At 43.4% G+C, this 141,268-nt stretch overlaps 19 protein-coding genes and 1 pseudogene across 22 annotated transcripts in view; 7 read left to right on the forward strand and 13 right to left on the reverse strand.

The window, feature by feature from the left end:
* hsf4 (heat shock transcription factor 4) overlaps positions 1–11,229 on the reverse strand; it is a gene marked incomplete at both ends in the record, with an annotated part of 14,003 nt that extends 2,774 nt beyond the window's left edge. Inside the window, 10 exons of the mRNA XM_079268436.1 lie at positions 1–55; positions 175–405; positions 582–700; positions 1,644–1,743; positions 3,763–3,830; positions 4,363–4,438; positions 7,008–7,132; positions 7,901–8,028; positions 8,141–8,249; positions 11,104–11,229. The exon at positions 1–55 is cut by the window's left edge and continues 63 nt beyond it. Of these exons, the coding sequence (XP_079124562.1) occupies positions 1–55; positions 175–405; positions 582–700; positions 1,644–1,743; positions 3,763–3,830; positions 4,363–4,438; positions 7,008–7,132; positions 7,901–8,028; positions 8,141–8,249; positions 11,104–11,229 (1,137 nt within the window). The remainder of the gene's footprint in view (positions 56–174; positions 406–581; positions 701–1,643; positions 1,744–3,762; positions 3,831–4,362; positions 4,439–7,007; positions 7,133–7,900; positions 8,029–8,140; positions 8,250–11,103) is intronic.
* Positions 11,230–13,052: 1,823 nt separating this feature from the next.
* LOC306781546 (cytochrome P450 2D15-like) lies at positions 13,053–19,341 on the reverse strand (the record flags this gene model as incomplete). Its single annotated transcript, XM_079274441.1, has 11 exons — positions 13,053–13,243; positions 13,825–13,966; positions 14,706–14,807; positions 14,884–14,969; positions 15,143–15,281; positions 15,431–15,535; positions 16,069–16,137; positions 16,327–16,487; positions 16,596–16,760; positions 18,715–18,877; positions 19,180–19,341. The coding sequence occupies 11 exons, from the start codon at positions 19,339–19,341 to the stop codon at positions 13,053–13,055; spliced, it is 1,485 nt and encodes a 494-aa protein (XP_079130567.1).
* A 3,563-nt stretch (positions 19,342–22,904) lies between these two features.
* LOC306777331 (cytochrome P450 2F2-like) lies at positions 22,905–40,860 on the reverse strand. 2 transcript variants are annotated; one of them, XM_079268403.1, is made up of 12 exons: positions 40,489–40,860; positions 38,552–38,808; positions 37,516–37,678; positions 36,305–36,457; positions 35,910–36,070; positions 35,158–35,226; positions 34,885–34,989; positions 28,435–28,573; positions 25,133–25,218; positions 24,880–24,981; positions 24,442–24,583; positions 22,905–23,912 (listed from the first exon to the last, which is right to left on the reverse strand). In XM_079268403.1, exons 2-12 carry the CDS (start codon positions 38,711–38,713, stop codon positions 23,725–23,727), a joined length of 1,470 nt encoding a protein of 489 aa, XP_079124529.1. In that variant the 5' UTR covers positions 38,714–38,808; positions 40,489–40,860; the 3' UTR covers positions 22,905–23,724. The 2 variants fall into 2 exon arrangements, with proteins under 2 accessions (XP_079124529.1, XP_079124530.1); XM_079268404.1 differs by lacking the exon at positions 40,489–40,860 and adding an exon at positions 39,776–39,823.
* A 9,839-nt stretch (positions 40,861–50,699) lies between these two features.
* LOC306777419 (histone H4-like) lies at positions 50,700–51,011 on the forward strand (the record flags this gene model as incomplete). The annotated part of the gene is made up of 1 exon (XM_079268509.1): positions 50,700–51,011. The coding sequence occupies one exon, from the start codon at positions 50,700–50,702 to the stop codon at positions 51,009–51,011; it is 312 nt and encodes a 103-aa protein (XP_079124635.1).
* A 1,734-nt stretch (positions 51,012–52,745) lies between these two features.
* Positions 52,746–53,366, forward strand: LOC306777399 (histone H1-like; the record flags this gene model as incomplete). The annotated part of the gene is made up of 1 exon (XM_079268488.1): positions 52,746–53,366. One exon carries the CDS (start codon positions 52,746–52,748, stop codon positions 53,364–53,366), a length of 621 nt encoding a protein of 206 aa, XP_079124614.1.
* Positions 53,367–56,945: 3,579 nt separating this feature from the next.
* Positions 56,946–57,361, forward strand: LOC306781177 (histone H2B 1/2-like; the record flags this gene model as incomplete). Its single annotated transcript, XM_079273920.1, has 1 exon — positions 56,946–57,361. One exon carries the CDS (start codon positions 56,946–56,948, stop codon positions 57,318–57,320), a length of 375 nt encoding a protein of 124 aa, XP_079130046.1. The 3' UTR covers positions 57,321–57,361.
* Positions 57,362–60,054: 2,693 nt separating this feature from the next.
* LOC306781167 (histone H3.2) lies at positions 60,055–60,465 on the forward strand (the record flags this gene model as incomplete). The annotated part of the gene is made up of 1 exon (XM_079273909.1): positions 60,055–60,465. The coding sequence occupies one exon, from the start codon at positions 60,055–60,057 to the stop codon at positions 60,463–60,465; it is 411 nt and encodes a 136-aa protein (XP_079130035.1).
* Positions 60,466–62,777: 2,312 nt separating this feature from the next.
* Positions 62,778–63,152, forward strand: LOC306781189 (histone H2B-like; the record flags this gene model as incomplete). The annotated part of the gene is made up of 1 exon (XM_079273932.1): positions 62,778–63,152. The coding sequence occupies one exon, from the start codon at positions 62,778–62,780 to the stop codon at positions 63,150–63,152; it is 375 nt and encodes a 124-aa protein (XP_079130058.1).
* Positions 63,153–67,237: 4,085 nt separating this feature from the next.
* Positions 67,238–67,858, reverse strand: LOC306781163 (histone H1-like; the record flags this gene model as incomplete). The annotated part of the gene is made up of 1 exon (XM_079273894.1): positions 67,238–67,858. One exon carries the CDS (start codon positions 67,856–67,858, stop codon positions 67,238–67,240), a length of 621 nt encoding a protein of 206 aa, XP_079130020.1.
* A 4,348-nt stretch (positions 67,859–72,206) lies between these two features.
* On the reverse strand, positions 72,207–76,408 carry LOC306778380 (histone H4-like; annotated as a pseudogene). The gene is made up of 2 exons: positions 76,309–76,408; positions 72,207–72,425 (listed from the first exon to the last, which is right to left on the reverse strand). The product of its transcript is annotated as a histone H4-like (transcript).
* On the reverse strand, positions 74,319–75,586 carry LOC306778371 (histone H3.2). Its single transcript, XM_079269857.1, has one exon. The coding sequence runs from the start codon at positions 75,198–75,200 to the stop codon at positions 74,790–74,792; it is 411 nt and encodes a 136-aa protein (XP_079125983.1). The 5' UTR covers positions 75,201–75,586; the 3' UTR covers positions 74,319–74,789.
* A 7,989-nt stretch (positions 76,409–84,397) lies between the features above and the next one.
* On the reverse strand, positions 84,398–85,820 carry LOC306782350 (exosome complex component MTR3-like; the record flags this gene model as incomplete). Its single annotated transcript, XM_079275672.1, has 3 exons — positions 84,398–85,101; positions 85,562–85,759; positions 85,807–85,820. The coding sequence occupies 3 exons, from the start codon at positions 85,818–85,820 to the stop codon at positions 84,555–84,557; spliced, it is 759 nt and encodes a 252-aa protein (XP_079131798.1). The 3' UTR covers positions 84,398–84,554.
* Positions 85,821–87,440: 1,620 nt separating this feature from the next.
* LOC306794909 (histone H3.2) lies at positions 87,441–88,708 on the reverse strand. The gene has a single exon (XM_079293155.1). The coding sequence runs from the start codon at positions 88,320–88,322 to the stop codon at positions 87,912–87,914; it is 411 nt and encodes a 136-aa protein (XP_079149281.1). The 5' UTR covers positions 88,323–88,708; the 3' UTR covers positions 87,441–87,911.
* An 8,180-nt stretch (positions 88,709–96,888) lies between these two features.
* Positions 96,889–98,353, reverse strand: LOC306786807 (exosome complex component MTR3-like). The gene is made up of 2 exons (XM_079281679.1): positions 98,053–98,353; positions 96,889–97,592 (listed from the first exon to the last, which is right to left on the reverse strand). Exons 1-2 carry the CDS (start codon positions 98,328–98,330, stop codon positions 97,046–97,048), a joined length of 825 nt encoding a protein of 274 aa, XP_079137805.1. The 5' UTR covers positions 98,331–98,353; the 3' UTR covers positions 96,889–97,045.
* Positions 98,354–98,887: 534 nt separating this feature from the next.
* LOC306783267 (alanine--tRNA ligase, cytoplasmic-like) lies at positions 98,888–103,551 on the forward strand (the record flags this gene model as incomplete). Its single annotated transcript, XM_079276848.1, has 7 exons — positions 98,888–98,957; positions 100,348–100,505; positions 100,616–100,804; positions 101,478–101,623; positions 101,800–101,991; positions 102,675–102,819; positions 103,408–103,551. The coding sequence occupies exons 2-7, from the start codon at positions 100,362–100,364 to the stop codon at positions 103,549–103,551; spliced, it is 960 nt and encodes a 319-aa protein (XP_079132974.1). The 5' UTR covers positions 98,888–98,957; positions 100,348–100,361.
* Positions 103,552–107,790: 4,239 nt separating this feature from the next.
* LOC306785673 (histone H1-like) lies at positions 107,791–108,411 on the reverse strand (the record flags this gene model as incomplete). The annotated part of the gene is made up of 1 exon (XM_079280128.1): positions 107,791–108,411. One exon carries the CDS (start codon positions 108,409–108,411, stop codon positions 107,791–107,793), a length of 621 nt encoding a protein of 206 aa, XP_079136254.1.
* Positions 108,412–112,197: 3,786 nt separating this feature from the next.
* LOC306785684 (histone H4) lies at positions 112,198–113,080 on the reverse strand. Its single transcript, XM_079280139.1, has one exon. The coding sequence runs from the start codon at positions 113,069–113,071 to the stop codon at positions 112,760–112,762; it is 312 nt and encodes a 103-aa protein (XP_079136265.1). The 5' UTR covers positions 113,072–113,080; the 3' UTR covers positions 112,198–112,759.
* A 2,215-nt stretch (positions 113,081–115,295) lies between these two features.
* LOC306780654 (histone H3.2) lies at positions 115,296–116,333 on the reverse strand. The gene has a single exon (XM_079273089.1). The coding sequence runs from the start codon at positions 115,945–115,947 to the stop codon at positions 115,537–115,539; it is 411 nt and encodes a 136-aa protein (XP_079129215.1). The 5' UTR covers positions 115,948–116,333; the 3' UTR covers positions 115,296–115,536.
* A 6,933-nt stretch (positions 116,334–123,266) lies between these two features.
* LOC306780894 (exosome complex component MTR3-like) lies at positions 123,267–124,731 on the reverse strand. The gene is made up of 2 exons (XM_079273416.1): positions 124,431–124,731; positions 123,267–123,970 (listed from the first exon to the last, which is right to left on the reverse strand). Exons 1-2 carry the CDS (start codon positions 124,706–124,708, stop codon positions 123,424–123,426), a joined length of 825 nt encoding a protein of 274 aa, XP_079129542.1. The 5' UTR covers positions 124,709–124,731; the 3' UTR covers positions 123,267–123,423.
* Positions 124,732–125,265: 534 nt separating this feature from the next.
* aars1 (alanyl-tRNA synthetase 1) lies at positions 125,266–137,599 on the forward strand. 2 transcript variants are annotated; one of them, XM_079267405.1, is made up of 20 exons: positions 125,266–125,335; positions 126,726–126,883; positions 126,994–127,182; positions 127,856–128,001; positions 128,178–128,369; positions 129,059–129,203; positions 129,792–129,937; positions 130,061–130,169; positions 130,410–130,560; positions 130,848–130,972; positions 131,388–131,532; positions 131,625–131,803; positions 132,238–132,351; positions 132,503–132,709; positions 132,883–133,067; positions 135,051–135,159; positions 135,475–135,588; positions 135,682–135,888; positions 136,239–136,352; positions 136,452–137,599. In XM_079267405.1, the coding sequence occupies exons 2-20, from the start codon at positions 126,740–126,742 to the stop codon at positions 136,629–136,631; spliced, it is 2,901 nt and encodes a 966-aa protein (XP_079123531.1). In that variant the 5' UTR covers positions 125,266–125,335; positions 126,726–126,739; the 3' UTR covers positions 136,632–137,599. The 2 variants fall into 2 exon arrangements, with proteins under 2 accessions (XP_079123531.1, XP_079123532.1); XM_079267406.1 differs by having other exon boundaries at positions 125,272–125,335; positions 126,730–126,883.
* Positions 137,600–141,268: the final 3,669 nt, after the last annotated feature.

Raw genomic sequence — 141,268 nt, forward strand, 5'->3', positions numbered from 1 at the left:
CTGCAGCTCCTCCAGGCTCATATCCACATTCTCCACCGCATCTGAAACCTCCACTCTGCGCGCACACACACACACACAAACGGTCACTTCCTCACTACTTAGATTACTTTTGTGTCCGCCGTGCAAACGTGTGTGTACCTTGCATTCTCAATGCGATCTTGTGTGAGCGCTCACCTGTCCAGGGCAGGTCTCTTACTTCTCCTCTCCACCATAGAGGCCACAGAGCCCCTCCCTTCCAGAACAGACTGGACCATTGCGACGGGGAGGACAGGAGGTTCTGAGGAGCACACCTCACAGGAGGAGGCCAACGCTACGGCCTCTCCTCCCCCTGCGCCGCCTCCTTTCCCTCCTCCTCTCACTCCTGGACTCACAGGCTCCTCTTTGATAAGCATCATGCACTTCTCCCTGTTCGTGGAGTCAAATACTGTGACAACACATTTTGAGACTGCTGTTTCGTACTAGACCTTTCATACAATGAGTTTCTTGCACAATATCCTACAAAATGGTTGTTCGAAGCTGTAAAAGAGCTGATGCAAATTACTTTTACAATAGGAAATAGTGATGCTATATTGATCACTCACCTGGTCTCATCGGGCTGCATCTGGAGGGCCATACTGGCCTGAGACATGTTAGTTACATCGGATATAATCGGTCCTCCTGTCAGCCCACTAGCAGAGCAAGAGGCAGTATCACTGGATGGCTGCGGAAGAAAAAGGGGAGATGACTGTGATGTGTGTTTTGCTCTTGGCTTTCTTCTCGAGTAAAAACTCTTTTGCTAACAAATTCGCTCTTTGGGCCCACTGTGCTGCTCATTTAGAATTTATACATTATTGATAATGTGACATTACAGATTCACAGGGCTATACTGCCCTAAAAAACACTTACATACATAGTTGGTCGTGGAGTAAAACCAGAATCAATAAACGTTTGTTTATTGATATCTGGGCTATAAAACCCACTGTCACACTGACTGCACTCACGCAGAGAAATACAGCCGAAGCAAAAAAGGTCAAGATGAAGCCAGCTGGTAAGATAGCCACATCTACTGTTTAGCTTGCTTCAATCCAAGGCTTTAGATAATATGTACACAGCTCATGTATAGCCCTCCCAAACGGTCAATGCACATTGCTTCCCTCTAGTGGAGATGTAATATAAAAAGCTAGAATGGTGGCAGCAGGTTCAAGAAGAATAAAGTCTGGATAATATCCTTGCTGCAATGTGGTGGATATGCCACGCTTGAGGAACAGATTAAGATAGATGTCTTGACCTGCCGAAGGATATCTTCCGTATTAGGAATGGTGTGTGGTAAATCAACCGACAGACACATTTATAATCCCGACACGGCCAAGCACTTAGAAAGGCCATCCATTAACTTCAAAGTAGATGTTTACCGCATGAGCCTGCCAGTGCCATTTGTGCTGAGTGAGGAAGTCCAGCAGCACCATGGCTTACTTTTATAGTTCCCAGCAAAATGTGTCATTGACAAAGGTGGCAGAGCACTAATAATTCTACGGAGGATCTATTTTTACACATGTTTAGCAATTCTGAAAAAAGACCAAAATTAAGATAACTTTACGAATCTAATTACTTAGATTACTAAGCACCTGATGAACGTATGTATGACGATTTTCTCATTTTCTCACCGACTGGATGTAGAAGGGCTCATGCATGGGCTCCATTGGGTGACTATGGCTGAACTTGGAGGAAGGAGGGCTGGGAGAGCCATCGTCCAACATCAGGGGCCTGGAGGGAACATTAGTTTTCAATCAGTTAGGCATCTTCACTCATAACAGCGATACGCAGTCAGTGAGAGCAGGGCATCATCGTCAGAGTTAAAAGATGCCTAAAAGAAAATCTGATTGCTGTTTTGTAACAGTTTGTTTATGTATTCGTTTTCATGTCTTTCTTGTTTTAGCTGTTATACATGCACACACACACGCTCACTCACACAATATTGCATTATTATTATATATTTTTTTCCTTTTCTTTCTTTCTTTGTTTTGTTGTAATGTAATGTCTTATGCATATTTGACTTTTTCTTTGTAATTTTGTAAAATTTTAATATTATATAGGTGGAGGCTTCAAATAAGCCAAGTTGGCTTTCTGTCTCTTCCTGCACTGTGATTCATTTATTTCTGTTATGTTTGATTATTTTAAATTTTGTTGTTTGAATTGTGCAAAATAAATAACTCTAACTCTAAAAAAGAAAAAAAAAAAAAAAAAGTACGAACCAATGAATGGATAGAAACGGTTACAATGGAGGCTTTTATTCATTTTAATCATTTAATGTTAGCACCTTATGAAGCTACTGAATGGTGTAAATGTTAGATTTTGTCGAGTGTATACCACTACCTCACCAAACTGCTGTTTATCATTACTAATGCTAAATGTCAACATTGACAACATTCGTTAGAAACCATCAACTCTTTGTGGTGATTGAACACTGCAAGTGAAAGTAAAAATGTTCAGACATATTGTATTATAAAAGGTGTGTAACATTGAGGGACATTAATTGGCAGCAATGTCATACAATATTCATAATACCTATGTTTTAAACAGTGTATTATCACCTGAAACTAAGAATCATAGCCATTTATATCTTCCTAGGGAGCAGATTTTCTTCCACTGAGTTTGCCATCTTCCACCGCCATGTTTCTACAACAGCCCAAAACGGACACTGGCTTCAGCGAGAGGCTTTCGCGCTTTATATTATCTGACAGTAGGGATGCTTTAAGAAACCCGGTATTAAACGGGATCCGGTGCTAAATTACCGGAGTATTGATAAGCCCCGACGTTGCTGGGGTTTTCTTGAGTACTTTTTAATGTTTTAATGTCATTTATTATCACGCTGCAGCGCGCATCTGCTCAATCTGTCAGGCTAAGCTCCTACACACACACACACACACACACACACACACACACATAGACACAAACACACACACGAAGCGCGAACAGGTAGGCCGCTGCGGTGAAGTGAACCAGATGAAGTGAAGGATACTGAAGTTGATGCCAACGACATCGTCAATTAAATCTAAACTACTCAGTGTGTACTGGAACCACACCAGAACTAAAATGCAACGATGTATCATATTTTCCGTTGGTCCTGACCAAATGAACCCAACTACAGCTTTGAAAGCACCCTACGTCTTTGCTTTTTGGAGCACTTGCTTTTATTTATTTACTTTTAGATAGATGGATAGTTCATGTGGAGATGTGACAGTAAATGAGGGGGGAGAGTGAAGGGACGAGCAAGACATGAGAGTGGGTAGATGTCAAACACAGATGGTGGACATTCAGAGAGACTATGAAAGCCAGAAGGCCTCACATGATGACTTCATTAAAACATGGGGCAAAATTGCAACTTTTGTGAGTGAGCACCCTGAAATATACGTTTCTAAAGCACTTTTGTGTTCCAGCGTGCCTTTCCTTTCTCATGGTGGCCTTGTTCACACTCAGCAGGAAAGCTGAACCAGCGTTTTACACACACAGGCTGTAGCAGGGTCATGCACTCTACTCTGCCTTCACTGTGTGAATGTGTGTGTGTGTGTGTGTCTGACTGATTCAGCACTTGTCTCCATTCACAGCGCTTGTTGAGTTAGATTGTTCAGTTTGTCAGCTGATCCAGCCCTTCCCTCTGCTGCACTGTGGCCCTGTTTGTCTCACTTTTGTTGATGTGTGTGTGTGGTATGTGTGTGTGTGTGTGTGTGTGTGTATGTGTGTGTGTGCGTGTTCGTGGGTGTGCTCACGCGTGCATGTACTTACAGCTTTCTCTTTAGGCCCACAGTGCTGGGTGTGTTGGACTGCATCTGGCTGAACAGAAACTGAATCAGCTGGCAACGAGAGAAAAAGCACAGCATGAATCAGCATCCTCACACACACACACACACACACGCACACACACACACACACACTGCCACAGTAATTCCTGCTTGAATCATGAAAGCAGTGCGTTACCTGTAATGCAGGGTTTTTCCTCTATGGTAGGGTATGCTATTTCATAGGTTAATCTGATTTATGTTTTTTTTCATGAAAGTATTCAATATTTCACACAATTGCATATCTCTGGCTGGTTGCATCAGTTTTAGTAGTAGTAGAAGTTGTAGTAGTAGTACTAGTATTTCAGAGGTAATACTACTGAAATGTACCTCTGGAATAGTCCTTTAATGGTAGAGAGTCGGAGTAGATATACACATACACACTCAGTGCACACTGAAGATACACCGTACACCACAGTTGTTGTTGTAAGAGTATCTCACCTTGAAACAGATATGACTTCAGTTCATGGCATACAAACACACACACACACACACACACAGACACACACACACACACACACACACACACACACACACACATACTGACCTTGTTCATGACTTTCTGTTGCTGTGTGTGATTCTGTCTCAGTGAGACCACCTCTCTCCACAGCACCTCATTCTGCCTGAAAACAAGAGGAGGAAGATGTCAGAGGGAGGTGGTGGAGAGCACCTGGTTAAACATCTGAAGCCTATTAACCCGAATGCATTTTGTTTTACAGGCAGTCAGTTGAAGAATCCTGGGAGGTCTATATATTTTTATACACACTGGAAAAAAAGTTGAATGCCTCCAAATCTTTCCTCCTCACAAATATGGCCTTGAGTTCTGAAGGATGTTTTTAAATAAAGATGTCACCCTCTAACCTGCAGTGAAAAGTGTTAAACCTTAACCCAAAAGACGACTCAACTGATTTAGCATTGCACTCCTACAAAAGTTGTTAGGCTCGTGATGGACATTTCAAAATTGATAATTAAAACTGATGCAGCGGAAGCAGAGATATGGTTGTTTTTATTCCACATATTCTTTTTTCATGGCAAAACCTGGCACCTACATTACCCACAAAGCAACTCCACCAACAGTTGGGTCAGATATTCAGGTGTATTATGATAGCTAGAGCCACACAATTCTATTTTCACATATGCAGTAGTGCTCCCCAAGACCTTTGATTTGTAGTTCCCCTTTAACCCTGCACTCTTGAAGATCAATAAGATCAACATGTTACGTAAAGTGTTGTGTTTCGACCCAGATATGACTTATTGATGTACTGTTTGTTGCATCCACAAGCAAACACACATGGCTTTTTGTTAGTTTCAAAGCACGGTGCCTGCGCATGCAACGAGTGCACAGAACAGTCTCCACAAGCAGAAAAGTATTCTCCCGAGGGAGCAGTTCCGCTCCGCATTCCGCAAGCCCGAGGCTGTGACGAACACATGCTTGACCCTCCAAACTCTAACGAGCTGCTACCCAACACTTGCGCGATTGTCAAGTTAACTTTTGAGGCGGGATGGAATACAAGCATTCTTTATTTATATATTTAAAATGCATATGTATGGAATGCATGTATGCTGTGTATGATGTTTATGCAGGTGTGTGAATCCGCATTGCTGTTCTCTGAGAATGAAAAAGCAAAACATGGTCATACGTACGTCATACTAGCCTGCCAACTGCAGGTCCAAATCAAAAAGAAATGACATGCTACATGCAATCCTCCACGGTGCTACGTATGTCTGGCATGCACGAGAGGTGCCCGCACCAGCGCTCACAGAATGAACTGCCGCAGGAATACAAATCAGGCATTAGTTGTCATGGTCAGTCTGCACCAGCCATCTGTCAGACACCACCATACAGAGGGCCGGCCTATATTGTACCTATTTTAGTTCTCTTGCCACTCCAAGGAGATCTTCTTGAGAGATGTAAAGAAGATCCTAACAGTTATTGAAGTTTTGTACACTGTGTGATGGTACCACGATAGGTGCAATCGACTCAGCTGCTAATTGCACCGCCTGGCTAATTAGTCATCTACTCAAGAGGACCGTTAAAATCATATGATGCCTGGAGAACAGTCCCTGGCTGGGATGTTGGGAGGGACAGGTGTATGTTTTTAAGGATTGTCTGACATACTTTCTAGGATGTGCATGTGCAGTCCACCCCTCTCGCTGTAATGCAAAGTGACTGGACTTTCAGAGTGAAGCAGCTCAATACATTCTATCTTTTTTTTTAGAACTGGATAATTAGTTCCGTGGGTGCACAAACTATAATAAAGAGAAAAGTCTGTGGTGGAATGTTTTGAGAGAGCGTTGTCTACGCCTGCATCCATGGCCGTATATATGTGCACATGCACACATCTGGTCATCCTTTCTAAGAATGTCGTTATTGGTGTACGTGTGTGTGTGTGTGTGTGTGTGTGTGTGTGTGTGCGTTGGTCAGGTGAGCAGGTGAACATTCTCTCCTCGCAGTAGCGAACAATACTGCGCACAAAGCAGCTCCACCTCACAATAGACACACGGCAGCTATTTTCAGCAACAATAGCCTCCAGGGAAAAAGTCAGTGCATCCACTGGATGATTTGTTCCAACTTAGCAAGAGGAATAACAGCAGGTCAACTGCTCTTTTCCCATCATCCCCCTGAAATATGTGTTTCAAAAACTGGTAGTGAATGTAAACTATAGAGCACAATTATAGTTAACGGTCAAATTCAATGAGTTTTTGAGATTTGTTTGTAAAATATTGAATGCCGACTGCACCGCACATATTACTGTCGAGTGTCACATTGACCTGACCTGTGAATTTTCATTTACATAAGTTCACAATGGTTTGTGTCGACACCCAGTCACCAACCAGTAATCCTGAATACTACCTGGCCCTTGGTTCCCTGTGAGTCATTGAATGGGAAGCAATTTAATTCAATTTAAATAAAATATGAACCTAAATAATCCACGTCTTAAAACTAGACTTAAGGTCTCCCTACAAGACAGGGCCGCAACAAAGTGGAGTAATGCAGGACTTGTGTTAGTCAATTCGGTACAACGTGCTAACTTTGCAAATACCTAAACAAATGAGCAGTTATCTGAGCGATACACAACCACGCAACACAAATTGAATGAGAGACTTTTGGCCCTGGGGCAGTTGCCTGCTTTGCCTGGAGTGGAAAGGGCTTGTGGGGGTCATGGCACACACAAGCATGTCGATACTCACTGTTTCATGTCCTGCATCTGACACTCCATGTTGTCCTGTTGTGTTCTGAGAAGCTGGACTTCATAGAGCAGTTTACTGAGGTCCTCCTGACGGACTTTGGTCTCCTCACTCTTCACTATGGACACCTGAACACACAGCACAGCCTGATTTGTTGACTTACTCAGATACAGCTCATGCAACCACACATTCCCTGTGATGTCCGTGAGCAGAGGAACTCAGTGGAGTTTTTAGCCACACTAGCAATGTGGCTCTAGTCGGTCTATCCACTCGTCAAGAACTATCGGGTGGGTTGCCAACATTTTGTTCAGACCGTCATGGTCCCCAGAGGAGGAACCCTGGTGACTTTGGCTATCCCCTGACTTCTCCTCTAGCGCCACCATGAGGTTACAATTTGTGCTTTTGAGTAAAATGCTAATTCAATTTCAATGTCAGGTGTAATTTGTGTTCACTGCTAATAAACTAATGTTAGCAAGCGAAGCTAATATGGTGAACTGTAAACATTATCTAAACGGCTAAACATCTGCATGTTATCATCATTTTGAGCATGTTAGCATGCTGGCATAGCATTTAGCTCAAGGCACTGCAGAGTCTTATTGACAAATTCAGGTCGTAGGCGTCAGCTTAGGCAAGCCACCATTACTGTGGTGGCGCCTCACTTGTAAACCAACGCATAATGTGATGCGTGAACAGTATTTCACTTTTTACACGCCTTTGCCAAGAACAAAACATCAATGTAAATGTGCACAGCTGCACAATTCCAAACTAACATTCAGCCTCTATAAATATAAAGCTTGTTACATTATTTTGACACTTTCTGGTCAGTTTGTCTTTGAGTCATTGTGCTTGTGTGCATTTGTGTGTTTGTGTGTGTGTGTGTGTGTTTTTGTCCATACCTTCCTCTTGATATGTTCCAGCATGTGTTCATGTCCCTGGAGGAAGTACAGATGTTGGAACTCTGTGTCGTCTCTCTCAGGCTTCACCAGGCCGCTTTGCTCAATGTTCACCACCTTACGGAAACCATCTAGACGCACACATATTAGAGGACACACACACACACACACACACACACAAAGTATCAGTGCATACTGTAATTGAGAGCAGAGAAGACAAGGAGAGAAGTGTAGGCTACTCACACATGTTGAGCTGTCGAACAAAGCTCGCCATATTATTGTGTTTGAAGTACTTTGGCAGGACTTCCTTGGCAAAGCGTCCCTGGTCAAACACATGGAAACTGGTCCCAGACTGAAATAGAGAAAAGTCAGGAAAGCTCAATGTATAGTCAAGACAGACAAGACAGACAAGACAGAGCCCCGCAGCCTGTCAATGATGGATGCAATCAAAGTATTTTCCTATTATGTCCATTCTGATGATATATTTTACAATACAATTAACAAAATAACTTTCATTACTATTGCTTAGTGGGACTGAAATACAACTTTTAGATGTCAGTCATGTAGATGTCAGTAAATGATGCATTGTGTTGTAATAAATACTGGTTCAGAAAATCAGACTCATAATACCAAAACAGGATAAGAGTCATAACCTCCATACTAATGTGCATTTAGATGTACAAGGAAATGTTGAACTTTTGAACCCAAAGTAGAAAAAAATGGATTTAGAACACTTTTTTTCTGTTGATTATTCTGCATGGATTCGTCATTTTTTTGTTTTTTTCCCCTTCACGCTATTTGGATTCGAAAATGACAACATTTTTAATCCCCTCAAAACTGCTGCCATGTAACTTGAGTTTGTCATTGAGACCGTACATGGATTAATGCTACCTTAGTACTGAAAGGAGCTTCGTAAGGAGGTAACACATTTTCCCCAGAACGCACAATCTATTTATCAGCAGCCAAATTCAGCTCAGTCAGCCAATCAAACAGACTCTCTCGCTCTCACTGTGTGATGAATCATGCTCTCTCTCTCTCCCAACGTTGCAATCTTTCTAAGCAACTGCAGCATTGTTTTACTCTGAAAAGCATTATTGTGTAAAGTGTTGTAAATACTTTACATGGAGGGTAAGCAAAACTCATTTGCACAACAGGTGTGAAATTCATGAGGTTTAGACATTTCTAATAAGATGTTGCTGTTACCATGTATGTAGCAAAGCTCTCTTGACTACCGATAGACCGACAATGTAACAGCTGATGGTGCACACTCTAACTACAGATGTCATGGGACTGAAGAGCATCTGTCAGAGTGTTTATCTCCCTCAGAGGAGGAACTGAGAAAGTGCCTCTTCTTGTTTATCAGTGAAGCACACACATCAATCCTGCACAGCTCATTCCCTGTAGGACCAACAGAGGAAACCCCCCTGAAACCCACACATGGTCTCTGTTTTCATCTGGACAATGCTGTCAAATTGAACTGACGGGTTTTATGTATGCATGCATTATGATGGCTTATCAGTGCAGAATAAATGCCACTAACAGATGGTTTATCAACCAATAATACAATCATTTGGTACTTTGAATAATGTGCTATATTCTTATATATATACATATATACAGTATGTCTTACACATTACGCTTCGGACTGGCTTGATGCAGTTTTTTACACAGATTTAATAAAGTAATAGGTTTTTACATGAGACCATTCTTTTTGGGACCAACAACAAAACGAGCCACTTGTAGACTTGCGGGTGTCTCAGAGTTGTCACCAGTTCCATCAAACAGTAATGTCCCCTCAAAACTTCCTAAATGGTTTTATTTAAAATAATTGTTTATAACCCCAGATTTTTCTTTTGGCAACCACTGGACTAACCTACTTAACATAAAGTAATTAAACTATCTCCGCCATAACAGTACACATGAATGCATCTGTAACAATGACATGTATAATGATGTACAACTCAGATTTTACATGTACATTCAGCCGATAATACTTCTGCACGTTTGCTAAAGGTCTTTGACAGCGTTGGTACTTTTACTTAAGTTAAGGATCTAAGTTCTTCTTCCGCCGCTGTTGTGGGCTTCCTCCCTCCACTGTTGCTGCATTTGAGGACAACTCAGAACTTGAACATTTCTGACAATGAAACGGCACTCAAAGAGTTCCTGCTTTTGTACTTGGGGTTTATTTGCATTCATTTAATGAAAATAATACATACTAATATATAGCAAAACCTGGTCTGTATGCTAATTTATGTTTATATATGTCGCTACGTTAATGGGGAGTTGGTTACAGTAAACAACACCAGAAAGTTATCTTCTCTGCACAAATGTTAAAAATGCAGTGGAGGCTCCACTGCTGAGAGTTCCACTGTGTAAACACTTACTACAGAAACATAACTTTGTCACGGTCAGGCCTGGTTTTTGTTTATGTTTATGTTATGTTGTTTATGCATATAATTGTCTGGAAGGCAGCATAAGATCACAACTAACCAGCGTGACTGCCCCTAAAGCAGCGGCCAGCTAATCATCAGCTTTTTCAATTGCCTTTTGTGACATTGATTTACATTATATTGTATTACTGTATTCATATAGGAATATTATATTACCGTATAAATTAAACCTTCTGATAGAGATTTTCTTTTTTTCTGGGGCTATTCCAGCGAGCGGACACGCTCAACGAGCAAGCTGTTCCAAAGCTAAACATGTGTGGAAGTAGCAGTTTTGTTAGCCAGGCTAAAAATAGGTATCGTAGCTAAATCGTACCAGTAAATGCAGTTATCAAGCTAAACAAGAGCAACGCAAAAACAAGCAAAGAAACTGTCCTGTTGCCAGCACAATATGTATTTATTTAATATATTTTTTGTTCAAGTTTATTGCCAGCACAGTTTGTTGTTTCCTCGTTGTTACGAGAACCTATGTAATCTGTTCTTAGGCCTGTGAATAACGTGTATAATATTCATCAACGTTTTTTTGCTCATTTCATAAGAAAATGGCATTTAGGTGATGAGTCACAATTTGTGACAATACAGCAACACTTGCTGATGTTGCTTATCAGAGAACAGCAGGAAGATGATGATGAACACTCGCACTAGAGTGTGTTCACCAAAGAAGACCAGGATGGAGAGGACATGTTTAGTGAATTTAATTTACATTCCCCACAGAGTAACTACGGTGTGATGTGCAGCATGTCCTGAGGACGGACTCACAGCGCTCCAGCAGATGAGGTGGTTGGTATCCGGATCCTCCACCAGAGTCCACAGCTTGGTGAGGAAGGCTGGAACGTTGCTGGCGTAGCTGCCATCTACACCCACGGCACCTGGAGACTCCTGCATACTGTCACCTGTCCAGTACCGAGACGGCTCACAACAGGACAACCAAGTGTGTGTGTGAGTAGAAAGTGTGTGTGTGTGTGTGTGCGCAGACTCCCAGACTAGTCCATGTTTGAGAAACTCCACTTCTGATGATCCGTTACTGATAATCCCAAGTTTGTCTCAGTCTCTTTGATTCCATTTCATTCGGTCACACTGTCTCTGTACTCGTCCTTGTTGACACAATGTTACCGTGTCTCTGATTCTTTCTGTTTAATATGTTGTCATGTAATCCTATTGCTCTTACAGTTTATTTTTCTCTGCAGCTCTCCTCTCTCTGTCCTCCCTTTCACACCAGTCATCTAACAGAATGTCATCACAGAAGGTCCATGTCAGCACACACATACACAAACCATTCAAGCCCCCCCCCCCCCCCCCCCCCGCCCAGTAAAACAATACAGCATCCACACAAAAGCTCCAATAATACACCACTGTCCAACCATCAGAAGGCTACTGGTTAAACTGAATAGAAAAGGGTTCAGTGCAGCTCTCTCAATGTAGGTTAACTGTTACTGTCCAACAATGTATTCAGTGGTGGAAGAAGTATATACTTTATGATAATCACAACATCTGGCTGAAAGTCTGTCTGATCATTTACAAGTGCTAAACAGAAAAATACTACAGAGTTCATAGTTTAATCTGATCATTTATATTGCTGCATAATTAACATTCTGTAAACTAAACGATGACTCCAACTAGCAGCTTTATTGTATTGAATAAAGGTCACAGTAGTGGTTTAAAGAATACTTTTTGGCCACTTGGGGGCAGTGGAAACAAGCTGCATCTGGTTTTAAATACAACTTGTATGCTCCTCACAAAAATGAGGGTTTAAAGACAGAGATAAAGATCCATAGAGCCGAGGGAACTGCAGAGTTGGTGAAACCCTCTGTGGGTTTGTCAATATAAGTTGAATTTTGTACAATCTTTACTTTAGAATCATAACTCTTATCGCCTAAGTTTCTAAAATGATACACAACTTCCAAATATCGATTCTATGTCATGTAAGGAAACCATGTATCTATCAGCTGTTCGCTTCATATCAGCTGGAGATGTAGCCGCTTAGAAGATGTCTGACTTGACATCTTCTGACGTTGGTACTGTTTATACAGAAAACACACATTTTATATTGTGATATTTACTGGATATGACATGCAGTGTAGTCAACAGCAAGTAGAACACTTTCAGGCAAACTCCCCTCAGCCAGCTGCCACCTTACTTAGTAGTAAGTGAAAAATAGAGGCCTCGTATTGACAAAGTCACACCGTGCTGCGCAGTGTAGCGTCGCTCGCCAACAGTTAGAACACGATGTCATGGACATAATGCACAACACCAGTAAAAGCTTGTATTAATACAACAGGCAGCATTTACATTTTTTGTATGACTTGAACTTGTTATTCCTGAAGTTACTGAGAATTGAGGAATACTATAAACGTCTCAGTAAAGTGTGTTTATTTGTGCAGGTTTAGCAGGAATTAATGTTACATTTTGCCTTTGTGTAACAGTTGTCAACTGTTATCAACTGATTACACTATTGTAATCAGTTGATATAACTTTTTCAAATAATAATATAAAATAATATAATAATAATATAGTAACAGAAAACTCCATAATCTTATACTTTGCTTTCATGCCATAATTTGCCCCACAGCCTTCATTAGCACACGGTGGACCCGAGCCCCCTGTGTAGGCCTGATGAATGAGGAATCGATATTGAATCAGGAATAGATTTTTAATTGAATCTTGACTCCAAGTCAACATCAATATCTAAAGTATTAAGGGAACCTCTGTCATGGGACAGTTTTTCTGACTTGGACATTCATACAATAAGGTTTGGGAGTCTGGGTTGTCCCAAAAACAAACGTGTAGTCTGGCTCTCCTGCATCCTCAGGCCACACGAACGTCAACCTCCTCAGCAGAGTCACCACGATGAGGAAGAGCTCCATTCGAGCCAGACCCTCTCCGAGACACATGCGAGGACCTGCAAGTTAAAACACCCATTTATTTTTCTATAACCTAACGGTCAATCCGTCTGTCATTGTATGTGAATTAGGGGTGTAACGGTTCACAAAATCCACGGTTGGGTTCAGTACGATACAGTGGAGCCACGGTTCGGTACGTTTCGGTACAGTAGAAAACTATAAATGCCAGAGAAATGTACTTGATTTTAAAATATATTTATTGATTACAACTAACATCATAAAGTTATTCTTTGACTTTGAACAATGATGGAACTATACCTGAGTGACTCATCTTCTGGGGTGTCTTCTTAGCAACACATAAGCATAAAAAACAAAAACTGCTCCTTAATGTTATGTAGTATTGTTACTTACATCTTGCTTACATCTTGTATTGTTACTTACATCTTGCAAAAGAGATTTTTAATCTCAATGGGGCTACCTGGTTAAATAAAGGTTTAAAAAAAAAAAATGTATTTATTTTTTTATTCAAACGTATTCGGTTCGTCATGCGTACCGAACCGTGAGCCTCGTACCGAACGGTTCAATACGAATACACGTACCGTTACACCCCTAATATGAATGTAATAATCGTTTCACTCACCTGCAGAGAAAGGCATGAAGGCCTCCGGTTTCACAAACTCCCCCTGCTCATTGAGGAAGTTTTCAGGGTTGAATTCACGAGGGGATTTCCACTGCCCCTCCTCATTCAGCACTGAGGAAAGGTTGGGGATGATCATGGTTCCCTGGAGAACAGATAAAGAATTTAAAAACACATAGCTATGACTCTATGACCCTCTTTCCATCATTCTTCTTTTTTTACTGGGTCACAAGCAACTGATGATATTGCATGGGGGTTTTGCCAATTTTAAGTCTTCACTGCAATGCGTTTGTCAAACTGTTTTTAATACTGGAAAGTGCCATATTTATACTGCAACATCATTAGATTTCACAGTGTTAGTATGTCTGTGCTACATTTAATGTTAAAATAAGCACTGTGACAGAGAACAAATATGGGACAGAGGCTCATACACAAATCAAATGTTAAACTCTTGATTTTGCACTTGATTTTGGCATTCATGCTTTATCCGACAGAGAGACAGACAAGAAAGTCAGGGACGAGAGAGGGGATGACGTGCAGCAAAGGGCCCTGCTGGCCCTGAACCCAGAACACTGCAGTGAGGACTCAGCCTTAATGGTACACGGTGTCACAGTATCATACACATTACATGTGCCTGTGCCAACACTTCATTGAAGCTGTATATGATGCTTAAATTGAGTGATATATTCAACCAGGATGTTGTGTTTTTGATGGCTACAAAACTACATTATAGATGTTGTTCAAGGCTCAAGGTTTAACATCAACAGGAAACGTTAGCATCAAGATTCTCAACTGTTTCCTCTTACTTGTAAGTGCTCAGAGGGCTATCCCTACGATACAGCCTTTTCTATATTTTTATGACACACATTATGTTTTCCACTTACCTTGGGTATGGAGTATCCCATTAACTCTGTGTCTTTAGTGGTGCAGTGGAAAACACTGAGAGGAACAGTGTCAGCCATTCTCTGGATCTCATGAATGACGGCCTGCATGACAGAGACCGCTCTCATCAAACTGTACCTTTGTAACATCTCAGATGCACTGAAATAATCCACAATGTACCTGAACATAGGGCATCTGGTGTCTGTCTTTATAACTGGCTTCATCCTTCCCGCCCAGAACATTGTCTATTTCCTGCTGACAGCGCTCTGAGGAATACAGAGAGATAGACAGCATGGACAAAGAGGGATCACCAGAGTATTTACATTTCATCCTCTGGGGACCACGAATGTCTGAACAAAATCTCATCTCAATCCATTCAATAGTTGTTGAGAGATATTTGTAAATAAAGTGGAGACCCACAGATGGCGGACAGACATACCCTGTATCTGTGGATGATTCATTAGGTAGAGGAAGGCAGTGAGCAGGGTGTTAGCAGTTGTGTCAGTCCCAGCAAAGTGAAGATCCAAAATATATGCACAAAGCTGGTCTTCAGAAAATGAGGAGCCATCATCGCCTCTCTATGCAGGCAGACAAGAGAGCGTGAGTAAATCAGTGTTCACTCTGTCGCCACCAGAACCGCCGGTTAAATGTCTTAGTGGTCAACAACATGCCAGTTTGCAGTTGCTCTGAAACAAATTATTTCTATTCACAAGAATGACAAACACACCATATCCAGTTCATCCAGGTAGCTGTCGATGAAATGGCGCGGTTTACCAGGAACTCTGGTCTTTTTGTTCTCAGCCAACAGCTCCAAACGTCTTTCATGTGAAGCCTGATAAAAAAAAGAAAATAAACAGGTTCATCAAGTTACAGATTTATTTTATTTTTTATTTTTTTCAAGACTATTTAACATAATTTAATGCTTTATTTTCCAGCTCAAAGCAGCCTCAACGAGCTGCTTGTATTTCATCGTTCCTTCTCTTTTACTTCATTGAGCAGGGGGGTTGTTTCTGCAATGCAAAGTGATTTTTTTTCATGCTTGGCATTTTGTTATCCCTTGGCCTTTACTACAGAACGTGTCAACTCTATCAATTGAACCCATAGGCAATCCTCCCTGTAATCATCCCTGTGGGGCGACCGTGGGGTTAAGAGGTCGTCTGGGAACCGGAAGGTCAACGGTTCGATCCCCGACTGGAACGTGTCACGTGTTGAAGTGTACCAGAGCAATACACTGAACCCCTGGCTCCCCGGGCGCGGATCAATGGCTCCCATACAGGGATCGGTCAAATGCAGTAGTCAAATTTCTAATGAAACAGGATTCAATGGTTGTTTGCCAGATTGTGGAATGAACGCTTCAAGACATACCTTGAACATCTTAAAGACCTTCTGGAAGGGCAGTGGCAGGTTTCGCACCATGGGAACAGAATCATAAATCTGTAGGAGAGAAAGATGAAAACTGAGAAGGTTTTAATAAGAAGACCTCAAGTTTTCTGAGCATTGCAATGCCAAGTTATCCTGAGACGATTAGTGGACAATTCATCCTCTAACTCACACTGTTTTTACTGAGCAGCAAGTAGTGATGCTATGTTATTGAGTGGTTTTGTGGTCTAAAGCGTGACTCACCATACCCCAGCGCCCGTTGATTATTTTAGAGGTCTCTTGGAAAAGTCCAACAAAAAACTTCATGAACTCATCCTCATCGTCAAACTGGCGAGCAAACAGAACTTGACAGATGATGTTAGAAGCTGCATTGTGGAACATCATTTGGGGAGTCATGGTCTTACCTGGAAAAAACAAAATTCAAAAGATTTCTAGATCCTGATGGTCAATATCAATGTTACGCCATACAACAGACAATCCCTGTGATCTTTTTGTGTACAAAATGGACATACCGACACTCTGCTCCAACAGCTTTATGATGCGATGTGTCTCTCCCAGAATGATCTTCTCCATCGGCTGCTTCCCCAGGCCAAAGGTCCGCAGGGTCATTAAACCAAAGCGTCGTTGCTCTTTCCAGGCAGAGTTATAATCTGCTAGAAGCACTCCGGGAGCATGAGCTACAAGCAAAAAGGAAAAGTGCATTCACTTTCACGTACATATTTGAAATGCACTGAGTGATGTTTCAGTGAAAAGTTATGTCGATATCTTTACAGCTGCTTGAGCTGCCCGAAGTGTCAGATTATACTATGGTTTACATGTTCACGTATTTGACTCATATAGTTTTTTATGAGTTATATGAGTACGATTTTATATATTAAAAAAATATGATGAACACACTACATTCACTTGCTTTTTGCTTGTGACAAACAAGCTTGTTGGAGGGCGCCTCATTTAGCAGTTCCTAAGAGTGATTTCCTCTTCAAGCTTCTTAGATGGTATAATTGAAATTACCTACACAACTGACTCATACAATAACAAATATCCAATCTTTCAGATAAAAGCGAAATTGAATATAAATGTGTGTTGCTGATGGCGGCTGGTGGAAAATTTTCTCGGTAGGGCCATCCTATCAATTTCAGTAAACATCCCAGTATGATTTAATGCAAAAAAAATGTAAGTATCAAACACGCATTATTACTTGGCAGTTAAATATTTAACATGTATTCCAACACAAAAAAAGCAGTAAATAACACTTATATAATATAATATAATATAACATGTTTATTTATTGAGATGTCGTATGGACCTTGTTATAGCAGGTAAATATCAGGAGAAGTAAACATGAAGTGTAATTATGAATACTGATGTTAAATTAAGCTATGATGAGTTTTCACTGTTAATTTAACATCTCTATTACATGTTGATGCCTCCATGACCAAGTTAAGCAGATGAGACTGAGGACAGCTATGTAGAAGAAAAGATGTTCACTTTGCCTAATATGTAGCTTGACAGAGTTCTCATGTGTGTCCTGGTGTTCTCATGTTTCCTTACCTCCTCATCCCTCACTCCCGTAACTGTCCGTGCTGGATCTGTCCCCGTTGTTTTAAAAAGCTAAATAAATGATTAGCATGACGTCATCCAGCTAGCCAAACCTGTCTGGTGTACAGCTAGTGGTGAAGCTTCGCATGTACTGCTTCCCTTTCCCGCTAGTCTGCTGTCTGATTCTGAGGTCAGGCTGATCTGATATCAGCTCTTTGGCTGCAGAATCTCTGCCAAAGTTCTCCTTTCAAACGGGTCTTGGAGGAGTACTGCTCGCGCGGGCGCCTAGAGACTTCTCCTGACGAGAACGCGCAGCTAGGGAGGCCAGATCGTTCTGGCCCCACTCTGAATCTATTTGAGGGCGCTGATTGGCTAAATTGTATGTCACTCATTTATATCTTTAACCAGCAATTGGCTAAACTGCTTCATAGCCCCGTCTCTTTTGGGCCAAAACGATTAGGCCCCCCAAGCTGCGCGTTCTCAGAGTGTCGTGCACACAGACAGAGAGCACGAGCAGAGAGCACACAGGCGCAGAGGACGAACAGGAAAAGCATATATTTTGCGCAGATATCATATTTTACACACATTACTGGGTACAGTCCATAGTTTAAAAACACAAATATTGACAATTTGTATAATTTATGATTATTATTATTATTTTATTTTTTTGTGTGGCTCATGGTGGGGCCATGCCCCATGGCCCTCTATTGACCAGCCGCCACTGGCCCTATATGTTGCTAACCACTGGATTCAACTACCTAACTGTATACAAATTAATTAAAACAGTAAAGTGCTGCTTTCGTTTTCATCCATTAGTATTGACAATCTGATAATGTCATACATAACACAACATAACTAGTACTTCAACATTTGACACGGTACATTCTGCTGATAATACTTGCTGATACTTCTTCCACTGCTGCCACCAGGTGGTGCCATAATATGATTTTTAAACTCAACATATTTTTAAAAGTCATTAGTTGGTAGTTAATTCTCTGTATTTCCATATTCTCTTTCACAATAGATTAGTTTGTGGTATACAGTGGAATTCAAAACTCCCTCTGCAGACAAAAGCTTGAACTTGCTCTGTACCTTTCACTTGCACAGCATGATTAACCATGAGGTCTTGTGGTCTGCCGGAGAAGTCAGCAGCTTTGTTGACCAGGGCTTCTTTCAAAGCCTGCAGCCCATTGAGGACGACCACAGGCCTGGGGCCGAAGAAAAGGCTGTAGACGTTACCGTAGCGCTTGGCCAGCTGGGGACACAGTGACCAAGTAGATTAGAATTACTGGGACTGGTGACTGACATTTGGGTCATTCTGGGTGAAGCGCTCAGCTCACCAATAAAGCCTGACAGCCAGAACAATGTCAACACAGCATTTTCTGCCTCTAGTGTGAAACAAAGGCTATTCAAATAATGAACAACATAAATAATGATGCAAAAAATACAATTCTATCCATTAAGGTTATGAAATCTTACATAATCCATGAGGATGTGTATTCAGGACATAAATACAGTAAGCAAGTCTGTTCTCTTGGTAACATTATTTAACTTTACCCTCTCCAGATCTGCAATAGGGTTCTCCAGATTGAGCTGCAGCAGATTTCCAAAGATGGGGATGGGTCGAGGGCCCGGAGGGAAATTTTTGGCCCTGCGGGTCTGAAAGAGGAACAGGACGAGCAAAACAGCCGACAAGAGTAGAACCACGGAGGCCAACATGATGAAGCTGTGATTCTGATTGTTTTCCACTGCTTTTTATTCCGGCTCTGCAACTGTGTTGGCTGTGGAAAGACAAGCAACCTTTGCACATCACATGCCCTTTGGCCTGCAATGTCATTGCACAAGTTCCAGTCTGGGTTTCGTAAGCAACACTCTACTGCAGGGATTCCCAAAGTGGGGTGCGCGCACCCCTGGGGGTGCGCGAGCTGCCTCTAGGGGGTGCGCGAGAGGAAAAGTGTAATGGCGGTCTGATGGTGTAATAATATTAAATATTAAAAAAAAATGTAATTTTAATTTAAAAACTGTCAGGTGGGACATCTGAAGCTATCAGTCGTAAAAGAGGAGAGGGACAGAGAGAGAGAGAGAGAGGAATCGGAGGCGAGGGGAACGGGAGGTGCGTTGGGGAGAGACCGGGAGAAGAAATCGAGCCAGAGTCAGAGGAAGATGAGACGGAGGAGACCAAAAGGAGGAAGGGATAGCACAGACAAATCGGGAGCACATCGGCCCATCGCGGAGTCAAGGTGAAAAAAGAGGAAACGAGAGTGAGCATCAGACTGGGAAAAAAAGAGGAAATATGATGAAAAGTATCTGTGTCTGGGCTTCACTTGGATTGGCAACGCAGATTCCCCAAAGCCACAGTGCGTGGTGTGCAGTGAGGTTCTGGCTAACAGTCTGAAGCTCTTATTTACATCGCCACCTGAACACCAAGCATGCCAGTGCAAGTCAAAAGCCCCTTACATTGTTTATATCGAAATTGGAGGAGTTACAAAACAGCCAAAAACAACTGGAGTCTCATTCATGTGTTGGGTCTATAAATGACGCACTACGGGCTTCATATCTGGTTACAGAACAGCGAGAAAGGGGCTACCGCACACAATCACTGAAGACGTGAGCTTGCCAGCTGCCAGAGAGATGGTGGAATGTATGATTGGGGAGAAAGAAGCAAAAAAGTTGGACATGATCCCGGTGTCCAACAACACTGTGTCATTAATTGTAAATTAAATGTGATAATCTGCCTCTGAGCCTGTGCGTGTGTCCTCGCATCCGTATTGCTCTTTAAAAGTGACGCCTTGTGTCACTGAAAGTTATTGAAACTTTGTTGCAGTGTTTCAGGGCGTTTTCACACCTTCAGTTTGTTTGCTTTGTTGCAGTTGCTCCTTTGTTCGGTTTGTGTTCACACTGCAACATTTAACAGCGGACTAAATCTTGTAAACAAATGCCACGCGCGAGCAAACTGTTCTCTCATTGGTCCGATTCTTATGCGGCTATGAAGGCTTAAAAGGCTCTGTTGCTTCTTTTTTTGTTTTTATTATTAAGGGGGGGGGGGGGGGGGTGCGCGAACCCGGTCGGGATGTAGAAGGGGGTGCGCGGCCTAAAAAGTTTGGGAACCGCTGCTCTACTGAAACCGCTTTCCTGAGGGTTTCAAATGGCATTCTCATGTGTGCTGATGCAGGTGACTGCTCTGTGTTCGTTATTCTGGACCTCACTTCTGCATTTGACACTGTAGACCATAACATCCTGATTAAGAGGCTACATGATTGGGTGGGCATATCTGGCATAGCGTTAGACTGGTTTACATCTTACCTCAATGACAGAAGTTTCAATGTCTCTGTGGGTGATTGTGTGTCTGTTACCTCTCCACTGTCTTGTGGTGTACCGCAGGGCTCGGTTCTGAGGCCTCTGTTATTTTCCCTTTATCTGTTACCTTTAACAGATTATAAAAAGTTATAATGTGTCCTATCATTTATATGCAGATGATATCCAACTCCATCTGTCATTTAAACCCAGCGAGGCATTCACATTAACTAGGCTCCTAGACTGTGTCAATGCCATCAGAGACTGGACGGCAGAAAACTGCTTACAACTCAACGACTCTAAGACGGAGGTCCTAGTTATTGCTCCAGAGGAGTTTGTCCACATGATCAGGCAGATTATTAGTCCTCTCTCCTCTGCTTCCCATTGCAACCTGCGCAATCTTGGGATTTTCTTTGATCGCTCCATGTCATTTGACCCTCATGTTAAGCAGCTGTCCAGGTCATGTTTCTTCCATCTAAGAAATATCAGTAAACTGAGATCTGTAGTATCAACACCTGAATTAGAGATGATCATACACACATTAATCTCCTCTCGCATTGACTACTGTAACTCACTTTTTACATCACTCAGTGCATCTGCTCTAAACCGTCTGCAGGTCATCCAAAACGCTGCCGCCAGATTGCTCACCAAGACAAATCAACGGTCTCGCATCACCCCCGTACTCCGATCTCTCCACTGGCTCCCTGTAGCATCTAGGATACATTTCAAAATTCTCACCATCACTTACAGAGCACTTCACGGTCAGGCTCCGACTTATGTAGCTGATCTACTTCGCCCCTATTCACCCGCCCGCACTCTCAGGTCAAACGCTCTAGGTCTTCTGTCAGTCCCACGCACACGATTTAAGACCCGTGGTGACGGAGCCTTTGAGGCAGTGGCCCCGAGGCTCTGGAATGCTCTGCCTGCAACTCTACGCCTCACAGATACTGTGAATACTTTTAAGAACCAGCTCAAAACCCACCTTTTTAGGCTGGTGTTTGAGTAAAAAGTAAACCCATGTCCTAGACCTGCTCTTAAAATATTTTTATTTCATTTTTTATTATTTTTTATTTTTCTCTGTGTATGTAATTTATTGACCCTAGGGTCACATTGTGTTTTTTATGCTTTTAAATGTCTGCTCTGTTAAGCACTTTGTGATGTTATGCCTGTGAAGAGAGAATAAATACTTTAAAGACAAACTTCTTTCCTCAATGTTTCTTGCTTTCAGTATCATAGGACTCACTCGGTACTACTGAATCGTTTTTTTTCCACCACACTACCCGTTGTCTTGTTTGTTTTTTCGTCAGATTTAACCAATGGTCTGAGGAATCTAAATACATTGTGTTGCTAAGAGCCGTAGTCTGTTTGGATATTGTTGTCTATGTATGTATGTATGTATGTATGTATGTATGTATGATTAATCCTTCAAGATATTTTATATATATATATTTATATATTAAAGATCTTGAAGGATTAATCTGCTGTGTGAGCGTGCGTTTGGGTCCATCTACTACACCACCACATAACACAAGGCAGAAGTACTTGGAACTCAAAATACTACTTTTAACACACTTGTGCGATACATGCTGCTTTCTTACAGTCTGTGGTTGACCCAGCATGATTTTAGTCTCTTTTATTGACTTGTAAAGTCAAAACACCAGAAAGAAGAATATTCATATTGCGCTTACTGCCAAGCTTAGTGGTTGGCTCATAAATACATGTTTAATGGTTTAAAATGTACTGAATTACTTCCATTAGATACACCTGTGTAACATAATGCAATCCATTACAACAGCCCCACAGTAAAACTACATAATCAACTCGCTCAGGCTGTAGTTGCGACCTCTGTACTGTATTTATTTATTATTTGCCATTTGGTGCTTAATGTATTGTCTAGCAACAAAAACAGACACGTTGGGAAGACTGAGTTGTTAATATTGCAGTTCATTCTTTATTCTTACACTTATAAAAGCATCACTATAATGCTATTGAAGATTTATGACCTCAGACTTAACACATACATTTGCAGAAAGCCTCAATCATATCAACTCTATATAACACAATTACATATCAAAGCATGTCATCAGCACTACATATATAAAAGCATGTAATTTTAGGTAATTGGTAAGTAAACCTATCAGAGCATGTCATTTGAATACAGAGACAGCGTAAGTTGTAATCATACATGTGAAAGCATGTCATGGAATCAAAGCTTCCTCCAAATGAAATGACAAAATACATCGTTTGTCAACATCCGTCTCCAACGACGTGACGTTGGAGACAACATTTGTGTATTACACTGTTACAAATATATGTTGACAAATAAATGTGTTTTATGATGTCACAACACTGTGTTTAAGGTTTGGTTGGGTTAGGCACAAACACATATTGGTTAGGTTTAAGGTATCATCGTGGTTTGGGTTAAAATGTTTTGCTAAGGTTCGGGGAGCTTCATGGAATACACAAGTATGAAGTAAGTATATGTAGGTGTCCGAAATTTCTGAATAGTCCACTATGTGGTAAGTTTGCCATTTTGTATTCCTGTCTGAATGTAAAGTAAGAAATATTATATCCTTTATAGTGGACTCAAAGTATTCCGCAATGCAGCGTGAAAAGTAGTGAACAGCCTGTAGCCACTAACCAAGCACTGCCTCGATAGTAAGCAGGGAGTACCGGTAGTATATGAGTAAAGGATGTTGGACACAGCCTATGAAAAGGCCATACTCTGAGAAATAAGTATGTTTTATTAATTGCTAAAGTAAGGTACGGTTATAGTTTGTTTCGTCGAAACATCCATTCATTCTGGGCTTACTGCGTTGCCCTAAGTTTGACTTTCATGCGATAAGGTTTGGGAGTAAGAGTGACCCCATAGACTGGAGTGAAGTCTGGCTTTCCTGCATCCTCGGGCCAGATGAACTTAAACTTCCTCAGCAGCGTCACCATGATGAGGAAGAGCTCCATTCGAGCCAGACCCTCTCCGAGACACATGCGAGGACCTGAGACATAAAAAACAAGACCTCATAGTCATCTACAAGAGTTGGATTTAACTCTCTGTGCATGTTGTTTGTTTTTTATGCTCACATACCCTCACTACTACGTCTCCTCTACTCCCCAATAGAACACTGTGCTCCCAGAATACTTGTGGTTCCTACAGTCTCCAAAAGTAAAATGAGAGCCAGAGAACTTCAGCTATCAAGCTCCACTGCGGTGGAATCAGCTTACAGTTTTCGTCCGGGAAGCAGACACGATCTCCACACTTAAGAGTAGGCTTAAGGATTTCCTCTTCAATGACGCTTATAGTTAGGGCTCGCTCCGGCTTGCCTTGGACCAGCCCTTAGTTATGCTGCCAAGACTGCACATGGAATTTCTAGATTACACTGAGCTCCTCTTTTTCCTTATCCAATGTGAGGGTCCAAGGACAAAGGGTGTTGCTTATTATAGACTGTAAAACCACCTGAGGCAATTTTGTGATTTGTGATATTGGGCTATATGAATATAATTGACTTGACTGGAATTGGCACATACCTGCAGAGAAAGGCATGAAGGCCTCTGGTTTGACAAACTCTCCCTGGTCATTGAGGAAGTTTTCAGGGTTGAATTCATTTGGGGATTTCCATTGTCCCTCCTCATTCAGCACTGAGCCCAGGTTAGGGATGATCAGTGTACCCTGTGGAGGAAATGAAGCAAAAGAGGAAAGGGTAAAGAGGAATGAAGACAACATTAATAAGAGGATGAGTTTTAATTAAGCTACTCAATTAAGGTAATGAGGCTACCATTATTTAAGGATGGTAATCTGTTCAGGGAAATCTGTGACCTACATTACTGAAAGAGACTAAACTGTTTTCTTAGCTCAGTCAAATCAAATGTGAATGATAATTTGCAGAGACATCATATTCCCTGCAGAGAACACTTAAATAGCTTTTGACAATAGTGACAGTATAGATAGGACCAGTTGCTTCGTACCTTGGGGATGGAATATCCCATGAGCTCTGTGTCTTTAGTCGTACAGTGGAAGACGCTGAGTGGAACAGTGTTGGCTACCCTCTGCACTTCATGGATCACGGCCTAGATGAAGAAAGATTTAAGTATCATGTTCCCATACTTTATCTGACTTGGGGCTGAAGAAAAACAATGCAGGCTCTACTGTGTATGCTCCAACAAATATGCTGAGTACACATAAAATGAAGGTGAAATTATGAGAAAAGTGAAGATTTACATGCACGTAAGGCATGTTGTTTCGGTCCTCAAAACTGGCCTGATCCTTCCCCTCCAACACCTCGTCTATCTCCTGCTGACAACGCTCTGAGAGAAACAGCAAAGATAATAATAATTTGCAATAGAATTGAAATGTCAAGACAAAAACACTGTGAACATTATCATTGAGAGTGGATGAAATGTAAACCTATGAAAAGGTGGAAGTAAAATAATCCTAATGTGTGGTGTCCCTGATAAATAAAGTAAACAAAGTAAGGAAACGGTGGAAATTACCTTTTTTAACTTATACACCGAACAGTTCTCTCATTCATTTTTAGCAAGCAAAAGTTGATTTTATCAGGTGAAGCTGAATAAGGTTAGTTCCATAAATTGATGAAATGTGTGCTCACTGCAAGTAGGTGTCTCTACTTTATCCCGAATAATGCAGACATGAATATTTGACAGTTTAAAAATCCAAGAATGATATATCGGTGTTAATGTTAATGTTCTTTACACAACCCATAACATGAATACGTTTTTTGATATGGCTCCCTTAAACTTTGACCGAGATATTTACCGGGCAGGACATTTAACAGCTGAAGAACTAACTTTTCACTACTCTGGGTGGCAAACTAAAGAATCTTTGCCGATACTGCACTTTTTCTTGTGATTTACCGGCTGACATAAACAACGACACCGATATATTTTCAATGACTGATTTATCAGCCGAGCTCTAATAATTACTTTTGAATATCAAACAAAGATGTTTTTTTTTTTTTAAAGAGAAAGATACTTAACTCTAAATGACCAACAGAGTGAACTCAGTCTTTCCTAAGAAAAAGCACGAGCTGACTACATTACACCATTTCCATGCAAGGCAAGGCAAGGCAAGTTTATTTGTATAGCACATTTCAACAACAAGGTAATTCAAAGTGCTTCACATAAAACCATTAAAAGCATCAAAACATAAGGCAAAAGAAAAGGAGATTTAAAAACAATTAAAGAAACAGTGTAAGAAATAAAATTCAGTTGTAAAATGCAGAAATGCAGGAAATTGATTAATATATGAATTGAATGTGGTTCAATTAAAGGCAGCAGCAAACAGAAAGGTCTTCAATCTTGATTTAAATGAGCTGAGGGTCTCAGCAGACCTGCAGCTTTCTGGGACTTTGTTCCAGATATGTGGAGCAGAAAAACTGAACGCTGCTTCTCCATGTTTAGTTCTGACTCTGGGAACAGAAAGTAGACCGGTCCCAGACGACCTGAGGGGTCGGGATGGTTCATAAGGTAGCAGCAGATCAGAGATGTATTTTGGCCCTAAACCATTCAGTGCTTTGTAAACCAACAGCAGGATTTTAAAGTCAATTCTTTGTTGGACAGGAAGCCAGTGCAAAGACCTCAGAACTGGAGTGATGTGATCCACCCTCCTGGTCTTAGTGAGGACTCGAGCTGCAGCGTTCTGAATCAGCTGCAGCTTTCTGACGGACTTTTTACAGAGACCTGTAAACACACCGTTACAGTAGTCCAGTCTGCTGAAGATAAATGCGTGGACAAGTTTTTCCAAATCCTGTTGAGACATAAGTCCTCTGATCCTTTATATATTCTTCAGGTGATAGTAGGCTGATTTTGTAATTGTCTTGATATGGCTGTTCAGGTTGAGGTCTGAATCCATAACTACACCTAGACTTCTGGCTTGGTTTGTGGGTTTTAACATCAGTGACTGAAGCTGAGCTGTGATTTTCAATTGTTCGTCCTTGGTACCAAAAACAATTACTTCTGTTTTATCTTTGTTTAATTGAAGAAAATTCTGGCACATCCAGTTGTTGATTTGTTCAATGCAGTTACCCAGCCCTTGTATGGGATTATAGTCCCCTGGTGACATAGTTATGTAGATTTGTGTGTCGTCTGCATAATTATAACACACTTTGTTGTTTTCCATAATCTGAGCTAGTGGAAGCATGTAGATGTTGAACAGAAGAGGCCCCAGTATTGAACCTTGGGGAACACCACATGTCATTTTAGTCAGCTCTGATGTGTAATCAGCTACAGACACAAAGTATTCTCGGCCCTCAAGTAGGATTCAAACCAGTTAAGTGCTGTGCCAGAGAGTCCCGCCCAGATTTTTAGTCTTTCTAGGAGTATGGCATGGTCGACCGTGTCGAATGCAGCACTGAGATCTAGTAAGACTAAGACTGAACTTCTACCATTGTCTATGTTTAAGTGGATGTCGTTGAAAACCTTAACAAGAGCAGTTTCAGTGCTGTGGTGCTGTCGAAAGCCTGACTGGAAAACATCAAAGCAGTTATTTACGGTCAAGAAGTTGGTCAGCTGTTGGAAAACCGCTTTTTCAATTATTTTACTTAAAAATGGGAGGTTTGATGTTGGCCGATAATTTTTCATCGTTGCGGAGTCTAAACTAACCTTCTTTAGGAGTGGTTTAATAACTGCCACGCAGGTAGTTAGCAGCTAGCGAGGCAGACAGCTACTATGAGAAGCAGGGCTGTTACTAATAGAAATAACTACGGGCCTGAAACTGATGCAGCTAAATGGAATCCAGCCATGCAGGTTGTTTTTCCTGTGCAAGGAACTGCCCTTTGGTCTGTCAAGAATCCTGGAGGGGTAAAGAGTACTTGTTCAATGTACCTGGGGCTTTCTGGAATTTGCGGAAGGCCTCTGACCATGTCCAATGGGATGACTTGTGAGGGTGGATTTTATCGTCCCCAAGGGGAAATTTGTTGAGGGGGCAAAATTCAGAGCCTTTACTGCCGGGATATGGGATTCCTGAGCTATTGCTATAACTTGCACTGTACTGTCCATTTATAACATTGTGCATATTTGCAGCTAAACGTCAGGTGTATCATTGGTGTTGCATCTCGTCACTGATAGGCTGTGTCTCAGAGGTAGATTGGGTTGTCCTCTAATTGGAAGCATGGCAATTCGATCCCCGGCATCTTCAGTCAGCAAGTGTCCTTGAGCAAGACACTAAACCCCAAATTGCTCCCCAAGGCTGTGCCGTCCGTCGTTAAAAAAAAAAAAAGAGTTTAGATCCTGTTGGGCAGGTGGCATCTTGCATGGCAGCGTCTGCCATCAGTGTATGAATGGACATGTGAATGTCAACGTGTAGTGTACAGCGCTTTGAGTGATCGGAAGACTAGAAAGGCGCTGTATAAATGCAAGTCCATTTACCTTTTTACACAATAGACATTTTGATACGTCTTCCACAAAAAATACATTTTCAGTTCATGACTTTCATAGAAAGTATTCCTGCATGTAAAATGTACGGTACAGACAAATGGTAGAACAATGGAGCCATTGTTTGCATACCTTGTACGTGTGGGTAGTTCGTAAGGTAGAGGAAAGCAGTAAGCAGGGTGTTGGAAGTAGTGTCAGTCCCAGCAAAGTGAAGATCTAGGGCGTATATCGTCAGCTGTGCTTCTGAAAAGGAAGAACTAGCATCACCTTCCTAAGGAGAAAAGAATGATCGTTTTAAAACAATGGTGGCCAAACGTTGTAGATTGATTGCAGGCCATATGCAGAAAATTATCCGGAGTCACGAGCCAAACCACAGTAAATGTGTAGTTTTCAACCAGTTACACTGCAAGAAAGTCAGTGGTTATGGACCATAAAACCACTTATGCCATATAAAATAAATTTTCGATAAAACACCACTGACATTTAACATAACAGCAGTAGTTAATTGTTGAGCCCACATATAAGCTGTGCTGCTGTTTTCCCTCCAATTTGCCTGTCACCTGATCCAGCTCACTTGTGCATAGTGTCTGTTTCACCCTCTTTTTTCTAGTTTTAATTGATCTACTAATAGTACGATGTCAGCCAACACGTACTAGAAGTTTTTTAGAACTTTTTTATAACTAGAACTGTTTTTGCATTGATCTGCTATGGCTTCACTCACCCCTCCATCCGACTGTGTCAGCTGCGCCCGCCTGGTGGATAAAATCACAGAGTTGGAGGGAAGAATATCCACGCTCTACAGGATCCAGTATGCCGAGAGCCTCATGGACACCATCATTTTCGGTCCATCACAGACTAACACAGCCAGCGACCGCGTGCATGAGTCCATCGCTTCCAGTCCTGCTGCCGCGGCACCTCCTCCGGTCGCAGCTCCTGAGGCCTCCTGGCTACGGCTCGGAGCTAAGCCCAAAGCCCTGGTCAGCTCTACTCCATCACATCACGAGCCCTGGTCCCTGGTCTGTGCTCGCGGCAGCCGGAGAGGGAGACGCTCATCTCCTACACCCCATGGCTTCGATGTCCAGCTGAAGAATGGATTTGACGCCCTTGCCCTGCACGAGTTCCCTCCTCTGACTACGGACTCCCAGCTTCCTACATCATCCCAGCTGCCGCCTCGGGGGACCCACAGCCCCGGGTCCACCGACATCCCTACGCCAGTCATTCCTGAGCCCTCCTCTCGCCCCAGGACACGCCGCTCCATACCGTGCTTTACACCAGCACCGCGGCGAGCTTCGGTCGCCCGTTCTCTCAGTCCTTGCTTGTCTGCTCCGCCACCACTGGTTGAATCCTCGCCTCCATCCACGCGTATTACACGCGCAGTGTTGCCGCCTCGTCCCCTCTTCGCCCCGACGACGCTGATAGTCGGGGACTCAATCATCAGGAACACCCGTTTCTTCAACGCGGAGACACACTGCTTCCCCGGAGCAACGGCTCCAGACATCCTGCTGACACTGCCTGGCCTGATGCGCGCCCTCCCGTCTTCCATTCGGCGAATTATCGTTCATGTGGGAATCAACGATACAGCCCTCCACCAGTCCGAGTTGACCAAGATGGATTTTACAAATCTTTTAAGCTTTTTAAACAGCTGTGGACTGTCTGTTTTTATCAGTGGTCCAAGTCCAACACTCGGCCGTGGATCACAGCGGTTCAGCAGAGTCCTCAGCCTCCACACCTGGCTCCAGGCCGCCTGCAGGACCAACAACGTGAGCTTCATTGACAATTTTAATCTGTTTTGGGGCCGCTCTTCCGCTTTTAAGAAGGATGGTATTCATTTTAACAAGCTGGGTAGCCGCCTGCTAGCGGCTAATTTACAGTATGCTGTTCACTCCCATTCACATGATTGACTGTTTACACCTGGATCCCCTGTCCGCTGTCACTCTTCCTCTACGATAATTCATCAGCCGCATTCATCCCCTACAAGCAACACCAGCTCCCCCTGGCGGCATGGAGGATCTCCAGCCTCTAACGTAACTTCCACTCCACGACCCATGAGCATTCCCGTGAGAATCACAGACTCGCGCTCACGCCCTAGTTATGGTCGGTTTCGAGGTGCTGCACGAGTGATCCGTCATGTTGCACATACCCCCAAAGCTTCCTGTGCTGATGACGACACAGTGTCTTCCCCCATCAAATTGTGTCTGATTAATGCACGCTCTATAACAAACAAGGCTCACATTTTAAATGACTTGTTCACAAGTCATAATTTGGCTTTTTTATTTCTGACCGAGACCTGGCAACAGAATATGGAATGCATCCATTTCAATGAACTCTGCCCTGTGGACTGTTCTTATGTTGGGACACCGCGTCTGACAGGCCGCGGTGGAGGCCTCGCCGTGGTCTGGAAGAATCAGTTTTCCTGCCACTTGGGGAGCACAGAATCCTATGCTACTTTTGAACTACAGCTGACTAAAGTGGGCCGGCAAAAGCCGTTTTACTGTTTTTTAATTTACCGACCTCCAGGTCCTGCAGGTCAGTTTTTATCAGAATTCACAGACTTTCTGACCTCTATTATCAAGCTAGACAAAGTGCTTCTGGTTGGTGATTTCAATCTGCATGTCAATGATACCACAGACTGTATAGCTACTGAGTTTCTCAATATTACTGAATCTTTTAATTTCACGCAACATGTTTCTGGCGCCACTCACAGGGGTGGTCACACCTTGGACCTTGTGTTTTCTCTGGGTCTTGATATTGATAATACCCGTTGTGAGGACCTATTGATCAGTGACCATAAATGTATTTTCTTTGATCTTTCTGTCAATGCTGACCCCTTGTGTCTGAAACAAACATTCCACTCACGCATTATTACTCAGAGTACAGCTGATCAGTTCTCGATGCACTTCTGCTGTGACTTTTACACAAATCTCAATGATGTTGAACACTTGATACAGTCATTTAATGAACATTGCACCACTTTGCTGGATAAAGTGGCACCTCTTAAGGAAAGGACCAGGGCTGCCTATAACACTACTCCGTGGATGACAGAAGCTGTGTGCAGCGTGAGACAGAAGTGTCGCAGGGCAGAGCGGCTCTGGAAAGCTACTGGGCTAGAAGTGCATCGTTTATATCTCAAAGACCTAAGAGTTTCTTTTAATACCACAGTAAAGGAAGCTAGAACTGCTTATTTTGCCAACCTAATCTCTTCTTCAAAGAAAAATCCCAAGATTCAGTTTGACACAATTAGAGGAATTGTTTCACCACCTGTCTCCACTGTACCATGCTATTCTGTTGACGATTGCAACAAATTCCTGATCTATTTTAATGATAAGGTAACAGGTATTAGGTCTGGCATTCGGCCTGGGATCTGTTCGGCTACTTGTAGCTCCTCGCAATCTCCTGCTGTTATGGGCTCTTTCCAGCCTATCAGCCTTCAAGACCTGATGGACTTAATTAACAAAACAAAGCCATCATCTTGCCCTCTGGATATAATTCCATCCTCTCTATTTAAGAACGTTCTGTTAACTATTGGCCCTGCAGTAACATCTATTGTCAATTCCTCATTGTCTACAGGAATTGTCCCTTCCTATTTCAAACATGCCACTATCCAGCCCATATTAAAGAAACCTAACTTAGATCCAGCTTTGCCCATGAACTACAGGCCCATATCAAAACTGCCTTTCCTGTCCAAACTTTTAGAGAAAGTGGTGGCCAAACAACTTACTGCTGCACTGGAGAGGCACAACATGTACGACAAGTTCCAGTCTGGGTTTCGTAAGCAACACTCTACTGAAACCGCTCTCCTGAGGGTTTCAAATGACATTCTCATGTGTGCTGATGCAGGTGACTGCTCTGTGTTAGTTCTTCTGGACCTAAGTTCTGCATTTGACACTGTAGACCAGGGATTCCCAAAGTGGGGTGCGCGCACCCCTGGGGGTGCGCGAGCTGCCTCTAGGGGGTGCGCGAGAGGAAAAATGTAATGGCGGCTCAGTCCTGTCTCCTAAAAATTACGTTCCCCCAAAACTAAAATGCATTCTCAATTACGTTTTACCACGAACGTATTTTCTCCCTGATTACGTTTGTGTTTGACGTACAAATACGCTTCTCATCAACATATCTTTGCTGTACTCTAGTCTTTATTATTTTTCTGTGATCTGCCTCGCCTCTGCCCCGCCACCCACAAGTTATTGACCCGCGGCCTGTTCCGAGGGCTGAAGACCTGACGATCGGGTGCCTCACGGCGGGGACGGCTGGAGACCTCGCGTCCCAGCGCCAACGAGTGAGCGCCGCCACTCGGAACCATAAAACCAAGTCCCGGATTTCACCCGGGGGACATTCTGGAGGTATTGTGACCGGGTGATGTGCCTCGTTGCTGGGGAGGTATGAGCCGAGAGTGGCGGGGTGTTATGGAGGTTTATATTACAACTCGTGTTGTTCCCGTGCGTGTATGAGCGCATTTCTGCCGAAGACAGGCGGCGTGTTGTGGTGGTATTCTGGCCGCGTAATAGGGAGGAGAGGCGGTGGTGGAGAGGGAAAAATGTTAAAGAGATGGTGGAATGTATGATTGGAGAGAGAGAAGCGAAAAAGTTGGACGTGATCCCGGTGTCCAACAACACTGTCGCGCGCATCGATGCTTTGTCCGAAGACATCCTGGCTACATTGGTCGGTCGCGTGAAGAAGAGTGAGTTTTACTCTCTGCAAGTAGACGAGCCTACAGATGTGGCCAATCTGGCCACTCGTCCGTTACCTTCGTAACGTTACGTTCGTTACCTTTTCGAAGGCACGGTGCAGGAAGAGTTTTTGTGTTTTTTATCTTGTAAACAAACGCCACGCGCGAGCAAACTGTTCTCTCATTCGTCCGATTTTTATGCGGCTCTGTTGCTTTTTTTTTTTAAGGTGTGTGTGTGTGTGGGGGGGGGGGGGTTGGGGGTGCGTGAACCCGGTCGGGATGTAGAAGGGGGTGCGTGGCCTAAAAAGTTTGGGAACCGCTGCTGTAGACCATGACATCCTGATTAAGAGGCTACGTGATTGGGTGGGCATAACTGGCATAGCGTTAGACTGGTTTACATCTTACCTCAGTGACAGAAGTTTCAATGTCTCTGTGGGTGACTTTGTGTCTGTTACCTCTCCACTGTCTTGTGGTGTACCGCAGGGCTCGGTTCTGGGGCCTCTGTTATTTTCCCTTTATCTGTTACCTTTGGGACCGATCATAAAAAGCTATAATGTGTCCTATCACTTATATGCAGACGACATCCAACTTCATCTGTCATTCAAACCCAGCGAGGCATTCACATTAACTAGGCTCCTGGACTGTGTCAATGCCATCAGAGACTGGACGGCAGAAAACTGCCTGCAACTCAACGACTCTAAGACGGAGGTCCTAGTTATTGCTCCAGAGGAGTTTGTCCCCATGATCAGGCAGATTATTAGTCCTCTCTCCTCTGCTTCCCATTGCAACCTGCGCAATCTTGGGATTTTCTTTGATCGCTCCATGTCATTTGACCCTCATGTTAAGCAGCTGTCCAGGTCATGTTTCTTCCATCTAAGAAATATCAGTAAACTGAGATCTGTATTATCAACGCCTGAATTAGAAATGATCATACACACATTTATCTCCTCTCGCATTGACTACTGCAACTCACTTTTCACATCACTCAGTGTATCTGCTCTTAACCGTCTGCAAGTCATCCAAAACGCTGCCGCCAGATTACTCACCAGGACAAACCGACGGTCTCACATCACCCCCGTACTCCGATCTCTCCACTGGCTTCCTGTAGCATCTCGGATACACTTCAAAATTCTCACCATCACTTACAGAGCACTTCACGGTCAGGCTCAGACTTATGTAGCTGATCTACTTCGCCCCTATTCACCCGCCCGCACTCTCAGGTCAAATGCTCTAGATCTTCTGTCAGTCCCACGCACACGATTTAAGACCCGTGGTGACCGAGCCTTTGAGGCAGTGGCCCCGAGGCTCTGGAATGCTCTGCCTGCAACTCTACGCCTCGCAGATACTGTGGATACTTTTAAAAGCCAGCTAAAAACCCACCTGTTTAGGCTGGCATTTGTGTAAAAGTAAACCCATGTCCTAGACCTGCTCTTAATATTTGTTTTACATTTTTATTTTATTCTTTAACATTTTGTATTCACTCTGTGTATGTAATTTATTGACCCTAGGGTCACATTATGTTTTTTATGCTTTTAAATGTCTGCTCTGTTAAGCACTTTGTGATAGTACTGTCTGTGAAAAGCGCTATATAAATAAAATTCATTCATTCATTCATTCATTCATTCATTCATAACAAAAAGTAACTCTGTATTTCTTGCTTTTAAATCATATTTAATGCAATACTTTTAAACTTAAATAAATTGGCTTAAGTACCCACATAAAATATGATGACATATAAGTCGGAAAACGGGTAAAGTTATCACAGGCGGACCAGGCAGAACTTCCTAAATATTGGTTTCTAAGTGGTCAGTTAAAAGATTCCGATGCAAATGTCAATGTAAGACGTAAACCTGTCCGTATATTATTAACATATTCATAATTCTCTAATTTTCCCAACGTTGCTGTGTTCTATGATTCACCTTATCCAGCCGATCCAGATAACAGTCAACAAAGTCCCGTGGCTCTCCAGGGACTCTCGTCTGCTTGTGCTCATTCATCAAAGAAATCGCAATTTTCTGACAAGTCTGAAAAACATTCAGTTCAACATTCAGAATTTGTATTCTACTTTTTTTTTTCCATTGACAAAATGCACGTGTTTTGGTTGCCTCTGTATACATGTTGAAGGTGAGGTTAGAGTACCATCATTTTATATATATATATATATATAAATAGAGATAGAGATATTAACATACCTCAAAATTATTAAAGGCCTTTCTGAAGGGCAGCGGCAGCCTTCGAATCATGGGTAAAGAGTCATAAATCTGTTTAAAAAAAGAAAAGATACGTCTTTAGATTATTTAAAACCAAACACGCAGATTCTGCATTCTGGCATGAATTCCTCTGCACAAATAACTTATCTTATTTATTAAATATAGGCTAAGATTCTGTGCTTAGCTAAAAAACAACTCTTAAATTTCCGTGCCATGTGAACCATGGGAGCAGATTAAGATCCCAACATGTTGAATGAAACACCACTCAGCCAGTTGCTGTTGTTTTCTCTTCTTCTTTTTAGTTATGCAGTTTTGACAGAGGACCGAGCAGCAGAGCGTGTTGCAGGTTTAAATATCCTCGATCATATGTTATCGGTTATAAACTTGTTTTTCTCTGCATGAGAAAATTGACATTTGGCTTTAAAGCGTGTGAAAAGTGTCAATTGGGTAACTCTCACGGTCGATGTGTGACAGTTGGCAGCCCTGCTAGTGATACTCACATTAGCCCCAGTTGTAGCTTTTTGATTGGTGCCACTTGACAAATGCTAGCATGCTAACGTGCTCAACTAAGATGATGAATATGGTAAACATTATACCTGCTAACTATCGGCATGTTAGCTTGCTAAAGTTAGCTCTGAGCACCACCGACCTCACAGCCTCACAGAGCCGCTAGCTTAGCTGAAGTCTGATATTTCTGCGCCAGGTTTGACGGCACCAACATGCCTTTGACTCACCATAGCCCATGGTCCATTGGCTATCTTGGAATTCTCAGTAAAGCACTGAACAACCACTTTGATGACCTCATCGTCATACTCGAAGCGTTTTCCAAACAGAACCTGGCAGATGATGTTGGAGGCCGCATTATGAAACATAATTTGCGGACTGAAGGTTTTGCCTGTAAAAGACATGTTCACTGAAGTACAACACAGTATTGTGCAAGAATGCAAACAAGGACATTAGACTAGCAATGAACAAGCAAAAGTCAACATTCATCGAAATACGTGATCAAGATCCACCTTGTAACATTATCAAATAATAGTAGAGTATTTGTGCTGCTCAGATGTCAGTGTCACTGATTAAAGTGAACCCTGCCATCCATAGGAGGACTGTGGGCTCACTGATGACTTACCAATGCTCATCTCCAGCGTTTCAAGGGTGTATTGTATCTCTCCATGAATCCTCTCCTCCATTGAATCCTTCCCCATACCAAAGTTCCTCAAGTTCATCAGAGCAAAGCGACGTTGATCCTTCCAACTAGAACCGTAATCTGCCAGAATCACTCCTACAACAGACGAAGTGGCACGAAAGTCATTATAGCAGTGTTTTTCCAGAGCCAGTCTACTTTCTAGTCTGTTTTATAATTTACTCTCCTCTGTAACTTAATCTCGCTTCTTTATTTATTTACCGTTCATTACAGTCAGTGGTCTCAACATTTGTATTAATGATTTATATACTTTTTGAACTAGTTTTGAACAGATGGAGGGTTGATAAATAACAGCAAAATAAACTGAGCAAAAGTTGTGGCGTCAAGGCAGTTGGACCAATTTTCAGTGTTGTGCAAGGAAAGTGCTTCCCCTGCCAAAGGTATTCAATGGAGTCCCACTTTTTAGAGAACAAAGACTTTCAAAAGACTCGTGGTTAGAACAATATATAGAGCCGCTTAACATGTGAGTGGGCAGCTGCTTTTCTAAAAGACTTCTACAGGACAAGTGCAGACAAGTTTGATAACTGATTAACTGCCTTGTTGGAGGTTGTGGTTTTGATAAAGGGAGCCGATAAGTCAGCTCCAGCCCTACCTCCTTTTCTCTGGCAAACTGAAAAGCACACTGTAAACGTACATCTGTTACATGACATACGCTTGTTCCCCTCTTTTGAGTTGTGAGGTGCTGCCAAAGAAAACACAGCTGCTCGGCTTTACACAAATACTAGAAGGCAAGATCATATCAGCCCTGTTTTAGCCTCCCTTCACTGGTTACCAGTAGGTTTTTGATTTTAATTTTAAGGTTTTATTGTATCCCTTTAAAGCACTTCGTGGTTCAACTCCAAGTCATATTGCTGAATTGCTGCGGCCTTATGAGCGACAAAGAGATACTGGTCAACAGGCTTTCACCATTTCCCTCCATGCTGCAGCATGTGCCTGTGCATAGGCCACACATTTCCATTTATTGTGATAATAATGGCAATAAAAACTTGCACCGTGACGCTTATTTTAACACCATATATAGTGGTAACTGTCCCATCCCTATATGCATGGACAGAGATACACTGCTGACATATAAAGCACTTTTTCAGAATGTGGGATTACATTCACTGCCCTTTGAAACATCACGTCTGTCCTACCTTTCCTCTGGGTGACGTCATTGACAAACAGGTCTTGGGGTCTTCCAGCAAAATCAACGCCCTTGGCCACTAAAGCCTCCTTAATGGTCTTCATTCCATTGATGACCACTGCTGGTTTGGGACCGAGAAATATGCTGTAGACATTTCCATAAGTCTTCCTCAGCTGGAAGAGAACCAGATAACATGTCAGTGTTTTAAATATATATATATATATATATATATATATATATATATATATATATATATATATATATATATATATATCATATAACTTCAGAAGGATATTACTCGCAGCAATTTGGCTAGTAGCGTGAAAAATATGACACACCCAAGCAGACTTAAAAGACAATTTAAAGCAGGTAAACACCGCACATAAGTCGGGAAGACATCTATCGGTGGAGTGTATATTCAGGGATTTCATTGCACAAACTAAAAATGAGTGTTTGAATCTATTGCACCTGGCCTTGGGGAGTCTACCTCCGCCCTGAAGGATGCAGCTCTAACTAGCTGCAGCTTGTGGGATGTAGCTATGCAGATACTTTTGGTAATGAATGACCAGCGTTGTGATATGTGCTTAGACTTTAGCCACAACTTCAGGATTTCCTTTCATCTGCATTGTATTGAGAGCTCAGCAGCGGAGTTCTCAAAATCTCTTTCCAAGTATTTTATCATGCGCAGGTTAGACAACGCTCACTATGTATGCATGGCCTGTGCCACTGGTTGGCTATAGTCCAGTTAAGTACACAGGCAGTTAACTCTGTACAGACAATATGTCAGTATAGGCGCCTGTTGTGAGCACACCTTACCCATGAAGCATATCTTACAGTGCAAAGATTTTAGTTCACATGTTTTTATCTTACGCTTGCAGCCGACTTTTAAATCTATTACGATCGGGGGAAAGCAGCACAGTTGCCACAAGTGTCAGTTTTAAAACATTTTAGACACATTTTATGTACTAATGATAGTGATTACATGAATACAATAACAAGTTATTGCATTGGGAGAGCAACATCGTTGATTTAAGCGTATGTCTCACCCTTTCAAAGTCATTCAGGGGGTTCTCGAGGCTCAGTTCCAAAATGTTCCCCAGTATCGGCAGGATGGTGGGTCCTGGTGGAAAGTTCTTTGGCCTCCGGGATTTGAGTTGAATGAGGATGAAGATAACGCAGATCAAAAGCAGGATGACTGATGCAAACATGGTGGAATGGACTGAACTGAAGAGCTGATTGACTTGCTGTAAGAGTGTAGCTCCTCCGTTCTTAGTGCTGCCTCCTCTGGTTGTAGTTTCTTCCCCTGTATTCAAAGGTGGGTGGGAACATCAAACAGAAAACAGGTCACACACTTTCAGAGGCATGAGTTCCGACAGGCTTTGGCTGGAATTGTCCACTAAAATATCAATGTGTATGTTGCTGAATTAGTGCCGTAGTTTGCCACAAAGTGTATTGTCATGGCTTATCAATAGAGTTGACAAAAGCTAATCAGTTACAGCCGGCGGTAGAACGCAAACAAGTACATTTATTCAAATACTGTACTTTCAGAGGTCTTTATAATTTTTGCCACTTTCTACTTGCAGTCCACTGCATTTTAGAGGGAACTATTGCACTTTTTCTTTTTTTACACTACACCAAATTTTTGTATACAAAACATATGAAGAGCTAATAAATAATATTTAATGCAAAATATGCCCAACATAGTCCCAGCTTCTCAAATATACTCATGCATTTCCTTTTAATTGTTTCAATCATTTCTATTACGGTAATTATTTTTTTTGAATGTTGAGGTTTAGTCTGCATTAGAAAAAAGAATCAACATCGAGAGTACGTCTTTTTTTCTGCATTAAGATTACTTTTACTTTGAATATCCTACTATTCCATGTTATTAAACTGGCATAGGTTTAGTCAAGTGACATTTTAAATGCAGCACTTTTACTTACTTTTCTTTTTTTTAAGTAGGCTACTCTTCAATCGTCTGAAGTTATAAGTTACTCTGCCCAAATGACGCATAGAATAGGCAACATTACATAAGGACCTAACAGCTGACGCGCAGCGTCTTTTCGGACTGACTGCTCATCACTAGACTCGAGACTCTCATCGACAAAACACCGGATGCCTGCTGTAGAAAATAGAGGCATCCTCCTTCAGGCTGCTCCTTTACGGAGATATAGAAGTTAGTCGCGAAACAAACACTTGCCAAACCAACCAGTTCGTCTTCATCCTCCACGTGCTGTGTTGTAAACTCGAAAATAAAGCACATATCTCACCTTTGTATCTCCGCTTGTTGCATGCTTGTTGTTGTGGACTGAGCTCAATGTTGGCCGCTGGGGGAGGGGGGGGGGGGGACTCGCTATCGACTAAAACCAAGGCGAACAGGCTGTACTGTTTCCATGTGGTTACATAACAATGTTGTGTACAACAGTGGCGGCTGGTTGAAAATGTTCTAGGTAGGGCCATCCTATCAATTTCAGCAAACATCCCAGTATGATTTAATGCAAAAAAAATGTAAGTATCAAACACGCATTATTGCTTGGCAGTTAAATATTTAACATGTATTCCAACACGAAAACAATCAGTAAATAACACTTATATAATATAATATAACATGTTCATTTATTGAGATGTCCTATGGACCTTGTTATAGGAGGTAAAGATCAGGAGAAGTAAACATGAAGTGTAATTATGAATACTGATGTTAAATTAAGCTATGATGAGTTTTCACTGTTAATTTAACATCTCTATTACATGTTGATGCCTCCATGACCAAGTTAAGCAGACGAGACTGAGGACAACTATGTATAAGAAAAGATGTTCACTTTGCCTAATATGTAGCTTGACAGAGTTCTCATGTGTGTCCTGGTGTTCTCATGTTTCCTTACTTCCTCATCCCTCACTCCCGTAACTGTCCGTGCTGGATCCGTCCCCGTTGTTTTAAAAAGCTAAATACGTTATTAACATGACGTCATGCAGCTAGCCAAACCTGTCTGTTGTACAGCTAGTACAGAAGCTCCGCATGTACTGCTTCCCTTTCCCGCGAGTCTGCTGTCTGATTGTGAGGTCAGGCTGATCTGATATCAGCTATTTGGCTGCAGAATCTCCTCAAAGTTCTCCTCTCAAACGGGTCTTGGAGGAGGAGTGCTCGCGCTGGCGCGGGCACCTGTAGAGACTTCTCCTGACGAGAACGCGCAGCGAGGGGGGCCTGATCGTGTCGAGGCTGAATCTCCTCACAATGAAAGTGGAGCAGGCCAGCACACGTGGACTGATAGCTTTTCAGTCACACGGCGCTAAAAACGTTACCGAAACTGATTTACAATTATAAGTAGTGATGTTACGAGATGTGCCGACGCTTCGAAGCGTGTGTCGAGTAATGGAAGGGGCGTTTCCTTGAAGCGCGTATCGAGGCTTGCTTCATGTAGGGGAGGAGCCAAAAATGATGACGTCCGAAGCCTCGCTGCCCGGCTGTACCACGTGACTGCTTCGGGAAGTGGTTCAGAGTTTGCCGGGAGGTTCGACAGCAATATAAACCACTCAGGCTCCATTCAAAATGTGGGTTGTTGGTGGAGAGTTGCGGTCAGTTGAGAGTTTGGATAGTTTGGAGAGAGAGAGATAGTTTGGATAGCGTTCATATAGTTTGGAGAGTTTAGAGAGAGAGAGATAGTTTGGATAGCGTTTATATAGTTTGGAGAGTTTAGAGAGAGAGAGATAGTTTGGAGAGTTAGGAGAGTGAGGAGAGAAGGATAGGTGATGGAGCCAGCTAGGAAGAGGAGGATTTCCCCTGTGTGGGAACACTTTGATTTGATAACTCCTAATAAGGTAAGCTAAAGCTAACTCTATTTCAGACACATTAGGTTTGCTTATTAAGAACTGTATTTTTCACAGTTTCTTCTTTTATTCAAAGGTGAGGTGTTTATTGTGCTCCAAGGAGTTGGGGTACAATAACAACACCTCATCCATGCTAAGGCATTACCGTGCGGAAACTGGAGCGTCACCCAGCCATGGTAAGTCATTACAATATTACAAATGCACCATCACAATTTTTCCCTGTTCACTTTTGTTTATTGTGCAAATAAAGACAGAAAGAAAGGTAACAGACACTGTATTTATTCTCTTTTAACCAGCCACCAGAAAAGAAGAGCTGGATGAAGCCCTCGTCTCCATGATAGTGAAGGACACACAGCCCTTCAGTATTGTGGATGATGTTGGATTCAGGGCATTTGTGTTTGCGTTTTTGTGCACGCTAGCATCTTCTGTACCCTGTGAAAGGGTGTTTTCAAAGGCCGGAGAGGTTGTGTCAAAAAAAGGAATCGTTTAAAACTAAAAACTGTTGAGAAACTGTTATTTCTGAATAAAAATGAATAAAATATCCCCTGTCCTGTACATCACTGTCCAAGTTACACAAGCATATTCAGTCCCCTCTTCCTCGTTCCACAAGCACTTTCACTGTCCTCTGTCTGCTTAAGCCCATGCCATTTTCCTAAAGTGACATAATAACATTAATACACAACCTGCCATATCATATGATACTCCCATTTTGGGAAAAATTTACACACACAGAATACATTCAAAAAATATATAAAAATATTTTATTATGCACATATGTGATCATTTATGTACAGAAATTATTTGGTCATACATTTTTGTAATTCAGTCATTCCCAACAGCCATAACAGACACAACAATTCAATGCATCACATTATGTGGTTCAGATACAGCTGCCTGTGATTATACACTTGGCCAGTAGGTGGTATCGTGTGCACATGAAGCATCGAGTAATGAACCCTTTCTCGAACCAATTGGCTGAAGTGTTGCGAGGCCTCATGAGGCTTCATCTCGCCATCACTAATTATAAGGAATTTAATTCCACTGATGCAAGTACGATTACAGTTAAACATTGGAGTACATACTCCTATGAAATATTAAAACAATAAAACCCCATTTGCAAAAAACTCAACTCAGCTCCTCAGGTGAAAAACACGTCCGTCGTCTGAGGGCCATCATGCGAGAGAGAGAAAAAAGACTTGAAATTAAACCACCCACCTCTGTTCGAAACACCTCCTCTTCCGTTTATCCCGATTCCTATTGGCTAACTTCCAGGAGTGTATTCGCCTGTCTGCCTTTCTGTCCCTGAGTTTACTAACACATTCAATGACCGTCAATTACGTTTTAATCCCTTCTATAATAATCCTTCAGTGTGAAAGTTAAACTTCTGCAACTTGGCAGAAGCTTCATGTCTTTTAGCTACTATTCCTACATCACTTTATGTTTATCTTAATTATGCATTCCCAAAACCCTTATGATTATGACTAATTATGAATTATTAATTATGAATTATTAAACACTTTTATTATATCTACTAACTACAGTTTTTGCTCAAATTTCTTACAATCGTTCTGGCCCCACGCTGAATCTATTTGAGGGCGCTGATTGGCTAAATTGTATGTCACTCATTTATATCTTGAATCAGCAATTGGCTAAACTGCTTCATAGACCCGCCTCTTTTGGGCCAAAACGATCAGGCCCCCCAAACTGCGCGTTCTCAGAGTGTCGTGCACACAGACAGAGAGCAGGAGCAGAGAGCACACAGGCGGAGAGGACGTGCAGACAGGCGGAGAGGACGAGCAGGAAAGGCATATATTTTGCGCAGATATCATACTTGACACACATTACTGGGTATATTCCATAGTTCAAAAACACAAATATTGACAATTTATATAATTTATGATTATTATAATTTTTTTTTTTTGTGTGGCTCATGGTGGGGCCATGCCCCTCTATTGACCAGCCGCCACTGCTGCCAGGCATATTTGGTGTGATCACTTCCACATAATACAACACAGAGACAGCATTTGTGAAGGTGTTGCGAATGTAACTCGAGTGAACAGACTGAGATCGAGGCGTTTAGCTCAATTCAAGCAATAAGGTTTATTTGTAACAGAAGTATTATGTCCAGCAGTTAAACGTGCACGGACCCTAGCAAAAGGTTCACTCTGTAGGAGCGAATGAAAAGCTAAAAAGGCGCTTAGACAGAGTGCGCGAGCGGTGAATAGGTTCTTCGGATGGAAGCCTATTGGTTGAATACAAAGTAGGAGGCGGATCTGTTTCTAGCGTTCAGATGGCCTGATGGAGCTCTGGGCAACTTCACCCACACTGGCTCACTTCCGGATCCCGCCTTCTCTGGAACGTCAGTGTGTGTGAAATGTTGATGTAACAGCATATTGTTAACACTTAAGGTGACGAAAAGTGTGCAGTTCTAAGCTATGTCGAACTCTCTGTGTGAATAGATAAAGAGAACTCTTCTCCTATTCTAAGATGGCAGTTTCCCCCCTAATCTGGTGGTTTAAGCAAGTGTTTCTTTCAGGGCCACTGTATCTGTTTCTATCGTGCGAACAGGCGACGGAATGCCCTGCTCGGAGTTTTTGACCTACTTAAAGTGACCGCACAACTCCGCAATATAAGCTTACAAGTATAGCGCATATCATTTAACATTGAATGAATATATTTTTATTTACAAAGGGATTTGAAATCTCTGCTGCTCGGACTCCAAAAGCAGATAAAGGGCAAAATCTTGTGCTCAATGCATCGAAATTAAAAATATAAAATAACTATTAGACATCGAAACTATTACTTGTATTCTGGAAATGTTGTTGCCAACACGTTTTCTGAAAATGTATGTTTCAATATTCAAGTGAGGCCATATCTTATTCAATATGAGCTAGATTGCATACATCCCAGAGCAGAAATCTGAACATTGGATAAAGCCAGCTCCAAATTCTTCGTTTTATTTTGTTGACATGAGTAAAAGGTCGTTAACAGAGGGAATTTTGGATATCTCACTCTTTTAATCTGAAAAGACAGTCAACAAGCATAAAAAAGAAAAGAAAATGTGCCATGTTTTTAGGAAATTGAAATGTTCTATAGATCAGGTTATCCATGCTAAATATGAACAAACCCCTCGATGAAAACCTTGAGAATACAGATAGGATTGAAACTGGAAAGTTGTAAGTGCTACTGGAGGGGACATGTCTGACTCAGGGGATAAGAAAAAACTAATTTAGAGAAAACGTCCTTTACAGAGAGACAGCTCAAGAGAGAGAGATAAACTCTTACAGAAGTAACAAATGAAACAGTTTTAAACTCGGATAAACATATAAATACTGAAAACGGCCAGGTGACAATCTTTTGGGAGGAGCCCAAAAAGAAAAGGATTGTAGAAGACTATAAAATACAGTCACGAAGCTAACTTAGCAAACGTGTCACGCTAAAGCTAAGTACAAAAATTAAAAGGATTAAAGACACCAAACTCTAGCACAGTTTTCCTCTCACTCAAGGGAAGTTATTGAGTAATAAACCCCTTCATAGCAACAACACTCTTATTTCAGGTTTTCCCATTTCGGTTTTCATTATCTCCACCATCCTCCCACGAAGAGACTTCCATCCTGACACCATCCACAGGATAAATGCTGACATCTCCCGTGGATGTGCCACTTTACCAAAGCATTAGTAATTTTCTAACTTTTAAGCACATGTTCACATTGGTTTATGCCAGTAATCTTATCTTCTGATGTACTAAAGATGTTATTTAGTACTGACAAATGTACTTTTGTTTGTATTTTGGTACTCTATTTTCCTCCATTAAATCCTGCTAAACACAACAACATGTCTGTTGCTTGGAGGATGCAGTGCTAGCTGCAAACATTTCTAGCATACAAATATTCCCCTGGGGATGAATAAAGTATCTATCTGTCTATCTATCTGTCTGTCTGTCTGTCTGTCTGTCTGTCTGTCTGTCTGTCTGTCTGTCTGTCTGTCTGTCTGTCTAGCTAGCTAGCTAGACAGACAGACAGTCTAGCTGTCTAGCTAGCTAGCTAGCTAGCTAGACAGACAGACAGTCTAGCTGTCTAGCTGTATACCTGAAACATATGTTGCCTGTGTGAGGAAAGCATGCCCAATACACAGTATATATCAAAAACGCTCAAAGCTAAATGCAGTACTATCTGGCGCTAAACAGACAGCACAGGGTGGCAGATTATTTGAGCACACTGTATGTGTATGTTTGTTTTGAGCTGGTTTGGCGCATCAGAGTTACTCCTGGTATTTAATCAGACTCCTGATATTGTCTGTTAAATTAAGCTTTTCTTGGAAGAGGTAACCTATCATGTGAGCGAGACATGTGTCGGGCGGATGAAATTGCGAGAGAATCCGGTCAATTTTCAAAATAAAACTTCTTTCAGACTCTGATAATCAATAAAACAGAAATAATATAATATTTATTCTTTCTGTGCGGCCCGGTACCAAATGATCCACGGCCCGGTAGCGGTCCGCGGCCCGTTTGGGGACCACTTATTTAGAAAACGTTTAAAACAAGAACGTATTCGTTTGGATGTCGACTCGAGAGCCGCAACAGAGGGGCTGCAGAGCCACGTTGCAGCTCCCGAGCCGTTGCCGATCCCCGGATGAATCGAGCCGCTAAATAAAAAGTTAACCCTGTAGTTTATGTGGAAATCACTGTACTAGCTGGTTTCAACTCGAAATGACATAACCTTAGTGTAATTAAAACAAGCATTCATTGAATACTATGCATAGTATTCTCATGACACGGTTAGATAGCTTGCTACAAGCGCGGTTAACGTTCCCTGTTGAATATACACGGGGCAGGTGGATGAATTGAGCTTCTTTCAAAAACGAGTATTTGAAATCTAAATGTGTTAAATATCTCCCACCATATTAGAACAATTTGATAATGCTTGCACTTACCACAAATGCGGATGTCGGTGGAGGAAAAAAGAGAAATTGCGGGAACGTGGTCCAGATCCTTTTATACCCTAAGGCTATATCCACACTACTCCACTTTTCCTACGTTTACACTGATCAGCCACACCACGCTGGAGTTTTGGAGCAGCCTTAACGGAGGAACCTGAAAACTCCGCCGACACGGCCTAGTGTGGATATGGCCTAAGAGGAGCTACACTGAAAAGCTGAAGATTGGTTTTCGGCCATCGACCCCTCATCAGTTTGGAGAGGCCTGGAAGTACTCACCAACTACAGGAGACCATCCCCCCCCCACTGAGGCCAACCACCAACTGGCTGACGACCTGAATGCCTTCTCCTGCAGGTTCGATAAGCCTACCCTCACCCCCCCCCCCCCCCCTACCCCCCACCTGCCCCATCAAACAACCATCTACACCCCCTGCCTCCTCATCTCTCCCAACCGTCCCCCCACCGGCACTGAGGATCTGCGAAGTGGATGTGAGTCAGCTCTTTCACAGACAGAAGATCAGGAAGACACCCTCCTGCCTGAAAGGCTGTGCTGACCAGCTGGCCCCCATCTTCACAAAGATCTTCAACCGATCACTGGAGCTGTGTGAAGTCCCCTCCTGCTTCAAACGCTCCACGATCATCCCGGTCCCCAAGAAATCCTCCATCACAGGATTAAATGACTACAGGCCCGTCGCCCTGACGTCTGTGGTCATGAAATCCTTTGAAAGACTGGTGTTGACCCATCTGAAGAACACCACAGGACCCCTGCTGGACCCCCTGCAGTTTGCCTACCGTGCAAACAGGTCGGTGGATGATGCAGTCAACATGGGACTGCATTACATGCTGCAACACCTCGACTCCCCAGGGACATATGCAAGGGTTCTCTTCGTGGACTTCAGCTGTGTGTTTGGATCGGCCATACGAGCTATATATATATACGCACTTTTTTCTCTTGGATATACATTTATACTTGTATTATAGCTAAATGTTTATACATACATCCGTTCTACTTTTTTCGCTGCCCTTTTTGAGTCTTTATACATATATTTTTCTTGTTTATTGTAAATTTGTGTTTGTACATTGTGTTTGTACATTGAGAGCGGAGTGGAAACCGGAGACAAATTCCATGTATGCGTAAGCACACATGGCCAATAAAGCTGATTCTGATTCTGATTCTGATTCTGATTAACCCGGCTGCCATGTCTTAGCCAGAATAGGCCCGCGTTTATAAATGCCAGATTGGGCCCGGATTTGGCAAAAATGAAATGGGCCACAGCTGGCTCACATTTGGCCGCATCGAGCCGGAACACAGCCGAGTCAGCCGACACTCAGCCGCAATACGGCCGAGTCCGCTGGCTACCTGGGCAGTGACCGACACTAAACAAAGAACTACCATGACAAAGTAGAGACTAAGTGAGCACAACCTGGCCATCGAGACCAAAAACGAAACGATCACGGCTCCCCAAAGAGCTGTGCTTCTCCGAACTGTGCAAGGAAGGGATGTCAGAGACAGAGCTGCTCTCCAGCCAGTCAGAACTAAATATTTCCCCCGAATTCAAAAACAAACATCCTGAATTTGACCACATGAGCTACATAAACAAAGTCCCAGTTCCTGTTGGGAGAGCCCAGCGAGAGCTGCAGTCTGTAGCAGCAAAGTTAGTCTTTGCCACAGTGTGAGCAACAGTGAATGAGGCTTCCCTTCTAAAACTAGCTGAGCAATGAACGCTGTAGTTCTCTCTTGTGATATGCTGTGAACATTATCAAGAGAATAGTGTGTAATTTGGCCAAAGAATAATGTGTCACGATGTGCTCTTTGTTGTTGATTTTTATTTTGAAAAAACATGACAAATTGGCAACACCACACAATTCAAAAGAGGGACACAAGCATGCTATGGAGTATAATGTATGTTTGCACTCATAGTGGTCAGCCTTGTGTGCTGCAGGAAGAAGTCCTTAAACCTGGAAATGAATCAGCGTATTTGCGCTTCTGGTTATCTTATCTCAAAGTCTATGTGTTGTTGTTTTTTTGGTTAGACGCCTGATATAAGGTCTGTGGTTAACACAAGCTTAAGAGATTTTAACGTTTTGTTCTACGATACGGCTAGAAGACGGTTGCTAACACGTGGCTAAAGGAGACTGCTTGCGTATACCGCGAGATACCGTAGAACCGCGGTGTAGTTGGTTTACAGCTTTTACTTCTGCAGATTACATTCGCGCTTCAGAAATCATTAAGTGGTGTTTACTTGTGAGGTTTATCTTGCAGAACAAAACTTGTAAATATCAACGTTTGCTTGCTGCAGATTTTTTTTTCTGCAATATTCCAAAATCCAATTGACGTTTTTTTCCCTGAGTGAACCACTGTGATGCTTACTTCCGGTGTGGTCTACTAATATATTTCATCACTGCACCACTCTATACCAACAGTTATTTAGTGTACAGTAGGCTTTATGTCGCAACAGACTGTTGGCAGTCATGTATATCCTGGCTTTTGTGACCTTTGACCCCAGTAGTTAAAAGCAGAGGCCTAGAAAACAGGACATCTAACACTCAAAGTGAAGACTAGTGTACAAACTTTAAAAGGGTTAACAATTGTTAATCTGTATCTATCATGAAAGTCTTCTAACGGGTGACGTGGCACGTGTCCTGAACCTCATCTAGTGGAAAGTTAGATCACAAAACTATTGCTTTCCCAGGAGTGGATACAACTTGTTGATACAATTGAATTTCAAAGAAACTTGTGTTCTACAAATGACCCCCAGAGGTTAATAGAGGGGTATTCATCGGATTTTAACCAGCGACCTCCTACACCTGAAACGAAAATCACACCCCTAAACTGGTACATCTACCTGCACATTAGCTATTTACAGCTAATTGAACACTTTGCAACAAGAGATGCAGTAAATGAGGCTCCACGTCACATCTAGAACAACAGCACCCTCTGATGGTCACAGCTATATGTATCTTGCTCGTTTGTGTGTTTGTTATGAATGCAGCTGACAGAAGTTTAAAGATTGTGTTATTAATTGTGGGCGTCGCTCCAGTGTAGATGGACATGTATCAAATTCGCCTACAATAAAAGGGAAAAGTCACAGATTGTCATCTTTATCTACCCATATGAGTTAGGTATACAGTGTGAAACACACCTGCAGTTGTTCTCCGTGTCTCTGGGGCGCTGCTGCAGGATCTAGTGACTTGGCATCCTTGGTATAGAAGAGCTAGAGTGCTTGTGTAGCTTTGGTAGCTATGGAGAGCCATGATGCTGAGAAACATCCTTCATATGGTCAAAGCTCAAACTCTGCTGCACAACATGCAATATTCCATTCAGCGCTTGTTCTCTGAGCTGTTTGCAGTGTTCTCTTGCAGAGTTGTGCTTCATCCTTGACGTTGAAGGATGAAGCCTTTTGTATCTCAATGCAATGTTACATTATCTTGTTCACACACATTTTCATGACTTCAGATTTAGCAGCTGGACAAAATGAACGTCAGGAATGTTGATACATTCTTTACAGATGTTTCAAGTCATAGATATGTATCACAGGTTATCACCCCTCTAGTTAAATCAAATTAGTGAATGAGGCGAAGTGTAAATTGTCAGTGTGACTTATGGACAACGGCCCTCCCAGTCCGGATGCAGCCTCATTGTTGCTGATGTTCAGCATCCTCACAGAGACATCAGCTCTGGTGGTGTCAGTTCATGAAGAACAAAGTCTGAAGTCAATCCTCTGAAATATAGCTATGACTTTGCTTCTCACTCCGGTCTCATTTCCATATTGTTTAATTTGAATGCACACAGACCAGAAATTAGGCTAAACCACACAATGTAAATGTTTCATCACTTCATGATTAATAACAAAATATAAAATAAATGCAGTTGAAAAAACGACGACTCAGTGAGACTATACAACAGACAGAACACAAAATGAATATCTGCTGATATGTCTACGGAGACACACAACATAATTGTCCTTGATAATGTACTTTAGTAGAACTTTTAAGTACCTATCGTGCCCATAAGCAACAAACTATGGAGGAGACACGCATTGCTTCTTCTATGTTTATTGGCGGACTACAAACACACGTTTAAGGTGCATGCCGCCACCTACTGTACCGGAGTGTGTAACATCATGGCTTTATGACAATTGTCATTTGAACACAATAATATCATTACAAATTTTGAAAAAAGACTTCATGTAGAAGTTATATTCTGGATATTAAACCTGTTACATTCAAACACTTAAATAAAGCTTTTAACCTGAACTTGTTAGTCCACTATCTCTTTAGGTGCACCAAGTCACACATCACCCTTCAGTTAAATCCAAAGAAGAAGAGAAGCCCCCCCCCTCTCTCTGTCTTCTATCACGTCCTCAGACATAATTTAAGTATCAGTGACCCATCAGTGTTCTTCATCTTGTTGAAAAACTTCAACTTGTGAAAATGAGCGGAAGAGGCAAAGGAGGAAAGGGACTCGGTAAAGGAGGCGCTAAGCGTCACCGTAAAGTGCTCCGTGATAACATCCAGGGAATCACCAAGCCCGCTATCCGCCGTCTGGCTCGCCGCGGTGGAGTGAAGCGTATCTCCGGTCTGATCTACGAGGAGACCCGCGGTGTGTTGAAGGTCTTCCTGGAGAACGTGCTCCGTGATGCCGTCACCTACACCGAGCACGCCAAGAGGAAGACTGTGACCGCCATGGATGTGGTGTATGCTCTGAAGAGACAGGGACGCACTCTGTACGGCTTCGGCGGTTAAACTCTTACTGCTCGTTATCAAACACCCAAAGGTCCTTTTAAGGGCCACACACTTCCTCAATGAAAGAGCTGGTATCCTGAAGAACGCTACGTATATCGTGAACAAACACAAACTACCATTTACTGAAGGTGTCAGCAGGTCCACTAGGGTTTGGGTGACTTGTTTAATAAAGGAAGACATGCTGCAACCCAAAGTTGTGCGGTTGAAACAATCTATTAACATTTTGGTGTTGTCTATTTAACAGCAGTTAATTGTGTTTGTGATGAGCTATTGTAATATCTGAGGCTGAACTTTAGATTGGTTTTGGGCCTTTTTTTTTTTTTATTTGACTGGTGGTCCATGTCTGTTTTTGATCCAGCTTCGGTTTTATTTCAAGATGGGCTGTGAGTCGGAAGCAAACACATCTGCTGTTTTGTCAGAGTAATGATTAGGAAGGCACAGTACTAACTACAAAGCATTTACTCATCTCAGCTGTCAAACCAGGTTTGTTTGTACAGCCCAATATCACACATAAAGTCTTTTGTATTGGGCCACAGACACAATATAGATACTTCTAGTAAATGAGTATAGCATGAGCACACTATGTATTCCTTTACTACAAATGTACTACCGATTCTATTTTGTATTGTAAACAGTTCTCTTCCTCTGCATAGACATTTTAAACGTTACCTCTTCAGGTCAGTGCATCATAAATCCATTCAACAAGAGGGTATTTTTATCCCTTTTAATGCAATTGCATGTATTTTAACACCACTGCCCTAGAAATACAAAGCAATATGTACAGTATTATATAAACACGGGTAGTTGGTACACTGATACAACAGGTCCAATGTTTGGAACTGAATCCTTTGTGTTTGTAAAATGTTTGTAAAATAGAGTATAATAATGAAAATATTACTATAATGTATGGTAATAGTGTTTGACGTTTTTAGATGAAATATAGTATATTTAATTTATTTACAATTTGATCTGCTGTATAACTCAGCAGAATACATGCATATCTGTTTAGCTCTGATAGTATCAATGAAACAGTGTTACTGTAACATTTGAAGCACTATGTTGCTCTCCCAGACAGATTGCATGTATTTGTCAGTGTGTTTGATCATTAATAGTATAACTATTTATATTCAAAGTTATTATCAGCAGACGACATGTTCACAGTGAGCAGCTCTGATAGGAAGTCTGGCTGAACTGCACCATAAGCCTCGACCATCAGTGTGTTTGCTGCTCCCAGAATACCTTCAGTTTATTAAACACTGATCAACATCAGATGGTTGTTTTTACATCGAGACTCTGAACAAACATGTGGTCCAGTTGGAAAACGACTTTTGATGGAGCTCTGATGCATTTTAAATCACTTTTAGAGAGAAATGAGTGGGAAAAGCCGCTGATCAGTGCTGTCCACGGCGGTGAGGAGGTGAGGTTTGGAGGCTCCTCAAACACAACACAGAGACCATCAGAGCTCTACATGACTTCAATATGAAGAGACACTCGTCCGCTATCGGCTCCCTTCACCGTCAGCCTTCAGTACTTCTTCCACATTTAGTTTTGAGTCTTTATCAGTGAAGAGAAAACACAAGTGACTCTGCTTTCAGACTGCACTGAGGAGTCCCGGGCTGGGTTGAGTCTCCACGGTTCTCATGGTGTGTTTAAGTGCAGCCCCGTGCTCTGTGCTCTTCAACAGTCAGTCAGACTCTCGTGTTCTCGTGACTACAAACACATCAACGATAGAAAATGACAGAAGTAGCTGTAGCTCCAGCCCCCGCGGCGGCCAAAGCAGCGAAGAAGAAGCTGTCCAGGCCGAAGAAGGCTGGTCCCAGCGTCGCTGAGCTCATCGTTAAAGTTGTGGCGGCATCCAAGGAGCGGAGCGGCGTGTCTGCTGCCGCCGTGAAGAAGGCTCTGACCGCCGGAGGATACGATGTGGAGAAGAACAAATCCCGCGTCAACACCGCCATCAAGAGCCTGGTGACTAAGGGGACTCTGGTCCAGACCAAGGGGACCGGGGCCTCTGGGTCCTACAAGATGAGCAAGACTGGGGTCGAGAAACCGGCAAAGAAAGTTGCTCCTACAGTCAAGAAGCCCGCAGCGAAGAAACCCGCAGCGGCCAAAAAGACAGTGGCCGTAAAGAAACCAGCAGCAGCCGCTAAGAAATCACCCAAGAAGGCAAAGAAACCCGCAGTGGCCAAGAAACCTGTCAAGAGTCCAAAGAAGGCAGCCAAGAGCCCCAGAAAGGTGGTCAAAAAGGCCCCCAAGAGCCCCAAGAAGGTGGTCAAAAAGGCCCCTGCAGCCAAGAAAGCCCCCGCAAAGAAGGCTGCCAAGCCCAAAGCCAAGAAAGCAGCACCCAAGAAGAAGTGAGCTGTTCTCAGTCTGAAGTACCACCGCTCCTATAAAAGGCTCTTTTAAGAGCCACCCACATCTTCATAAAGAGCATTTTCCTGTTTATTCACAAGTTATCAAGAGCAGAAATTAGCTACTTTTATTTGAGACAGAAGAATGATACATTTAAGAACGTAAAATTGCTCATATAGTTACACATTATACTTATGTATATAACTATAATACCTTGCACTGTAAAACAGTTTTTTTTCCCAGTCAACTAATTCAAGAGCAATCCAATCATGCACATAATGTAAAATAGTAACAATAAATACCTCAATTAAAATTCGTCATAAAATAAACGAAATGTGTAAAAGCATGAAAGTTATTCACAGGTTTCACACCAACATAAAAGTGTAATGTGGGAAAAACAAAAAGCAGATCTCAACAGACAGTTAGTGGCTGATGTCTTCAGGAGTATCCACTGAACTTCAAAGTTTACTGAGCACCTACATTCATATCCTAATTCATATCCTGAAATCCTTTACTTTCAATATGATATTGTTGGCAAACAGCCTCTATAAAGCAGGTTATAGTAGCAGCTGTTAAATGTAACTTAGTGATCCGTATCTCACACAGATGACCATCAACAGGTCTTTGATCTACAGACATAAACTTAATGTTCCGGAATGACTGAGTTCAGCCCTTCTGGCATCAGTGCTCAATATTCTAGAAAAATGCAGAGTTTGTGCTGTAAACATGTTCAGTAGATATCAGCAGAAAACACAATCATTGAATGATAATTTCATACAAGACAGAGCCTATAGAGTAGAAGAGCACCTCACAAGAAAGTACATGATCTCTGACTCAAAGTCAGAGGTCATCTCTCTCTCTGTGGTTCCTCCTCATGGACTGAAAGAAGAACTGAAGTCGTGAAAGACGTCCGAAAGATGGCGCTCACACCTAAGAAGTGAGGTCACACTATATATTGGCCCTGAATCAGATGTTCGATCTCTTTTATCTACAAGATCTTCGTGTCAGAGAGCTGCGGTCCTTCCTCTGGATGTTGATTAAAAAAATATTATGTATATATAATTATAATATAATTGAGGATTACAGACTGTTCTGTGGAAAATTGGTCCCATTCTATTTTGCACTGTATGAATAAAGATTTAAGGAGTTAAGTTTCCATGAAATCCGTTGTCAAAAAGACTGGAATGTTTTTTTATTTTCAAGTTTTGCCAAATTAGTATCAAAAGCCACAGAACAGATTCAATGTCATCATTTACAGGTACTGATGCAGATTAGCATCTAAACAGACACAAAAAAGTAAAGGGCAGAGTAACTATATATATAGTTTTCGACAACATGAACATGAACTACATATATATATAGATATATATCGATATATATATAGTTTTTGACAACATGAACATGTTATGCTCATACAAGGATTTTAGTTTTCCAGTTCTACAACTGTGTTCTCAATTCAACGAGAGCCCTGAGAGATGCTTTGACAAGGACACTTTACTTTTATACATTAGTTCTCGTTTGGTTAACTTACTTCCCTGGTTGTGCCCCAGATTAAGTTCACACACTGTTTATTTAACTGGATGATCATTTTGTTGGATGGAGGACAAATATTGAACAAATATTTAGATGAGACAAAGTTTAGATGAGATGAAAGTCTTGACTATATTTACCCTGGATTTGTAATTAGTATTTTCCAATTTTTTCACCTCTCCTTTAATTTCACACAACTTGGTTTCCCAATTTCTTTCACTACTTTTACTGTCATATAATGTTAAACCCAGTATTTTTATTTCTGGTTTGACTTTAATGTTCATGTTACATTGATGGTGTTCATCCCCTTTCCAAACTCCCTCTGTTTTGTTATGGTTTAGTTTAGCTCCAGGGCCCCGTGCCACGTACGTGGCTGACTGAGTTAGCCGGATACTTTTCAGGATAAGATTACGTATATCAGGCTTTTCGGTTCCACGAAGCAAGTTCGGCAAAATCACCATGGCAACACATCCAAAAGCTTGAACCTGCTCCAGCGCAGGCTCAGTGAAGGTAGCTGGATAAGCTGGTCACTCCCCCGGAAAAAATGGCAGCTCCTGTCATATACAGTAGTCTAATGCGCTTGCGCATATACTGGGGGTTATACGGGAGTTCCAGAAATGCATGTAAAGTGAGACACACAGTGATCCTTAATACCAGCTGAGCAAACTAAGACGCCTCTATTGCATTAATGTACAGCTCCCTTCCTCATAGATCCCATTGATGAAGACATCCAGCTGGCCCGTCGCAACCGCGGAGAGCGAGCTTAAGCTGTCTGCTGATCCACAAACCACAACAGCTCTTTTAAGAGCCACCTCACTCTCTCTGAAGAGCTCATTCCTCTACTATTGCCATGTATAACACAATCATTTCGTTGTAGTCTATTGCAGGTTAAGACCAATGTGATAAAATGTCGGGCACTCAATGAATTTGAAATTGTGCTGATGAAATCTATACACAATGCTCCATAATGACAGAGTGGACTTATTTTTGTACTTTGAAATGACCCGAAAACAATTTTTTTTTGGACTTAGAACAAAGTATTAAGGTTGTGTTTTGGAATGCTGGACAGTCAATAGCTAACATACTGTATATTCAACACAATTGATTGAACTAACTTATGTCTTATTTTGGTGTTTCCCGTCCAAAGCTGCAACATGGTCATGTGGTTGGCAGGAACCTCTAATGGCTTGTGGGATTTTTTGACGAAAGTTAAAAAAGTTAAGGAAAACCGGTTCAGTACATAAATCAAATCATATATATTGTCAGAATGTAGAAAGTACAGTCAGAATATAAAAAAAAAACTGTGATAATGAGCTTTAGAGATAATGGTGTGTGTGTGTGTGTGTGTGTGTGTGTGTGTGTGTGTGTGTGTGTGTGTGTGTGTGTGTGTGTGTGTGTGTGTGTGTGTATAGTATGTGTCAGGAGACTGACATGATCAGTAAAGTTTTATGAATATTAAATTAACCTCAATATTCAACTTCAATAATTTTACGAACATACTTAGAAACGCAATGTAAATAGTCTGTCTGCTGTCAATGACAAATGCTCTTAGTGGATTTATTTTCGCTACGTTATTCACCTCCTGTATGTACGTTTAGATTTGTTACTTTTTGATACTTTAGTATAGTGTGTAACTATATGAGCAATGGGACGTCCTTAAATGTTTACATTTTCCCTCTCCAATAAGTAAGCATTATTCCTGCTCTTAATAACTTCTCCTGAATCATCTTGTGGGCCTTAACTAAACAGTCTTTACTTAAGAAATAGTTTTCATGGAGGATTTTTATTTGCAACAGAATATTTCTACACTGGTGTAGTAAACTCCGAACATATCAACTTGTGAGATTCTGATGTTAGTCTTGACTTCCTGTCTTCAGTCACTAAAACATGAGTCTGCTCACAGAAACGGTGACCTGTTCAGCGCATGCTCAGTCCCGCTCAGACTGTAGCCAATCCAGTGCAAGCAACAGCACAGTGTAATTTGCATCAAGTTGGTATATATAGACCGCCCTGTCCTTCTGGAAACAGCCACAGACTCTAAGCGAATCTGAAACCATGCCTGACCCCATCGTCAAAGCGCCCAAGAAGGGCTCCAAGAAAGCCGTCTCTAAGACCGCAGCCAAGACCGGCAAGAAGAGGCGTAAGCGCAGGAAGGAGAGCTACGCCATCTACGTGTACAAGGTGATGAAGCAGGTCCATCCTGATACCGGCATCTCCTCCAAGGCCATGGGCATCATGAACTGCTTTGTGAGCGACATCTTTGAGCGCATCGCCGGTGAGGCCTCTCGTCTGGCTCACTACAACAAGCGCTCCACCATCACGTCCAGGGAGATCCAGACCGCTGTCCGCCTGCTGCTGCCCGGTGAGCTGGCCAAGCACGCGGTGTCTGAGGGAACCAAGGCCGTGACCAAGTACACCAGCTCCAAGTAAACACCTGATGGAGACCAACAACACAAAGGCTCTTTTAAGAGCCACCCACTTCATCTAAAGACGTTTCCTCTGAATACCAAAAGTGTTTTGTTTGTAAACTGAGACAAAGTGATATTAGCTGCTGTTTGCGTAGGAGTCAAATGGTTATATTTTTGATGTTATTCAGGTATTTAATCTATTTATATACAGCAGGAATGCACTCTCAGTGCGTTTGTCCAATTTTTATTTTGTTGTACTTTTCAAAGTGTCTCTCAGGGCTCTCCTTGAATTGAGTGGAACACAGTTCTAGAACTGGAATGCTAAAAGTGTGTGTGTATGTATGTGTATATATGTCTGTGTGTGTGTGTGTATATATGTGTACGTGTACGTGTGTGTACATGTGTACATGTGTCACTTTGTTTGTGATTTGAGAGCAGTGTTTGATTTTGAGCACAGGTAAAACGTTTGAGGCGAAAGTTTCATTTTGCAAGAGGATTCAGAGGTTTTGTAAATAGTGCTTGAAGATGAGGTTTCGTGTTTACAGTTTTGAGAGAATGGGTGACCGTTTCAAGAAATGTGATTTAGCAATCGAGAAAAACTGTAGTTAATGCATCCATCTCCAACTGGTTTTTATGATGACAGTAATGTCATCAGCGTATGAGATGGCTGTAACTTTGGGCATATGACCTACACTTAAACCTGAAATTAGATGGTCAGAGTTTATTTTTTTAATTCGAGGATTTATGGCGAGGATGTATAGCGCAGCACTTAGGGGACAGCCCTGCTTCACTCCTCTCTCTACTTTAAAGGTTTTAGTTAAAACACTATTAACATTTGCACAGATGTTTGATTTAACATACAGACATCTCACCGTGTGAATAAAAGCATCGGGGAAGCCGTATGACTTCATCACAGCCCAGAGGTAATCTATGGAGATGTAATCAAAGGCCTTCTTCTGATCAAGCCCAACAACATAAAAACCTTTTTTATCAGGATCATGTAAGAGTTCTCTTAGTATGCACAAGTTGTCCGACATCAGTCGGCCTTTAATTGCACACATTTGTTCATCTATAATTTTGTCCAATATTTCGTTTAATCTATTCATAATCTATTTAATAAATCTGTATTTTTTTAGGCATTGAATATTTAGTTTCCAGAAGCCTCTACTAGCTGAGGTCCCAGAAGACACCGTTGTTTTTACTATGAGGTGATCCGAGAAGTCATTTAATAAGGTTCTATAGTTTATTGCTTTGAAGTGTGATGATACATAAATTCTGTCTAAATTCTGGTTTTTGTGTCAAATCTGGTGAATTCAAACCCTGAAGGGTTTACAGATCTACATCAACAATCTTTCATCAAAAACTGAGCAGCTGTTAGTTTTTTCTCCTGTGTGGATTCTCATGTGCATCTTTAAATTTGAAGACTGTTTAAAAGATTTCTTGCAAACAGAGCAGCTGAAACGTTTCTCTCCTGTGTGGATTCTCATGTGTCTCTGTAAATGTGAAGACTGGTTACAGTTTTTCTCGATTGCGAAGACACATTTCTTGAAACGGTCCCCCATTCTCTCAAAACTGGAAACACAAAACCTCATCTTCAAGCACTATTTACAAAACCTCTGAATCCTCTTGCAAAATGAAACTTTCGCCTCAAAACAGTTTTACCTGTGCTCAAAATCAAACACTGCTCTCAAATCATAAACAAAGTGATCAAAATAATATACACCATCAAGCAGTCAGTAAACAATACACCAATAAATAGAAAGCACATTGTTCAAAACGTATAGTTCTCAGGGAGAAGTAGATTTTTAATCTCAAAACAAATTTCATATGAACAAAAACATGTTTTATTACAGTCGCTCAAAATTGATCAGAAATTACTACTGTGCTTTGCTCTTTGCAATTTATTTTGTTCTTCCTCCTTGTACCCCTAATTTTGCAGTACTGTACCCTGCATCTCACAAACGTGTCCTTCGTCTCTGTGATACTGTAATTCTTGTTCTTTGTTGATATGAACCTGCAACCAGTCAAAATCTATTGAGCAGTCAGTGCTGTTACTGGAACAAATAGAAAGCACGACGTCCTCTCACATTGTTTCTTCTATCCACTCTCAGACTTTCTCCTTCCCACCTTCAACCACCTGTTTGCTCTCTAAACTGGCTAATATTGGTTGTGTCACATCATTTGATACAAGTGAAATCCATTTTGAGTGATTGTGTTTAATCAATGACATGTGTTCTCTATTTCTATTTGATTGTTGCCACTTGTGTTTACCAGTATGGATGACATGTGCATTAGAGTGCAGAATGTGTTTTGAGACTGAGAATGTGTTTAGAGTTTTGCTGAAAAGTCAAAGTGAGATCTGCAAATTGTGTTTCACCATGTGACACAGTTTAAGGTATTGACAACAGACTGCACAATTAGCTAAATGAGTTCAGGCAAATGAGAACTTTGTTCAGCTAATGGGTTTTAGTGTTTTAGCAATTGAGAAAAACTGTGAAAGATGCTTCCAGCAGAAGAACAGCGGGCGGGACACTATATTTTGGCGGACAATTTGAAAGCATTTTCCGCCAATGAGCAGCGGAGACTCGGCGGTGGGTCGCTGCTCTGGGCGGGGCTGAGCTCTAGGATGAGCCTCTCACCAATCAGGAGCCGGAGGTCTGACGCTGCGTCACCATTTCACAGCCGGTCCCACAGCTTAAGAGCAGCGTGTCTCCTCTTTGACTGCATGTTCCTCCTGATTAGAGAAAGAAGAAGTCATGGCAAGAACCAAGCAGACCGCTCGTAAATCCACCGGAGGCAAAGCCCCCAGGAAGCAGCTGGCCACCAAGGCTGCCCGTAAGAGCGCCCCGGCCACCGGCGGCGTGAAGAAGCCTCACCGTTACAGGCCCGGTACCGTGGCTCTGAGAGAGATCCGTCGCTACCAGAAATCCACGGAGCTGCTGATCCGCAAGCTGCCCTTCCAGCGTCTGGTGAGAGAAATCGCTCAGGACTTCAAGACCGACCTGCGCTTCCAGAGCTCCGCTGTTATGGCTCTGCAGGAGTCCAGTGAGGCTTACCTGGTCGGCCTGTTCGAGGACACCAACCTGTGCGCCATCCACGCCAAGAGGGTCACCATCATGCCCAAAGACATCCAGCTGGCCCGTCGCATCCGCGGAGAGCGAGCTTAAGCTGTCTGCTGATCCACAAACCACAACGGCTCTTTTAAGAGCCACCTCACTCTCTCTGAAGAGCTTATTCCTCTACTATCGCCATGTATAACTCAATTTCGTTGTAGTCTATTGCAGGTTAATACCAGTGTGATAAAATGTCGGGCACTCAATGAATTTGAAATTGTGCTGATGAAATCTATACACAATGCTCCATAATGACAGAGTGGACTTATTTTTGTACTTTCAAATGACCCGAAAACAATTTTTTTTGGACTTAGAACAAATTATTAAAATGCTGGACAGTAAATACCTACTATACTGTATATTCAACACAATTGATTGAAGTAACTTATGTCTTATTTTGGTGTTTCCCGTCCAAAGCTGCAACGTGGTCATGTGGTTGGCAGGAACCGCTAATGGCTTGTGGGATTTTTTGACTAAAGTTAAAAAAGTTAAGGCAAACCGGTTCAGTACATAAATCAAATCATATATATCGTCAGAATGTAGACAGTGCAGTGAGAATATTAAAAAAAACTGATAATGAGCTTTAGAGATAATTGTGTGTGTATAGTTTGTGTCAGGAGACTGACATGATCAGTAAAGTTTTATGAATATTAAATTAACCTCAATATTCAAATTCAATAATTTTACGAACAAATACATAGACACGCAATGTAAATAGTCTGTCTGCTGTCAATGACAAATGCTCTTAGTGGATTTATTTTCGCTACGTTATTCACCTCCTGTATGTACGTTTTAGATTCGTTACTTTTTGATACTTTAGTATAGTGTGTAACTATATGAGCAATGGGACGTCCTTAAATGTTTACATTTTCCCTCTCCAATAAGTAAGCATTATTCCTGCTCTTAATAACTTCTCCTGAATCATCTTGTGGGCCTTACAGTTTTTCTCAATTGCTAAAACACTAAAACCCATTGGCTGAACAAAGTTCTCAGTTGCCTGAACTCATTTAGCTAATTGTGCAGTCTGTTGTCAATACCTTAAACTGTGTCACATGGTAAAACACAATTTGCAGATCTCACTTAGACTTTTCAGCAAAACTCTAAACACATTCTCAGTCTCAAAACACATTCTGCACTCTCATGCACATGTCATCCATACTGGTAAACACAAGTGGCAACAATCAAATACAAATAGAGAACACATGTCATTGATTAAACACAATCACTCAAAATGGATTTCACTTGTATCAAATGATGTGACACAACCAATATAAGCCTGTTGAGAGAGCAAACAGGTGGTTGAAGGTGATGTCGACGAAGTGCTCTGGCCTGACTCAGCCCAAAGACAAGAAGAAGCACATTGATGACATGTTGACTCCTTTGATTTTTGTCCCTTTTACTGTAGTATTGTATGCTGTAGTAGGCCTACAGTGCATTGTAGGCTGTATAATGTACAACAAACAAATTGTATGGCCTTGAACATGGTGCTTTCTATTTGTTACAGTAACAGTACTGACTGCTCAATAGATGTTGACTGGTTGCAGGTTCATATCAACAAAGAACAAGAATTACAGTATCACAGAGACAAAGGACACGTTTGTGAGATGCAGGGTACAGTACTGTAACAAATAGGGGTACAAGGAGGAGGAAGAACAAAAGAAATTGCAAAGAGCAAAGCACAGTAGTCATTTCTGATCAATTTTGAGCGACTGTAATAGAACATGTTTTCGTTCATGTGAAATTAGTTTTGAGATTAAAAATCTACTTCTCCCTGAGAACTATATGTTTTGAACAATGTGTTTTCTGTTTATTGGTGTATTGTTTACTGACTGCTTGATAGTGTATATTATTTTGATCACTTTGTTTGTGATTTGAGAGCAGTGTTTGATTTTGAGCACAGGTAAAACTGTTTTGAGGCGAAAGTTTCATTTTGCAAGAGGATTCAGAGGGTTTGTAAATAGTGCTTGAAGATGAGGTTTTGTGTTTACAGTTTTGAGAGAATGGGTGACCGTTTCAAGAAATGTGTCTTAGCAATCGAGAAAAACTGTAACTAAACAGTCTTTACTTAAGAAATAGTTTTCATGGAGGATTTTTATTTGCAACAGAATATTTATACACTGTGGTGTAGTAAACTCCGAACATATCAACTTGTGAGATTCTGATGTTAGTCTTGACTTCCTGTCTTCAGTCACTAAAACATGAGTCTGCTCACAGAAACGGTGACCTGTTCAGCGCATGCTCAGTCCCGCTCAGACTGTAGCCAATTCAGTGCAAGCAACAGCACAGTCTAATTTGCATCAAGTTGGTATATATAGACCGCCCTGTCCTTCTGAAAACAGCCACAGACTCAAAGCGAATCTTAAACCATGGCTGACCCCACCGTCAAAGCGCCCAAGAAGGGCTCCAAGAAAGCCGTCTCTAAAACCGCAGCCAAGACCGGCAAGAAGAGGCGTAAGAGCAGGAAGGAGAGCTACGCCATCTACGTGTACAAGGTGATGAAGCAGGTCCATCCTGATACCGGCATCTCCTCCAAGGCTATGGGCATCATGAACTGCTTTGTGAGCGACATCTTTGAGCGCATCGCCGGTGAGGCCTCTCGTCTGGCTCACTACAACAAGCGCTCCACCATCACTTCCAGGGAGATCCAGACCGCTGTCCGCCTGCTGCTGCCCGGTGAGCTGGCCAAGCACGCGGTGTCTGAGGGAACCAAGGCTGTGACCAAGTACACCAGCTCCAAGTAAACACCTGATGGAGGCTAACAACACAAAGGCTCTTTTAAGAGCCACCCACTTCATCTAAAGACGTTTCCTCTGAATACCAAAAGTGTTTGTTGGTAAACTGAGATAATGCGATAATAGTGAAGTGATATTAGCTGCTGTTTGCGTAGGAGTCAAATGGTTATATTTTTAATGTTATGCAGTTATTTAATCTATTTATATACAGCAGTAATGCACTCTCAGTGCATTCGGCCAATTTGTATTTTGTTGTACGTCAGTGTCTCTCAGGGCTCTCCTTGAATTGAGTAGAACACAGTTCTAGAACTGGAAAGTTAAAAGTGTGTGTGTGTGTGTGTGTGTGTGTGTGTGTGTGTGTGTGTGTGTGTGTGTGTGTGTGTGTGTGTGTGTGTGTGTGTGTGTGTGTGTGTGTGTGTGTGTGTGTGTGTGTGTGTGTGTGTGTGTGTGTGTGTGTGTGGGGGCAAGTGTGGATGTGTGTGGGCAAGTGTGGATGTGTGTGGGCAAGTGTGGATGTGTGTGGGCAAGTGTGGATGTGTGTGGGCAAGTGTGTGTGTGTGTGGGCGGATGTATGTGGGCAAGTGTGTGTGTGTGTGTGGGCGGATGTATGTGGGCAAGTGTGTGTGGGCGGATGTATGTGGGCAAGTGTGTGTGGGCGGATGTATGTGGGCAAGTGTGTGTGTATGGATGGATGTATGTGGGCAAGTGTGTGTGTATGGATGGATGTATGTGGGCAAGTGTGTGTGGATGGATGTATGGATGGATGTATGTGGGCAATGGGCAAGTGTGTGTGTGTGTGGATGTATATATGGATGTATGTATATATATATGGATGTATGTATATATATATAGGTATGTATGTATATATATGGATGTATGTATATATAGGTATGTATGTATGTATATATCTGCTTTTGAGGGACAATATAAACTAATTCAGACTTTATTTTGGTATTCATGCTATGAACAGTGTTGACAGTTGGCCCAGGTAATGAATAATACATAACTAGAAAAAGCAGTTCCTGCTGAAAACTGAAATTAATCGCAAAAACATTGCTGAAAATAGATATCCAATTCAAAAACAAATTGCAAAAAGCTTAATAATTCAAAAAGTTTAAAGATTACAAATATGAAAAGTCAAATAACCCGTCTCCTGAAAGAGCTGAACATTTTGATATTTGAACAATTTCAAGTATTAGTAATTAGAAGAAGTAGTAGAAGACGTAGTGTCAGTAGTCATAGTAATAGCTGTAGTATTGGTCGTAGTATTTAATATCACAGTAGTAGTAGTAGTAGTAGTAGTACTAGTAATGGCAGTAGAAAATGTAGCAGTAGTAGTAGTACTAGTAGCAGTCGTACTAATAGCTGTGGTAGTATTACTACTTTTAGTAGCATGAATAGCAGTCGTAGTAGTAGCAGTTGTCGTACAAGTAATAGTAGTAGTGGTAGTAATAGCAGTAGTGGTAGTAATAATATTGATGTAGCAGTAATAGCAGTAGCAGTAGTAGTAATAGTAGCAACAGCGAAAGTTATAGTAGAAGTAGTAGGAGCAGTAGTAGTAATACTATATTAGCAGCAGCAGTAGTAGTTGTCGCAGTATTAGTAAGAGCATTCATTTTTTTAACAAAAAAGCCTAATTTTGAGCTTGTTTAAATACAGTTAATCCATGAGGCTTTTATTTTGAAAGGGTGGTGCTGGGGAAAGGGGGAGAGGAGAGATAATCATAATGTCTGACACACATAAACAGAGGTTATTAAATGCCTGGCTTCATCACAAGCATTTCAATTAGAATTCACTCTTTCGGGCTTTTATTTTGAATTGGGGTGTGTGTGTGGGGGGGTCCTCTAAAAGTCTCTAAGACCTGAATGACTGTATGAGAGAGAGACACAGACAGGGAGTGAGAGAGAAGAAAGAATTAGTGAGAGAGATAGCAAGAGAGGCTCTGATATCTCTGGCAAACTTTCTCATTTGGAGTTTGTACTATGTTTTATCTTTTACAGCTTACATGACTATTGTCCTGCGCTGCCATGTCTTTCCTCTTCTCTCCCTCTTGTGTCGCGGTGTGTGTAAATGTCACTCGAATCAGGAAACTTATCAGAATCCTCATATCTGATTGGCCGAGCTGCAACACGTAACAGCTGCAACAAATCATGTGTGTGCAGCTTTTATTTTAAGTGTGTGTGGGGTGTGTGTGGGGGGGGTCCTTTAAAAGACCTGAAATGAGTGAGTGAGTGCGTGCGTGCGTGCGTGTGAGAGAGAGAAAGAGAGTGCATGCGTGCGTGAGAGAGAGTGTGCATGCGTGCTTGCGTGTGAGAGAGAGAGAGAGAGAGAGAGAGTGAGAGAGTGTGCATGAGTGCGAGAGAGAGCGTGTGTGCGTGCGTGTGAGAGAGAGAGAGCGTGCATGCGTGTGAGAGAGAGAGAGTGCGTGCGTGAGTGAGTGAGTGAGAGAGGAGTGCATGTGTGTCTGTGTGTTTATCAACATCACTAATTGGTGCACTCTAAGCTGCGCAATACACACCCATTATAAAGTCAGAAAAGGGCTGAAAAATCATAAAAGTTAAATTGCTGCAGTTCAAAAAGTTTAAAAGATATCAGAAATTATGAATTATGCGGCAATAGTTCTCCATAGAAACCCATTAAAAAAATAAACAGAAGGGACTCACATGTTTATTGTAATACTTGCTTCTATATTATGATTGCTCTATTGGAATGATGTTAATAAGGTACCAGGATAAATGGTTTCATACTACTGTGCCGTGCTGTTGGAGGGCTTTTGACTGGCCTCTCAGCTTTACTGTCACACTTCAGACTAAATAGATGTGAAGATTTGCTTTTCAGTGTCATCCTGAACTTACAGAATGTCACGTTGAGATCCAGCTGCTAGCATTCATTTTTACCTGGATTTGAAACATTGTGGTCTTTGTACCGAGATAATATCTTAGATCTTAATTAAAAGGCCAATATAAATATTGTGATTCTTGTTAATGACAAGTATATGGATAAGACAGGAAGATGCTCTTAAAGACAGATGTTGGTGGCCACTGACTGTCTATTGAGATCTGGTTCAGAGTTATCTCTTTGCGTATTGTTTTTCCCACATTACACTTTTATGATGGTGTGAAACCGTTGAATAAAGTTAATGCTTTCACCAACCATCCATCCATCCATCCATTTTCCTCCGCTTATCCGGGGTCAGGTCGCGGTGGCAGCAGGCCAAGCAGGCTGACCCAGACTTCCCTCTCACCGGCAACATTTTTCCAGCTCATTCTGGGGGATCCCGAGGCGTTTCCAGGCCAGCTGGGAGATGTAATCCCTCCAGCATGTTCTGGGTCTTCCCCGGGGTCTCTTCCCAGTTGGACGTGCCTGGAAAACCTCCAGTGGGAGGCGTCCACAAATGATTTAATTTATTTAATGACTATATTACATAAATTATTTAAATTAATTGAGATATTTATTACTAATATTTTACATTATGTGCCTGATATGATTGCTTTAATTATATTGATTAGTTGCCTGGAAGAAAAATCTGGTTTTACAGCACAAAGTATTGTTTATTGTGTCGTTATAATTTATCCTTGGCCTTCTCCACCTTTGAGTCACCTTGTTCTGTCTCTACTGAAGCTTTGCAGCACATTTATCATGTTGTGCAGCTCACTCTTGGACTTCCAGACAGATAAATTGATGCAGCTGCTGACGTTTACTTTCAACTGGATTATAAAACACTGATATTTATGTCTCCACCTACAATCAGTCATACAGCTACAACTAAGCCCACCCATAGACCGCATCACACAGTATATAAAACGAATACAAACTAGCTATTGTCTAATATATGTCTGTCTCTGCTTATAATTGGATTCATATTTGCCACTTTATTCTCCTCCAGTATGCATGTTTAGATTTGTTGCTATTTGATACATAAGTATAATGTGTAAATATGAGCAATGTGACGTTCTTAAATGTATCATTTTTCTGTCTCAAATAAAAAGTAGCGAATTTCTGCTCTTGATAACTTCTGAATAAACAGGAAAATGCTCTCAAGGAAGATGTTGGTGGCTCTTAAAAGAGCCTTTTATAGGATAGGCTTATATAGCTCACTTCTTCTTGGGTGCTGCTTTCTTGGCTTTGGGCTTGGGAGCCTTCTTTGCGGGGGCTTTCTTGGCTGCAGGGGCCTTTTTGACCACCTTCTTGGGGCTCTTGGGGGCCTTTTTGACCACCTTTCTGGGGCTCTTGGCTGCCTTCTTTGGACTCTTGACGGGTTTCTTGGCCACTGCGGGCTTCTTTGCCTTCTTGGGTGATTTCTTAGCGGCTGCTGCTGGTTTCTTTACGGCCACTGTCTTTTTGGCCGCTGCGGGTTTCTTCGCTGCGGGCTTCTTGACTGTAGGAGCAACTTTCTTTGCCGGTTTCTCGACAACCGTCTTGCTCATCTTGAAGGAGCCAGAGGCCCCGGTCCCCTTGGTCTGGACCAGAGTTCCCTTAGTCACCAGGCTCTTGATGGCGGTGTTGACGCGGTTGTTGTTCTTCTCCACATCGTATCCATCGGCGGTCAGAGCCTTCTTCACGGCGGCAGCAGACACGCCGCTCCGCTCCTTGGATGCCGCGACAACTTTAACGATGAGCTCAGCGACGCTGGGACCAGCCTTCTTCGGCCTGGACAGCTTCTTCTTCGCTGCTTTGGCCGCCGCGGGGGCTGAAGCTGAAACTACTTCTGTCATTTTCTATCGTTGATGTGTTTGTAGTCACGAGAACACGAGAGTCTGACTGACTGTTGAAGAGCACAGAGCACGGGGCTGCACTTAAACACACCATGAGAACCGTGGAGACTCAACCCAGCCCGGGACTCCTCAGTGCAGTCTGAAAGCAGAGTCACTTGTGTTTTCTCTTCACTGATAAAGACTCAAAACTAAATGTGGAAGAAGTACTGAACTCTGACGGTGAAGGGAGCCGATAGCGGACAAGTGTCTCTTCATATTGAAGTCATGTAGAGCTCTGATGGTCTCTGTGTTGTGTTTGAGGAGCCTCCAAACCTCACCTACTCACCGCCGTGGACAGCACTGATCAGCGGCTTTTCCCACTCATTTCTCTCTAAAGATGATTTAAAATGCATCAGAGCTCCATCAAAAGTCGTTTTCCAACTGGTCCACATGTTTCTTCAGAGTCTCGATGTAAAAACAACCATCTGATGTTGATCAGTGTTTAATAAACTGAAGGTATTCTGGGAGCAGCAAACACACTGATGGTCGAGGCTTATGGTGCAGTTCAGCCAGACTTCCTATCAGAGCTGCTCACTGTGAACATGTCCTCTGCTGATTATAACTTTTAATATAAATAGTTATACTATTGATGATCAAACATATTGACAAATAAATGTCACTTGTTTTGGGAAGCATGATTGGCTTTAAATGTTACAGTAACAATGTTTCACTGGTAGTTGATGTTCTGCTGGTGATTAAAGTGAGCACTGATGGAGATTTTTATTTTGATGAATAAAACTAATTATTATTGTTATTAATAGGATTCTAAATATGAGTATCATTATAATGGTTATAACATTCAATACATTCATCATTCAGTTCCAACTCTTGCAGCTTGTGTAAGACTGCAAACTTAATTAAATGCACATTATTCTACCCAGAGGTGAACTTATGCCGGCAATAGATTTCCTGTTTCGGAAAGTCAGTAAACACCCAGAGGTCTGTACTGATCAACAACACACTGCAACTATTTAGAAGCAATTAACAAGTAAACTTGGGAAACAGCATAAAATGGTGCATTCAGTGGCTCCTCACGTGATCCCATTGATGACCATGAGCTTTAAATTGTAATGTGGAAACAACATCAATACAAATAAGATGTATTTTATTGCTAAAAGAGTTAAAAGATCAGCAGCGCATATTTATTTACACTGTCACAACAATAACAACGCATCTGGTAAACTAACGTTACAATTTACATTTCTCTGGTGGATCAACTGTGAACAGCACATAAAACATGAGATCAATTAAAAACTCTTTCATGCTGCTAACAAAACATTCTGTCCTGCTGTGCTCTTCACAACAGTAAAACTCTCTCTTTGTTGTTCTTTGCAGTTGTTATGTCCTTAGAAAAAGCTTTATTCATGTACAACAAGTTTACAGGATGTATAAATACACATAGGCCTCACATATTACAGGCACAGTGATGTGACATGATGCGCTGTGTGAGGACACTGGTCTGGAGCTGAGACTCAGATCTTAAGTCCATTTCCCTCCAAGGATCTGATTTCTGTTCCTTCCTTTCATGTTTAACTTCCATGTCGCTGTGTGTCAGTCTGCTCGATGGTGCAGCTCATTCGCCACAGCTTGAAACTTACGTTACAGAGTTACAATTGTTGTTTTTGGTTGACAGACATCTGATGAAACAGACCATGTTACAAAGTGATCATTTACATTAAACTCCAGACCAAGGCCTTGGAGCCTGGACCAGACCCTCTGAGCTCTGTAACAGAAGTACATGTTTGTCATGATGATAATAAGTTATATGGTACGTTTTGTTGTTCTCTTTCACTACATTTTTAGTTACGTGACGTTAATTCATAAGAACCCAAACCCATGTTTCCTCAAAGGAATATTATAGGGGATATGAAACAGAATAAATGGACTACATGGAACACATTTCTGACAATATTTTTGAAATACTAACCCCTAGTGCCAGAGATCTGAAATGTAACATATATGTCACATTGGGCGTTCACATATAGATGTTTTCCTCATTTAAAAACGAATCAACTTGGCCTATTTTTTCATTGGTAGCAAATATATGATTTTTTATTTGCATTTCCACAACACATCTAAATTATAACTTTTATGGTTATTTAACCAAAAAATCGGTTTCAGATGTGTTTAACAAGACAAAATGTCTTCTCCTTGGATGATCTTCATCTTGTGTTTTATTTACTGATGTGTACATTTTTCTTCCATTTATTTCATAACTAATTTGACTAATATACTTATTTTTTGTTTAAATGTATTTATAATTCAACAACAGAACAGCAATCTGAGACAATTATAAGTTTAAAAGCCTGATGTGACGTATCTGTCACAATGTTTTCATAACTTTTTAAACAAATTAGTTTTATAAACATGGAGCTTAGATATAATGTAGGACGTGTTATCAAAGCATTAAGACCAGCCAGGCAGCCATTTTGGAAGTGATGTCATTGGTACACAAATGAACTCACGGTCACATGACCTCACCAGGATGTTCAGTCTGTGTCACCGTGGCTCCTTATTTAAGCAGTTTTCCCCCAAATTTCATGTTAAACTAACGAGAATATTAGAGACCCACACTTCGTATAATTATATTTTTTCCAGATGATTCATACAGAAATAAATTTGTCGAAGCATCTACAAGTTTTATTATTTGATAACAGTGATATCAGCAAAGACTTGAACCTGATCTATATCCTTAACATCTGCACCAGAATGTATGAAGCAGCGTTCACTTCTCTTGAACTAATGATTGTGAGGAATTTAAGTATTAAAAGCATTGTAAGCATGTTTAATAGCACCCCTAGTGGTGGATATTATATGTTACAGTATATTTACTTATATAAGTGTTAAACCATAAAAGCACTGTATGCATTGAACACTGCAAGTATAGTCAATGAACTTGAATTATTGAACTGTGAAAGAGATTAGATTGATGTTAAGTGAGGGACTTTCAGGTCGCAACCATTCAAGGACATGAGTAGAGTCTGCTGCAACGAAGGACGGTCGAGCGAGGATATGTGTGTATGCTGCTTTAAGGAAGGAAGAGGACTGACGAGCGGGTCAAAGGCCAAGGAGGGGCTTATCGGATTACAGCCAATCACTGAGCTGATAGACATTTTCAGACACACAGAACACAAAATGACTGATGAATTTAAAGAAGACCAGTGAGGGGCATGTTTAGTCTGTTTGATGAGACATATTAATAGTGTGATTCGCTTTGTAACAGTTTTTGCGTTAGTAGGATAATAAATCCTTTTGATTCTGACTTGGTGTAGTCATATTGTAGTTTATATATTGTTGCATTTGTTGTTTTTTTTTATACTATATGGACTCATGAGTCAGAAATAAAAGTTGATTAATTGAGCTGATTTAAACCAGCTGTTCCGTTGTTGGAGGTGGTTGAGGAGCACATGGCGTGGGGGGAGGGCGGATTCTCTCTTCGAACAGAAGTTCTGTTGCCCTAACATAATGCTGTAAAAGATACAATGTTTCAAATAACATGTGTGTTGTGAAAATAAAGCTGTCTTTCACACTTAGAGCGGATTTAAGAATGAAACAGAAGCTCTCAGAGGCGTATAGTAATATCAAAGCAATAGATTTATTTATCAACAGAGTTATTCAGCCCAGCAATCAAACAAGCTTGGGTGCTAATGGTTGAACTTCGCAGAGATTCACCATGAGACACGCTTGAACACATCAGCGTGAACCTTAATATAGGGGGTCCACCCCTTGATACACATTGGTCAAAGTCAAAGATGCAGGCGTGGCACGTTTGTACGTTATGGCGCCTGGATGGAGGCCGTGGATGTCCATCCACCTTGGCCCCTCCCAATAGGCGTTGGTTTCCATCAGTGTGAGTGAGGTGTTGCATCCTGCAAGACCTGAGAAAGAAGTGTGTGAAGAAGCCGGGCTCAGCTGGGGCGTTGTCCCTCGCTTGAATCTGACTGTCTTATCTATCTGAAGATGGCTGCCTGTTCCTTGTGGCGCAGTTAAATTAATAATCTCCCTCGTGCTTCTCCCTTGCCCTAGTGTATAAAGTGTGTAATGCGTGAGTGGTTAATAAAGCCTCATAAGTGTAATGATTATTAAAACTACTAATATACTAGTGATTAATTAAACTGTATATAAGTCAATTGCTACTTAAAGCTGCATATAAGCTAATTGCTGATTAAAGCTGTATATAAGCTAATTGCTGATTAAAGCTGTATATAAGCTAATTTTATCAACATGTGCATTATTAACAGGAAGTCAGCTCTCTTGAGTAAGTATGTGGCCCTTAAAAGGGCCTTTTTATAGTCAACGTGTGATTAGTTTAACCGCCGAAGCCGTACAGAGTGCGTCCCTGTCTCTTCAGAGCATACACCACATACATGGCGGTCACAGTCTTCCTCTTGGCGTGCTCGGTGTAGGTGACGGCATCACGGATCACGTTCTCCAGGAAGACCTTCAACACACCGCGGGTCTCCTCGTGATATCAGCAAAGTGATAGAAGTGATATCTCCACGTGATAGAAGATAGAGGTGGGGCTTCTCTTCTTCTTTGGATTTAACTGAAGGGTGATAATTAAACTCGTTAGCACCACCTGCTGTCTCCTACTGCTTGTTGCTGTAGCAATAACGTTGCAATAAGCAATAACATTGTGTACTCAAAGATGTACTTTATAATTACTGAAGTACAATATTGAGGACAATCATGATGTGACTCTGTGTAGACATATCAGCAGATATTAATTTAGTGTTCTGTCTGTATTATAGTTCCACGAGCATGAACACATGTTGAGAAGATCCAACTCAAAGTGAACCATGTTAACACAGTGTGACTGCAGAATAACAATATAAATGTGTGCAGTCAGTAACTTATGCAGTTTGAAGTTCAGACAATCTGCTGCCCTTCATGAGATGTTCGTAGAGGCAGATATTTTTAATCTGTTTTATTGTGTTTATTTGGATATCATCTTATATTAAAGCGTCAGTTTATATTCAGATATGACATCGTAACACCTCGTCTGGTTCTCTAAATCAGCGGTTCCCAAACTTTTTAGGCCGCCCACCCCCTTCTACATCCCAACCGGGTTCACGCTTCACGCACCCCCAACCACACCTTAAAAAAAATAAAATCAACAGAGCCTATTTATAGCCGTATAACAATCGGACCAATGAGAGAACAGTTTGCTCGCGCGTGGCGTTTGTTTACAAGATTTAGTCCGCTGGGCAAGTGCAACATTGTATCATATTAAACCCTGAATCGGAACAAAGCAAACGAACTACGGCTGTGAAAATGCCCTGAAACACTGCAACAAAGTTTCAAAACATTTCAGTTACACAAGGCGCCACTTTGGACACACGCACAGGCTCAGAGGCAGATTGAATCACATTTCATTTACAATAAACCACATAGCGGTTACATTAATCTGAATCGAATTACAATAAAGTTACTCTCTCCAATCATACATTCCACCATCTCTTTGGCAGTTGGCGACCACACGTCTTCGGCGATTGTGTGAGGTAGCCCCTTTCTCGCTATTCTGTAACTGACCAGATATGAAGCCCGTAGTGCGTGTTTTGTAGACCCAACACATGAATGAGACTGCAGCTGTTTTTGACAGCTGTTAGCCAGAACCTCACTGCACACCACGCACTGTGGCTTTGGGCAATCTGCATTGCCAATCCAAGTGAAGCTGAATGAATGAAGTTCGCTATTAAATTGTAAGTTTTTAATTTAAATGTTAGAAAGGGAATTTTTATAACTCATGTGATTGTTGTTTGTATTTATAATTTTTTTAAATTATATTTAATATTAATTATTACACCATTAGACCACCATTACATTTTTCCTCTTGCGCACCCCTAGAGCACCACACTTTGGGAATCCCTGCTCTAAGTTGTGTTTTCATTGTTTTCACATTTACTATTGTAATGTATTGTAATGTATTGTAATACAGACCATAGTTGTGAGCAGAAACATGTGCAGCCTGTTAGACTGCCTTAGTGAAAACATTATTTATAGTTTGTGTTGGCACTGTTCATTTGAGAACGCTTGAACGTGACTTTTATGAGGTGGAAAGTCATGATGAAGCACTCACACAGCCCAGAGGATAATCCTGCAAAAGGATTGTTATTATTCATTATTTTATGTAGAATAGTTAAAAGTGCAAACAGGAAATAAACTTGAAGGATTTCACATGTGATGCTTCGTGGTGTTACTGTCATGACAACACAGCCAGCAATAAAGTCAAAGTTCAGAGTAAATCAACTCGTTTTACAGTCAGACTCTCACATCTCAACACTACAGCCTGAAACGTTCACCCAAATACTTTAAAAGTAAGCCTTTATTTACATAAATAAATACAATTAATACATACAAATAATTCAGTGTTTACGACCACTGGCAGTTTATTCACGTTCAATTGTGGTAATGTGGCAGAAATAATATTTTATCACGATCATATATTATGTTCAATATTTAGGTGATTTGTTTATGCATTATTCATTCAGCATTCCTTAAATTGATTTCGACTCTGGACTTCCTTGACTCAACTTTCATTATTCAAGTACTACAATTTAACAAGCTGATGTTTTGGTGCACTGCACGTGTTCATGATATGAGACAACAGACAAAGCAGTAACCACGTTTAGGCAGCATCGGCTATTAACTACGAACTCACACGTAGCAGAGTATATTTAAATAAGACATATCGGGTAATAATCTCAAACTGACATTGTTCATTATACAACGTGAACAATGCAAATTAAACCAATTTTGTAGTACAGAAGGACTGAGTTTGTCCGTGGTCATTGATGGTAAAACACGTTTGCAGCAGAAGAGGAATGAGCTCTTCAGAGAGAGTGAGGTGGCTCTTAAAAGAGCCGTTGTGGTTTGTGGATCAGCAGACAGCTTAAGCTCGCTCTCCGCGGATGCGACGGGCCAGCTGGATGTCTTTGGGCATGATGGTGACCCTCTTGGCGTGGATGGCGCACAGGTTGGTGTCCTCGAACAGGCCGACCAGGTAAGCCTCACTGGACTCCTGCAGAGCCATAACAGCGGAGCTCTGGAAGCGCAGGTCGGTCTTGAAGTCCTGAGCGATTTCTCTCACCAGACGCTGGAAGGGCAGCTTGCGGATCAGCAGCTCCGTGGATTTCTGGTAGCGACGGATCTCTCTCAGAGCCACGGTACCGGGCCTGTAACGGTGTGGCTTCTTCACGCCGCCGGTGGCCGGGGCGCTCTTACGGGCAGCCTTGGTGGCCAGCTGCTTCCTGGGGGCTTTGCCTCCGGTGGATTTACGAGCGGTCTGCTTGGTTCTTGCCATGACTTCTTCTTTCTCTGATCAGGAGGAACATGCAGTCAAAGAGGAGACACGCTGCTCTTAAGCTGTGGACCGGCTGTGAAATGGTGACGCAGCTTCAGACCTCCGGCTCCTGATTGGTGAGAGGCTCATCCTAGAGCTCAGCCCCGCCCAGAGCAGCGACCCACCGCCGAGTCTCCGCTGCTCATTGGCGGAAAATGCTTTCAAATTGTCCGCCAAAATATAGAGTGTCCCGCCCGCTGTTCTTCTGCTGGAAGCATCTTTTCTGTTTGTCCGGAAACGTCCCACGCGCTCCGTGGATATTTAAAAGCGGGTTTCGGTTGTTGGTCAACATTCATTGCTCCAAAAACATCTAACGACCAGTGGCAGAGGAGAAACCGGATGCTTTCTGTGGTTTAGTGAACATGTCTAAAGTCCAAATGCTGAGATCTTTAGTCAACCAGCGACTAACTGCGGCTGCTGAAGAGATATTTGGTCTGTTTGAAGGAACGATAGCAGAGTACGAGGAGGAAGTTTCTGCTTTGAAAGAGGAGAACGAGCGAAAACAGAAACTACTGGACGCTGTTTTCAACCCTCAGCTTCGGTTACACGGAGCAGACGTCCAGCAGCTGTTGGTGGTTAAAGAAGAGGTTCCCCCTGATCAGCAGGAGTGGAGCTCCAGTCTGGACCAGGAGGACCCAGAGCCCCCACACATTAAAGAGGAACAGGAGGAACTCTGCACCAGTCAGGAAGGAGAGCAGCTTCAAGGGCTGGAGGAGGCTGATATCAAGTCCTCATTCACTCCTGTGAAGAGTGAAGATGATGAAGAGGAAGCTCAGTCCTCACAGCTTCATCAAATGCAAACTGAACAGATGGAAACAGATGCAGAGGACTGTGGAGGACCAGAACCAGACAGGAACTCAGATCCAGATAGACATCCAGAACCAGATACTGATGAGAAGACTGGAGAATCTTCTGACACTGATGATTGGAAGGAGACCAGAGAACCTCAGTCAGGTTTAAACTCTTTGAAACCTGATGAAGTCTGTCAGTGATTCAAGATGTAGTGCTGGTGAGAAACGTTTTAGATGCTCAGTATGTGAGAAATCTTTTAACCACCATTCACATTTACAAACCGTTCCCATTCCCTGGATGTTATCACGGAGCACTTTACGGTGCCGCTTAGCGCCTCCTTTACCGAGTCCTTTTCCTCCTTTGCCTCTTCCGCTCATTTTCAATGGTCGAAGTTTTTCAACAAGATGAAGAAAGCTGCTGGTTCACTGATACTTAAACCCTAACTGAGGACGTGATAGAAGACAATAGGGGGGGGGGGGCTTCTCTTCTTCTTAGGATTGTCATGAGGGTTGATTATTACAGTCTTTGCTGCATCAGCGCCATCTGTTGACCAAGAGCATTACTCAGGGACGCATGTCTCCTATAAGATAAAAGTTTGGTAGAAGACTCAATAAGGTACTTTAAGTTATACTAAAGTACAGTATCAATGACAACCATGCTGCGACTGTAGACATATCAGCAGCTGGTCTCCGCCAGGAGAATATGCAATCGGTCCCGTGTGAGCATGTTTGGAGTGTGCGCCTCTGTGTCTGTCCACGGCAAATCTCCCATTCTGCTGCAGCCAACTGCACAATATTTTGCGTTGCCAGTTATGGCTGCATGCTCAAGGACCTCTCATGGTTTCGACACACACTTTTTCTCAAAACACCTTTTATAGCCTGTTTCATAATGCCAATGACTTCCCACTCACCACCCTCAGCTGCCCCGGTTGGTGGAGGTAGTGATGACACAGCTGAGTGAGTCTACTACCCCCAGAGACACAGTGGGGTGGAAACAGTTTGCACACTGTTATTGTTGTTGAACTAGCAGACGAAAGACGAAGAGCTGGGTGAAAATACAATGAATGCATATAAAAAACAAAAACAAAACAAAAGCAGCACCCATCTGAGACACCCATTTGGTTCTTTTGGATCGTGTTTCTACATCATACAACATCGCATACATACGTTTCCACTCGTGCACTCACCTACACTGCTGAACTCGCTGACTCCACAAGCCGCAGTTAGTTTAAGCTTTCCTTTAATGTTGACTTTAAATGAATGAACAATGTGTTAATCGGCTTGGTTGTGTGCATCTCCCTCTTTTGTCATGGTTAGTGAGAACAAGTGCGGCCTCGTCCGTCCACATGTTAAAGACCGTGTTGACACAAGTGGACAGGTGTGAGCCTTCAGCAGTGATTGCATGGCCTTGAAAACACATCATGCAGTGCCCCTAACATGGATGAGTACTTTTGGAGATGTTCAACTGATGGTGTGGCTTCTTTCAGGGTTTGCAGATGGGTGAGTGTTACCTGCATCTGGCTTGAAAGAAACTGCAACTTTGTCATGAAAGCCTTCACCAGGCTGCATGTCATGTGCAAAGTTCCGAACATTCCCGGCGTCCCGAACGTTCCGGCGTTCCCGAACGTTCCCGGCGTTCCAAACGTTCCCGGCGGTCCGAACATTCCCGGCGTTCCCTTCATTCTGAACATTCCCGGCATCCCGAACGTCCTTTTGAACCCAGAACAATAACAAAAACAGCTGGGGCCGGCGTTCCGAACGTTCCCGGCGTTCCGAATGTTCCGGCGTTCCGAACGTTCCCGGCGTTCCAAATGTTCTGGCGTTCCAAACATTCCCGGCATTCCGAACTTTCCGAACGTTCCCGGCGTTCCGAACGTTCCCGGCGTTCCGAACGTTCTGGCGTTACAAACGTTCACGGCGTTCCGAACGTTCCCGGCGTTCCGAACTTTCCGAATGTTCCCGGCGTTCCGAACTTTACGAACGTTCCCGGCGTTCCGAACTTTACGAACGTTCCCGGCGTTGCAAACTTTACGAACGTTCCCGGCATTCCGAACGTTCCCGGCGTTCCGAATGTTCCGGCGTTCCAAACGTTCCCGGCGTTCCGAACGTTCCCGGCGTTCCGAACTTTCCGAATGTTCCCGGCGTTCCGAACTTTCCGAACGTTCCCGGCGTTCCGAACTTTCCGAACGTTCCCGGCTTTCCGAACTTTACGAACGTTCCCGGCGTTCCGAACTTTACGAACGTTCCCGGCGTTCCGAACGTTCCCGGCGTTCCGAACTTTCCGAATGTTCCCGACGTTCCGAACTTTCCGAACGTTCCCGGCGTTCCGAACTTTACGAACGTTCCCGGCGTTCCGAACTTTCCGAACGTTCCCGGCTTTCCGAACTTTACGAACGTTCCCGGCGTTCCGAACTTTCCGAACGTTCCCGGCGTTCCGAACTTTCCGAACGTTCCCGGCGTTCCGAACTTTACGAACGTTCCCGGCGTTCCGAACGTTCCCGGCGTTCCGAACTTTCCGAATGTTCCCGGCGTTCCGAACTTTCCGAACGTTCCCGGCGTTCCGAACTTTCCGAATGTTCCCGGCGTTCCGAACTTTCCGAACGGTCCCGGCTTTCCGAACTTTCCGAACGGTCCCGGCTTTCCGAACTTTACGAACGTTCCCGGCGTTCCGAACTTTACGAACGTTCCCGGCGTTCCGAACTTTACGAACGTTCCCGGCGTTCCGAACTTTCCGAATGTTCCCGGCGTTCCGAACTTTCCGAACGTTCCCGGCGTTCCGAACTTTACGAACGTTCCCGGCGTTCCGAACTTTACGAACGTTCCCGGCGTTCCGAACTTTACGAACGTTCCCGGCGTTCCGAACTTTACGAACGTTCCCGGCGTTCCGAACGTTCCCGGCGTTCCGAACTTTCCGAATGTTCCCGGCGTTCCGAACTTTACGAACGTTCCCGGCGTTCCGAACTTTACGAACGTTCCCGGCGTTCCGAACTTTACGAACGTTCCCGGCTTTACGAACGTTCCCGGCGTTCCGAACTTTACGAACGTTCCCGGCGTTCCGAACTTTACGAACGTTCCCGGCGTTCCGAACTTTACGAACGTTCCCGGCGTTCCGAACTTTACGAACGTTCCCGGCGTTCCGAACTTTACGATGTTCCCGGCGTTCCGAACTTTACGAACGTTCCCGGCGTTCCGAACTTTACGAACGTTCCCGGCGTTCCGAACTTTACGAACGTTCCCGGCGTTCCGAACTTTACGAACGTTCCCGGCGTTCCGAACGTTCCCGGCGTTCCGAACGTTCCCGGCGTTCCGAATGTTCCGGCGTTCCAAACGTTCCCGGCGTTCCGAACGTTCCCGGCGTTCCGAATGTTCCGGCGTTCCGAATGTTCCGGCGTTCCAAACGTTCCCTGGGTCCTTTTGAACCCAGAATAATAACAAAAAACAGCTGGGGCGAACGTTCCCGGCGTTCCGAACTTTACGAACGTTCCCGGCATTCCGAACGTTCCCGGCGTTCCGAACGTTCCGGCGTTCCAAACGTTCCCGGCGTTCCGAACTTTACGAACGTTCCCGATGTTCCGAACTTTAGGAACGTTCCCGGCGTTCCGAACTTTACGAACGTTCCCGGCGTTCCGAACTTTACGAACGTTCCCGGCGTTCCGAACTTTACAAACGTTCCCGGCGTTCCGAACTTTACGATGTTCCCGGCGTTCCGAACTTTACGAACGTTCCCGGCGTTCCGAACTTTACGAACGTTCCCGGCGTTCCGAACTTTACGAACGTTCCCGGCGTTCCGAACGTTCCCGGCGTTCCGAATGTTCCGGCGTTCCAAACGTTCCCGGCGTTCCGAACGTTCCCGGCGTTCCGAATGTTCCGGCGTTCCGAATGTTCCGGCGTTCCAAACGTTCCCTGGGTCCTTTTGAACCCAGAATAATAACAAAAAACAGCTGGGGCGAACGTTCCCGGCGTTCCGAACTTTACGAACGTTCCCGGCGTTCCGAACTTTACGAACGTTCCCGGCGTTCCAGAACAATAACAAAAAACAGCTGGGGCCGGTGTTCCGAACGTTCCGGCGTTCTGAACGTTCCGGCGTTCCAAACGTTCCCGGCGTTCCGAACGTTGCCGGCGGTCCGAACGTTCCCGGCGTTCCCTTCATTCTGAACATTCCCGGCGTCCCGAACGTCCTTTTGAACCCAGAATAATAACAAAAAACAGCTGGGGCCGAACGTTCCCGGCGTTCCGAACTTTCCGAACGTTCCCGGCGTTCCGAACGTTCCCGGCGTTCCGAATGTTCCGGCGTTCCAAACGTTCCCGGCGTTCCGAACTTTCCGAACGTTCCCGCCGTTCCGAACGTTCCCGGCGTTCCGAATGTTCCGGCGTTCCAAACGTTCCCGGCGTTCCGAACTTTCCGAACGTTCCCGGCGTTCCGAACGTTCCCGGCGTTCCGAATGTTCCGGTGTTCCAAACGTTCCCGGCGTTCCGAACGTTCCCGGCGTTCCGAACGTTTCCGGCGTTCCGAACTTTCCGAACGTTCCCGGAGTTCCGAATGTTCCCGGCGTTCCAAACGTTCCCGGCGTTCCGAACTTTCCGAACGTTCCCGGCGTTCCGAACGTTCCCGGCGGTCCGAACGTTCCCGGCGTTCCCTTCATTCCGAACATTCCCGGCGTCCCGAACGTCCTTTTGAACCCAGAACAATAACAAAAAACAGCTGGGGCCGGCGTTCCGAACGAATGAATTTAAAGCTGCAGGACAGTTCAGTGAAATTAGTTTACTTTATTTTAGTACTTTATTTTAAGATGCACATTTTTGAAAAGCTTTCTGTTGTATCAGTTATTCTTTAATTCAGACATTATTGTACTTGAAATGAGAAGAACATTTATTTATGTATTTCTATGTCTTATTTATAATCCATCAAGTTAAATTTGAAAACTGAGAATAATAATTTGTTAAAATATAATTAGTGTACTTTATTTGATTTGACAGTTGTTGACGACACAGAGACGTTACTACTACTAGACGTCTTGAATATATATATATATATATATATATATATATACATACATATATATGTGTATATATATATATTGTTAGATCCTGGGGTACTTCTGGCCCGATACGGGGCTACTTACTGATTCAGCTCTCTATTAAAAGATTGTCGAGCTGGTGTTCTTGCGAGGGAACTCGCCTGGCTCCGCTAACTGCCGTTACTCCCGACGTCTACCCTGCTTCCTCCGGTCTGAGCGCGCTCGGCCGAGAGACCAGTCCTGGCCCCGGGCGCTCCCACCAGTCGCGTCGGTTATGGCAGCTTCCCTCTTATGGATCCGTGCTCTTGGTAAATGCCAGGTTAGGTTTTAACGGCTAGGATCTCTTCTTTCTAAAACCGTAAGGGATTGTTAAGTGGATTCGGTCTCTAGGATAACCTTACAGAACTCAGTTGTTAGACATACAATGGCTTTAACTTTTTACTGCCACGAGGAACTTTTTACTACTTGAGCAAATAAATGCACTTGAGAATTTTACTTTAAATGCAGATTAGATATTTATTGCAGGTTATATTTAGTTAGTTTGCAAGGGTTAAGCTACAGCTCACATAAAACGTCACTACACTTGATACGTTACTTTAATTTTCTTCTTAGATTATACTCATTAGTTTTAGATGCCGAGACGGCTCGGTTGGAGCTGGATCTTCAATGGTGCGATGAAAAGGTTCTTTTGGAGTTCTTAGGAGCGAAGGTCTGGCCAGACCCTCGGTCCTCCTGCTCTGCAGCAGAGTCCGTTCAACAGTCCTCAAAACTCAGTACAAAGTCTTTCTATGGCTGCTGCGTCTTCTCCGTTGTTCAGTTGTTAAAGGCGAGCAGTGGGGAGAGGAAAATCTCCGTCTTTAAATCTTGTTGTCCACGAACAGCGGTCTTCTTTCCGTGAACAGAGACGAAGTCCTCAATACTTCAGTTACGATCGTCCGTATCTTCTCCTCAGAGCACTTGGACGGCTCTCGTGTAGAAATCCCCGTTTGGGGCTTGCAAGCGTCTCCTTTTATCCATGATTTGGGCTGTCTGTTCTGCCCCCTCCTATCCAACACATGATCTCATTCCCCCACCCACTTGAGTGGGCGTTTGGTTCTGGACATGTCCAGACTTATTCTATATTATATACATTAAGCCTGTATGACTCATCTTTTGCAACAGTCTTTTGCTGCCACGTCTGCTTTTCCGATCCACACCCAAAAACATCTGTTCCTAACTTCACTCTTTCTGCTGAGTCATCCTGACAAAACCCTTTTGCCATATCTCGGCTCCGGTCACATATAACATTATTATAATCAGTTTTTATATTTGTTAAATCACTCTATGCATTATAAATTCGTTACATATTGATTAAACATTTTGTTATATAATGATCATAAACCTTATCCTTTGATTACACTTTAACTATTGATTTCTGAGTATATAATTTGTGCTTTTTATATCCTGACTTTCCCTGAATGTGCAAGCATGTATCCGAGGCAGCTCTGTGGGCTCAACTCTTCTCGACAATATACATACATATATATGTGTATATATATACATACATATATATATATGTGTATATATATATACATACATATATATATGTATATACATATATATTAGGGGTGTAACAATACGCGTATTCATATTGAACCGTTCGGTACGAGGCTCACGGTTCGGTACGCATGACGAACCGAACAATACGTTTGAATAAAAAAGAATTTAAAAAAAAATGTTTAAACCTTTATTTAACCAGGTAGTCCCATTGAGATGAAAAATCTCTTTTGCAAGATGTAAGTAACAATACAAGATGTAAGCAAGATGTAAGTAACAATACTACATAACATTAAGGAGCAGTTTTTGTTTTTTATGCTTATGTGTTGCTAAGAAGACACCCCAGAAGATGAGACACTCAGGTATAGTTCCATCATTGTTCAAAGTCAAAGAATAACTTGATGTTAGTTAGTAGTTATATTTATATATATATATTTATATATTTATATATATATATTTATATATATTTATATATATATATTTATATATATATATTTATTTATATATTTATATATATTTATATATATATTTATATATATTAGATATAATATATATATATAGATTATATAATATATAGATTAGATATAATATATAGATTAGATATATTATATATAGATTATATATAATATATAGATTAGATATATTATATATAGATTATATATAATATATAGATTAGATATATTATATATAGATTAGATATATAATATATAGATTAGATATATTATATATAGATATAATAGATAGATAGATATAATAGATAGATATAATAGATAGATAGATATAATAGATAGATAGATAGATATCACGGGTTAGACATTATTGTAATGTTCCGGACCTTTGCCCGAGATGATTTTCTCAATCTGGACCGTTCGGAATTTTAGTTGAAGACCCCTGCTTTAGAGGAAAATAAATGTGCAATTGTAGTGATTACTACCGGTATTTCATTTCTAAATTGTGAAAAATGGGGTATGCAGCCCACTGCACAGTAGTTTAACATTGTGAGTGGGAAAAAATGCTTTTCTTGGCTTGAGGAAATTTTACAAAACATAAAACCTACATGGTCAAAAAAAAAAAAGTCACAACCGATACCCACAAGCCACTGGGTGACTGGACCGTAGGTAGGGGGACCGCGAGTGGCATTGAGGTTATTTCTCACGACACAGCAACTCCTGCATAGCCAATGGCAGAGCAACAGCTGAGATGGAGATTTTATGTTCATATTATGTCTGCCAATTTTCACACGAGTGCATTCCTTTAGTTATTTTTCCACTTCGTAGTTTGCACCATGACAATACATTCAGGAACAATCCCAGGTGAGAAACCTCATTAATCCAACCTAGAAAGTGTGTTCTCCTTCCCAAATGTCAGGCAAATTTGAGGTTTCATAACCCAAATACAGAATGGACCATACAAGCGCATTGTAGGAGCCAGGTGTGGCCTGTGTCATTTTTGTACGCCCTTTTTCGTCACTTCCGGTGATTGAGTCACGTAGTGCTGAGAATAGCCACAATGGGGGTTTATCAGCTGTCAGAGTTAGACTAGGGGAAGGATTGGAAGGAGAGGGGGTGAGAGAGGGAGCCTTATTTTTTGTTGACCGCTATTTCTACAAGTTATTCACATTAATACCGACAAATTATCGAGTTATGATTATATGCCATCTAGAATCAACGTTTATTTGTTACCCACAAATAAACACTCGAAACTCATCCACTGGATTCCGGAAGTCATTTAACGTTGCAGCCAGCGCGTCCGCAAGTTTAAATCTCCTCTACTTCGCCTCTCAGTGACTCAAGGAAATTTGACGATAGTCATCTACACGCATTGACAAATGATTTAATAGAAAACACACTATCTTCAACATTTCCATGTCAAGAACATAACAGCAAACATAGGTTATGTTGTCAAAGTAAGGACTGGAAATTGTAAAACAGAAAAGCAATGAACCGAGCAGTTATTGGTTAGAGCATCTCTCAGCTCTCTGACGGTGGGGGTGCAGCCCTGCGCACAGCCCTGGACAGGGCTTGTTGGATGACCGGGTACAGTTTATAGCATCCCTCAATGCAGGTCCGCACCCCGGCTGTCAGAGTCTCTTCGGCCATTTCTCCATCCGACTGCAGCCCAGAAATCTGGTTCAGGCTGGGGAGGAAGGCGACGGTCAGACCGCCCTGGTTCTCGCCGCTGACTGAGCCGAAGCAGTTTTCCTCCGCGTAAGAAGGGTCGACCACGTAAGAGGCGCCATCCTGGTGTATGGAACAGCCGAGTACCAGATCGTACATTTCGATCCCTGCGTCTGCGAGGGCGAGCGAAGCGCACGTGACCGCGTGGGCCAGAACAGAACCGCTGTTCTCCAGAACCATCACGTTGACCTCGACCTGAGAGCGGGGGTATTTGTGGAGGCACACGGCTGGCTGCAGACTCTCGTGCAGCATCAGGGAGAGGTCCTTGTCCTGGCTCCCCTGAATCCAGGAGCCCCTCTCCGGGCAGGAGAATGGAGCGAAGCGCATGTCAGTAGTCAACCTGGATACACGGAGAAATACTATTATAATACAGCTTTGTTGTGTTCATGTACTCTCTTCCTGTAGAACCCCACAACAAACATCAGTGTCCACTTCAAATGCATAGTATAAGTAGGGATGAAAGCTGCTTGAGGGCAAACCTGGCTAAACTCAGTTTACAGACTTGCATGATTGAAAATGGCATTATATGTGACAGCATTATTAGTGGTAACGCTAGTGGTTTATTTTTTGTACAACGTTGGAAAGAAGTTCTTATTTTAAGCACGAGTATTTAACTTCTGTTGAATACTTGAACTGACTATCTGAAGTTTGCTAATGTGAGCTAACGTTAACGTTCAGCTAACATAAGCTGCTTGTCATACGAAACAGAGTGTTACTACTTATGAATTCAGGCAGAATGTGTACGTCTCTAGATTAATAAAGATAAATAAAATAAGTACATGAATGAAATCCCGACATACCTTCCACATTTCATATCGGTCTCATCTTTGCGCTCCGTTTCTCTGGGGCCATAAACGCAGCACATCAACTTGGTGTTTCCAGCCTCGATGTACGCGGAGCCTTTGGCCTGGCTCACCAGCCCGCACCGGACAAACACGGGCCGCACGTCCACTTGGTCCCGCTGACGACCGTCCGCTCTCGGGCCGCGCGTGTTCTGTCTGTATTATAGTTCCACGAGCATGAACACATGTTGAGAAGATCCAACTCAAAGTGAACCATGTTAACACAGTGTGACTGCAGAATAACAATATAAATGTGTGCAGTCAGTAACTTATGCAGTTTGAAGTTCAGACAATCTGCTGCCCTTCATGAGATGTTCGTAGAGGCAGATATTTTTAATCTGTTTTATTGTGTTTATTTGGATATCATCTTATATTAAAGCGTCAGTTTATATTCAGATATGACATCGTAACACCTCGTCTGGTTCTCTAAATCAGCGGTTCCCAAACTTTTTAGGCCGCCCACCCCCTTCTACATCCCAACCGGGTTCACGCTTCACGCACCCCCAACCACACCTTAAAAAAAATAAAATCAACAGAGCCTATTTATAGCCGTATAACAATCGGACCAATGAGAGAACAGTTTGCTCGCGCGTGGCGTTTGTTTACAAGATTTAGTCCGCTGGGCAAGTGCAACATTGTATCATATTAAACCCTGAATCGGAACAAAGCAAACGAACTACGGCTGTGAAAATGCCCTGAAACACTGCAACAAAGTTTCAAAACATTTCAGTTACACAAGGCGCCACTTTGGACACACGCACAGGCTCAGAGGCAGATTGAATCACATTTCATTTACAATAAACCACATAGCGGTTACATTAATCTGAATCGAATTACAATAAAGTTACTCTCTCCAATCATACATTCCACCATCTCTTTGGCAGTTGGCGACCACACGTCTTCGGCGATTGTGTGAGGTAGCCCCTTTCTCGCTATTCTGTAACTGACCAGATATGAAGCCCGTAGTGCGTGTTTTGTAGACCCAACACATGAATGAGACTGCAGCTGTTTTTGACAGCTGTTAGCCAGAACCTCACTGCACACCACGCACTGTGGCTTTGGGCAATCTGCATTGCCAATCCAAGTGAAGCTGAATGAATGAAGTTCGCTATTAAATTGTAAGTTTTTAATTTAAATGTTAGAAAGGGAATTTTTATAACTCATGTGATTGTTGTTTGTATTTATAATTTTTTTAAATTATATTTAATATTAATTATTACACCATTAGACCACCATTACATTTTTCCTCTTGCGCACCCCTAGAGCACCACACTTTGGGAATCCCTGCTCTAAGTTGTGTTTTCATTGTTTTCACATTTACTATTGTAATGTATTGTAATGTATTGTAATACAGACCATAGTTGTGAGCAGAAACATGTGCAGCCTGTTAGACTGCCTTAGTGAAAACATTATTTATAGTTTGTGTTGGCACTGTTCATTTGAGAACGCTTGAACGTGACTTTTATGAGGTGGAAAGTCATGATGAAGCACTCACACAGCCCAGAGGATAATCCTGCAAAAGGATTGTTATTATTCATTATTTTATGTAGAATAGTTAAAAGTGCAAACAGGAAATAAACTTGAAGGATTTCACATGTGATGCTTCGTGGTGTTACTGTCATGACAACACAGCCAGCAATAAAGTCAAAGTTCAGAGTAAATCAACTCGTTTTACAGTCAGACTCTCACATCTCAACACTACAGCCTGAAACGTTCACCCAAATACTTTAAAAGTAAGCCTTTATTTACATAAATAAATACAATTAATACATACAAATAATTCAGTGTTTACGACCACTGGCAGTTTATTCACGTTCAATTGTGGTAATGTGGCAGAAATAATATTTTATCACGATCATATATTATGTTCAATATTTAGGTGATTTGTTTATGCATTATTCATTCAGCATTCCTTAAATTGATTTCGACTCTGGACTTCCTTGACTCAACTTTCATTATTCAAGTACTACAATTTAACAAGCTGATGTTTTGGTGCACTGCACGTGTTCATGATATGAGACAACAGACAAAGCAGTAACCACGTTTAGGCAGCATCGGCTATTAACTACGAACTCACACGTAGCAGAGTATATTTAAATAAGACATATCGGGTAATAATCTCAAACTGACATTGTTCATTATACAACGTGAACAATGCAAATTAAACCAATTTTGTAGTACAGAAGGACTGAGTTTGTCCGTGGTCATTGATGGTAAAACACGTTTGCAGCAGAAGAGGAATGAGCTCTTCAGAGAGAGTGAGGTGGCTCTTAAAAGAGCCGTTGTGGTTTGTGGATCAGCAGACAGCTTAAGCTCGCTCTCCGCGGATGCGACGGGCCAGCTGGATGTCTTTGGGCATGATGGTGACCCTCTTGGCGTGGATGGCGCACAGGTTGGTGTCCTCGAACAGGCCGACCAGGTAAGCCTCACTGGACTCCTGCAGAGCCATAACAGCGGAGCTCTGGAAGCGCAGGTCGGTCTTGAAGTCCTGAGCGATTTCTCTCACCAGACGCTGGAAGGGCAGCTTGCGGATCAGCAGCTCCGTGGATTTCTGGTAGCGACGGATCTCTCTCAGAGCCACGGTACCGGGCCTGTAACGGTGTGGCTTCTTCACGCCGCCGGTGGCCGGGGCGCTCTTACGGGCAGCCTTGGTGGCCAGCTGCTTCCTGGGGGCTTTGCCTCCGGTGGATTTACGAGCGGTCTGCTTGGTTCTTGCCATGACTTCTTCTTTCTCTGATCAGGAGGAACATGCAGTCAAAGAGGAGACACGCTGCTCTTAAGCTGTGGACCGGCTGTGAAATGGTGACGCAGCTTCAGACCTCCGGCTCCTGATTGGTGAGAGGCTCATCCTAGAGCTCAGCCCCGCCCAGAGCAGCGACCCACCGCCGAGTCTCCGCTGCTCATTGGCGGAAAATGCTTTCAAATTGTCCGCCAAAATATAGAGTGTCCCGCCCGCTGTTCTTCTGCTGGAAGCATCTTTTCTGTTTGTCCGGAAACGTCCCACGCGCTCCGTGGATATTTAAAAGCGGGTTTCGGTTGTTGGTCAACATTCATTGCTCCAAAAACATCTAACGACCAGTGGCAGAGGAGAAACCGGATGCTTTCTGTGGTTTAGTGAACATGTCTAAAGTCCAAATGCTGAGATCTTTAGTCAACCAGCGACTAACTGCGGCTGCTGAAGAGATATTTGGTCTGTTTGAAGGAACGATAGCAGAGTACGAGGAGGAAGTTTCTGCTTTGAAAGAGGAGAACGAGCGAAAACAGAAACTACTGGACGCTGTTTTCAACCCTCAGCTTCGGTTACACGGAGCAGACGTCCAGCAGCTGTTGGTGGTTAAAGAAGAGGTTCCCCCTGATCAGCAGGAGTGGAGCTCCAGTCTGGACCAGGAGGACCCAGAGCCCCCACACATTAAAGAGGAACAGGAGGAACTCTGCACCAGTCAGGAAGGAGAGCAGCTTCAAGGGCTGGAGGAGGCTGATATCAAGTCCTCATTCACTCCTGTGAAGAGTGAAGATGATGAAGAGGAAGCTCAGTCCTCACAGCTTCATCAAATGCAAACTGAACAGATGGAAACAGATGCAGAGGACTGTGGAGGACCAGAACCAGACAGGAACTCAGATCCAGATAGACATCCAGAACCAGATACTGATGAGAAGACTGGAGAATCTTCTGACACTGATGATTGGAAGGAGACCAGAGAACCTCAGTCAGGTTTAAACTCTTTGAAACCTGATGAAGTCTGTCAGTGATTCAAGATGTAGTGCTGGTGAGAAACGTTTTAGATGCTCAGTATGTGAGAAATCTTTTAACCACCATTCACATTTACAAACCGTTCCCATTCCCTGGATGTTATCACGGAGCACTTTACGGTGCCGCTTAGCGCCTCCTTTACCGAGTCCTTTTCCTCCTTTGCCTCTTCCGCTCATTTTCAATGGTCGAAGTTTTTCAACAAGATGAAGAAAGCTGCTGGTTCACTGATACTTAAACCCTAACTGAGGACGTGATAGAAGACAATAGGGGGGGGGGCTTCTCTTCTTCTTAGGATTGTCATGAGGGTTGATTATTACAGTCTTTGCTGCATCAGCGCCATCTGTTGACCAAGAGCATTACTCAGGGACGCATGTCTCCTATAAGATAAAAGTTTGGTAGAAGACTCAATAAGGTACTTTAAGTTATACTAAAGTACAGTATCAATGACAACCATGCTGCGACTGTAGACATATCAGCAGCTGGTCTCCGCCAGGAGAATATGCAATCGGTCCCGTGTGAGCATGTTTGGAGTGTGCGCCTCTGTGTCTGTCCACGGCAAATCTCCCATTCTGCTGCAGCCAACTGCACAATATTTTGCGTTGCCAGTTATGGCTGCATGCTCAAGGACCTCTCATGGTTTCGACACACACTTTTTCTCAAAACACCTTTTATAGCCTGTTTCATAATGCCAATGACTTCCCACTCACCACCCTCAGCTGCCCCGGTTGGTGGAGGTAGTGATGACACAGCTGAGTGAGTCTACTACCCCCAGAGACACAGTGGGGTGGAAACAGTTTGCACACTGTTATTGTTGTTGAACTAGCAGACGAAAGACGAAGAGCTGGGTGAAAATACAATGAATGCATATAAAAAACAAAAACAAAACAAAAGCAGCACCCATCTGAGACACCCATTTGGTTCTTTTGGATCGTGTTTCTACATCATACAACATCGCATACATACGTTTCCACTCGTGCACTCACCTACACTGCTGAACTCGCTGACTCCACAAGCCGCAGTTAGTTTAAGCTTTCCTTTAATGTTGACTTTAAATGAATGAACAATGTGTTAATCGGCTTGGTTGTGTGCATCTCCCTCTTTTGTCATGGTTAGTGAGAACAAGTGCGGCCTCGTCCGTCCACATGTTAAAGACCGTGTTGACACAAGTGGACAGGTGTGAGCCTTCAGCAGTGATTGCATGGCCTTGAAAACACATCATGCAGTGCCCCTAACATGGATGAGTACTTTTGGAGATGTTCAACTGATGGTGTGGCTTCTTTCAGGGTTTGCAGATGGGTGAGTGTTACCTGCATCTGGCTTGAAAGAAACTGCAACTTTGTCATGAAAGCCTTCACCAGGCTGCATGTCATGTGCAAAGTTCCGAACATTCCCGGCGTCCCGAACGTTCCGGCGTTCCCGAACGTTCCCGGCGTTCCAAACGTTCCCGGCGGTCCGAACATTCCCGGCGTTCCCTTCATTCTGAACATTCCCGGCATCCCGAACGTCCTTTTGAACCCAGAACAATAACAAAAACAGCTGGGGCCGGCGTTCCGAACGTTCCCGGCGTTCCGAATGTTCCGGCGTTCCGAACGTTCCCGGCGTTCCAAATGTTCTGGCGTTCCAAACATTCCCGGCATTCCGAACTTTCCGAACGTTCCCGGCGTTCCGAACGTTCCCGGCGTTCCGAACGTTCTGGCGTTACAAACGTTCACGGCGTTCCGAACGTTCCCGGCGTTCCGAACTTTCCGAATGTTCCCGGCGTTCCGAACTTTACGAACGTTCCCGGCGTTCCGAACGTTCCCGGCGTTCCGAACTTTCCGAATGTTCCCGACGTTCCGAACTTTCCGAACGTTCCCGGCGTTCCGAACTTTACGAACGTTCCCGGCGTTCCGAACTTTCCGAACGTTCCCGGCTTTCCGAACTTTACGAACGTTCCCGGCGTTCCGAACTTTCCGAACGTTCCCGGCGTTCCGAACTTTCCGAACGTTCCCGGCGTTCCGAACTTTACGAACGTTCCCGGCGTTCCGAACGTTCCCGGCGTTCCGAACTTTCCGAATGTTCCCGGCGTTCCGAACTTTCCGAACGTTCCCGGCGTTCCGAACTTTCCGAATGTTCCCGGCGTTCCGAACTTTCCGAACGGTCCCGGCTTTCCGAACTTTCCGAACGGTCCCGGCTTTCCGAACTTTACGAACGTTCCCGGCGTTCCGAACTTTACGAACGTTCCCGGCGTTCCGAACTTTACGAACGTTCCCGGCGTTCCGAACTTTCCGAATGTTCCCGGCGTTCCGAACTTTCCGAACGTTCCCGGCGTTCCGAACTTTACGAACGTTCCCGGCGTTCCGAACTTTCCGAACGTTCCCGGCGTTCCGAACTTTACGAACGTTCCCGGCGTTCCGAACTTTACGAACGTTCCCGGCGTTCCGAACGTTCCCGGCGTTCCGAACGTTCCCGGCGTTCCGAATGTTCCGGCGTTCCAAACGTTCCCGGCGTTCCGAACGTTCCCGGCGTTCCGAATGTTCCGGCGTTCCGAATGTTCCGGCGTTCCAAACGTTCCCTGGGTCCTTTTGAACCCAGAATAATAACAAAAAACAGCTGGGGCGAACGTTCCCGGCGTTCCGAACTTTACGAACGTTCCCGGCATTCCGAACGTTCCCGGCGTTCCGAACGTTCCGGCGTTCCAAACGTTCCGGCGTTCCAAACGTTCCCGGCGTTCCGAACTTTACGAACGTTCCCGGCGTTCCGAACTTTAGGAACGTTCCCGGCGTTCCGAACTTTACGAACGTTCCCGGCGTTCCGAACTTTACGAACGTTCCCGGCGTTCCGAACTTTACAAACGTTCCCGGCGTTCCGAACTTTACGATGTTCCCGGCGTTCCGAACTTTACGAACGTTCCCGGCGTTCCGAACTTTACGAACGTTCCCGGCGTTCCGAACTTTACGAACGTTCCCGGCGTTCCGAACGTTCCCGGCGTTCCGAATGTTCCGGCGTTCCAAACGTTCCCGGCGTTCCGAACGTTCCCGGCGTTCCGAATGTTCCGGCGTTCCGAATGTTCCGGCGTTCCAAACGTTCCCTGGGTCCTTTTGAACCCAGAATAATAACAAAAAACAGCTGGGGCGAACGTTCCCGGCGTTCCGAACTTTACGAACGTTCCCGGCGTTCCGAACTTTACGAACGTTCCCGGCGTTCCAGAACAATAACAAAAAACAGCTGGGGCCGGTGTTCCGAACGTTCCGGCGTTCTGAACGTTCCGGCGTTCCAAACGTTCCCGGCGTTCCGAACGTTGCCGGCGGTCCGAACGTTCCCGGCGTTCCCTTCATTCTGAACATTCCCGGCGTCCCGAACGTCCTTTTGAACCCAGAATAATAACAAAAAACAGCTGGGGCCGAACGTTCCCGGCGTTCCGAACTTTCCGAACGTTCCCGGCGTTCCGAACGTTCCCGGCGTTCCGAATGTTCCGGCGTTCCAAACGTTCCCGGCGTTCCGAACTTTCCGAACGTTCCCGCCGTTCCGAACGTTCCCGGCGTTCCGAATGTTCCGGCGTTCCAAACGTTCCCGGCGTTCCGAACTTTCCGAACGTTCCCGGCGTTCCGAACGTTCCCGGCGTTCCGAATGTTCCGGTGTTCCAAACGTTCCCGGCGTTCCGAACGTTCCCGGCGTTCCGAACGTTTCCGGCGTTCCGAACTTTCCGAACGTTCCCGGAGTTCCGAATGTTCCCGGCGTTCCAAACGTTCCCGGCGTTCCGAACTTTCCGAACGTTCCCGGCGTTCCGAACGTTCCCGGCGGTCCGAACGTTCCCGGCGTTCCCTTCATTCCGAACATTCCCGGCGTCCCGAACGTCCTTTTGAACCCAGAACAATAACAAAAAACAGCTGGGGCCGGCGTTCCGAACGAATGAATTTAAAGCTGCAGGACAGTTCAGTGAAATTAGTTTACTTTATTTTAGTACTTTATTTTAAGATGCACATTTTTGAAAAGCTTTCTGTTGTATCAGTTATTCTTTAATTCAGACATTATTGTACTTGAAATGAGAAGAACATTTATTTATGTATTTCTATGTCTTATTTATAATCCATCAAGTTAAATTTGAAAACTGAGAATAATAATTTGTTAAAATATAATTAGTGTACTTTATTTGATTTGACAGTTGTTGACGACACAGAGACGTTACTACTACTAGACGTCTTGAATATATATATATATATATATATATATATATACATACATATATATGTGTATATATATATATTGTTAGATCCTGGGGTACTTCTGGCCCGATACGGGGCTACTTACTGATTCAGCTCTCTATTAAAAGATTGTCGAGCTGGTGTTCTTGCGAGGGAACTCGCCTGGCTCCGCTAACTGCCGTTACTCCCGACGTCTACCCTGCTTCCTCCGGTCTGAGCGCGCTCGGCCGAGAGACCAGTCCTGGCCCCGGGCGCTCCCACCAGTCGCGTCGGTTATGGCAGCTTCCCTCTTATGGATCCGTGCTCTTGGTAAATGCCAGGTTAGGTTTTAACGGCTAGGATCTCTTCTTTCTAAAACCGTAAGGGATTGTTAAGTGGATTCGGTCTCTAGGGTAACCTTACAGAACTCAGTTGTTAGACATACAATGGCTTTAACTTTTTACTGCCACGAGGAACTTTTTACTACTTGAGCAAATAAATGCACTTGAGAATTTTACTTTAAATGCAGATTAGATATTTATTGCAGGTTATATTTAGTTAGTTTGCAAGGGTTAAGCTACAGCTCACATAAAACGTCACTACACTTGATACGTTACTTTAATTTTCTTCTTAGATTATACTCATTAGTTTTAGATGCCGAGACGGCTCGGTTGGAGCTGGATCTTCAATGGTGCGATGAAAAGGTTCTTTTGGAGTTCTTAGGAGCGAAGGTCTGGCCAGACCCTCGGTCCTCCTGCTCTGCAGCAGAGTCCGTTCAACAGTCCTCAAAACTCAGTACAAAGTCTTTCTATGGCTGCTGCGTCTTCTCCGTTGTTCAGTTGTTAAAGGCGAGCAGTGGGGAGAGGAAAATCTCCGTCTTTAAATCTTGTTGTCCACGAACAGCGGTCTTCTTTCCGTGAACAGAGACGAAGTCCTCAATACTTCAGTTACGATCGTCCGTATCTTCTCCTCAGAGCACTTGGACGGCTCTCGTGTAGAAATCCCCGTTTGGGGCTTGCAAGCGTCTCCTTTTATCCATGATTTGGGCTGTCTGTTCTGCCCCCTCCTATCCAACACATGATCTCATTCCCCCACCCACTTGAGTGGGCGTTTGGTTCTGGACATGTCCAGACTTATTCTATATTATATACATTAAGCCTGTATGACTCATCTTTTGCAACAGTCTTTTGCTGCCACGTCTGCTTTTCCGATCCACACCCAAAAACATCTGTTCCTAACTTCACTCTTTCTGCTGAGTCATCCTGACAAAACCCTTTTGCCATATCTCGGCTCCGGTCACATATAACATTATTATAATCAGTTTTTATATTTGTTAAATCACTCTATGCATTATAAATTCGTTACATATTGATTAAACATTTTGTTATATAATGATCATAAACCTTATCCTTTGATTACACTTTAACTATTGATTTCTGAGTATATAATTTGTGCTTTTTATATCCTGACTTTCCCTGAATGTGCAAGCATGTATCCGAGGCAGCTCTGTGGGCTCAACTCTTCTCGACAATATACATACATATATATGTGTATATATATACATACATATATATATATGTGTATATATATATACATACATATATATATGTATATACATATATATTAGGGGTGTAACAATACGCGTATTCATATTGAACCGTTCGGTACGAGGCTCACGGTTCGGTACGCATGACGAACCGAACAATACGTTTGAATAAAAAAGAATTTAAAAAAAAATGTTTAAACCTTTATTTAACCAGGTAGTCCCATTGAGATGAAAAATCTCTTTTGCAAGATGTAAGTAACAATACAAGATGTAAGCAAGATGTAAGTAACAATACTACATAACATTAAGGAGCAGTTTTTGTTTTTTATGCTTATGTGTTGCTAAGAAGACACCCCAGAAGATGAGACACTCAGGTATAGTTCCATCATTGTTCAAAGTCAAAGAATAACTTGATGTTAGTTAGTAGTTATATTTATATATATATATTTATATATTTATATATATATATTTATATATATTTATATATATATATTTATATATATATATTTATTTATATATTTATATATATTTATATATATATTTATATATATTAGATATAATATATATATATAGATTATATAATATATAGATTAGATATAATATATAGATTAGATATATTATATATAGATTATATATAATATATAGATTAGATATATTATATATAGATTATATATAATATATAGATTAGATATATTATATATAGATTAGATATATAATATATAGATTAGATATATTATATATAGATATAATAGATAGATAGATATAATAGATAGATATAATAGATAGATAGATATAATAGATAGATAGATAGATATCACGGGTTAGACATTATTGTAATGTTCCGGACCTTTGCCCGAGATGATTTTCTCAATCTGGACCGTTCGGAATTTTAGTTGAAGACCCCTGCTTTAGAGGAAAATAAATGTGCAATTGTAGTGATTACTACCGGTATTTCATTTCTAAATTGTGAAAAATGGGGTATGCAGCCCACTGCACAGTAGTTTAACATTGTGAGTGGGAAAAAATGCTTTTCTTGGCTTGAGGAAATTTTACAAAACATAAAACCTACATGGTCAAAAAAAAAAAAGTCACAACCGATACCCACAAGCCACTGGGTGACTGGACCGTAGGTAGGGGGACCGCGAGTGGCATTGAGGTTATTTCTCACGACACAGCAACTCCTGCATAGCCAATGGCAGAGCAACAGCTGAGATGGAGATTTTATGTTCATATTATGTCTGCCAATTTTCACACGAGTGCATTCCTTTAGTTATTTTTCCACTTCGTAGTTTGCACCATGACAATACATTCAGGAACAATCCCAGGTGAGAAACCTCATTAATCCAACCTAGAAAGTGTGTTCTCCTTCCCAAATGTCAGGCAAATTTGAGGTTTCATAACCCAAATACAGAATGGACCATACAAGCGCATTGTAGGAGCCAGGTGTGGCCTGTGTCATTTTTGTACGCCCTTTTTCGTCACTTCCGGTGATTGAGTCACGTAGTGCTGAGAATAGCCACAATGGGGGTTTATCAGCTGTCAGAGTTAGACTAGGGGAAGGATTGGAAGGAGAGGGGGTGAGAGAGGGAGCCTTATTTTTTGTTGACCGCTATTTCTACAAGTTATTCACATTAATACCGACAAATTATCGAGTTATGATTATATGCCATCTAGAATCAACGTTTATTTGTTACCCACAAATAAACACTCGAAACTCATCCACTGGATTCCGGAAGTCATTTAACGTTGCAGCCAGCGCGTCCGCAAGTTTAAATCTCCTCTACTTCGCCTCTCAGTGACTCAAGGAAATTTGACGATAGTCATCTACACGCATTGACAAATGATTTAATAGAAAACACACTATCTTCAACATTTCCATGTCAAGAACATAACAGCAAACATAGGTTATGTTGTCAAAGTAAGGACTGGAAATTGTAAAACAGAAAAGCAATGAACCGAGCAGTTATTGGTTAGAGCATCTCTCAGCTCTCTGACGGTGGGGGTGCAGCCCTGCGCACAGCCCTGGACAGGGCTTGTTGGATGACCGGGTACAGTTTATAGCATCCCTCAATGCAGGTCCGCACCCCGGCTGTCAGAGTCTCTTCGGCCATTTCTCCATCCGACTGCAGCCCAGAAATCTGGTTCAGGCTGGGGAGGAAGGCGACGGTCAGACCGCCCTGGTTCTCGCCGCTGACTGAGCCGAAGCAGTTTTCCTCCGCGTAAGAAGGGTCGACCACGTAAGAGGCGCCATCCTGGTGTATGGAACAGCCGAGTACCAGATCGTACATTTCGATCCCTGCGTCTGCGAGGGCGAGCGAAGCGCACGTGACCGCGTGGGCCAGAACAGAACCGCTGTTCTCCAGAACCATCACGTTGACCTCGACCTGAGAGCGGGGGTATTTGTGGAGGCACACGGCTGGCTGCAGACTCTCGTGCAGCATCAGGGAGAGGTCCTTGTCCTGGCTCCCCTGAATCCAGGAGCCCCTCTCCGGGCAGGAGAATGGAGCGAAGCGCATGTCAGTAGTCAACCTGGATACACGGAGAAATACTATTATAATACAGCTTTGTTGTGTTCATGTACTCTCTTCCTGTAGAACCCCACAACAAACATCAGTGTCCACTTCAAATGCATAGTATAAGTAGGGATGAAAGCTGCTTGAGGGCAAACCTGGCTAAACTCAGTTTACAGACTTGCATGATTGAAAATGGCATTATATGTGACAGCATTATTAGTGGTAACGCTAGTGGTTTATTTTTTGTACAACGTTGGAAAGAAGTTCTTATTTTAAGCACGAGTATTTAACTTCTGTTGAATACTTGAACTGACTATCTGAAGTTTGCTAATGTGAGCTAACGTTAACGTTCAGCTAACATAAGCTGCTTGTCATACGAAACAGAGTGTTACTACTTATGAATTCAGGCAGAATGTGTACGTCTCTAGATTAATAAAGATAAATAAAATAAGTACATGAATGAAATCCCGACATACCTTCCACATTTCATATCGGTCTCATCTTTGCGCTCCGTTTCTCTGGGGCCATAAACGCAGCACATCAACTTGGTGTTTCCAGCCTCGATGTACGCGGAGCCTTTGGCCTGGCTCACCAGCCCGCACCGGACAAACACGGGCCGCACGTCCACTTGGTCCCGCTGACGACCGTCCGCTCTCGGGCCGCGCGAGGGAAGAACGGCCGCAGGTTTGCACAAAAACAGAGACGGGCTCTGAGACGCTTCTGGGCCGCGTACACGTTTGGTGTCAGTCGGCATGGCGCATGGATGTTCGGTGCAAAATGAGCAGCGTCTGAACAAGTCCGGCACAAATCCTGTCCTCAGGAAACACAGCAAGTCGAATAAAGGTTCCTCTATTGCGTGGTGGTGAAGGGAACTACAGTGATAAAAACAAATATGATGTGCTGTTGCAATAACAATGAGTGATATTTCACTATCATTATTATGTCACAAAATCACAAATTATTACACAACTCTTGGTGCATCTCATGACGACTTGGCTAGAACCTAAACACCTAAACTAACGCTCTGAAAGTATCATTGACAAGACATTTTAATGTAAATTTATATTTACAAACATGTGCACAACCACTTTTTTACTTTTATCCAGCGGATCAAAAATATTTATTGACACCCTCATCAACACCGATGTCTGTTGCATTGCATCAGCCAAACCAAGGAAGTTTGTACCATTCGTGTGCCGGGCTCTGCTGAGATTGACAGCAGGCTCGTCCAATAACAACTTCACCTTCCAATGTACCAGTGCGGACGGGCCAATGGGCGGCTGCCATGGGCGTGTCCACGTTCCTTTTGGTCGAGCAGCGTGGGATACAGCAGTGTGTCAGGGAGCAGGAACTGATTCATTCTGCGAGAATTGTGACCTCTGTGAGTATTATCCTTTGCTTAAAATGTTTAAAGTGTACCGTGACATTCGCTAAAGAAGATTTTCTGTTAGAGTCGTGGGCTGAAATCTGTCTAGACAGAGGGAGCCGGCTCTGGCTACCATTTCCATTGCTAACGTCAGCTCGTCGAGCTAGTTCGCCTCTGCCGTCCGAAGATCAGATAATGCTGCATTCCGGCTTTTAGGAGCAGTTTCAGAGGAACGATGTGCGGCATGACTTGCAGTATTTTGTGGCAACGATTTCTGAAGTACTTGTTTACAGCGAAGGTGCAATTGGGTGACCTGGGGGAACTTCTTTAGTCAGCAGGAGGAAAGAAAAGTAACCCTCTGAGACGTCATGTTACACCTGCGGATACAACTCATTTTAGTCATTCGTGGACCTCCCCAATGGAAAGTCACTATGTTTTTGAGAAACACGGAGCTGGTCCACTGACTGACCTGGAGTTTAACTCTGTGGACGTAAAGATGTTGGCTTCAGAACTTAAAACCCACCCGAGGTCTTTGTCAGTCACGTGATTACAGATGAGAACCAACACACATTGTGTTCATCCTTAAAAGTGCACGACTGTCCCTGGTGTCACTGTATTCTCCTGTTGTCAGTTATTGTATCCTGTTTGCTCTCCCTCCCATGTGTCCTTAGTTAAGTCTCATCTTCATCACAAGGAGCAATTATTTTCATTTATTTTTTTGCAATACACCAACAGTCTGTTCTTCACAGAGACCAACGTTTCCGTCCCATCACCCCAAGGTGTTTACTTTCCCTGGTTGCCAGCGGGGTGGTTTGGTAGTCCGGATGGGGACGGAGGCTCTCTGGAGCCAGCGAGCCGACGGCATCGGCTGTGTGGTTTCCTTTGCCAACTTGTTTACGAATGAGTCCACTGATGGGAATGTGCTGCCTTTTTAATTATAGACATCATTGGAACTGTAGCTATGGTGCTTGGTTATAAGACCAAAACAAACACATTTTTAATTGAATTCAGATCCTTGAAATCCTTAATGGCTTTAGTTTTCGGTGACCTGACTCCAGAATTGCTTCTTTACCGGCTGCTCCTATTGCTTTACGTTAACCCACATATTAAGGACATATATCGGGTTGTAACACACTATTAGGTGGTTGTAAGCAGATATAAGCGTTTAACTAATAGGCCAACTGCTTCTATGGGCTGCTGTTTAACTGTTGACAAATACTGTACAGATATAAAGACTTCAACATGTTCTCATCTGCATACACCTAAATAATATAATAATAAATCTTCTCAAAAAGCAACTGAGAAATTACAATAATGCAATTAAGGTTCAGGGTCCCACAACAAGTGAACTGGACATGGAGCTGAATTGTACAGTATTAATTTTTTGTGCATTGTTTTTGTTCAGACAGCTGATTCAGAATGGACTCCTCTTTGAGTGCAGCTCAAATCCGCGAGAAGTTCATCGACTTCTTCCGTCGGCATGAGCACAAGTACGTCCACTCGTCGGCCACCGTCCCGCTGGACGACCCCACGCTGCTTTTCGCCAACGCTGGCATGAACCAGGTAACCGAACACCCGTGCGCCTCTTTTTTATACCTACCCACTGCTTTTTTGCTGCAATTCCGAGATTCTCGACGGCTCACAAGTTTGCTTTTTGTGCCGCTTCGTCTTAGTTCAAGCCCATCTTCCTAAATACCATCGACCCATCCCACCCTATGGCCAGGCTGTCTCGTGCCACCAACACCCAAAAGTGTATCCGGGCAGGAGGCAAACACAACGACCTGGACGATGTGGGCAAAGACGTCTACCACCACACCTTCTTCGAGATGCTGGGGTCCTGGTCCTTTGGGGACTACTTTAAGGTACTACGCTGTCATACTCTTCAGCCACCGTACAGCAATGATACGACTGACATTGGCATTTTGAGGCAGATACTAATGTTGATGTTTCATAACGATATAGGCGTTTTCTTTTCATTTTTTTTATTAAACACATAACTTACAGATCCCATCAATTTTATTTCATAATTTTTTTTGTTAAAATTTACAGTTGGAAACTACTTATCACTGCATTCTAAATGACCTCACACCTAGTTTTCTGTATCATGTGCACCAATACTGATTTATGTGCAATAAGCTAATATTGACTGATGCGTCAGTCTTGCAGACTTATTGGTCGAGCTCCACTTGCACCTTCTATCTGCTGCAGTGCCCTTCATTTTGACTTGAAGATAAAGCGGTAAGCTATAGCTTTGCTTTTACTGTGGCCGAGTATGTGTGGAGAAATGTGGTCTAATGTAGCTACAAGTTTATTTCTGCTGAGTCACATCAAGTTTCTTTTTCGCAGCAAAGATCAAAAAAATTGTCTTTTCTGTGCCGTCGACATGGCTGATTCAACGAGGGGAAACCGTTAATGAACTTGATTATCATATGAACCAGTTTCTTCACTTGTTGAACTTTTCTGTCTCGTTGTCCTCTTGCATCTCGTCTCGTTCTTCCCTCTGCTCATTCGGCCTCTTCCCACTTGCCCCTGCAGCACCTGGCCTGTACGATGGCCTTGGAGCTGCTGACCCAGGAGTTCGGTATTTCCATAGAGCGTCTGTACGTCACCTACTTCGGGGGTCAACCCGACGCGGGCCTGGAGCCGGACCTGGAGTGCAAACAGATCTGGATCGACCTGGGGTGAGCCTAGCTTGTGAACTAGAGATGTGTCGGTGTACGCACCAGATGAAGGCATTTGTACAGGTCCTAATTGTCACACAACTGCATTTTCTTTTTTTTTACCAATTAACAGAATTTATTTAATTGAATCCCCCCTCCCCCCCCTCCTCTCTCTCTGCTCGCTGTATTCCTCTCAGGGTGGATGAGGCTCGCGTCCTGCCGGGCAGTATGAAGGACAACTTCTGGGAGATGGGGGACACCGGGCCCTGCGGCCCCTGCAGTGAGATCCACTACGACCGCATCGGAGGGAGGGACGCCTCTCACCTGGTGAACATGGACGATCCCAATGTCCTGGAGGTCTGGAACCTGGTGTTCATCCAGTTCAACAGGTAACGGAAGGAAACACACACACACACACACACACACACACTAACAGAGACAGCCAATAATCGGAGTATCGGTAAATCTTCAATGCAATTCCTCGCAAATCCTTCTGCTTCATTGCGTTTGCTTACACCTCCTGTCGAACGCCTCACGGCTGTCCGGTTGACAGCTAACTAGTTCAGTGAGTTATATGAAGAGCGTTCAACTGATCAGAAGCTTTATGTCGGCATCACACCTAACTGCACCCAGTCATACATTTGGATCGGGTGTTGTTGGAATTTGGACACACCTTTGTTTTATTGTCATCTGTTTTGTACAATAGGCAGAGCAACTGCTGAATCATACGTACTCACTGTCTCTCCACACCTCTTCACAGTCCTTGCTATTGTATGTGCAGTACATGTTTTACAAATGAAGAAATCGGACCACTTGGCCGTGTAAACTGATAATCTGGTTTCTGAAAGGGTTTAAAATGTGTGACCCTGGAAAGAAATGGTGTCGGGATAGAAAGCTGAATAATTTCTCGTATCCAAAATAATTCAATGTTTGACGTGAACTGAACAAAACTGTATGATCCTCCCTTGTGAGAAAAACCTGCGTGCTCTCCCACTACGAGGCGGCCTCGTCAAAAGTGCTTACTCAGTGACACTGTGTTTTTAACGCTTGCTTCTCGGTCCACCCTGCGCAGAGAGTCAGAGACCGAGCTGAAGCCCCTGCCCAAGAACAGCATCGACACAGGGATGGGCCTGGAGCGCCTGGTGTCCGTGCTGCAGAACAAGATGTCCAACTATGACACTGACCTCTTCGTCCCGTACTTTGAAGCCATTCAGAAGGTACTGAAACGCACCCCAAGTGCAGAAACATCTCACCTGTCAGGTGTGTGAGCTGCTGAATTCAGCAGCACGCACACGATTGTGATCCAGATTATGTACTTTTGAAAAATATTATGCTTTTTTAAAAACGTTTTCTTACAATGGGAGACATTTTCAAATCCTCTTAAACCTACCTCGAAATGCTTGTAAACTTTAAACAGTTTTCAAGGCCTTGCACTATTTCAGTACACGTCAGCTTTTTGACATCTTTTTAATATAGGGTTGCTGAGAGTGGGTGACATCACCGCTAGAGTGCAGAGAATCTTTTTAAATCTTGAGAGACGCTGTTGGTCACAGACGTATTACTACAGACGCAAACAGACTTACGCATTTGGTCACACAAGCATGAAAGTAACAGGACCGCCTAGCAAACACCGCACAGGCACTCATGTTTACACTGACCAACAATAACTGTAGCATATTTCTAACCTGCTCCCATTGTTTTGACACTACACACACAATGTGTGTTCATCAGTGGGGCCTAACTCTCCAGGAGACTTGTGTTTTTGCTTGCTGCTGGACAGACAGAGTTCTTGTGTTTTGTTTCAGGGTACAGGTGCTCGACCGTACACTGGTAAAGTGGGCGCCGAGGATTCTGACGGTGTTGACATGGCCTACCGCGTGCTGGCCGACCACGCCCGCACCATCACCATCGCCCTATCAGACGGCGGCCATTGTGAGCGACATCTTTGAGCGCATCGCCGGTGAGGCCTCTCGTCTGGCTCACTACAACAAGCGCTCCACCATCACTTCCAGGGAGATCCAGACCGCTGTCCGCCTGCTGCTGCCCGGTGAGCTGGCCAAGCACGCGGTGTCTGAGGGAACCAAGGCTGTGACCAAGTACACCAGCTCCAAGTAAACACCTGATGGAGGCTAACAACACAAAGGCTCTTTTAAGAGCCACCCACTTCATCTAAAGACGTTTCCTCTGAATACCAAAAGTGTTTGTTGGTAAACTGAGATAATGCGATAATAGTGAAGTGATATTAGCTGCTGTTTGCGTAGGAGTCAAATGGTTATATTTTTAATGTTATGCAGTTATTTAATCTATTTATATACAGCAGTAATGCACTCTCAGTGCATTCGGCCAATTTGTATTTTGTTGTACGTCAGTGTCTCTCAGGGCTCTCCTTGAATTGAGTAGAACACAGTTCTAGAACTGGAAAGTTAAAAGTGTGTGTGTGTGTGTGTGTGTGTGTGTGTGTGTGTGTGTGTGTGTGTGTGTGTGTGTGTGTGTGTGTGTGTGTGTGTGTGTGTGTGTGTGTGTGTGTGTGTGTGTGTGTGTGTGTGTGTGTGTGGGGGCAAGTGTGGATGTGTGTGGGCAAGTGTGGATGTGTGTGGGCAAGTGTGGATGTGTGTGGGCAAGTGTGGATGTGTGTGGGCAAGTGTGTGTGTGTGTGGGCGGATGTATGTGGGCAAGTGTGTGTGTGTGTGTGGGCGGATGTATGTGGGCAAGTGTGTGTGGGCGGATGTATGTGGGCAAGTGTGTGTGGGCGGATGTATGTGGGCAAGTGTGTGTGTATGGATGGATGTATGTGGGCAAGTGTGTGTGTATGGATGGATGTATGTGGGCAAGTGTGTGTGGATGGATGTATGGATGGATGTATGTGGGCAATGGGCAAGTGTGTGTGTGTGTGGATGTATATATGGATGTATGTATATATATATGGATGTATGTATATATATATAGGTATGTATGTATATATATGGATGTATGTATATATAGGTATGTATGTATGTATATATCTGCTTTTGAGGGACAATATAAACTAATTCAGACTTTATTTTGGTATTCATGCTATGAACAGTGTTGACAGTTGGCCCAGGTAATGAATAATACATAACTAGAAAAAGCAGTTCCTGCTGAAAACTGAAATTAATCGCAAAAACATTGCTGAAAATAGATATCCAATTCAAAAACAAATTGCAAAAAGCTTAATAATTCAAAAAGTTTAAAGATTACAAATATGAAAAGTCAAATAACCCGTCTCCTGAAAGAGCTGAACATTTTGATATTTGAACAATTTCAAGTATTAGTAATTAGAAGAAGTAGTAGAAGACGTAGTGTCAGTAGTCATAGTAATAGCTGTAGTATTGGTCGTAGTATTTAATATCACAGTAGTAGTAGTAGTAGTAGTAGTACTAGTAATGGCAGTAGAAAATGTAGCAGTAGTAGTAGTACTAGTAGCAGTCGTACTAATAGCTGTGGTAGTATTACTACTTTTAGTAGCATGAATAGCAGTCGTAGTAGTAGCAGTTGTCGTACAAGTAATAGTAGTAGTGGTAGTAATAGCAGTAGTGGTAGTAATAATATTGATGTAGCAGTAATAGCAGTAGCAGTAGTAGTAATAGTAGCAACAGCGAAAGTTATAGTAGAAGTAGTAGGAGCAGTAGTAGTAATACTATATTAGCAGCAGCAGTAGTAGTTGTCGCAGTATTAGTAAGAGCATTCATTTTTTTAACAAAAAAGCCTAATTTTGAGCTTGTTTAAATACAGTTAATCCATGAGGCTTTTATTTTGAAAGGGTGGTGCTGGGGAAAGGGGGAGAGGAGAGATAATCATAATGTCTGACACACATAAACAGAGGTTATTAAATGCCTGGCTTCATCACAAGCATTTCAATTAGAATTCACTCTTTCGGGCTTTTATTTTGAATTGGGGTGTGTGTGTGGGGGGGTCCTCTAAAAGTCTCTAAGACCTGAATGACTGTATGAGAGAGAGACACAGACAGGGAGTGAGAGAGAAGAAAGAATTAGTGAGAGAGATAGCAAGAGAGGCTCTGATATCTCTGGCAAACTTTCTCATTTGGAGTTTGTACTATGTTTTATCTTTTACAGCTTACATGACTATTGTCCTGCGCTGCCATGTCTTTCCTCTTCTCTCCCTCTTGTGTCGCGGTGTGTGTAAATGTCACTCGAATCAGGAAACTTATCAGAATCCTCATATCTGATTGGCCGAGCTGCAACACGTAACAGCTGCAACAAATCATGTGTGTGCAGCTTTTATTTTAAGTGTGTGTGGGGTGTGTGTGGGGGGGGTCCTTTAAAAGACCTGAAATGAGTGAGTGAGTGCGTGCGTGCGTGCGTGTGAGAGAGAGAAAGAGAGTGCATGCGTGCGTGAGAGAGAGTGTGCATGCGTGCTTGCGTGTGAGAGAGAGAGAGAGAGAGAGAGAGTGAGAGAGTGTGCATGAGTGCGAGAGAGAGCGTGTGTGCGTGCGTGTGAGAGAGAGAGAGCGTGCATGCGTGTGAGAGAGAGAGAGTGCGTGCGTGAGTGAGTGAGTGAGAGAGGAGTGCATGTGTGTCTGTGTGTTTATCAACATCACTAATTGGTGCACTCTAAGCTGCGCAATACACACCCATTATAAAGTCAGAAAAGGGCTGAAAAATCATAAAAGTTAAATTGCTGCAGTTCAAAAAGTTTAAAAGATATCAGAAATTATGAATTATGCGGCAATAGTTCTCCATAGAAACCCATTAAAAAAATAAACAGAAGGGACTCACATGTTTATTGTAATACTTGCTTCTATATTATGATTGCTCTATTGGAATGATGTTAATAAGGTACCAGGATAAATGGTTTCATACTACTGTGCCGTGCTGTTGGAGGGCTTTTGACTGGCCTCTCAGCTTTACTGTCACACTTCAGACTAAATAGATGTGAAGATTTGCTTTTCAGTGTCATCCTGAACTTACAGAATGTCACGTTGAGATCCAGCTGCTAGCATTCATTTTTACCTGGATTTGAAACATTGTGGTCTTTGTACCGAGATAATATCTTAGATCTTAATTAAAAGGCCAATATAAATATTGTGATTCTTGTTAATGACAAGTATATGGATAAGACAGGAAGATGCTCTTAAAGACAGATGTTGGTGGCCACTGACTGTCTATTGAGATCTGGTTCAGAGTTATCTCTTTGCGTATTGTTTTTCCCACATTACACTTTTATGATGGTGTGAAACCGTTGAATAAAGTTAATGCTTTCACCAACCATCCATCCATCCATCCATTTTCCTCCGCTTATCCGGGGTCAGGTCGCGGTGGCAGCAGGCCAAGCAGGCTGACCCAGACTTCCCTCTCACCGGCAACATTTTTCCAGCTCATTCTGGGGGATCCCGAGGCGTTTCCAGGCCAGCTGGGAGATGTAATCCCTCCAGCATGTTCTGGGTCTTCCCCGGGGTCTCTTCCCAGTTGGACGTGCCTGGAAAACCTCCAGTGGGAGGCGTCCACAAATGATTTAATTTATTTAATGACTATATTACATAAATTATTTAAATTAATTGAGATATTTATTACTAATATTTTACATTATGTGCCTGATATGATTGCTTTAATTATATTGATTAGTTGCCTGGAAGAAAAATCTGGTTTTACAGCACAAAGTATTGTTTATTGTGTCGTTATAATTTATCCTTGGCCTTCTCCACCTTTGAGTCACCTTGTTCTGTCTCTACTGAAGCTTTGCAGCACATTTATCATGTTGTGCAGCTCACTCTTGGACTTCCAGACAGATAAATTGATGCAGCTGCTGACGTTTACTTTCAACTGGATTATAAAACACTGATATTTATGTCTCCACCTACAATCAGTCATACAGCTACAACTAAGCCCACCCATAGACCGCATCACACAGTATATAAAACGAATACAAACTAGCTATTGTCTAATATATGTCTGTCTCTGCTTATAATTGGATTCATATTTGCCACTTTATTCTCCTCCAGTATGCATGTTTAGATTTGTTGCTATTTGATACATAAGTATAATGTGTAAATATGAGCAATGTGACGTTCTTAAATGTATCATTTTTCTGTCTCAAATAAAAAGTAGCGAATTTCTGCTCTTGATAACTTCTGAATAAACAGGAAAATGCTCTCAAGGAAGATGTTGGTGGCTCTTAAAAGAGCCTTTTATAGGATAGGCTTATATAGCTCACTTCTTCTTGGGTGCTGCTTTCTTGGCTTTGGGCTTGGGAGCCTTCTTTGCGGGGGCTTTCTTGGCTGCAGGGGCCTTTTTGACCACCTTCTTGGGGCTCTTGGGGGCCTTTTTGACCACCTTTCTGGGGCTCTTGGCTGCCTTCTTTGGACTCTTGACGGGTTTCTTGGCCACTGCGGGCTTCTTTGCCTTCTTGGGTGATTTCTTAGCGGCTGCTGCTGGTTTCTTTACGGCCACTGTCTTTTTGGCCGCTGCGGGTTTCTTCGCTGCGGGCTTCTTGACTGTAGGAGCAACTTTCTTTGCCGGTTTCTCGACAACCGTCTTGCTCATCTTGAAGGAGCCAGAGGCCCCGGTCCCCTTGGTCTGGACCAGAGTTCCCTTAGTCACCAGGCTCTTGATGGCGGTGTTGACGCGGTTGTTGTTCTTCTCCACATCGTATCCATCGGCGGTCAGAGCCTTCTTCACGGCGGCAGCAGACACGCCGCTCCGCTCCTTGGATGCCGCGACAACTTTAACGATGAGCTCAGCGACGCTGGGACCAGCCTTCTTCGGCCTGGACAGCTTCTTCTTCGCTGCTTTGGCCGCCGCGGGGGCTGAAGCTGAAACTACTTCTGTCATTTTCTATCGTTGATGTGTTTGTAGTCACGAGAACACGAGAGTCTGACTGACTGTTGAAGAGCACAGAGCACGGGGCTGCACTTAAACACACCATGAGAACCGTGGAGACTCAACCCAGCCCGGGACTCCTCAGTGCAGTCTGAAAGCAGAGTCACTTGTGTTTTCTCTTCACTGATAAAGACTCAAAACTAAATGTGGAAGAAGTACTGAACTCTGACGGTGAAGGGAGCCGATAGCGGACAAGTGTCTCTTCATATTGAAGTCATGTAGAGCTCTGATGGTCTCTGTGTTGTGTTTGAGGAGCCTCCAAACCTCACCTACTCACCGCCGTGGACAGCACTGATCAGCGGCTTTTCCCACTCATTTCTCTCTAAAGATGATTTAAAATGCATCAGAGCTCCATCAAAAGTCGTTTTCCAACTGGTCCACATGTTTCTTCAGAGTCTCGATGTAAAAACAACCATCTGATGTTGATCAGTGTTTAATAAACTGAAGGTATTCTGGGAGCAGCAAACACACTGATGGTCGAGGCTTATGGTGCAGTTCAGCCAGACTTCCTATCAGAGCTGCTCACTGTGAACATGTCCTCTGCTGATTATAACTTTTAATATAAATAGTTATACTATTGATGATCAAACATATTGACAAATAAATGTCACTTGTTTTGGGAAGCATGATTGGCTTTAAATGTTACAGTAACAATGTTTCACTGGTAGTTGATGTTCTGCTGGTGATTAAAGTGAGCACTGATGGAGATTTTTATTTTGATGAATAAAACTAATTATTATTGTTATTAATAGGATTCTAAATATGAGTATCATTATAATGGTTATAACATTCAATACATTCATCATTCAGTTCCAACTCTTGCAGCTTGTGTAAGACTGCAAACTTAATTAAATGCACATTATTCTACCCAGAGGTGAACTTATGCCGGCAATAGATTTCCTGTTTCGGAAAGTCAGTAAACACCCAGAGGTCTGTACTGATCAACAACACACTGCAACTATTTAGAAGCAATTAACAAGTAAACTTGGGAAACAGCATAAAATGGTGCATTCAGTGGCTCCTCACGTGATCCCATTGATGACCATGAGCTTTAAATTGTAATGTGGAAACAACATCAATACAAATAAGATGTATTTTATTGCTAAAAGAGTTAAAAGATCAGCAGCGCATATTTATTTACACTGTCACAACAATAACAACGCATCTGGTAAACTAACGTTACAATTTACATTTCTCTGGTGGATCAACTGTGAACAGCACATAAAACATGAGATCAATTAAAAACTCTTTCATGCTGCTAACAAAACATTCTGTCCTGCTGTGCTCTTCACAACAGTAAAACTCTCTCTTTGTTGTTCTTTGCAGTTGTTATGTCCTTAGAAAAAGCTTTATTCATGTACAACAAGTTTACAGGATGTATAAATACACATAGGCCTCACATATTACAGGCACAGTGATGTGACATGATGCGCTGTGTGAGGACACTGGTCTGGAGCTGAGACTCAGATCTTAAGTCCATTTCCCTCCAAGGATCTGATTTCTGTTCCTTCCTTTCATGTTTAACTTCCATGTCGCTGTGTGTCAGTCTGCTCGATGGTGCAGCTCATTCGCCACAGCTTGAAACTTACGTTACAGAGTTACAATTGTTGTTTTTGGTTGACAGACATCTGATGAAACAGACCATGTTACAAAGTGATCATTTACATTAAACTCCAGACCAAGGCCTTGGAGCCTGGACCAGACCCTCTGAGCTCTGTAACAGAAGTACATGTTTGTCATGATGATAATAAGTTATATGGTACGTTTTGTTGTTCTCTTTCACTACATTTTTAGTTACGTGACGTTAATTCATAAGAACCCAAACCCATGTTTCCTCAAAGGAATATTATAGGGGATATGAAACAGAATAAATGGACTACATGGAACACATTTCTGACAATATTTTTGAAATACTAACCCCTAGTGCCAGAGATCTGAAATGTAACATATATGTCACATTGGGCGTTCACATATAGATGTTTTCCTCATTTAAAAACGAATCAACTTGGCCTATTTTTTCATTGGTAGCAAATATATGATTTTTTATTTGCATTTCCACAACACATCTAAATTATAACTTTTATGGTTATTTAACCAAAAAATCGGTTTCAGATGTGTTTAACAAGACAAAATGTCTTCTCCTTGGATGATCTTCATCTTGTGTTTTATTTACTGATGTGTACATTTTTCTTCCATTTATTTCATAACTAATTTGACTAATATACTTATTTTTTGTTTAAATGTATTTATAATTCAACAACAGAACAGCAATCTGAGACAATTATAAGTTTAAAAGCCTGATGTGACGTATCTGTCACAATGTTTTCATAACTTTTTAAACAAATTAGTTTTATAAACATGGAGCTTAGATATAATGTAGGACGTGTTATCAAAGCATTAAGACCAGCCAGGCAGCCATTTTGGAAGTGATGTCATTGGTACACAAATGAACTCACGGTCACATGACCTCACCAGGATGTTCAGTCTGTGTCACCGTGGCTCCTTATTTAAGCAGTTTTCCCCCAAATTTCATGTTAAACTAACGAGAATATTAGAGACCCACACTTCGTATAATTATATTTTTTCCAGATGATTCATACAGAAATAAATTTGTCGAAGCATCTACAAGTTTTATTATTTGATAACAGTGATATCAGCAAAGACTTGAACCTGATCTATATCCTTAACATCTGCACCAGAATGTATGAAGCAGCGTTCACTTCTCTTGAACTAATGATTGTGAGGAATTTAAGTATTAAAAGCATTGTAAGCATGTTTAATAGCACCCCTAGTGGTGGATATTATATGTTACAGTATATTTACTTATATAAGTGTTAAACCATAAAAGCACTGTATGCATTGAACACTGCAAGTATAGTCAATGAACTTGAATTATTGAACTGTGAAAGAGATTAGATTGATGTTAAGTGAGGGACTTTCAGGTCGCAACCATTCAAGGACATGAGTAGAGTCTGCTGCAACGAAGGACGGTCGAGCGAGGATATGTGTGTATGCTGCTTTAAGGAAGGAAGAGGACTGACGAGCGGGTCAAAGGCCAAGGAGGGGCTTATCGGATTACAGCCAATCACTGAGCTGATAGACATTTTCAGACACACAGAACACAAAATGACTGATGAATTTAAAGAAGACCAGTGAGGGGCATGTTTAGTCTGTTTGATGAGACATATTAATAGTGTGATTCGCTTTGTAACAGTTTTTGCGTTAGTAGGATAATAAATCCTTTTGATTCTGACTTGGTGTAGTCATATTGTAGTTTATATATTGTTGCATTTGTTGTTTTTTTTTATACTATATGGACTCATGAGTCAGAAATAAAAGTTGATTAATTGAGCTGATTTAAACCAGCTGTTCCGTTGTTGGAGGTGGTTGAGGAGCACATGGCGTGGGGGGAGGGCGGATTCTCTCTTCGAACAGAAGTTCTGTTGCCCTAACATAATGCTGTAAAAGATACAATGTTTCAAATAACATGTGTGTTGTGAAAATAAAGCTGTCTTTCACACTTAGAGCGGATTTAAGAATGAAACAGAAGCTCTCAGAGGCGTATAGTAATATCAAAGCAATAGATTTATTTATCAACAGAGTTATTCAGCCCAGCAATCAAACAAGCTTGGGTGCTAATGGTTGAACTTCGCAGAGATTCACCATGAGACACGCTTGAACACATCAGCGTGAACCTTAATATAGGGGGTCCACCCCTTGATACACATTGGTCAAAGTCAAAGATGCAGGCGTGGCACGTTTGTACGTTATGGCGCCTGGATGGAGGCCGTGGATGTCCATCCACCTTGGCCCCTCCCAATAGGCGTTGGTTTCCATCAGTGTGAGTGAGGTGTTGCATCCTGCAAGACCTGAGAAAGAAGTGTGTGAAGAAGCCGGGCTCAGCTGGGGCGTTGTCCCTCGCTTGAATCTGACTGTCTTATCTATCTGAAGATGGCTGCCTGTTCCTTGTGGCGCAGTTAAATTAATAATCTCCCTCGTGCTTCTCCCTTGCCCTAGTGTATAAAGTGTGTAATGCATGAGTGGTTAATAAAGCCTCATAAGTGTAATGATTATTAAAACTACTAATATACTAGTGATTAATTAAACTGTATATAAGTCAATTGCTACTTAAAGCTGCATATAAGCTAATTGCTGATTAAAGCTGTATATAAGCTAATTGCTGATTAAAGCTGTATATAAGCTAATTTTATCAACATGTGCATTATTAACAGGAAGTCAGCTCTCTTGAGTAAGTATGTGGCCCTTAAAAGGGCCTTTTTATAGTCAACGTGTGATTAGTTTAACCGCCGAAGCCGTACAGAGTGCGTCCCTGTCTCTTCAGAGCATACACCACATCCATGGCGGTCACAGTCTTCCTCTTGGCGTGCTCGGTGTAGGTGACGGCATCACGGATCACGTTCTCCAGGAAGACCTTCAACACACCGCGGGTCTCCTCGTAGATCAGACCGGAGATACGCTTCACTCCACCGCGGCGAGCCAGACGGCGGATAGCGGGCTTGGTGATTCCCTGGATGTTATCACGGAGCACTTTACGGTGCCGCTTAGCGCCTCCTTTACCGAGTCCTTTTCCTCCTTTGCCTCTTCCGCTCATTTTCAATGGTCGAAGTCTTTCAACAAGATGAATAAAGTTGATGGTTCACTGTTATTTAAACCCTGACTGAGGACGTGATAGAAGATAGAGGTGGGGCTTCTCTTCTTCTTTGGATTTAACTGAAGGGTGATAATTAAACTCGTTAGCACCACCTGCTGTCTCCTACTGCTTGTTGCTGTAGCAATAACGTTGCAATAAGCAATAACATTGTGTACTCAAAGATGTACTTTATAATTACTGAAGTACAATATTGAGGACAATCATGATGTGACTCTGTGTAGACATATCAGCAGATATTAATTTAGTGTTCTGTCTGTATTATAGTTCCACGAGCATGAACACATGTTGAGAAGATCCAACTCAAAGTGAACCATGTTAACACAGTGTGACTGCAGAATAACAATATAAATGTGTGCAGTCAGTAACTTATGCAGTTTGAAGTTCAGACAATCTGCTGCCCTTCATGAGATGTTCGTAGAGGCAGATATTTTTAATCTGTTTTATTGTGTTTATTTGGATATCATCTTATATTAAAGCGTCAGTTTATATTCAGATATGACATCGTAACACCTCGTCTGGTTCTCTAAATCAGCGGTTCCCAAACTTTTTAGGCCGCCCACCCCCTTCTACATCCCAACCGGGTTCACGCTTCACGCACCCCCAACCACACCTTAAAAAAAATAAAATCAACAGAGCCTATTTATAGCCGTATAACAATCGGACCAATGAGAGAACAGTTTGCTCGCGCGTGGCGTTTGTTTACAAGATTTAGTCCGCTGGGCAAGTGCAACATTGTATCATATTAAACCCTGAATCGGAACAAAGCAAACGAACTACGGCTGTGAAAATGCCCTGAAACACTGCAACAAAGTTTCAAAACATTTCAGTTACACAAGGCGCCACTTTGGACACACGCACAGGCTCAGAGGCAGATTGAATCACATTTCATTTACAATAAACCACATAGCGGTTACATTAATCTGAATCGAATTACAATAAAGTTACTCTCTCCAATCATACATTCCACCATCTCTTTGGCAGTTGGCGACCACACGTCTTCGGCGATTGTGTGAGGTAGCCCCTTTCTCGCTATTCTGTAACTGACCAGATATGAAGCCCGTAGTGCGTGTTTTGTAGACCCAACACATGAATGAGACTGCAGCTGTTTTTGACAGCTGTTAGCCAGAACCTCACTGCACACCACGCACTGTGGCTTTGGGCAATCTGCATTGCCAATCCAAGTGAAGCTGAATGAATGAAGTTCGCTATTAAATTGTAAGTTTTTAATTTAAATGTTAGAAAGGGAATTTTTATAACTCATGTGATTGTTGTTTGTATTTATAATTTTTTTAAATTATATTTAATATTAATTATTACACCATTAGACCACCATTACATTTTTCCTCTTGCGCACCCCTAGAGCACCACACTTTGGGAATCCCTGCTCTAAGTTGTGTTTTCATTGTTTTCACATTTACTATTGTAATGTATTGTAATGTATTGTAATACAGACCATAGTTGTGAGCAGAAACATGTGCAGCCTGTTAGACTGCCTTAGTGAAAACATTATTTATAGTTTGTGTTGGCACTGTTCATTTGAGAACGCTTGAACGTGACTTTTATGAGGTGGAAAGTCATGATGAAGCACTCACACAGCCCAGAGGATAATCCTGCAAAAGGATTGTTATTATTCATTATTTTATGTAGAATAGTTAAAAGTGCAAACAGGAAATAAACTTGAAGGATTTCACATGTGATGCTTCGTGGTGTTACTGTCATGACAACACAGCCAGCAATAAAGTCAAAGTTCAGAGTAAATCAACTCGTTTTACAGTCAGACTCTCACATCTCAACACTACAGCCTGAAACGTTCACCCAAATACTTTAAAAGTAAGCCTTTATTTACATAAATAAATACAATTAATACATACAAATAATTCAGTGTTTACGACCACTGGCAGTTTATTCACGTTCAATTGTGGTAATGTGGCAGAAATAATATTTTATCACGATCATATATTATGTTCAATATTTAGGTGATTTGTTTATGCATTATTCATTCAGCATTCCTTAAATTGATTTCGACTCTGGACTTCCTTGACTCAACTTTCATTATTCAAGTACTTCAATTTAACAAGCTGATGTTTTGGTGCACTGCACGTGTTCATGATATGAGACAACAGACAAAGCAGTAACCACGTTTAGGCAGCATCGGCTATTAACTACGAACTCACACGTAGCAGAGTATATTTAAATAAGACATATCGGGTAATAATCTCAAACTGACATTGTTCATTATACAACGTGAACAATGCAAATTAAACCAATTTTGTAGTACAGAAGGACTGAGTTTGTCCGTGGTCATTGATGGTAAAACACGTTTGCAGCAGAAGAGGAATGAGCTCTTCAGAGAGAGTGAGGTGGCTCTTAAAAGAGCCGTTGTGGTTTGTGGATCAGCAGACAGCTTAAGCTCGCTCTCCGCGGATGCGACGGGCCAGCTGGATGTCTTTGGGCATGATGGTGACCCTCTTGGCGTGGATGGCGCACAGGTTGGTGTCCTCGAACAGGCCGACCAGGTAAGCCTCACTGGACTCCTGCAGAGCCATAACAGCGGAGCTCTGGAAGCGCAGGTCGGTCTTGAAGTCCTGAGCGATTTCTCTCACCAGACGCTGGAAGGGCAGCTTGCGGATCAGCAGCTCCGTGGATTTCTGGTAGCGACGGATCTCTCTCAGAGCCACGGTACCGGGCCTGTAACGGTGTGGCTTCTTCACGCCGCCGGTGGCCGGGGCGCTCTTACGGGCAGCCTTGGTGGCCAGCTGCTTCCTGGGGGCTTTGCCTCCGGTGGATTTACGAGCGGTCTGCTTGGTTCTTGCCATGACTTCTTCTTTCTCTGATCAGGAGGAACATGCAGTCAAAGAGGAGACACGCTGCTCTTAAGCTGTGGACCGGCTGTGAAATGGTGACGCAGCTTCAGACCTCCGGCTCCTGATTGGTGAGAGGCTCATCCTAGAGCTCAGCCCCGCCCAGAGCAGCGACCCACCGCCGAGTCTCCGCTGCTCATTGGCGGAAAATGCTTTCAAATTGTCCGCCAAAATATAGAGTGTCCCGCCCGCTGTTCTTCTGCTGGAAGCATCTTTTCTGTTTGTCCGGAAACGTCCCACGCGCTCCGTGGATATTTAAAAGCGGGTTTCGGTTGTTGGTCAACATTCATTGCTCCAAAAACATCTAACGACCAGTGGCAGAGGAGAAACCGGATGCTTTCTGTGGTTTAGTGAACATGTCTAAAGTCCAAATGCTGAGATCTTTAGTCAACCAGCGACTAACTGCGGCTGCTGAAGAGATATTTGGTCTGTTTGAAGGAACGATAGCAGAGTACGAGGAGGAAGTTTCTGCTTTGAAAGAGGAGAACGAGCGAAAACAGAAACTACTGGACGCTGTTTTCAACCCTCAGCTTCGGTTACACGGAGCAGACGTCCAGCAGCTGTTGGTGGTTAAAGAAGAGGTTCCCCCTGATCAGCAGGAGTGGAGCTCCAGTCTGGACCAGGAGGACCCAGAGCCCCCACACATTAAAGAGGAACAGGAGGAACTCTGCACCAGTCAGGAAGGAGAGCAGCTTCAAGGGCTGGAGGAGGCTGATATCAAGTCCTCATTCACTCCTGTGAAGAGTGAAGATGATGAAGAGGAAGCTCAGTCCTCACAGCTTCATCAAATGCAAACTGAACAGATGGAAACAGATGCAGAGGACTGTGGAGGACCAGAACCAGACAGGAACTCAGATCCAGATAGACATCCAGAACCAGATACTGATGAGAAGACTGGAGAATCTTCTGACACTGATGATTGGAAGGAGACCAGAGAACCTCAGTCAGGTTTAAACTCTTTGAAACCTGATGAAGTCTGTCAGTGATTCAAGATGTAGTGCTGGTGAGAAACGTTTTAGATGCTCAGTTTACTTTCCGAACGTTCCCGGCGTTCCGAACTTTCCGAACGTTCCCGGCTTTCCGAACTTTACGAACGTTCCCGGCGTTCCGAACTTTACGAACGTTCCCGGCGTTCCGAACGTTCCCGGCGTTCCGAACTTTCCGAATGTTCCCGACGTTCCGAACTTTCCGAACGTTCCCGGCGTTCCGAACTTTACGAACGTTCCCGGCGTTCCGAACTTTCCGAACGTTCCCGGCTTTCCGAACTTTACGAACGTTCCCGGCGTTCCGAACTTTCCGAACGTTCCCGGCGTTCCGAACTTTCCGAACGTTCCCGGCGTTCCGAACTTTACGAACGTTCCCGGCGTTCCGAACGTTCCCGGCGTTCCGAACTTTCCGAATGTTCCCGGCGTTCCGAACTTTCCGAACGTTCCCGGCGTTCCGAACTTTCCGAATGTTCCCGGCGTTCCGAACTTTCCGAACGGTCCCGGCTTTCCGAACTTTCCGAACGGTCCCGGCTTTCCGAACTTTACGAACGTTCCCGGCGTTCCGAACTTTACGAACGTTCCCGGCGTTCCGAACTTTACGAACGTTCCCGGCGTTCCGAACTTTCCGAATGTTCCCGGCGTTCCGAACTTTCCGAACGTTCCCGGCGTTCCGAACTTTACGAACGTTCCCGGCGTTCCGAACTTTACGAACGTTCCCGGCGTTCCGAACTTTACGAACGTTCCCGGCGTTCCGAACTTTACGAACGTTCCCGGCGTTCCGAACGTTCCCGGCGTTCCGAACTTTCCGAATGTTCCCGGCGTTCCGAACTTTACGAACGTTCCCGGCGTTCCGAACTTTACGAACGTTCCCGGCGTTCCGAACTTTACGAACGTTCCCGGCGTTCCGAACTTTACGAACGTTCCCGGCTTTACGAACGTTCCCGGCGTTCCGAACTTTACGAACGTTCCCGGCGTTCCGAACTTTACGAACGTTCCCGGCGTTCCGAACTTTACGAACGTTCCCGGCGTTCCGAACTTTACGAACGTTCCCGGCGTTCCGAACTTTACGATGTTCCCGGCGTTCCGAACTTTACGAACGTTCCCGGCGTTCCGAACTTTACGAACGTTCCCGGCGTTCCGAACTTTACGAACGTTCCCGGCGTTCCGAACTTTACGAACGTTCCCGGCGTTCCGAACGTTCCCGGCGTTCCGAACGTTCCCGGCGTTCCGAATGTTCCGGCGTTCCAAACGTTCCCGGCGTTCCGAACGTTCCCGGCGTTCCGAATGTTCCGGCGTTCCGAATGTTCCGGCGTTCCAAACGTTCCCTGGGTCCTTTTGAACCCAGAATAATAACAAAAAACAGCTGGGGCGAACGTTCCCGGCGTTCCGAACTTTACGAACGTTCCCGGCATTCCGAACGTTCCCGGCGTTCCGAACGTTCCGGCGTTCCAAACGTTCCCGGCGTTCCGAACTTTACGAACGTTCCCGGCGTTCCGAACTTTAGGAACGTTCCCGGCGTTCCGAACTTTACGAACGTTCCCGGCGTTCCGAACTTTACGAACGTTCCCGGCGTTCCGAACTTTACAAACGTTCCCGGCGTTCCGAACTTTACGATGTTCCCGGCGTTCCGAACTTTACGAACGTTCCCGGCGTTCCGAACTTTACGAACGTTCCCGGCGTTCCGAACTTTACGAACGTTCCCGGCGTTCCGAACGTTCCCGGCGTTCCGAATGTTCCGGCGTTCCAAACGTTCCCGGCGTTCCGAACGTTCCCGGCGTTCCGAATGTTCCGGCGTTCCGAATGTTCCGGCGTTCCAAACGTTCCCTGGGTCCTTTTGAACCCAGAATAATAACAAAAAACAGCTGGGGCGAACGTTCCCGGCGTTCCGAACTTTACGAACGTTCCCGGCGTTCCGAACTTTACGAACGTTCCCGGCGTTCCAGAACAATAACAAAAAACAGCTGGGGCCGGTGTTCCGAACGTTCCGGCGTTCTGAACGTTCCGGCGTTCCAAACGTTCCCGGCGTTCCGAACGTTGCCGGCGGTCCGAACGTTCCCGGCGTTCCCTTCATTCTGAACATTCCCGGCGTCCCGAACGTCCTTTTGAACCCAGAATAATAACAAAAAACAGCTGGGGCCGAACGTTCCCGGCGTTCCGAACTTTCCGAACGTTCCCGGCGTTCCGAACGTTCCCGGCGTTCCGAATGTTCCGGCGTTCCAAACGTTCCCGGCGTTCCGAACTTTCCGAACGTTCCCGCCGTTCCGAACGTTCCCGGCGTTCCGAATGTTCCGGCGTTCCAAACGTTCCCGGCGTTCCGAACTTTCCGAACGTTCCCGGCGTTCCGAACGTTCCCGGCGTTCCGAATGTTCCGGTGTTCCAAACGTTCCCGGCGTTCCGAACGTTCCCGGCGTTCCGAACGTTTCCGGCGTTCCGAACTTTCCGAACGTTCCCGGAGTTCCGAATGTTCCCGGCGTTCCAAACGTTCCCGGCGTTCCGAACTTTCCGAACGTTCCCGGCGTTCCGAACGTTCCCGGCGGTCCGAACGTTCCCGGCGTTCCCTTCATTCCGAACATTCCCGGCGTCCCGAACGTCCTTTTGAACCCAGAACAATAACAAAAAACAGCTGGGGCCGGCGTTCCGAACGAATGAATTTAAAGCTGCAGGACAGTTCAGTGAAATTAGTTTACTTTATTTTAGTACTTTATTTTAAGATGCACATTTTTGAAAAGCTTTCTGTTGTATCAGTTATTCTTTAATTCAGACATTATTGTACTTGAAATGAGAAGAACATTTATTTATGTATTTCTATGTCTTATTTATAATCCATCAAGTTAAATTTGAAAACTGAGAATAATAATTTGTTAAAATATAATTAGTGTACTTTATTTGATTTGACAGTTGTTGACGACACAGAGACGTTACTACTACTAGACGTCTTGAATATATATATATATATATATATATATATATACATACATATATATGTGTATATATATATATTGTTAGATCCTGGGGTACTTCTGGCCCGATACGGGGCTACTTACTGATTCAGCTCTCTATTAAAAGATTGTCGAGCTGGTGTTCTTGCGAGGGAACTCGCCTGGCTCCGCTAACTGCCGTTACTCCCGACGTCTACCCTGCTTCCTCCGGTCTGAGCGCGCTCGGCCGAGAGACCAGTCCTGGCCCCGGGCGCTCCCACCAGTCGCGTCGGTTATGGCAGCTTCCCTCTTATGGATCCGTGCTCTTGGTAAATGCCAGGTTAGGTTTTAACGGCTAGGATCTCTTCTTTCTAAAACCGTAAGGGATTGTTAAGTGGATTCGGTCTCTAGGATAACCTTACAGAACTCAGTTGTTAGACATACAATGGCTTTAACTTTTTACTGCCACGAGGAACTTTTTACTACTTGAGCAAATAAATGCACTTGAGAATTTTACTTTAAATGCAGATTAGATATTTATTGCAGGTTATATTTAGTTAGTTTGCAAGGGTTAAGCTACAGCTCACATAAAACGTCACTACACTTGATACGTTACTTTAATTTTCTTCTTAGATTATACTCATTAGTTTTAGATGCCGAGACGGCTCGGTTGGAGCTGGATCTTCAATGGTGCGATGAAAAGGTTCTTTTGGAGTTCTTAGGAGCGAAGGTCTGGCCAGACCCTCGGTCCTCCTGCTCTGCAGCAGAGTCCGTTCAACAGTCCTCAAAACTCAGTACAAAGTCTTTCTATGGCTGCTGCGTCTTCTCCGTTGTTCAGTTGTTAAAGGCGAGCAGTGGGGAGAGGAAAATCTCCGTCTTTAAATCTTGTTGTCCACGAACAGCGGTCTTCTTTCCGTGAACAGAGACGAAGTCCTCAATACTTCAGTTACGATCGTCCGTATCTTCTCCTCAGAGCACTTGGACGGCTCTCGTGTAGAAATCCCCGTTTGGGGCTTGCAAGCGTCTCCTTTTATCCATGATTTGGGCTGTCTGTTCTGCCCCCTCCTATCCAACACATGATCTCATTCCCCCACCCACTTGAGTGGGCGTTTGGTTCTGGACATGTCCAGACTTATTCTATATTATATACATTAAGCCTGTATGACTCATCTTTTGCAACAGTCTTTTGCTGCCACGTCTGCTTTTCCGATCCACACCCAAAAACATCTGTTCCTAACTTCACTCTTTCTGCTGAGTCATCCTGACAAAACCCTTTTGCCATATCTCGGCTCCGGTCACATATAACATTATTATAATCAGTTTTTATATTTGTTAAATCACTCTATGCATTATAAATTCGTTACATATTGATTAAACATTTTGTTATATAATGATCATAAACCTTATCCTTTGATTACACTTTAACTATTGATTTCTGAGTATATAATTTGTGCTTTTTATATCCTGACTTTCCCTGAATGTGCAAGCATGTATCCGAGGCAGCTCTGTGGGCTCAACTCTTCTCGACAATATACATACATATATATGTGTATATATATACATACATATATATATATGTGTATATATATATACATACATATATATATGTATATACATATATATTAGGGGTGTAACAATACGCGTATTCATATTGAACCGTTCGGTACGAGGCTCACGGTTCGGTACGCATGACGAACCGAACAATACGTTTGAATAAAAAAGAATTTAAAAAAAAATGTTTAAACCTTTATTTAACCAGGTAGTCCCATTGAGATGAAAAATCTCTTTTGCAAGATGTAAGTAACAATACAAGATGTAAGCAAGATGTAAGTAACAATACTACATAACATTAAGGAGCAGTTTTTGTTTTTTATGCTTATGTGTTGCTAAGAAGACACCCCAGAAGATGAGACACTCAGGTATAGTTCCATCATTGTTCAAAGTCAAAGAATAACTTGATGTTAGTTAGTAGTTATATTTATATATATATATTTATATATTTATATATATATATTTATATATATTTATATATATATATTTATATATATATATTTATTTATATATTTATATATATTTATATATATATTTATATATATTAGATATAATATATATATATAGATTATATAATATATAGATTAGATATAATATATAGATTAGATATATTATATATAGATTATATATAATATATAGATTAGATATATTATATATAGATTATATATAATATATAGATTAGATATATTATATATAGATTAGATATATAATATATAGATTAGATATATTATATATAGATATAATAGATAGATAGATATAATAGATAGATATAATAGATAGATAGATATAATAGATAGATAGATAGATATCACGGGTTAGACATTATTGTAATGTTCCGGACCTTTGCCCGAGATGATTTTCTCAATCTGGACCGTTCGGAATTTTAGTTGAAGACCCCTGCTTTAGAGGAAAATAAATGTGCAATTGTAGTGATTACTACCGGTATTTCATTTCTAAATTGTGAAAAATGGGGTATGCAGCCCACTGCACAGTAGTTTAACATTGTGAGTGGGAAAAAATGCTTTTCTTGGCTTGAGGAAATTTTACAAAACATAAAACCTACATGGTCAAAAAAAAAAAAGTCACAACCGATACCCACAAGCCACTGGGTGACTGGACCGTAGGTAGGGGGACCGCGAGTGGCATTGAGGTTATTTCTCACGACACAGCAACTCTTGCATAGCCAATGGCAGAGCAACAGCTGAGATGGAGATTTTATGTTCATATTATGTCTGCCAATTTTCACACGAGTGCATTCCTTTAGTTATTTTTCCACTTCGTAGTTTGCACCATGACAATACATTCAGGAACAATCCCAGGTGAGAAACCTCATTAATCCAACCTAGAAAGTGTGTTCTCCTTCCCAAATGTCAGGCAAATTTGAGGTTTCATAACCCAAATACAGAATGGACCATACAAGCGCATTGTAGGAGCCAGGTGTGGCCTGTGTCATTTTTGTACGCCCTTTTTCGTCACTTCCGGTGATTGAGTCACGTAGTGCTGAGAATAGCCACAATGGGGGTTTATCAGCTGTCAGAGTTAGACTAGGGGAAGGATTGGAAGGAGAGGGGGTGAGAGAGGGAGCCTTATTTTTTGTTGACCGCTATTTCTACAAGTTATTCACATTAATACCGACAAATTATCGAGTTATGATTATATGCCATCTAGAATCAACGTTTATTTGTTACCCACAAATAAACACTCGAAACTCATCCACTGGATTCCGGAAGTCATTTAACGTTGCAGCCAGCGCGTCCGCAAGTTTAAATCTCCTCTACTTCGCCTCTCAGTGACTCAAGGAAATTTGACGATAGTCATCTACACGCATTGACAAATGATTTAATAGAAAACACACTATCTTCAACATTTCCATGTCAAGAACATAACAGCAAACATAGGTTATGTTGTCAAAGTAAGGACTGGAAATTGTAAAACAGAAAAGCAATGAACCGAGCAGTTATTGGTTAGAGCATCTCTCAGCTCTCTGACGGTGGGGGTGCAGCCCTGCGCACAGCCCTGGACAGGGCTTGTTGGATGACCGGGTACAGTTTATAGCATCCCTCAATGCAGGTCCGCACCCCGGCTGTCAGAGTCTCTTCGGCCATTTCTCCATCCGACTGCAGCCCAGAAATCTGGTTCAGGCTGGGGAGGAAGGCGACGGTCAGACCGCCCTGGTTCTCGCCGCTGACTGAGCCGAAGCAGTTTTCCTCCGCGTAAGAAGGGTCGACCACGTAAGAGGCGCCATCCTGGTGTATGGAACAGCCGAGTACCAGATCGTACATTTCGATCCCTGCGTCTGCGAGGGCGAGCGAAGCGCACGTGACCGCGTGGGCCAGAACAGAACCGCTGTTCTCCAGAACCATCACGTTGACCTCGACCTGAGAGCGGGGGTATTTGTGGAGGCACACGGCTGGCTGCAGACTCTCGTGCAGCATCAGGGAGAGGTCCTTGTCCTGGCTCCCCTGAATCCAGGAGCCCCTCTCCGGGCAGGAGAATGGAGCGAAGCGCATGTCAGTAGTCAACCTGGATACACGGAGAAATACTATTATAATACAGCTTTGTTGTGTTCATGTACTCTCTTCCTGTAGAACCCCACAACAAACATCAGTGTCCACTTCAAATGCATAGTATAAGTAGGGATGAAAGCTGCTTGAGGGCAAACCTGGCTAAACTCAGTTTACAGACTTGCATGATTGAAAATGGCATTATATGTGACAGCATTATTAGTGGTAACGCTAGTGGTTTATTTTTTGTACAACGTTGGAAAGAAGTTCTTATTTTAAGCACGAGTATTTAACTTCTGTTGAATACTTGAACTGACTATCTGAAGTTTGCTAATGTGAGCTAACGTTAACGTTCAGCTAACATAAGCTGCTTGTCATACGAAACAGAGTGTTACTACTTATGAATTCAGGCAGAATGTGTACGTCTCTAGATTAATAAAGATAAATAAAATAAGTACATGAATGAAATCCCGACATACCTTCCACATTTCATATCGGTCTCATCTTTGCGCTCCGTTTCTCTGGGGCCATAAACGCAGCACATCAACTTGGTGTTTCCAGCCTCGATGTACGCGGAGCCTTTGGCCTGGCTCACCAGCCCGCACCGGACAAACACGGGCCGCACGTCCACTTGGTCCCGCTGACGACCGTCCGCTCTCGGGCCGCGCGAGGGAAGAACGGCCGCAGGTTTGCACAAAAACAGAGACGGGCTCTGAGACGCTTCTGGGCCGCGTACACGTTTGGTGTCAGTCGGCATGGCGCATGGATGTTCGGTGCAAAATGAGCAGCGTCTGAACAAGTCCGGCACAAATCCTGTCCTCAGGAAACACAGCAAGTCGAATAAAGGTTCCTCTATTGCGTGGTGGTGAAGGGAACTACAGTGATAAAAACAAATATGATGTGCTGTTGCAATAACAATGAGTGATATTTCACTATCATTATTATGTCACAAAATCACAAATTATTACACAACTCTTGGTGCATCTCATGACGACTTGGCTAGAACCTAAACACCTAAACTAACGCTCTGAAAGTATCATTGACAAGACATTTTAATGTAAATTTATATTTACAAACATGTGCACAACCACTTTTTTACTTTTATCCAGCGGATCAAAAATATTTATTGACACCCTCATCAACACCGATGTCTGTTGCATTGCATCAGCCAAACCAAGGAAGTTTGTACCATTCGTGTGCCGGGCTCTGCTGAGATTGACAGCAGGCTCGTCCAATAACAACTTCACCTTCCAATGTACCAGTGCGGACGGGCCAATGGGCGGCTGCCATGGGCGTGTCCACGTTCCTTTTGGTCGAGCAGCGTGGGATACAGCAGTGTGTCAGGGAGCAGGAACTGATTCATTCTGCGAGAATTGTGACCTCTGTGAGTATTATCCTTTGCTTAAAATGTTTAAAGTGTACCGTGACATTCGCTAAAGAAGATTTTCTGTTAGAGTCGTGGGCTGAAATCTGTCTAGACAGAGGGAGCCGGCTCTGGCTACCATTTCCATTGCTAACGTCAGCTCGTCGAGCTAGTTCGCCTCTGCCGTCCGAAGATCAGATAATGCTGCATTCCGGCTTTTAGGAGCAGTTTCAGAGGAACGATGTGCGGCATGACTTGCAGTATTTTGTGGCAACGATTTCTGAAGTACTTGTTTACAGCGAAGGTGCAATTGGGTGACCTGGGGGAACTTCTTTAGTCAGCAGGAGGAAAGAAAAGTAACCCTCTGAGACGTCATGTTACACCTGCGGATACAACTCATTTTAGTCATTCGTGGACCTCCCCAATGGAAAGTCACTATGTTTTTGAGAAACACGGAGCTGGTCCACTGACTGACCTGGAGTTTAACTCTGTGGACGTAAAGATGTTGGCTTCAGAACTTAAAACCCACCCGAGGTCTTTGTCAGTCACGTGATTACAGATGAGAACCAACACACATTGTGTTCATCCTTAAAAGTGCACGACTGTCCCTGGTGTCACTGTATTCTCCTGTTGTCAGTTATTGTATCCTGTTTGCTCTCCCTCCCATGTGTCCTTAGTTAAGTCTCATCTTCATCACAAGGAGCAATTATTTTCATTTATTTTTTTGCAATACACCAACAGTCTGTTCTTCACAGAGACCAACGTTTCCGTCCCATCACCCCAAGGTGTTTACTTTCCCTGGTTGCCAGCGGGGTGGTTTGGTAGTCCGGATGGGGACGGAGGCTCTCTGGAGCCAGCGAGCCGACGGCATCGGCTGTGTGGTTTCCTTTGCCAACTTGTTTACGAATGAGTCCACTGATGGGAATGTGCTGCCTTTTTAATTATAGACATCATTGGAACTGTAGCTATGGTGCTTGGTTATAAGACCAAAACAAACACATTTTTAATTGAATTCAGATCCTTGAAATCCTTAATGGCTTTAGTTTTCGGTGACCTGACTCCAGAATTGCTTCTTTACCGGCTGCTCCTATTGCTTTACGTTAACCCACATATTAAGGACATATATCGGGTTGTAACACACTATTAGGTGGTTGTAAGCAGATATAAGCGTTTAACTAATAGGCCAACTGCTTCTATGGGCTGCTGTTTAACTGTTGACAAATACTGTACAGATATAAAGACTTCAACATGTTCTCATCTGCATACACCTAAATAATATAATAATAAATCTTCTCAAAAAGCAACTGAGAAATTACAATAATGCAATTAAGGTTCAGGGTCCCACAACAAGTGAACTGGACATGGAGCTGAATTGTACAGTATTAATTTTTTGTGCATTGTTTTTGTTCAGACAGCTGATTCAGAATGGACTCCTCTTTGAGTGCAGCTCAAATCCGCGAGAAGTTCATCGACTTCTTCCGTCGGCATGAGCACAAGTACGTCCACTCGTCGGCCACCGTCCCGCTGGACGACCCCACGCTGCTTTTCGCCAACGCTGGCATGAACCAGGTAACCGAACACCCGTGCGCCTCTTTTTTATACCTACCCACTGCTTTTTTGCTGCAATTCCGAGATTCTCGACGGCTCACAAGTTTGCTTTTTGTGCCGCTTCGTCTTAGTTCAAGCCCATCTTCCTAAATACCATCGACCCATCCCACCCTATGGCCAGGCTGTCTCGTGCCACCAACACCCAAAAGTGTATCCGGGCAGGAGGCAAACACAACGACCTGGACGATGTGGGCAAAGACGTCTACCACCACACCTTCTTCGAGATGCTGGGGTCCTGGTCCTTTGGGGACTACTTTAAGGTACTACGCTGTCATACTCTTCAGCCACCGTACAGCAATGATACGACTGACATTGGCATTTTGAGGCAGATACTAATGTTGATGTTTCATAACGATATAGGCGTTTTCTTTTCATTTTTTTTATTAAACACATAACTTACAGATCCCATCAATTTTATTTCATAATTTTTTTTGTTAAAATTTACAGTTGGAAACTACTTATCACTGCATTCTAAATGACCTCACACCTAGTTTTCTGTATCATGTGCACCAATACTGATTTATGTGCAATAAGCTAATATTGACTGATGCGTCAGTCTTGCAGACTTATTGGTCGAGCTCCACTTGCACCTTCTATCTGCTGCAGTGCCCTTCATTTTGACTTGAAGATAAAGCGGTAAGCTATAGCTTTGCTTTTACTGTGGCCGAGTATGTGTGGAGAAATGTGGTCTAATGTAGCTACAAGTTTATTTCTGCTGAGTCACATCAAGTTTCTTTTTCGCAGCAAAGATCAAAAAAATTGTCTTTTCTGTGCCGTCGACATGGCTGATTCAACGAGGGGAAACCGTTAATGAACTTGATTATCATATGAACCAGTTTCTTCACTTGTTGAACTTTTCTGTCTCGTTGTCCTCTTGCATCTCGTCTCGTTCTTCCCTCTGCTCATTCGGCCTCTTCCCACTTGCCCCTGCAGCACCTGGCCTGTACGATGGCCTTGGAGCTGCTGACCCAGGAGTTCGGTATTTCCATAGAGCGTCTGTACGTCACCTACTTCGGGGGTCAACCCGACGCGGGCCTGGAGCCGGACCTGGAGTGCAAACAGATCTGGATCGACCTGGGGTGAGCCTAGCTTGTGAACTAGAGATGTGTCGGTGTACGCACCAGATGAAGGCATTTGTACAGGTCCTAATTGTCACACAACTGCATTTTCTTTTTTTTTACCAATTAACAGAATTTATTTAATTGAATCCCCCCTCCCCCCCCTCCTCTCTCTCTGCTCGCTGTATTCCTCTCAGGGTGGATGAGGCTCGCGTCCTGCCGGGCAGTATGAAGGACAACTTCTGGGAGATGGGGGACACCGGGCCCTGCGGCCCCTGCAGTGAGATCCACTACGACCGCATCGGAGGGAGGGACGCCTCTCACCTGGTGAACATGGACGATCCCAATGTCCTGGAGGTCTGGAACCTGGTGTTCATCCAGTTCAACAGGTAACGGAAGGAAACACACACACACACACACACACACACACACACACTAACAGAGACAGCCAATAATCGGAGTATCGGTAAATCTTCAATGCAATTCCTCGCAAATCCTTCTGCTTCATTGCGTTTGCTTACACCTCCTGTCGAACGCCTCACGGCTGTCCGGTTGACAGCTAACTAGTTCAGTGAGTTATATGAAGAGCGTTCAACTGATCAGAAGCTTTATGTCGGCATCACACCTAACTGCACCCAGTCATACATTTGGATCGGGTGTTGTTGGAATTTGGACACACCTTTGTTTTATTGTCATCTGTTTTGTACAATAGGCAGAGCAACTGCTGAATCATACGTACTCACTGTCTCTCCACACCTCTTCACAGTCCTTGCTATTGTATGTGCAGTACATGTTTTACAAATGAAGAAATCGGACCACTTGGCCGTGTAAACTGATAATCTGGTTTCTGAAAGGGTTTAAAATGTGTGACCCTGGAAAGAAATGGTGTCAGGATAGAAAGCTGAATAATTTCTCGTATCCAAAATAATTCAATGTTTGACGTGAACTGAACAAAACTGTATGATCCTCCCTTGTGAGAAAAACCTGCGTGCTCTCCCACTACGAGGCGGCCTCGTCAAAAGTGCTTACTCAGTGACACTGTGTTTTTAACGCTTGCTTCTCGGTCCACCCTGCGCAGAGAGTCAGAGACCGAGCTGAAGCCCCTGCCCAAGAACAGCATCGACACAGGGATGGGCCTGGAGCGCCTGGTGTCCGTGCTGCAGAACAAGATGTCCAACTATGACACTGACCTCTTCGTCCCGTACTTTGAAGCCATTCAGAAGGTACTGAAACGCACCCCAAGTGCAGAAACATCTCACCTGTCAGGTGTGTGAGCTGCTGAATTCAGCAGCACGCACACGATTGTGATCCAGATTATGTACTTTTGAAAAATATTATGCTTTTTTAAAAACGTTTTCTTACAATGGGAGACATTTTCAAATCCTCTTAAACCTACCTCGAAATGCTTGTAAACTTTAAACAGTTTTCAAGGCCTTGCACTATTTCAGTACACGTCAGCTTTTTGACATCTTTTTAATATAGGGTTGCTGAGAGTGGGTGACATCACCGCTAGAGTGCAGAGAATCTTTTTAAATCTTGAGAGACGCTGTTGGTCACAGACGTATTACTACAGACGCAAACAGACTTACGCATTTGGTCACACAAGCATGAAAGTAACAGGACCGCCTAGCAAACACCGCACAGGCACTCATGTTTACACTGACCAACAATAACTGTAGCATATTTCTAACCTGCTCCCATTGTTTTGACACTACACACACAATGTGTGTTCATCAGTGGGGCCTAACTCTCCAGGAGACTTGTGTTTTTGCTTGCTGCTGGACAGACAGAGTTCTTGTGTTTTGTTTCAGGGTACAGGTGCTCGACCGTACACTGGTAAAGTGGGCGCCGAGGATTCTGACGGTGTTGACATGGCCTACCGCGTGCTGGCCGACCACGCCCGCACCATCACCATCGCCCTATCAGACGGCGGCCGGCCTGACAACACAGGAAGAGGGTGAGACATTGGAGTGTCCTGTAGTTTGTGATTACAGTTGATATATTTCGAGACGGCGTGGTTTTGAACGCAGCCTTTTTTTCACACGTCATTGTGATGTTTCGCTGTTTCCGTCATGCTCAGCTACGTGTTGCGGAGGATCCTGCGTCGCGCCGTCCGTTACTCTCACGAGAAGCTGGGAGCTCAGAGAGGCTTTTTTGCCACTCTGGTGGATGTGGTGGTCGATTCCCTGGTGAGAAGAACTTTTATTTCTTTTGTCTGGTAATGACCTCAGCAAGTGTTTTCTCATTTAATGAACTGTTAAAGTGGACAAAGGGTTAGCACAGATATGTCTCCTGGCACTACTGATATGTAAAATGATACCCACCAACTCTATGCGTTATAGCAGCCCAATTGTCAGGACTGAGGTGACCCAGTCTCTACATTCCCTCTTTTACCGTGTCCCCATCTTCTTTCACTCTCACACCTCCAGGGCAATGCCTTCCCGGAGCTGAAGAAAGACCCAGAAGTGGTGAAGGACATCATTAACGAGGAGGAGGAGCAGTTCCTCAAAACCCTCAGCAGGGGGCGCCGTATCCTCGATAGGAAGATCATGAGTCTGGGAGACAGCAAGACCATTCCAGGTGAGATGCAGGTGAAGGGAAGCTTTGCCGCTTGCATGTGCACGCGTGTAAAGAGTTCAGGTTTGCTGTTGGATATCATGTGTTGGAAGGGTTTTAAAACATTTCATCTGAACAGGTTTATTTTCTAAAAGTCATGTCTTTGCATCGAACTTCTCCCTGATTGATCAAAGTGATGACTGCATTTGGATGGAATTAGTTTTCTGTTTGACTCGAGGAGTCTTTGAGCATTACTGCTTCAGACAGACATATCAAGCAGCCTTTTTTTTTCACCCCCTCTCTGCGTCCAGGTGACACAGCATGGCTGTTGTATGACACATACGGCTTCCCCCTGGACCTGACCTCCCTCATCGCAGAGGAGAAAGGCATGGCGGTGGACGTCGCTGCCTTCGAAGAGGAGAAGAAGGCCGCACGGGTGAGGAGATGGAGGGAGAGGGGAAGGAAACTTTCTTCCTGTTTGATTTGTTGTCCTTGACTGCTCTGCGGCAGGAAACTCCACTGAGCAGTGTTTTGTTTCCACGCCCGTGGGAACACCATTTTACCTTGTGTCAGCGCTCTCCACTATCGCACTGTAAGTCAGAATCAGCAGCTGTGCACCTGCTGTTTTTAAATAAACCCTTTTTTACTGGACAGCGCTGTGAGGGGGGGGGAAACCTATGACTAGCCTATGACTGCTGTACAACACATCAATGAACTAACTGTCTTGATACATACTGGCACTAAAGACAACTACTATCGGTTGCTTTATTTATGCAGTAATATTGTCAGTTTGTCAATGAATGTGTCATGAATTAAGAGGTCCACTAAGCTGGGCATGTGTTCCCGTGTAGTTAAAGTCCCAGGGCAAGGGCGCAGGAGACGTGGACCACATCATGTTGGACATCTACGCCATCGAGGAGCTGAGAGACAAGAACATACCCGCCACAGACGACTCCTCCAAATATAAATACACCTCCGAGGAAACCGGCAACTACAGTCAGTGATCCGCACGCTCACCATGCAGACTTTTAAGCGGTGTTTTCAGGACATTGGCGCACTAACTCTCCCCCCGGCCTGCGTGTCTATAGAGTTCGATCAGCCCTCGGCCACGGTGCAGGCCCTGCGTTGCGACCGCGCCTTCTGTGACAGCGTGAGCACTGGTCAGGAGTGCGGCGTGCTGCTCGACCAGACGTCCTTCTACGCCGAGCAGGGCGGGCAGACATTCGACGAGGGCTACATGGTTCGAGAGGACGACAGCACGGGGGACGTAAGTGAAACGCAAATCAAGGAAACTGACGAAAAGTGGAGGCGGGTGCTTCTCGGCACGAGCTCCGCTGATGCTGTTTGAGTGTTTTTGGAAAAGCATCATCAGGCAGGAGGTGTTAAAGAGTCATTAGAGTATTTTCCCAAACGACACAGTGGTCAAATACCCAGGTTTGTGCTGAATTTGTTGACTTGAGAAATGACACCATCACTTAAACATAAGAGGTGAAATAACGGCTGCAGGCAAAAAGTCCCTCTGTTAGATGAGAATAATTGATTTTCTTTCATCTGTTGTCCTTTTTGAAGTTAAAAAAAGTGTTGTGTGTATTTTGCTCGAGCAAAATACACACAACACACCAGCGTTCTGACTAAACTTTCTGTAGAACAACAACCTGTCCATTCATTCCATCTCCCCGTCTTTCTTCCCCGTCAACGCAGCGGATGGAGTTCACGGTGAAGAACACGCAGGTTCGAGGAGGTTACGTTCTTCACCTGGGGACGGTCTATGGCGTTCTGAAGGTTGGAGACCGCGTTACATTACGCGTCGATGAGGTGAGAACCGTCTGCGTCCAACCATAGAATCAAGTTCCATACATGATATTGAAAATCTCTTTCTGACCTCTTCCCTCCGCTCGGTCTGTTTTTATTGCCTCTGGGTGAAGCTGTGCTTTAATCTACGTATCTGTTCACATCGTCTTTCCAGGTTCGTCGCAGGCCCATCATGAGCAACCACACCGCCACGCACATCTTGAACTTCGCCCTACGGGGGGTTTTGGGGGAGGCAGACCAGAGGGGCTCCCTGGTGGCCCCCGACCGCCTGCGGTTTGACTTCACTGCTAAAGGTGCCCTGAGCACGGGGGAGGTCCGCCGCACTGAGGAGATCGCTTGTGCCATGATAAAAGAAGCAAAGGTCAGCGGGAGAATAAGCACGAAACACCAACCGCACAGCAGATTGTAGTTCCTTTAAAGGGAAAATGTGGCCTTTTTGTCGATAATGATTCTGATGGAGGTTTACTATTAATATTGACTCCATCCAAAGCATCAGCTGACGGTGTTTTCCCTCCCGCGCTTTGCTCTCTCCAGCCGGTGTACGCCATGGACGCCCCGCTAGCAAAGGCCAAGGCCATTCAGGGCCTGCGCGCCGTGTTCGATGAGACCTACCCCGACCCCGTCCGAGTCGTGTCCATCGGCATCCCCGTCGAGGAGCTGCTGGAGAGGCCCGAGAGCACCGCTGGTTCTCTCACCTCCATCGAGTTTTGCGGGGGAACGTGAGTGTCGATGCTTTCTTCCGTTTTTCATGTCCGCTGACTTGCGACTAGGACTGCAAACCAGCACCGTAGTCCGCTTAACTGCAAAACGTTAAGTTAAGCGTGAAAACAATTCATTTAAATAATGTGTTTAGAACTTGTCGTCAAGTATTCCTGGTTTAAGAATGTAACATTTTTAATCCCGAATGTCAGTTGCTAGATAACAAATCTTGCCACATACACGTTGTACATGTGTTCATACATGTGGGAAGTTAAACATCCTGTTCCCAGTCTCAGCTGTCAGTCTAAATCAGAGATGACCATGTTACTGAAAAGACAATCCCTAAAGATAATAGTAGCATCTCACGTATTTAAGAATGTATCAGTATTAGGCCGTTACATTTCCATGACATGTTTTGTTAATCCTATAAGACTCACTGCACTAAAACAAGGGAGCTAAGAAAAGCTAGCTGGTGAGATCGCCACGGCTAGCTTAAGCAAAAACCAAATGAACAATGTTTCTCTAACTGTAATTTAAGAGAGTTTCCGCCTTGATGAGCTGAAATTCTATTGTGTTGGAGAATAAAGTTTTACACATTCCTTTTGAAGTTGGAAGGAGCATCCTGGGAAACAAACATCAATAACACAGGACCACAGTGGTGGACGACTCCAAGATAACAGGGAAGCAGTGGTACACTGAGATGCCTAAGCCTTCAGACGCGTTGTCGTCCTCGCCATCTGTTCTACGGTCCCTGTGTCGTTGAAAACAAACACCAGCAATAGGACGGGTACCTGCAACTTTGCGGGATTGAAACCAGCGGATGAACCTCTCTGTCTGCCGTTTTTCACTAAATGTTATCTGGAAAAGCAGAAATGCCTCAAAAGTATACACACGTGATGCTCAAAAAAGTAGCAAATGTCCTAATATGAATTCACTGCGAGTCACACTGCATCGCCGGTTTACATCCTCTCCTTTTGCCTCCAGCGATCGGTAGAAAACAATGTGACAAACAGTAAGAAGGGAAGAGCGGCAGGCATCTGGTCATGGACGCCGGTCTTCCTGAACTCTCCGGAGTAGCGGTTCTGTTCCCAGTAGTGGTGCCAATTTCCCCTGCTGTCTGCCCCGAAGCCAAACACATTCACCTAGAGGAGAGTCAAAGAGTGAGGGTTGGAAAACAAAGTGTGCGATTACAAATATGTCGAGTTGTACCAAGACCAGTATCCGAAATTCCTCCGATACAGCCTAAAATGCTGGATTGGGAATTGGCGAGTATGCGAGTCTATTTCATCGATCCAATATCACAATAATCATATCATATAATTTAGCTAACACAGGCACAACAACATGATTTACTCACTACCGGGTCCCTAGATCACTCGTTAGCTACTTCCATCAGCGATTTCGGACACAGTGTTTTTGTTCCCCAAGCTGATGATGGAAGTAGCTAACGAGTGTGCCGTCTCACGTCTTTCTCATCTCTGTTAGGAGTTGCATGTGTGGAGTACCGAGCAGGCAGGTGATAGCGGAGAGTGTAACGTGGACATGTTAGTACAGCTCCGATCAGCGATTAGCCTCGCTCTGCTGACTTTTACAGTGTCCGCTCCGGGCTGTAAAATCCACCCGAAAGACAAGATGCCCCAGCTCTCGCATAGAGTATAGCAAGACTTTCCATTTGATTTGATTGCCGTCAGTGTCAAAAGTGATTTCAAGCTGTATTTCGTGTGCATAGGTGTTGAAACTGGCCCTTGTGTGCATTGAGGTGGTTCTAATTCAAACTCTGGAGGAGACGTTTGCACTAAGCTTGCTCATGCCGCTTCAGGTTTTAAAATATTCCACTTTAGTGGAATATTTTTCCACTAAAACGACATATCCGATGTCGTTTTAATCTGCAGCCACTTTAAAGAACCCTTGTTCCTGCTGCTCTGCAATGTTTCTCCTCCTCCTCATGCTCCATAGTTGTGCAACGTTTTTGGTAATGTGCTGTTGGTTTCTGTTATGCGCAGCCATCTGCAGAACTCGGGTCACGCCGCGCCATTTGTCATCGTCTCGGAGGAGGCCATCGCTAAGGGCATCCGCCGCATTGTTGCTGTGACAGGAGCAGAGGCCCAGAAGGTCAGCACACACACACTCTCTCGCTCTCGCACACACACACTCACTCACACACACACACACTCGATGCCAAGCATTATGATCATCCCCAGAAAAGAGTTTGGCTGACATTTAGCGCATGTTTCCATCTAAAAAGAAATGAAAATAACTTGTTGCGGCGTGTCGATGGTCAAATAGTCGCAATGATTTTCTTTCCACTCGCAACAGAAAACCGAACGAAGTGAAAATGTGTCTCAGACTGAAAGACGACATGTCGAAAAAAGACAGTGATGAACCTTTCGTGAAGCTCGTTTCTCGTGTCTCATTCACATTCATCAGGCCCAGAGGAAAGCCGATTCCCTGCTCCAGGCTATGTCCGTGCTGGGAGACAAGGTGAAGCAGCAGACGGCCCCGAACAAGGACGTTCAGAAAGACATCGCCGACATGACTGAGGTAAATGGCTTTTTTTCTTATTTTGTGCTTCAAAGAACATCCCAATAGAGCGACCCTGTGCCGTGGTGCCAACATGTCCGTCCTTCCCTGCAGTTGATCGGCACAGCAGTGATCTCCCAGTGGAAGAAGGACGAGATGAGGGAATCCCTAAAGGGCCTGAAGAAGACCATGGACGACTTGGACCGCAACTACAAGGCGGACATCCAGAAGAGAGTCCTGGAGAAGACCAAGGAGGTGATAGAGAGCAGCCCGAACCAAGCGCTGCTTGTCATGGAGATGGAGACCGGAGCCTCAGCTAAGGTGAGAGTCGAGATGGTTTTGAAAGAGGGACTGAAATGACGCATTTACATTTTTTTTTAAATATATTTTGTGTTCTCTGAATTGACCCTACATGCTCATATAAGCGGAGATTTATAATCCAAACTCCAAGACTGCATCAGCATCCCATACAAAACTACATGGAGAGTACACACCGCATAAAATCGAGTTAATCTCTGCAGTATTGCACATTTTCCCTGCCAGTCTCATATTTTATCATATTGTGCTATCTGACACATCCATAGTGCTAAGTAGGAGACTACTTCTTCCCTCACTGTGTCTACTCTTTCCCTCCTTCTCACTCACTTGTTTTTCTCCTTATCCTCCCTCAGGCGCTCAACGAGTCACTGAAGCTGCTGAAGTCACAGTCTCCTCAGACCGCTGCCATGCTCTTCACCGTAGACCCCGACGCCGGCAAGATCACCTGCCTGTGTCAAGTCCCACAGGTAACGCGGTCATTCATTCAGTCAAACTGTGCGCCGGCAGCAATTCCGCGCCACGTTTTCTAAACCGATTTAAACCCTGATCGCCCTTCCTCTCCTCAGGATGTGGCCAAGCGAGGTCTGAAGGCCAGCGAGTGGGTTCAGGAGCTGTGCCCCCTGCTGGACGGCAAGGGAGGCGGCAAGGACATGTCGGCCCAGGCCACGGGCAAGAACACTCAGTGCCTGCAGGAGGCGCTGCAGATGGCCAACCAGTTTGCACAGCTTAAACTGGGGGAGAACTAAGAGCAGAGAGATGTTGGTGTGGTAGGAGGAGGAGGTTGCAAACATAAGTTCGGTCTTAATTGAGTTAGAAATCACCAAACATCCTATTTTCCTTTGTCCATTTCCTCTCCTCTTTTCTTCTCCCCTTGGGTCACAAAATATTAGAAAAACAAACAAAGCTCCCGGGTTTCTTGCTCACTATGTTGACGGATGACACTCTGCCAGCAGTAACCGAGCCGCTCATTTATTTATGAACGCTCTGTATAAATCGAGATCCTCTGATGCAGATAAGTGAAAGAGGGCAGCCGATCATTTGAGAAATCTTACTTCAGTGCGTCCACTGCACTGTTGCACACTTGTGACCGAGGGAAACAGACGTGCTTTTGATCGATTTTAGCCTCCGGCCAGGACTGCACCGCTCTGACGAAGCGACTAAAACGAATAGCTCCGTCCATCAGAGTGAGCAAAAGCCACAGTTCTCTCCTGTGATTGGTTGGACTTGACTTGAACGCGCACTAGCTGTATCTTGCTTTTCAAATAACAAGCCATTATCTGACATGTTAGAAGTCAACGGGTTTAATTTAGTAAATAAATAATTCATTAAACTGTATAAAATCATCATGAACGTGTCCAATAATGAATCAGTGTAACTTCATTTGCAGACATTTAATATCGATTGAATGCAGGATGTTGTCTGTTATCATTGTAGCTGTTCCATGTCTGATGTGTCACGTTATGATGGACTAAATACGACTGCTGTCTACTTTGCTTCTTTCAAATGTGTGATATGTTTGTATTGGTGATACATCTCAGGGAGGAAAGTGCAGACTCGAGGTTTGATGGATCACTGAGCAAAAAGCACTGCGGTGTAAATGTCTGTGTAAGTTGTAGACGCATCTATTATGAACACTTGGTTTAAAGAGAGTGAATATTACGTGCGTTGTTCGACAGTTGCAGATTTGTTAAATCATTCTTAACCTGCAATACCATTTTCCACTTGGGGGGGGGGGGGGAGTGGAAACAAGCTGTATATACACAACACTGACACGTTCTATCGCCATTGATCGGTTGAACTTGATAGCAAATAGTTGCCAATTTACATATCCTGCAGTAAATCCAATATCCACTGCGTCGTGTTATATTTCATCTTTCTTCACTATTGTAAGGAATGCATTACAATAAGTAAGTTTTTCTTCAGTGTATAATCACCTGAAAACAAGAATAGTTGTGTTTTCGTTTCCTCTTCACAGAGCCGGGGCCGCCATGATGTTGCTATCTGCTCGATGACGCCAAATCCCACACACTGGACCTTTAAGTATACGGCAAGCCATGTACTCGGCAACAGAACATCATGTGCCAAATTGAATCTATTTTCACGATTACTTGAACCCAAATTATTTTAGTAGCTCACCGTAAACCAAAACCGTAATCCCACAAACACGCAGTCAGACCTCATGTTCCATGAAGCTTTTATTTGTACAATAGCATAAGATACAAAGAGTTGGATCACATATCATACGGATGTGTCAATGTAGTGTGGTGTACTAGTCCAGAAGGTAGTCCTACTGACGAATGCGACATTAAAGCTTTAACTAGATGATGACAGATCCAGACAGCAGGAAAACCACCGGTATGGAACGATGTCACCCATCTCAACTGAGACAACAACCTTTCTCGATCCCTGGACGACTTCTCCTCCAGTATCTGCTAAGACGTATTCACTGAACAGCGTTTACTCCTACTTGATACGCTTTACTGGATTGAGAGTACGAGCACAATCGCTGACAGAGGTGAGAGTCGTCAGCGTAACGAGCGACAGTATATGTGCAGTCTGAAGCACAGAGACTGCTGCTAAAGAGCTGTTCTTGATCAACGCACACCAGTGAACTGGTGAGGAAGGAGCTGCCTGAGGCTGTCCTCACCTCGGCCTCAAACAGCTCAGCATGCTGGCAACGTCACGATGCCAACAGCCGCCTGGACCTGCAGTCGTTCTGATCAGGATGTGTTTGTTCCTTTAAGCTCTAACAGTCAGTCAGAGACTATGCTACTGCTGGAGGAAGCTCTTCTCAATAACCCGAGAACAAAACTGGGCCGCACCTATATTAAAGGGACATATAAGAAGACTCACCGCTGCCTAATAAAACAAAAAAACATGATTCAACAAGCCACTCAGATTTGACTCCCTGTCCTGTCACATATGCCAAGGTGCTGCATACATTTATTGAAAGCTAATCAGAGCAACTGGTCTTTTTTAGGGGCTTAAAACAGTGTTTGAGACATACTGTCAATACAGAGATAGTCGGATAGACAGTAAAGGAAAATTGTGTTTTTTGAAGGTAAAACATGGAAACATGTTCTAGTAGAAACCCCAACTTCAACAATGGACCTGAAAAAAAACCTGTCTCCTTTAAACCCAACAACCTGAAAGAAACAAATTGAGACTTTAAAAACACAGATATTGTCTTTTGTCACAACTCGAGACACTGTCTGGTCTGTTCCTCCCCTGCCAGACAACTGCAAATTGATCCAATTTTCTGATTTGCGTTAACTCTAGCTCAGTGAAGAGGTTCTGATTAATATGTTGCCGAGTCATGAAGTCGGCTAGAAAAACAACCCAATTTGGCTGTAACCTGAATATACTTTGGAGGGAAACTCTTCTTTGCTTTTCTTGCCAATAGTTGGATGAGGAAATTGATACAGCTCTCAAATCTGTATGTGAGCAGACGGTTAGCTTAGCTAGCCTAGCTCTGTTCAAAGGTAACGATTAGCCTTCTAGCGCTACTAGTACTTACTGAAAACGTTATGTCTTGGTTTTTTAATTTGTACAAAAACAGAAGTGTAAAAACAAGAGTTTGAAGAGGGTTATGTGATTGTGATACATCTGTACAGACTAGCTTGCTAGCTGTCAGAAAACATCAGTGTCCACTCTTTCTGAGCTGAGCAGATGTGCTTTCAGACTGTCTTCAATTACCCAATAAAAAGATGAATTTAATGACTTTAATGTGCCTTGTTTTCTATCAAAGAAAATGTTAATTGCAGTAAACTCCAGTGGTTTGTGTCTGCCACTTTGTGCAGCCGTACAAGCAATCAATAAATGGGGTTTGTGGCGTTTCTGAAATGTGAGTCAGAGCATAGCGTGAGAGACAAAACGGTGTAAAAATAGTCCTGGATGTGAAAGGAACCTGGATTCCACTGACAGCAGAGTAGAACAAAGGTGGTTTTAGTCTGGGGAGGTTTTTGCAAGAGTCTGGCCTGGAATTCCAAAAATAACACAACGCTTAAAAGAAAATCGGTCAAGTTTAAGTTGTGGCAGAAACACAACACTCAAGTCAGCTTTCATTTGACTCGTTTCCGTCAGCGTTGTGAGAGAACCAAACCCCCTGCGTTCAGATTTCACGTGAGAAAACATGCTGCTCCCTGGAACTCCAACCGTCACTAATCAAGGACCACGTTTCCCAAAAAATGCTCTCGACCGATGCACTGCTTTATTTCTTGATTGCTGTTATTGACGCTGCTTCCAATTCTTTTCAGGATCAACTCCAGAGGACACCGAGAAATCAGTTCATTGGGTCGGCGACAGGAGAACAGACCTACTTCAGCTCATATACAGGGAACACTGTCAGGCGAGATCTGTGTCGTGTACTGTAAAACCTCCACTCGTATTTAGGCCAGCAGAGAGGCATCACCCTGCTCACCCCTCCATCTGATCACAATGTTCTCGTGTAAGAAATCAAGGATGCTGATAACGGTTGCTGTGCTTGAACACGGCCCGACTCTGTTCAGCCTTTTCTACCCACTGCAGGCTGCGACAATGTGACAGGAATGCTGCCAGAGAGCAGAGTTATCTCCTAAACATTTTACACATTCCTTTTGAAGTTGGAAGGAGCATCCTGGGAAACAAACATCAATAACACAGGACCACAGTGGTGGACGACTCCAAGATAACAGGGAAGCAGTGGTACACTGAGATGCCTAAGCCTTCAGACGCGTTGTCGTCCTCGCCATCTGTTCTACGGTCCCTGTGTCGTTGAAAACAAACACCAGCAATAGGACGGGTACCTGCAACTTTGTGGGATTGAAACCAGCGGATGAACCTCTCTGTCTGCCGTTTTTCACTAAATGTTATCTGGAAAAGCGGAAATGCCTCAAAAGTATACACACTTGATGCTCAAAAAAGTAGCAAATGTCCTAATATGAATTCACTGCGAGTCACACTGCATCGCCGGTTTACATCCTCTCCTTTCGCCTCCAGCGATCGGTAGAAAACAATGTGACAAAGCAGTAAGAAGGGAAGAGCGTCAGGCATCTGTTCCCCGAGCAGAAGGCTGTGTGTGTGTGTGTGTGTGTGTGTGTGTGTGTGTGTGTGTGTGTGTGTGTGTGTGTGTGTGTGTGTGTGTGTGTGTGTGTGTGTGAAGCTCAGAAGGCACAGCTCTCAGTCAAAAGACATGAGAGTGTGTGTGACAAAAAAAAATGCAAAGGTAGCAGGCGTGTGTGTCTATTGCCGATGGAGCAGCTGTAGGCGAGATACCTCCAGCAGCAGGACAAGGCACGAAAGCGTGTGTGTGTGTGTGTGTGTGTGACAGAGAGAGAGCGAAAACGATATGTCCAGTTTCAGCCAAACGGACTCCTAAAGTGAGCCCGACACGAAAACCCCGATA

The sequence above is a fragment of the Melanostigma gelatinosum genome (genome assembly GCF_949748355.1).
Source record: "Melanostigma gelatinosum genome assembly, chromosome: 1".
In the NCBI taxonomy this organism is placed as follows: Eukaryota; Metazoa; Chordata; class Actinopteri; order Perciformes; family Zoarcidae; genus Melanostigma; species Melanostigma gelatinosum.

What these genes read in the sequence shown, in the direction of transcription:
- LOC306780894 (XM_079273416.1), bottom strand. Translation starts at nt 124,708, where the DNA reads ATGCCGACTGACACCAAACGTGTACGCGGCCCAGAAGCGTCTCAGAGC. An exon ending in ACCGATATGAAATGTGGAAG is followed by an intron (nt 123,971 to 124,430) that starts GTATGTCGGGAT and finishes CCGTGTATCCAG; the next exon opens with GTTGACTACTGACATGCGCT.
- LOC306785684 (XM_079280139.1), bottom strand. Translation starts at nt 113,071, where the DNA reads ATGAGCGGAAGAGGCAAAGGAGGAAAAGGACTCGGTAAAGGAGGCGCT.
- LOC306777331 (XM_079268403.1), bottom strand. Translation starts at nt 38,713, where the DNA reads ATGTTTGCATCAGTCATCCTGCTTTTGATCTGCGTTATCTTCATCCTC. An exon ending in TGACGTCACCCAGAGGAAAG is followed by an intron (nt 36,458 to 37,515) that starts GTAGGACAGACG and finishes CGTCTGTTGTAG; the next exon opens with GAGTGATTCTGGCAGATTAC. An exon ending in AGGCCTTTAATAATTTTGAG is followed by an intron (nt 34,990 to 35,157) that starts GTATGTTAATAT and finishes AATGTTTTTCAG; the next exon opens with ACTTGTCAGAAAATTGCGAT.
- LOC306778371 (XM_079269857.1), bottom strand. Translation starts at nt 75,200, where the DNA reads ATGGCAAGAACCAAGCAGACCGCTCGTAAATCCACCGGAGGCAAAGCC.
- LOC306794909 (XM_079293155.1), bottom strand. Translation starts at nt 88,322, where the DNA reads ATGGCAAGAACCAAGCAGACCGCTCGTAAATCCACCGGAGGCAAAGCC.
- LOC306786807 (XM_079281679.1), bottom strand. Translation starts at nt 98,330, where the DNA reads ATGCCGACTGACACCAAACGTGTACGCGGCCCAGAAGCGTCTCAGAGC. An exon ending in ACCGATATGAAATGTGGAAG is followed by an intron (nt 97,593 to 98,052) that starts GTATGTCGGGAT and finishes CCGTGTATCCAG; the next exon opens with GTTGACTACTGACATGCGCT.
- LOC306780654 (XM_079273089.1), bottom strand. Translation starts at nt 115,947, where the DNA reads ATGGCAAGAACCAAGCAGACCGCTCGTAAATCCACCGGAGGCAAAGCC.
- aars1 (XM_079267405.1), top strand. Translation starts at nt 126,740, where the DNA reads ATGGACTCCTCTTTGAGTGCAGCTCAAATCCGCGAGAAGTTCATCGAC. An exon ending in CAGATCTGGATCGACCTGGG is followed by an intron (nt 128,002 to 128,177) that starts GTGAGCCTAGCT and finishes TATTCCTCTCAG; the next exon opens with GGTGGATGAGGCTCGCGTCC. An exon ending in AGGAGAAGAAGGCCGCACGG is followed by an intron (nt 130,973 to 131,387) that starts GTGAGGAGATGG and finishes GTTCCCGTGTAG; the next exon opens with TTAAAGTCCCAGGGCAAGGG.